The sequence below is a fragment of the Trachemys scripta genome, chromosome 19, assembly GCF_013100865.1.
Source record: "Trachemys scripta elegans isolate TJP31775 chromosome 19, CAS_Tse_1.0, whole genome shotgun sequence".
Classification (NCBI taxonomy): domain Eukaryota; kingdom Metazoa; phylum Chordata; order Testudines; family Emydidae; genus Trachemys; species Trachemys scripta.
The window spans coordinates 11,136,349-11,279,880 of NC_048316.1; the positions used below are offsets into that span (position 1 = coordinate 11,136,349).

Consider the following 143,532-nt stretch of genomic DNA (forward strand, 5'->3'; position numbering starts at 1 on the left):
GAGGCAGAAGGTTAACCCTTTCCTTGCCAGCTGCTGGACAGAGCCTATACACCTTATGACTGGTGGCAGCTATTTAAAGAGATTTACCAATATTAACTAAAATGCAAACTATTAAGTATAAAATTTAAATATGTTGGATACATTCACAAACCAAAAGACCAGTATGCCTTCAGCTCTGTCTTCTAGCTCCAAATTACTGCTAGGACTCCTTGATCCAAATTATACTCAGTCTGTCAAAGGTTCCAACTATTGCTGTGTTGGGTTGGGGTGCGGTGCAGGAAAGAAATTGAATCTTAGAGGCTCGTATGCTCACCCAGAGAACTTCAGGCGGATCCAAACTGCATCCTTCCCCCTTTAGATGCTCTCTGTGGATCCCTAGCATTTTAAAGATTTCATTCCAGCTGGCTGTTAACATCTTCTTCAAAGGACTGTCGTGATGCTACTGCTCACTTCTGTGAAGGGAATGTGGAAGCCTTTGAAAGTGATATAGCTACACTTCACAGCACTAAGATCAAAAACAGCTCAGTTGTTTACATTAATTGTAAGTGATCTCAAACTCGTTTTAAACAAAGCAAGGCTTCTCTGATAGACCCTCCAGCAGCGCTGTATCCATTCCCAAGGTTTCTGGTCCCTTTGAAGAGGGTTGAGTCTGCAGCCATGGTCCTAGGAAGACAAACCACCATTGAGGCTAGGTGGGCAACTCAGGACATGTCACTCCATGAGGATATTCAGCCAGGGCAGCTTCTTTCTGACTAGGTGACCAGAAGGAAGAAAAAACTTCCAGGATGTAGTTTGATCAGATGCATTGATTAAATTTTTGAAACCCATGACTTCAGTGGGATGCTGCAGTGGAGGATTCTTGGCCATGTTCAAGCTTAAACGTTGATCATTCAGGATAGCATAAGGCGCAATGCTTCTGCTTTTAAATTGACTCTCTGCAGCCTCTCCTCCCATCACCAAACCCATGCACAAAATCCACAATCATGAATCATTTGCAGCTAAATCACCCTATTTTGTACTCAAGCCTGCCTGGTCATTATAGGAATAATGGTGAGGAAATTATGGGTTTTTTTTTTTTTTAGCAAACAGAATGCATATGCAGCTTAAATTAACAGCGAATTCATACTTAATAGCAGCGCAATCCAGAAGCTCTAATTAAGGGTTAAATCCAAACAATGTATTGTTGGGAAGTTAATTGCTCTTTGTTTTTTTGTGTGAAAAGGGGGGGCTGTTGAAATATAAAAATAATTGAGCTGGAAGTTTTGCTCCTGCCCAAAGGAAAAAAAGATAACTTGCAAGGCAGGGAAGTAGCTTGTTGCAGAGCTCTATCAGGCAGTATTCCACATGCATCCACCACTCTGCCTGTTTCTTCTGCTGACTTCTGTCTCCTGGATGATGGGGGCTGCTGCACGTCCAGTACAGGAAAGACACATATTGAAAGACAGCAAGGTAAGCTGAGAATGGATACAAAACCATTATGTCTATAATGCTTGTTATTCGCTCTTCTTTTTACTGTACCCAGGTGAACAACAGTTCATCATCTGGGGCCACAGGGTACTCAAATTGCCAGGATCTAATAACCGGAGAAGCTAAGGCATTAGTTTGTTGCAGTTCCCCCTTTTTCTGCTCTGTGCCCTCTATTTCCTCCTCTTGTTTATCCCACTCCTTACTTTAGTGGGGATTTGGTACTTCCTCAGAGGCTGACCTGCCTTTAAAAGCATAAACTTTTGGTAGTACAATAACTGCCTTGTTTGTACCATTTTGTTTGTACATCATTTAGATGAGACCTTCAACATTGGGGTCCTGTCTGTGCTCCCCTGACATTAAAGTCCTAGGGAAATTCAATAAGCATAATGGCTTGACCAGTTGTCCCTGACCAAAAATTCCCCCTTTCCCCTCCCTAGCATACACATACAATCATTATGTCAGTTGGCTGCTGTTTCCTCCACCCCAGAAATGGTCGCAACTCAATGGAGCTGCAGTTTGTTGAAGTGCGTTAGCATTTTTCATTATAAATGATCCTATCTTGCCGTAAGAGATTTGTCAGCCCCAGACAGGGAACTCGGCTCTGAACTGAATACTTCAATAACATAATGGCCTAGTCACTTAGCTGCCTATATGTGTCTACACTAAAAAAGTGCCTTAATTTATAAAGATAATTGAATGCTTTTACTGGTTTCTAAAAAATGTCATTAAATTAGCCATTTAAAGAGTTTTCAGCTTTAAGTGTTTGATTTACTGTACTCTTTTGAAAAAGATCCAAGAACCAGTACATAAACTTGACCATTAAAAAAGGATTTTTCATTGAAATTATAGAATGAGCTACAGCATTGTAGTTTGGTAGTTTATTAGCTGATAGCTCTTGACATTTTTTTGGTGGGACTTTTAAAGGATGTTGAAGACAGTAACAGAATTTTAAAAGGACACAGATTAAAAGTAATGCTTCTGTCTTTTATACCTGCTGTGGCAAGTAACATTAAGACTACTATTAATTGAAATCTTAGAGGGGAAAAAGTCAGTTTTTACTGTGTATGCAGTTTCCATTTCTTTTATATAAGCAGCTTGTTTGCCTGGGTCTTGTGCAATAGGGAAAAGAAAATAATTTTAAAACAAAAAGGAAGATGATTTTATGACCAAAGAAATTGTCAGGTGCAGTATCTTTTAGTTCTTAATACCTGACTAGATTTCCAGTTGATGGTGTTCCTTTAAGATGCCTAAGCTATCATTATGGCCCTGGGAACAGCTCTACCCCTCCATATGAAAACTGAATGATTGTGTTAACTTAAAGATAATATTGTGACCAGCAACCGCTCTTTTCAAATGAGGAATTCAATGTTTTATGAACATTAAGTATCCCCCTAATGTTTCACTGCTGGACTCAGAGCATGCAAAAAAAGTACCGGTAATTGGGAAATCATGATTTTACCCGCTGCTAGCTTGCCCCAGTGTTGCTGAAATACATTCATAGAAACAGTGGGCAACTGTTGTTGGGAGTACAGACATAGATGCTATGTGACCTTCTCTGTGACAGGATGTCCCTTTCAGCCACACTTTATGCTGCCCTCGCTCACTTGGAGGAAGGGTTTCTCCCCCTAAGATAAATAATTCTTTCTTTTTTTACAAGTACTGGCAGGAACTGACAGATGTAAAGAGAAGGACCTTGCTCACTTTCCTCTCTGCACTGGCTGACTGGATATCCCAGATGGAGGATGCATCCCTGATGGAGGAGGTGGTAGAGCTGGCCAACCGGCAAGAGAGGTCTGCCTTTCATCAACCTCGAGCATGGGAAAAGTCCCCCTGCAGGAACTTCTTCTGGAAGACTTTCTCCTCCTGCTAACAAAATAGCTTCCTGAAGATCTATTTTAGAGTGGCTTTAGCAACAGCTGCCTCAATCAGGATAAATATTAGCAGTGACTGCTTTTCTGTGAACAAATACTGTCTCTTTGTAATAAGTGTGATTAGACTCTCTCTCCCCATCCTCATACTCTAATAAAAATTGAATAAAACTGTGTAGACAAAAATAATTCTATGATTGAAATGGAGCGCAAACATAAAGACTGAGCTTCTTGAAAAGTACTAAGTTGTTACTATTTGCGCTACAGTTCAGATAAAAGGCTGAATGTCAACTGCCCAACAATGTTTGGTCTGATCCTGCAGTTCTCATTTTCCCAAAATCCTCTAAGAGGAGGAGGGACTGCAGGAGCAGGTTTAATAAATAGTTACAATGGCATTATCTATAGTGGAGCTGCAAGGATCATGCTATTTTTTTATTTTTGTTAGGTTTTCATACCATTATCTGGTACAACCTCCTACTTTATACTACATCACTGCAGAGCTTGCTCTGGGAAAGACTTTTCATTTCTCTTAAAGTTTTTTTTGGAAGACCTAGTTTGTGTTTTTTGTTTTTTTTTTTTCTTCTATCATCTGCACCTGTATCTTTCTTTAATGCTGTTACAACTACCAGTAGTTTGCTTTTTGTGTCAACATTAACCTATACATGAGAGATGCATTACTGTTTAGTATAAATTAAAAGTAAGTTTAATAGATTCCAAGGCAAGATGGGACTGTTGTGATCACCTAGTTTGACCTCCTGTATAACCCAGGCCATAGAATTTTCCCAAATAATTCCTACAGCGTATCTTTCAGTTAAAAACATCCAATCTTGATTTAAAAATGGTCAATGATGGAGAATCCACCAGTTGGTAAATTGTTCCAATGATCAAGTACTCAATTTTAAAAATTTACACCTTGTTTCTAGTCTGAATTTGTCTAGCTTCAACTTCCACCCATTGGATCATTTTATACATTTCTCTGCTAGAATGCAGAGCTAATATTTGTTCCCCATGTAGATTCTTATAGACTGTAATTACAGGTCTGTCTCATCTTACACGGGGTTTCCGTTCCATGGTTAGCGCATAAAGCGAAAACCACGTATAGCAAAATTCCATTGAGTTCAATGGCAGGCGAAATCGCCCGCACTACAGGTATAGTATTAAAATTGTTATTTTTCTCTTTTGTTTTTGCCGACTGCGTAAAGTTGAAATCGCACATGTTAAATGCGTGTTAAGATGTGACAGACCTGTAAATCACCCCTTAATCTTCTTTAAGCTAAATAATTGAGCTCCTTGAGTCCATCACTATAAGATGTTTTCTAATCCTTTCATCATTCTCATGGCTCTTCTCTGAACCCTCTTCAATATATTAACATCTTTCTTGAATTATGGGCACCAGAATTGGGGCAGTATTCCAGCAGCAGTCACATCAGTGCTAAATACAGCAGTGAAATAACCTCTACTCCTACTTGATTCCCCTGTTTATGTAGCCCAGTTATCACTTTAGCTCTTGTGGTCACAGCATCACATTGGGAGCTCATATTCATCTGATTATCCACTACAATCCCCAAATCTTTTTCTGTCACTGATTCCCAGGATAGAGTCCCGCATCATGTAAGTATGGTGTACATTGTTTGTTCCTAGACATACAGTTAAGCCATATTACAGTGGATATTGTTTGCTTGTACCCAGTTTACCCAGAGATCCAGATCACTCTAAATCAGTGACCTGTCCTCTTTGTTATTTACCACTCACCCAGTTTTTGGGTCATCTACAAACTTTCTCAGTCATGATTTTTTTTTCCAGGTTACTGATAAAAATATTAAATAGCATAGGGCCAAAAATGAAGCCCTGTGGGACCCCACTTCTATGATTCCCTGTTTACAATTACATTTTTGAGACCTATCTACCAATAATGTTTACCATATTAATTTTCTAACATTCTAGGTTTTTTTAAATCAAAATGTTGGGCAATGCCACTTCAAATGCCTTACAGCAGTCTAAATATATTACAGCAATACTAATTACCTTTATCAACCAAACTTGAATTTCAAACTTAAGCAGGGCAAACATCTGGGAGTGTTTTAAATGCTAGATGAATAAGAAAAATAGGTCCAAAACATCTGAAAAATCTGAATAAGCTGCAGTTATTTTGTGTCTGTATCAGGTGAAGTGTTTTGTCCTAGATTAAGTGTGAGTCTAATTGTTACCTTGTTTGTAGGACGCAGCCATAACTGTTTTTTTAGAGTACTCTGGAAGTCATGCTGTGGTGGGTCTATAGTCAATAAATTAAGTTCTGTGAAATCAGATGTGTTTATATGGAACCATAATTTTACATAGAGCTTTATAGATTTAAGGAGCCCTGCCCATAGCACAGCATAAAACTGTATATAAGGTGGAAAGCAATTCAAGACTTCTGTCGTCTTTTTTTTTAAATCTAGAGTGGGGAAAAACTAGATAGAACTCAATACTGCAGCCCTACTAAAAATAGAGCAGTGTGGCCTCCGTTACTTAATAGCTAAAAGGACCTAGTGCAATCTGCAAGTGAGTTAGACAGCGCACTCCTAACAGATAGAGGATAGCACATTTCATACTTAAAATGGCATGCATTAAATTTATAATATGAAAGATAACTATAAAGAGCAACTTTTGTTTCTCTTATATAAATGGGGGCCAACAGGATTTTCAAACTGGGTTGAACTTTTGCTTGCTAAGTTTCAGCTTTGCGTGAATTGTACCCCTCAGAAAATAAGGCTTTAAATGAAAAAGCAGCAAGCCTTCAACTGTTCTTTGCCCAGTAGGAGAATCAGTAAACTGAAAAAGCATGGTGCTGGCGGGTCTAGTTCATTGCTGAATTTGTACTGAAGAGTAAATTATTTTTACACAGTTGAATAAGGCATGGCTTTGCCTGAGTAGTATATCAGATGCATATGTTCTATCCTGAATGAACATTCAGTACAGCTATTATGGCAGCCTACAACAGGAGAAAAACTCCATCTACTGTGGCAGGAAAATTGCTTACAGTGTGAGAAGGTAGATAAGTACTGTGATAAACAATTGTTTTCCCTGTCCAACTCAGGGACACATTGTTCCATTGTAAAAGAAAAGGGCAGTTCAGGCCAAGAGTGAGTTTTATTTCATAGAGATAAGACAGCACTTCAGTAGATACTTGGCAATCGGATCCCATGTTTAAGTCTAGGTAATACCTTTCAATTAGAAAGATGTAAGTGACACCCTTAACTCAGATCTAGTCCTAATTAAGATTCAGCATGGTTTTGTAGGAAATAAAAGTTAAACTTAGTTTTCCTATAAGAGAGCAGATTTTTGCTCAAGTTACATCAGAGGCATTAGAACTGTTTCATTATTATGTTCATTATCACTATAGTAAACATTGTAGTTATAGCACATTCATTAAAAGCTAGATTGCAACATCTGTACACAAGGGGCATATCTGAATATTCAGCTTTGCTATACATTAAGTGACTTATCTACTCCACTGCTTAACCTAATGTTAAATTAATGGGTTTTGCAGTGTTGGAAATACTGTATAATTGTGTATATTAAACATTCACTGCCTCTTTTTTAAATGCTTCAGCATCTTTATCTTTTGCTCTCCTAGGACAGAACTATCAATAGAACAGAGAATGTATGTGCTAATGCATTGTTACCAACGTTAATGTGGGTCAAAGCCAAATGGCACCTTTGGGAAGACTAATTGCCACAAACGCTACAATTTAAAAGAAAAAAAATCTGAGACAACAAGCCCCCTTGGTGCTTGGGTGATATCAGGGTGCTTCCAATAATTAGACTGTCATGTTCTTGGAGATATACAACAAGCCAGGCAGCATGTGTGAGCATCACAAACAGCCTAATAGTATAATAAGCTTTTAATATTAAAATTCTCCATTAAAAAAGTGTTTCAAATGATTTAAAAAAAAATAGGCCAGTAAATAAAAACAGTGTCATGATGTTGTATAAAAGATAGGAATATAGACAGGCCCAAATATGAAGTTTGCTCCCTGAAGCCCCTTAAAAACCAAGCATTTTAATTTTCAGCATGCTTTACAAATATCAGTTCTCACTCTCCTCCCACAGGGGGAGGTAGTAGCATGTGGAAATAATGGCACAAAGGTTAAAATATGATTTGGTCAGTCACATAGCACGAGATTATCAGAACCAGGATTTGAATCTGAAGTCCCTGGATCCCAGACTGGTTCTCAGTCAATGCCACATAAAGTGGTAGCTGGAAAAACTCTGCACACTGGCAGTATGACTACACCAAACTAATAAACCTCAGCAGGAACAGGCACTGAGAACACTTCATCTCTCACTATTGCATTCTGTTTAGAAATTAATCTGAAGAGAATGTGCTTAGTCTGCACTTTCCTGTGCAGCCTCAGAATTTGGTGTGGAAACCTTCATGCTCACACAGCAGTCTTCAAAGTGCCCTCTAACTTGGGCCTTGTCTATACTTGAAAGGGTTTGCCAGTATATGGGTAGAGGAAACCCACAAATACCCAAGTGGAGATGCAGCTTATGCTAGCAAAAGTTCTCTTGCTTAAACCAGTTACCTGAATGGAGTCAGCTATACCTCTAAAAGAATTCTTTTGCTAATAGAAATACACCTACAGTAGGCCCTTTGATTGTACAACTATGTTGGTTAAGGGTGTGATTTCCCCCCCTCCACCCTCCTACCTGACATAGGTATGCTAGTAAAACTTAAGTGTACACCAAGGCTTAGCCTCACAATACCCCTCTGAGTAAATAACTCCCCACATCTGAAAGATAAGGGGTGGGGGTGGGGGGAGACAAGTAAGATGCCTGAGGCCACAGAGAGGGTTAGTCAGGATTAGAACTGAAGAGCACCTGGCTCCCAGTCCTGCATTCAAAATATCTCTCTCTAATGTAGTATTTAGCAGGACACTGGTTGTGTTTACGGAAGTTATTTGACAAGAACCACTACTCTGGAAAAAAAATGAAGCCTTTGGTTACATGAGATCCTAGACTCTCACTAGAGGGATTAAACCTGTCTGTTAACAACACAGAGGCAGAGACAAGCCCAGTTTTTAGTTGTCTAGAGGCAGAGCATAGTATGACCAGCAAACTGGTACTTGGGGAATTTAACACGCCGTTTGGTTGTGTTGGCTCTAATACACAAGAGACCCATGTTTCCTTGACATTTAAAGTCTCTTACTTCTTGCGTTTTGAACTCAACCAGTCTCCCCAGGGCAGCTTTTTCTTGCCCTTTGATATACTCCTCAGGGAGTGTAGAGCCTGCACTTGCTGTAGGCGCCTGGAGAGCTCCTGATCACAGGCCTGCTGGAGAGCTTCAGTCTTCTGCTTATCCCAGCTCAGTGCCAGAGCCAAGGCTTCTGTGTCTTCCTTGAAAACCAGCTGTGAAAGAAAAAGTTGGACACGCTAATCCTCAGTACCCCATACCTTGTCTTTTACAACAGCCAGAATTTCCTCTAGTGGTACACTCCTCCTGAACGGAACCCTCTTCCCCTTCCCAGTAAAAATAGGTGGATCCATGAGAGAACTGCTGAAACACTAGCAAATGATTTGGTATATTTAATTAAGACCAAAAACTCACTGGGGTCTAACACATTTATCCTTGAGCTTCACAATTCTCTCACTTAAAGTTTCTACCTTTCAAGCCTAATTTGTTTTTAATTCTACTTGGCATCTGGAAGTTAGGAGCTGGAAAGGTCCAGCAGGTGCCTGAATGACTTAACTCCAGCCAAACAAAATCAATACATTTTCATTCCCTTAGTCTACAGTAGAAAGAAGCAAACAAGGAAGTCACTGGTCCTTGCAATCAAGATGAAAACTTCAGGATGAGAGGCAATTGTAGAAATCTTCCCCTTTCCAAGATAGGGGTTTATTTACATTGTTTTTCTGTTTTACTGGGACCTTTATGCTAGCCTGGTAATAAATAATAATAAAAAAAAAAAAAGATACTGCTAAATGCAGATTTGCATTCAAAGAGCTAGCTCGTAAAACAGTCTTAGTTTGACCTCTGGATGGCCATTTCCTATGAATAGTCGACAAAGCTCACAACAAGTTCCCATGATGGGTTTCTTTCAGGGGAGAAGGGTATTTGAGTAATTGTACTGCTTGGGAAAAAGACAAGGTGATACCACAGGGAAGCATATGCTGTGGCAAAGTTCCACAATGCTGTGATTTTGAACAAAAGATAACCATGATGTAATGGGGTTTAATAAAGTGGAGAGAAATAAGACTAAATCTCATTATCTTTGTGCCTTAAACTAGAGTAACAGTTGGGTCTCCAGAGGTGAAAGGGCAGTTTTCCCCACATCCCCTCTCTCCACAGGGCAATGCCAGTCAGCCTGTCTAGAACAGGGTGAAGACCAAAGTTACCAACCTCTAGATCCTGACTGTCTAAGCTGAGTTCTGGGGCACGTTTCTCTTTCAGTGCAGCAAGGATCTCGCTACTGAGCGATCTTTTGGTGGAGGCACCTGCATTGCTGCTATCAGTGTCGACTACATTCATCTCCTCCCTGGGTGCAGCGTCAGGTTCTGAAAAGTAGCAGGGAGACAGTGTTTAACATTAGCCAGCAGCATGAACACAAGTGGAGGGCTGGGAATGCGGTTTGCATCAACTACTGCAGCATCACCACAAGCTCCTTCACAGCAGCAATGGCTCATAGAGCTTTCTCATTTCCCCTCCCCTTTCATCCCTTTCAGATGTCTCTGGAAAGTTGCTCATGTGCCTTACCTGATGCCTTGATTAAAATGCTGCCTTCATTCTTCAAGGCCTTCATGTAGAGTTCCAGGAGCTGTTTGGATTGGCGTTCTTCCTCTCGTCTGTCCAGCGCCTGCTGCAGGGTGTCCTGTAACATCTGGGTTTTTGGTTGATTTTGGGAAAGCTCATGGGCCAAGTCTGAACATGGTACATCAATGAGAACCTAAACGAAACAGTGGAGTCCTGCTACATGGAATGATTTAGGTAAGCCTCATTTTGATTGTTCTATCGGACTGACTACAACAGAGCTGTAAAGATGGCATACCTCCCAAGTCACATGTACGGAGAAACAAAATCTCAATCTTGCAAGGATACAGAAAGTTTTATTAAGCATTTCCAAGTCAAGTCAGCCAGGTTATAAGTGGTTTTAACTAGCACTCCCACAAGCCAAAGTTCTTTACCTGCAGTCATAGGGCCCTCAGAAAGGTGTGAAATTATCGCCTACTTTTGGAACAAAACAGAGAAATTCTAACAATTCTACAGTGAAAACCCCACTGATCAGTTTGAGTGAGACATGCCAACACCAACAGGGACTGGCTTTTGGAAAGTAACTTTTGAACCAGACTGCTGAACGCGTACTACAAGTGACAATCATTAAGACCAAATCCTGTTATGTGCAGATGTTAAGGGGCAGGGAGAGTTCTGGCATGCAGCTGATCATTTTCTTGGAACCAATACTCAAGTCTTCTAAACCCCTCCAAAGACCAAAGTGCAAGACAAACAAAAAGGACAGGTGTAGTTGGAGGCCAGGAGCAAACCCTATAGGAAGGAACTAAGAGCTTAGTGAGGAATGAGAAAACATGTGGGATGAGAGATGAATCAGTCTATGTCTGAGAACCAGAAAAAGTAGGGATACAGCATCAATATGGGAGAGAAGATAGAAAAGATGAGAGTCAGCGTGGAGAGGAGGGATGCTGGATCAAGTGAGCGAGGAAATGGAGAACAGACAGTATGTTGTGTGTGTAAAAGAATGATTTACACAGTGTCATTTTTAAAAGCCTATTCATTCCATTGGGAGAATATTTCCCTAAGAGCAGAACTTCATTCCTGCACCAGAGCCAAGTCAACAGTATTTGAATTTGGACCAACTGATGCATTTTCCTTTCCTAAGATTTCACCTTCTCCCCTCTAGTGAGGAAACTGAAAGAAGGAGAGAAGTGTGATATATGGGTTCTCACTATACCTGGAGGTCTTCCTCAGACATCAAAATGATGCTGGACAGGTCATCCTTCAGCTGTCTTGCCAGATGCTTCCACTTCTCTTCACCACTATCCACTTCATCTATGGACTCCCTTGAGAGCCAGGCTGTGCCCCCATCTGACACATGAAAAATGATCACAGTCATAAGAGTGGAAAAACTCATGGTTACAAAGATCACAACAACAAAATCTAAACAGCCCTTACTGAGGGGCTGTACGGGCAAAGCTCCTGAACAGGAGATAGATGTGGTAAATTAAAAAGCTTCTAAGCTTTGAGTTATTGGGGTTTTCTTATCTCAGAGTTGGAATCACAGCTATGAAATCTACACTAGAATTAGAGTGTATTCAAAATGTTGCTTCCAGGAAATAATCATTAGCCTTTTGGACTCAGCTTCTTGCACTCACCTGTCTGTGTGACTGATTAGAGGGAGAATGGGGTGTTTAACATTTAAAGTATTTTTTAAAATTCTCTTTTCATGGTGTCTATGTCAAGAATTCCTGTGAAGAAAGAATGGTCCCTCACACCTCCTCTTAATCTTGGCTGCTATTCTCCCCACCCCTTAATTATCATCATCACCTGCCCTTTCCTCAGTTTTCAGCACAAGTGAGTTTCTGTAAGTGAATAGGAGGGTGAAAGACTAATATCACCATGTCCGTAATACTTGTTCCTCTCAAGCCTGAGGAGAGGGAGTGCAGAGGTGGTAACTTAAACTAGGCCTCCAGCAGAGTCATCAGTCCATCTTCAGTGGAGGTCTTGGTGTCTGGAAAGTTAAGACATAAGTGTGGCATTACGCCCCATATTCTTCATAGTAATATTATGATGATATGAGTATGGCATAATTATGATGTATTTTGTACAAGATATCATGTGAGATATCATTGGAAAGGTTATGATTTACTGAATACTATTAGGCTACGTGTATGCATGTATCATTTTGGGAACTGAAGTTAGGAATATTGTCTATACATCTATTACAAATGTGTTTATACCTGGAGAACACCCATTAGACAGAATGCAATCAGTGTAGCTGGCTCACTGGGAAGGGCAGTTAGGAAAAACAACAGGTCTTTGAAGATGCTAATCTCCCACCTTCCTGGGAAGTCTTCCTGGGGATTCTGAGTTATGGCTGCAGGGACACGTAACCAAGTCATTTGGTACTGGACTCAATGATGATACCAGTGTTTTTCCACTGACCGGGATGGGAACCACACTGGGAGACAAAGGATTCCCGCCATATGCAAAAAATATTTAAGGTAGGGGAGTGACATCATCAGGGTTTGGTCATTCTTCATTGATTCCCCGTCCAAGAAAGAGGAAACACCTGAGAACAAAAAGACTGGACTAGAGGAGAAGAGCTGAGCCCAGGCTAGAGGGTTGTCTGGCCTGTGAAAGGAATATCTGGAATTTTAAGCTGCAAGCAAGTACAGCCTGCTTTCAAGAATCTCTGCAATCTGACTAAAACAACATTTAGGGTGAGAATTTGCTACTTATAACCAGTTTCTTTAATATATTAAGCTTAGATTGCATGTTTGCTTTATTTGCTAGGTGATTTGCTTTGATCTGTTTGCTATCACTTAAAATCTATCTTTTGTAGTTAATAAACTTGCTTTTGTTTTGTTTAAAACCAGTGTGTGAAATCATAACTTGGGGCAGAAAGCTGTGTATATCCCTCTCCACACTGAAGGAGGGGGCAAATTTCATGAGCTTACACTGTACAGTTCTCTGTGCAGCACAAAACGGTACAATTTTGAGTTTACCTTCTGGGGGATGGGGTGCACTTGAGCATTGGGCAATTCCTTAGCTGAGTCATCCCATGCAGAGCTGATCACAGCAGCCTGTAAATTCTGCAGCTGGGTGTGTCCCTACCTGTATGTGTGCTTGTAAAGTGCAGTCTGAAGCCTGAGGGAGGGCTTGGCTGGCTTGCCTCACCAATACAGTGTAAAGGGAGCCCAGGCTGGTGGGTCAGGCAGGCTCAGTGGACCCCAGTCCCAGGTGGCACCCCGAAGGGGGGGTGAGGGGGAGGGCAACCCATCACAATAAGTTCCCCTCCAGCCCTGTACCTCTGCAGCTGCTGGTCCACTTTTCATTCCTGGCCAGTGCCACAAACTTGGTGTTGGGCGGTAAACACAGGAAGTAATCTTCATCATCCACAATGGTGCCATCCTCTGCCAGAACTAAGGTGATGGGCTCCCAGGCCTTGTCAATGGCCAGAATGTCACAGGCTACAGAAGATTAAGTGTTTTCATGAGGCAGAAGGAAGTGTTGCAAGGCAAAAACACTGTCCTTTATGTACATATGATAAACACAAATTTCCCTTGGGGCTACCGCTAGGATAGGTCAGTGACTGGGCTCTGTCCACATGCAGGTCCTGTACATCAACTCTTCTCTGGTTTATGTTTACTAATTTGTCTCCATCAATCCAGATTTTTAAATGCTGTTCCTGGTACAAGCTCAAAAAAATCCTCCTTTATAAGGCCAAATGTGGCTGAGCAGCCTAGAAACTACATTTTCACTTTTACATTTTCCAAATCTCCCTATCTTGACACTAGGACAGGTCCTCAATTTTAATCCTTTATCCTCCTGGTCTATGACATAAAAGGTGGTAAAGTCAGACATACAGACTCAAAGAGAAACAGGTGGGTGTAGAGAGGTTGGGCTGGAGCTCCCCCAGCCAGACCAGATAACACAAATATATAAAAATGCCTTGCCAACTACACTAGGTATCAAGGCTTGTCCAGCAATACACATCTATTGCTTGTCAACAGTTTTAAGTGACTGTAGTGTCTATCAGCACCTTGGCAGTTGAGGGGAACCCACAGGGGCAAGGAGACTTAAGAGATCAGAATATGCTCTTAGTCATTTATACTTGCATATGAAAGACAAACCCACATAGTCATTTTAAAGAAGAGCACAAGACAAGTACACACAGCCTGTATTCTCTGAAGGGAATAGTATAGATTTAGCCCAAACAATTTTCGTCTCTAATGGAGCTTAAAAATCTTTAATGCAATTACAAAGCTTAACCTTTAACATGACATGAGCTGTATCTGAGAAGCATCTACAGTGATGCATGTGGGACCTGATAGCTCAGTGCCTCTGGGCATGTGGGAGATTTAACTCTGCCAGCCTCCTAGAAGCTAAAGAAACCAGCAGTGGGGCTCTACACACACATCACTCATAAACCAGGCAGCTATTAATGCCAAGGATCACATTTCATGGGCAAAGTCTGGATTCAACAGTATTTAAAATTCATAATCTTAAAGCCATGCATTGAACGGATAGCTGCCCAGGAAAAGTTCCCAAGTGCAGCCCCTCACGTATGTAGTATATGATGCCAAGGTGCTGATGCCCAACACCAGTTGTGGAGAGACCCCCAACAGGAAGCAGAATGGGCTAGTGTGGCACAGTGCCAGTTTCAGTACTGAAATAAAACAGTTTCCCAGCAGCCTACCCACGGTGCACAAAGGGAATCTCTACCTCAGTGGTACATCAACACATCTAGATATTTGCTTAGTTTTACAACAGGCTGCATAAAAAGCACGAGTGAAGTCAGCACAAACTAAAACTTCGAATAGACAATGACTTGTTTATACTGATCTATATACTAAACACAGAAATGTAAGTACAATATTTATATTCCAATTTATTTATTTTATAATTAGATGGTCAAAATGAGAATGCGAGCAATTTTTCAGTAATGTTTTGTGGCACTTTTGCATTTTTATGTCTGATTTTGTAAGCAAGTAGTTTTTAAGTGAGACGAAACTTGGGGGTACGCGAGACAAATCACACTCCCGAAAGGGGTCCAGGAATTTGGAAAAGTTGAGAGCCACTGCTCTACCTAACCCCAGCACCCTCCCAGTCACATGGCACCTCCCGCACACCGTTTCCTGTGCCCTATTCCTCCCCACAATGCCAATGTGGGGTTGCCCAGCTGTGAAAAGAAGGGGCCACCACAACAGGAAGGGCTCACTGGAGTAATGTAGGCAGCACAGTATGATGGGGGAGAGGGGCTGAAACAAACATACCAGAGCCCCCAGCACACCCCACTCAGGCCCCAGCCGTCTTCCCAGACTCTCCCCCATTTACTGTTTCCCTGCCTCCCCCCGGCTGCCCCTCCCCCCACCTACAGGAGCCCTCCCCCATCACCTAGATCCCCTCCCCCAGAGGATCCCTGCCCCGCTCCCCCTCACCCTTGTTCCGCAGCTCCCGCAGGCAGGAGGCCGCCACCCCGTGGTGCTCTTGCTGGCTCTTCCGCCGGATCAGGCACTGCTTCAGCGGAGAGACCCCCTCCCCGCTTCCGGGAGCCTCTCCCGCCATCTCCCCCGCCTAGCCTGGGGCTGAGGTGCAACGGTAGCTAAGCCGCTCCCCTAGTACCTTAGCCCAAAGACAAGCCCCAGCCCGGTGCATGCCGGACCTTGTAGTCCGGCTCCCAGAGCGCGGCTCTTCCACAGACCCAACCCCGGTGCACGCCGGGACCCGTAGTCTTTTTACATATCAGCCTCGCAGCTACTGCCTAACGCGGCCGCACGCGCCCTCTCCCCCTGCATGCTGGGAGATGTAGTGCTTTCCCACCCGACCGGCCTACAACTCCCATCAGGCTATAAATAAAGATAAAATATATGTATAGCTCTGAGTATGCTTCTGTGAACACATGAGTGCATCAGTATAGCCCCAAGCCAGTGAAGGTGCTCCCTGCACGTAGGACCAGGTCCTGGCTTTCCTCATGTGAGTTGTCCCATTGAAGTCAAGAAAATATAGTTACTCGCTCACATAAATGTTTGCAGGATCTGACCCATTATTTGTCCTGTTTAGCACCGAGCACACTTTTGGGAGCTATCAAAATAACATCATAATGAAACATAATTGTGTATGTAAACCAAAACAATGAAATAATGGGCAATATGACACCACTGAAATCAATAAGAGTTTTCTCATGAACTTAAGCAGTGCAGAAGTGGACTTTTAAATCCCCTTTATCAAGCCTAATTAAAGGCCTGATCTCGTAGGATCACTCACATTGGCAAGCTTATTGTTTTACTCATGAAAACAGTCCCATTGAAGTCAACTAACTAGACTAAGCAGGATTTGTTGCTGTACAATTTCCACTTATTATTATTATTATTAATATTGATAGCTATGGCAATAAATGGGCTTTAAATCTTGCATGCTGATCCAGGCAGATGAGGCCTCAGTCATTTTATAAGTTATTTTAAATACATTGCGATTATAACATAATATACTAACTATGGAACACACTGTATATATGCATCTGAAGAAGTGAGGTTTTTACTCACGAAAGCTTATGCCCAAATAAATCTGTTAGTCTTTAAGGTGCCACCAGACTCCTTGCTGTTTTTGTAGATACAGACTAACACGGCTACCTCCTGATACTTGACTGTATATATAGCCATGAACTATAAATAAATAATATGGAAGCAATAGTGGGTAAATCAGTTGCTTTTAATTATGCTATGACCAAAAAATAACCTCAGAGCTAATAAGCAAATACATGAAAAATAACCTCACAGCTGAAACTGCTCACGACCGCCCCACAAGCTGTGCCCTGCGATGGAGACCGGACAGACTCATTGCAGGTAGGGGTCAAGGCAGCCCCCAGGGCTGAGGCCTATCAGTTTATCGGAAAGTGACTGCTTCTGCCTGAGCTCGGGGCTGAGGTAGTTCCATCCATAGGGAAGGGGATGGATTAGCCGGGTCTGGAAACATGGCCTCCTCAGAGCAGGCAGAGCAGCCCAGCCAGGTAAACGGGGCCGGAGGCTTCCCCTCGCGCGCTGGTAGCGGGGCTGGGGTTTGTGCCCCACCCGGGGAGAGGTGCGCGCCTCCTGGTCCCCCACATAACTCCCCATGGGGAGCGTTGGGTGCGCCCTGCCCCACTGTCTGACCCCCCCCGTGGGGAGGGGTGTGTGCCTCAGGTCCCCCTCCCCCCATGCAACCTCCTCTGGGGATGGGGGTGTGCGCCCTGCCCCCTGTGTAGCCCCCCATGTAACCTCCTCTGGGGATGGGGGTGTGCGCCCTGCCCCCTGTGTAACTCTCCCAGGGGGAGGGTGTGTGTGCCATGGATCCCCCTCGCCTATATTCCTCCACCCCATGGGAGTTTGCGTGTATGTGTATGGGAGATGCATCAAGGTCCCCCTCTTCCTCCTCCAGCTTGTGCCCTTTTGCTCTCCAGGGAAGGGAGTCTGTGAGCCATGGGTTAGAAAAGTGTTGCTGCTCTCTTTCCAGCTGGGAATGCTGAAGCCCTGTAAGTGACTCCCTTGCCATCATATGAAACCTTGGTCTACCTTGATTGTGACTAGGGAGGGAGTTGCCTTATTTGGCTGCAGTGTTTTTTTTCCCCCAGATTGTCTGGTCTGATAGGCAGGAGGCATACGTGATGCCGTTACTGCTAACCATAGACTTTCCAGAATCGGGCCTCTTAGTCCCACTCTCTAGTCTGTGCTTTAGCAGGAACTGATTTATGAGTCTCAATACACTATAATAATCAAATGCAGTACTAAATGGGAGAGACATTCAGGCCAGGCCCCTTGACAGTACCAGTGTTTTTATTTCTGGATCTTTAGGTAAAATTTGATAAAGCGTTTGAAATAGAAAAAATATAGTTAGAGAGAGAAGGGAGATCTGACTCATTTCAGCTGGGATTTGGAATGAGTTAGACATCAGTGGGATAGTGTGTGATAATAGTTGGCAGGTGTGGCAGAGAAAAAGGATTGTGCACCAACTATGTTAAGGATATCACTGCGGTGAGTACAACATAAATGCCATGATAGACTGAGCCCTGGTCTACATGTCAAATTTAGATTGACATAGCTACATCCCTGAGCACTGTAGTTAAGCCGACCTAACCCGTGGAGTGTGGCTAGGTTGACAGAACAATCGACCTAGCTACTGCCACTTGGAGAGGTGGATTACCTGTTATGACATTCTGGGGTGCAATCCAGATCAGTGAGGGACTGTGTCACCCCTGCCCTGCAAACTTGGATGCCTTGCAATGCTGTGCTACTGTAGCTCCCACCTGAGCTGCTCACAAACAGCCTTCCACCATGCAGATAACACCCTGAATGTCTGTGTGTAGCTGCAGCCTGCCAGTCAGTCAAACTCTGGCTTCTACCAGCCTTGGTTACCACTTGTGTGATGACCCCAATACACTCCCAGTCCCTGCTTTTCCTCCAAAACTTGAGTTCTGCACTGTCCAGCCCTCTCCTGGATAATCCAGATATATCAGGTCAGTTGCTCCTCTATGGGGATCAGTATACAACAGTTTGCTACCATAAATGGAGTTACCCACACAGTTCACAATACTGGATTAGTTTTGATTAAAGAATAAAACAAGTTTTTGAGGAGTTAGGTTTTAAGTTAGTACAAGTATAAAGCATTAGAGTCAGAAATGGCTCTGAGAGAGAAAAAGATAAAATTCTTCCCATTACTAAATTTAACATACTAGACTTGGGTTCAGATAAAATTCTTACCACGTGCTCCCAGCAACAGGGCTGACTAGTTTTCAGGTCAGGATCTCTCCCAATGTCTAATGGCTGCTACTTTTGTGTTCTTAGCTGAAAAAGAGAGAGAAGGATAGGGAGAGATAACTTGGGGTGTTTATATACCTATACCTATCTCATAGAACTGGAAGGGACCTCGAAAGGTCATCGAGTCCAGCTCCCTGCCTTCACTAGCAGGACCAAGTACTGATTTTTGCCCCAGATCCCTAAGTGGCCCCCTCAAGGATTGAACTCACAACCCTGGGTTTAGCAGGCCAATGCTCAAACCACTGAGCTATCCCTCCCCTTCCTTATGGACCTCACTTTTATAGTTCAGTCACTCTTTGAAAAGCATTTCACTGAGGGTTACCCTTAGATAAAGTTAATTCCCTCTGAGAGAGTGGAGTCAAGGAGTCTGGTGGTGAAAGAGGTTCCATGCTGTTGTTTGCTAAGATGCAAATCTGTTTGTTCCAGCCCCCATTGCTTGCCAAAGAATGGCCACTTGATAGGTGATTGCCCATCAGATTTGGTGACACTTGGCTAGTGGCATCAGCTTGTCCTTTGTCTTTGAGAAATAGGTTTGCCCACTCCCCAGACTTATCGGGTAAACCCACTTCAGTCATGATTTCAGCTTATGTTCATAACTTTACATATAATGTTGCTACGTACATTTCATCATGATGTTATTGATCAGTGCGTTATTAGTTTTCAAATGATATCTCGCAAGGCATATATAATAGCATGAAGGATGTGGAAAAACCTCTTCAGTTGATGTAGGAAGCGTCTACACTATGGCAGTACTGTGGCATAGCTTCAGTACTGTGCCTGTGCCGCTGTAGCACCCGTAGCGTAGACATGCCCTGAGTGGGGAGGGAAGTAGGGACACACAAGGCCAGTGAGGTTGGCTGGAGCAAGCACTAGGAGGGTATTAAAGACTACGAGGACAATTTTAAACTGGATCCTGAAGCGAATGTAGGAAGCCTGAGGGGGAGATGGAGGCTGTAGCTGCTCTGTATGTGGGCAGTTCTGCACTTGGTGGTACTTGGGAAGATGATAGGGGAGAGAGCTGAAGTATAATGAAGAGGGGAAAGGAGGTATGAAGGCCTGGGTGAGGTTTCAGCAGCAGAGAGGAATGTGATGAAGTTAATACTGCCTCCAACAGAGTTCATGGTCTCCTAGGCCTTGTCCACATACAAATGTAAACCCCTCTATGGACACTCTTATTTTGGTTTGAGAGTGGCTAATTTGGATTAGTTTAAATTGGTTGGAAACAGGATTAAACTAAACTTTGAAGTTGATAGTCATGAATATAAATCAAAAGCTAGGAATTGTAGAAAATTGATAAGGGAAACAAAGGGACACAAGGAGAAATCTTTGGCCAGCAGAGAAAAGAATCCTAACAATAGTACTGGTCCATTACTAAATGCAAATGCTAGAGCAGTGGTTCCCAAACTTTTACAGCCTGTGAACCCCTTTCACTAAAATGTCAGGTCTCGCGAACCTCCTCCTAAAAATGAATATTTCCAGGGATTTTCTCCTTTACCTGAGTATAAATTATAAAAGCAGTGATCTTGGAAATATAAAATTTGTTTTTATGACATGCTTATTACACACTATTTATTATTATTTATCATTACAGTATTTTTATTACGTTATGAAAACGGCAACACTCTTCCAAGATCTCATTTTTGTAGCTTTTATCACTTTGAATAAGCCTATTATAAGACAAGGCTCATATGTTTCATCAAGGAGTATCAGATGTGAAACAGCAGGAAGATATTTAAGAAGCCAACTCAAAGAGTTCCTCCTACACAAGCATTCAGGTCTTGAGCAGTCCAGGCAAACAACGCACGTTACAACAAAGCTTAAACCTGTTCTTCATAATAATTTTAAAAACAATACTAGCTGCCTATTTAATTTTAAAAACCAAAAAATATCCACCTCCCTTTCCATTTCTTATAAGGAGTCTTGAAGTTTAAATCTCCTCAGTGTGATAGATACGCTTGCTTTGATCTGCTTAGCTCTTGGAAGTCCAGGGGCTCCGGGCTGCTGGCCCCGTGCCGGGGTCCCTAGGGACAGCTCTGTCCGCCATTAGGGAATTTTTTCCCGAGAACCCCCGTAACATTTCGTGAACCCCCAGGGGTTCATGAACCCCAGTTTGGGAACCACTGTGCTAGAGTGATCAATAATAATGAAGAAAATGCAGAAATATTCAATAAATATTTGTGTTCCACATTTGGGAAAGAAACAGACGATGAAGTCATATCATATGATAACACTTTTTCCATTCCACTGGTCTCTTAGGAGGATGTTAAACAGCAGCTACTAAAGTTAGACATTTTTAAACCAGCAGGTCTGGATAACTTGTGTATAAGAGTTTTAAAAGGCTAGCTGAGGAGCACACTGGATTGTTAATGTTGATTTTCAATAAGACTTGGAACGCGAGGAAAGTTCCAGAAGACTGGAAGAAAGCAAGTGTTGTGCCCGTATTTAAAAGGGATAAACAGAATGACCCGGGTAATTATAGATCTGTCAGTCTGACATTGATTCCAGGCAAGATAATGGAGCAGCTGATATAGGATTCGATTAATAAAGAATTAAAGGAGTGTAATATAATTAATGCCAATCAACACGAGTTCATGGAAAATGGATCCTATCAAACTAACTTAATATGTTTTTGGATGAGATTACCAGTTTGTTGATAAAGATAATAATATTGATGTAATATACTTAGACTTCTGTAAGGCAGTCGACTTCGTACTGCATGAAATTTTGATTAAAAAACTAGAACGTTACAAAATTAACCTGGCACACTTTAAGTGGATTAAAAGCTGGCTAACTGATAGGTGTCAACATGTAATTGCAAATGGGGAATCGTCAAACAGGTGTTTCTAGTGCAGTCCTGCAGGGCTTGGTTCTTGGCCCTACACTATTTAACATTTTTATTAATGACAGCAAAGAAAACATTAAATAATCACTGATAAAGTTTGCAGATGGGACAAAAACTGGGGGTGTGGTAAATAATGAAGGCAGGTCAATGATTAAGAGCAATGTGGATGGACTGGTAAGCTAGACTCAAACAATATGTCTTTTATATGGCTAAATGTATACATCTAGGAACAAAGAATGAGGGGCATTACTTACATGATGGGGTACTCTATCTTGAGAGGTAGTGACTCTGAAAAAGAATTGGGGGCATGGCAGATAATCAGCTGAACATGGGCTCCCAGTGCAACACTGTGGTCTAAAGGGCTAATGCAGTCCTTGGATAAATAAACAGGGGAATCTTAAGTAGGAGTAGAGAGGCTATTTTACTTCTGTATTTGCACTGGTGCAATCGCTGCCGGAATACCATATCCAGTTCTGGTGTCCCTAATTCAGGAAGGATGTTGATAGAGTTTGGAGAAGAGCCATGAGAATGAGGAAAGGATTAGAAAACATGCTTATAGTGATAGACTCAAGAAACTCAATCTATTTAGCTTAACAAAGAGAATACAGTATTAAGGAGTGACTTAAATACAGCCTATATCTACCTGGGGAACAAATATTTAATAGCAGGCTCTTCAATCTAGCAGAGAAAGGTATAACACGATCCAGTGGGTGGAAGTTAAAGCTATACAAATTCAGACTGAAAATAAGGTGCAGATTTTCACAAGTGAGGGTAATTAACCATTGGAACAGCTTACCAAGGCTTGTGGTGGATTTTCCATCACTGATAATTTTAAAACCACGATGGGATGTGTTTCTAAAATATCTGCTCTAGGAATTATTTTGCGGAAATTCTGTAGCCTGTGCGCTATAGGAGGTCAGACTAGATGATTGCAATGGTCTCACCTGGCCATACAATCTACGAATCCATGAAAACGTAAGTAAGGCTGTTCATGCAGCGGTCTGCACTTGTTTAGATACATTATTTTAAACTCAAACCTTTGCTTGTACCAGTGCAGATCTCTACATGGACCCAGCCCTAAGGTGATGCTAGCAGTTTAGGGAGAGGTTTGCTGGACTTTCGGCTTTTCACTGGCCAATCATCCTTGGTGGTACTTTTTGGTACAGGTATTATGAGCCATTCTCACTCACCTGGGTGAACATCTCAACAAGATGAAAATTTGGGAAAGATTGGGACTGACATGTGGGTCACCTGGAAAATCTGCCCGGGCTGTTAGCTTTAAGCATTCTAGAAAGGAATCTGATAAACTGTAGTGCCACCTGGAAAGTCTGGTGCCTGAGAAGTAGTCAGGGTTCTTGTGAATTGCCTGGAGGGACAAGGAAGTTATGTACACTGTCATCTTCACCCATCCCGCTGTTAAGACCTTTTATTACAGTTATCCAGAGCTGCAGTGCCTCAAAAGAAGGTTTAACATTTGAAAATGGAAACTCCTCTCTTTCTCATAAGTCTAGTAAATGTGACCTAGTGTTTGGCTCATAAGAACCTCCTGGGTTTTAATCCCAGCTCTGACACTGACTTCTCTGTGACCATGTGCAAGACATGTCACCTCTACCTGTCTTGGTTTCCCAATATGAAAAATGGGGATGGTAATGGTTTATAAGTTCATAGGGTGTCAGCGTTTGTAAAGAGCTAAATGGTGTTATTACTCTGTCCGCTTTCTCTCTGTCAAGAAGAGTTTGAGATAGGACAGAATATTCCTTCCGCTGGCACATGCTGCTGAAGAGTAATTGTTCCACATTAGGGCAATTATTGTCTGTTTAATTGCATTGGGGAGAAGGGAAATAGCTTCTCTGGATGGGCTGGAATAACAATGTCTTGCTGCCTGAAGTCTGTGGAGGTGGAAGGGGCTGTCTAACCCTTTTCTTGGTGGACTCCACTGCAGCCTGTGTGGAAGTGCTGGCATTCCAGGCATTCGTACTCCCTAGGGATGTTATCACTCCAGGAGTGACCCAGCTGCTACATAGGGCAGCTCTGGAGGTGTGTGTTGCCCCAGGTGTGTGAGGCAGCGCTGAAAGTGTGGTTAAAGAGCAGCTGCTGATCTGTGGTAGTCTTTAAAAGGATATTCTACTTTGGAATAATCCTGCTTGCATGTGACATTTTCTCCCCATCCCTGCCTACTACTCTGTGCACCTGAGTGGAAATTAAATAGGATCGTTGTTGTTCTCCACATCCATCAGCTTTGGCTGCTGACTTCCCCACCTGGAGTCCTCACCCTCTGTCTGTGACATTGTTAACATTTCCACTGCAGTGAGTTGAGTCCTCCCGCAGGACTTGATCCTGTGAGATGCCAAGTGCCCTCCCCTTCCATTGACCTCAGTGGGATTTGAATGCACCCAGTAACTTGTAGTGTTGAGTTGAAACACAGAATGAAGCCTCCAAGAGAACAAGGGGTGGCTGGACTCTTAAGGGAGACGTTGTTGAGCTAAAAAAAAGTCATAACAGATGTCTTTACCAGTATGACTAATGCAGAGTCCAATCCAACTCTCATTGAAATCAGTGGGAATTTTGACATCAGTACCTTAAATTGAAGCTGAAAGAACTAAAAAATGCACTTACTTTTCCCCATGGATGCTGTTTGTTTATTGTTTGCACATAGTTCAGCATGAGGTGTGGAGTATTATCACCACCCTGTGTGGCCTATTAATACTTAGTCCTCAGCATGTTTCCTGTTAAAATTCTAAAAAGGCCATAAATGTTTTTATTGGGGTTTGTAAAAGATTTATTTTTTGTTGACTAAATATACTTTTGGTGTCTTTTTAGAGTCATGGACTGTGACAGTGCGTCCTTTAAGAAATCAAATAACAATGAAGATCCTACTTTTCTGTGAATGTCCCTAATAATATAATCAGGGGAAGAGTAGAGAAACAGTGCAAAGAGTTGAGCAGGACTGTTTTTAAAGATCAGTTTTCCTTGGGGCATCAGCTTTTCTGTTAACTCTAAACTCTATGGCAATAGACTTGATGGCTCAAGCTCAGCAAGCCACCAGCCCTGGCCTCTGATTTTTCTAGCAAACTCTGAATCCCGATACCACTGGAAAACCTAGAATTTATTTTAAAACGTTTGGCAGTGATGCTGTTGGGTTAGCTAACAATGGTTTAAATTTCCAAGCCACTTGGTTTGGGATACAAATGACACCTAATTAGCTGTATAATGATACACACAAGCTGAGACTCCTGTCACCCAGAAGTTAGCATGTACTATATCTGTGTGAGTGAGAAAAGGATTGAAACTATGGAACGGCTGCCTGAGTGGGTGTGACATTCCCCCAGGGTACAATCTGGACCATTGAACAGCTGTCTCCTTAATTCTCTGGCATGGGGTGCTTTTTACACGGCTATGCTGTCAGAACTTCCTCACCTGGCCTGCTCAGAGAGCCTTCAGCATGCAAATTCACTCCCCGCTAAATACATCAGCATTGTGACCAGTCACTCATGAATTACATACAGGGTGATACCTGCAAATTCTTAGGGCTAGTCTACGCTGGCAATGCTAAAGCGCTGCCGTGGCATCGCTTTAACATGGCTTGTGTGGTTGTGGCAGAGCACTGGCTCCCAGCGCTCTAAAAAACCCACCTCCACGAGGGGCGTAGCTACTAGCTCTGGGAGCATGGCTCCCAGCACTGGTGCGCTGTCTATACTGGCACTTTACAGCGCTTAAACTTGCTGCGCTTGGGGTGTGTGTGTGTTTTTTCACACCCTGAGTGAGAAAGTTGCAACACTGTAAAGTGCCAGTGTAGACAAGCCCTTAGTCCCAACCTTGTCTCCCCTCCCTTCCTCCCCCAGAAACGTGTGTCTTGTACGGTCCGGCACACTACTGAACAATGCAAGCTCATAGAAAGCCTGTCATTTCATCAAAGGAAAGTGATATATATGCATCAGTCTTGGTTATCCCAAATGGAGCTTCCCACACACTTTAATCCAAACACCCTGGTTAAGGTAAAACAATAAGATAAGTTTATTAACTACAGAAAGATTTTAAGTGATTACAAGTGATAATGCATAAAAGTCAAGATTGTTTACAAAAGAAATAAAAGAGTAAAAGGCAAGCTAACACCTGACTTAACAAGCTAAGTGAAAGTTAAAGCAAAGGTTTTGCCTCAGCGTACGCTGTTGTAAATTTCACAGGCTGGGTCTCCTTCCAGCCTGGGACCACTCCCCCCTTAGTTCAGTTCTTTGAGAGTCGTTGATGTCATGAGTGGAGAGATGGGAGCAGGAGAGGTAAAATCAAGTATCCTCCCGCTTTATAACTCAGGGTACGTCTACACTACCCGCCAGATCAGCGATCGATCTATCAGGGACTGATTTATTGCGTGAAGTGTAGACGCGATAAATCGATCCCCGATTGCTCTCCCGTTGACTGCTGAACTCCAGCTTGGCGAGAGGTGGAAGCAAAGTCGACGGGGGAGCCGTGGCCATCGATCACTTTAACATGGCTTGTGTGGTTGTCGGGGGAGCCGTGGCCATCGATCCCGCGCCACAAGGACGCAAAGTAAGTAATTTTAATTCGATCTAAGATACATCGACTTCAGCTACGCTATTCTCATAGCTGAAGTTGCGTATCTTAGATCGATTCTCCCCCCCCCCCCCCCAGTGTAGACCAGGCCTCAATTTCTTGTGCTAGAAACATCCTTGCTGAGTCATGGTGACAGGTAGTCTATTGTGGACCTTGTGGACTGAGATTTGAAACGTTCCTGTAATGCAATGTACATTTCTTAATCACACCTTTCCATTGCTGGAGAATAGCTGCTTAAGTAAGCGATAACCCTCTTGACATTGTTGATACCTGTCTGGGGGTGCCAGTGTGTCTTTGTCTCTGAAAAACTGGTTTGTGCCTGCTTGTCTTAACCTTGGAGCATGTTATAACGAAGATACTTAGTAAAATCTAATACCTTCTCATACAATGTTGATACACACATTTTACCAAGACAACAATATTCAGCAGATTGAGTCTTCAAGTAATATCTCCCAAGGCATACTTTGTACAAAATTTATCATAGTCTAATAAAAATGGTGACCATAATAGTATAGACCACCATAGTGGAACTTGGTACTAATATGGGTGCTGCATCCACTAGGGTAGGATAATCCATAAGCACAATGCTTGCCGTGTACAAGGTTTTTCTTTTCTGCAGTATAATGCTGCAAAGCAGAGTGATCTAAAGACAGGCTGGACCTATTTTTAATGTGAGGGACAGAAACAGGAGAGATGGTCATGTGGATGGAAGGCACTGGTGGTCTACACCTTTCATACTTACCAATACAATACCAATGATTAAGAGTGGAGATAAAGGGGACCACCAGGACCTAAAGATTAAAATGTTACATGTGTGGCTAAAAACACTTTTAAAGCCACATTGATCTGGCCTGGGCTGGTCCCAGTGCCCAGCTGTTTTTTGTTTTGTTTTGGGGAGGGGATGATCAAAGCAAATTTTAGTGCTTTTACAGCTGCAGAGACTTAATTCCCCTAATTGTTTAAGAGACAATATCAAGGCAAGCTTACCCCAAATCTGCCAGTATCTCTTACCTATTTATCCTCAGGCCTTTCTGCTGAGACTGCAACAAGGGATGGGGTGTTTTGTGATGTAGACACCTGAGCTCTACATCCAGCCTCCTGAACAGCTATCATATCGCATTAATATATTGTCTCAGCTAGTGAACTGGAGGAGAAATGCTCCATGTCATATGAGACTAGCTCCTTAAACTTTGAATCGTCCCTTGAGTTTCCTGTGTTTGGAAGCTTTGCTGCAAGGGAAATGCACCCTCTCCCTCTACATTAAAAACAGTTGTAAACATGGCTGATACAATCGAAATACCATAAATAACTCATAAGTCAGATGCATATGGTCAATCTGTTTAAAGGCAGCTTTCAATCAGAGTGCTTCAGTATTTGTCCTATGAGTATTCAGAATCCAAATTCCTATTGATAAGTGTAATGTATGGTTTCCCAGAGTAACCTGTGCTTTATATAGAGGAGTTAATCATTGCAAATCCAGCATCAGACAACTTCCAGGAATAGCCAAATGTTTCACGTGTGCAGAGTGAGTTTACAGCAAATATTGGTTAGACTCCAGAGGGAAGTGCATATGGGCATATTCAGGGAACTAGTGGAATATCCTACAGTTGTACAATCTGCAGTGTTACATCAGGGAAGTAAGTTCTTTTCTACGTTTTGCTACTGACTTGCTCTGTGAGTTTAGGCAAATCACTTAACCGCTTGTTGCCTCAGTTTCCATATCTGCAAAATAGGAATAATTAAACCTCACATTAGGGGTGTGAGGCTTAATTAGTACTAGAAAAATTGCGTTGATTTCCTTGGTAAGTGCTACAGAAGGGCCAAACATACTTATTCTGAATAACCGGTTTTCGTAAGCAGAAGATCTATGGAATAGTGGCACAGAGAAGTGATGCTCCATAGCCACATGTAGCTTTTAGGGTTTCATCAAGAGTTTTATCAGTGTGCTTTTTTCTCGGCCTGTTCTCAGAAATTCTTTCCATTGACTTCAGTGGGCTTTCAGTCATAGACAGCATAGCGTTAACTACAAGAGAGCTCCCCATATGGTCCCTAAGTACATTAGGTGCTGGAGTGAGAGCATGGGGAAAAGAGGTACCAACCAGTGTGTCAAAGTAAGTCCTGAAGGATCTTGAGACCTTGGTGCTGTGGCATTGTGTCAATATGTTGGGAGATGGCTTCAGGACTCCACGCCCCAGTTATTTTGTGGTTTATAGACTCGCTAAGTAGCTCACCAGCTGTACAAGGCTGTGTTCCGCTGTCATAGGATATGTCTGCCCTAATGTAGGCTTTTGTTAATGTGTAATCCCGCTGGGTTGTAGAAGGGAGACCTATCTCACACACAGACTCCTACTGTCCTTCACCAGGATTTGAAAGATGCACCAGATACCTGCTAGCCAGAGGACAAAAGGAAAGATTGTGGAGAGGGCCACAAGCTACATCCGGAGGCAACAGCTCCATTTTTTTTTTTTTTTTTTGGTGCTTTCCCAAGCATCAACATGGTAAACCTGACCTGATTCTTGTAAATTTCACTCTTAACCCCTGGGTTCTAAAGAACAGCAGTAAAACAGACCAATGCTGTGTCAGTTCACTCAGCTTTCCCAAGCATCAGAAATGAGCAGCTGCAGAGTCACTGGAGCTGATTTACTGCAGACTTGAGCAGACACGATTACATAAGTTACACTTCATGTTTGGTAGGTTTTCTCTGCAAACATAAGGGCCATAAACGTATTAAAAAAAACAAAAAAGCTTAAAATCTGCAGAAATTGGCTGCTTATATCCTCAAACTCACTAGAGAGAACTTCACACTCCCTGGTGATAAATAGATAAGTGGATGTTTCAATGTCTGTCCTCCAGATAATGCACAGTGGGAGCTTGCAAATTGTTTCTAGACTTAGAAGAGTGAAATCTTAGCTGTCCAAACTGTTGGGAATTGCGATTGAGGTTGGATTTGGTACTGTGTGCTTAGCAACCCAGAAACTCTAGTTTGCTACCTGTTAAAGGTGGGGGAGACTGCAGGGTTATCAGTTTCACCTCTCAGAAGGGGTGATGCTGATCGAGGGTGAACCTGGTTTTTTCCCAGCATCATCCTCTGCAGATTGCTCATACGTGCTGTTAACTGAACTCTGCTCAGCTCCCCAGACCAGATAACCACAAGGCCACTCCTAAGGCTCCTAGAGTGAGAAAAATGAGCAGGTAGGACTCAGGATCCCCACACCTGAGCTCCCATCTTAAACATTTGACCAAATTCCCACAGTGTCCTGAAGAAAGTTGGCCCCACCACAGTTTGATATTCTACTCTGTAGGGTCCCTTTCCTGAAAGCCTCCTCCTGATCTTAACCCTCTGGACACCAGCATTTTCCAGAAAACCAGCCAGACTACGGAGTGTTTACTATGAGGTATGCAGATGTCCGCAGTCTCTAAGGGGTTAACTTAGCTCTGATCTCTAAATAAACCACACCAACTGTATTTTTGTTTTAATCTGTAGATTTTTCCCATTTTTTTGGAGAGGAGACCTTAAGCTCACTTGGTGGCTTGCTCTGACCCTGCTATAAAATCTCGAAAGCAGGGGTGCGTAGGCAAGAGGGAGTGAATGTGAGGCCAGTGGAAGAGCTTGTAGTGGGGAGATAGTGTCCCTCTTAGTAGCTTGGAGATGGGGTCATGCACTTTAGCACTTGGACACCCTTCTCTTGGTGCCATGTAATACTGTCTCCTGCACTCAGATAGAAGGGTAATGGGGCCTGCAATATGGGGACCTAGAGGATATATCTGAGTCCTGGTACTGCTGCAAGTATGACTGGGAGCAATGAGGTTGCAGTGCAGTGAATTACTGGCACCCTCTTGTGGTAAATGCTTGTTCCTAACACACAGTGCCTTATTTTTTAACATGGGGAACATTTGAGATACTTAAGAGGTGTGATATGTTGTATAAGAGTGAGTCAGACAGCATGGGGGAGAAAGGTCTCTGAGGTCTGGTCTACATTACACGGTTAGGTCGACGTAAACTGCCTTGTGTCAATCTAGCTGTGAAGTGTCTTCAGTTAAATTTCGCTTTCACTGATGTAAGTATCTCTCTGCACGGATTTAGTAACACCACCTCCCCGAGCAGAGCAGAATGAGTCACTAGTGATGTAATTGAGTCAACACAGTATCAGTGCAGACAACTGTTCCTGGCTTTCAGGAGCCATCCCACAATGCCCCACACTGACAATTCAGTCGATACAAGTGCACCTGATGAGGACGCGCACCGCCAACTCAAGGAGCCAAGTGTGCGCACACAAGCGATTAAATAACTGTGGTGGCTGTATGCTGATGTAGGTTAGGTCGACATAATTTTGTAGTGTAGATATGGCATGAGACTTTGTGGTGTTACTTGATGGTTTAAGATGAGGGCCTTGCATGCACGCAAAACACCAGCTTGTGCTAAGGAAAGGGGCCTCTGCACACTAAACTAGCCTCAGTGTTTTGTGCTGGTGAAACATGGATCTTTGATAAAATTATTTCTGCTTTTGGACTGGTGAGGCAGTCAGCAAGGTTAAAGTATGATCTGAGCCTGAAAGCTAGGATCTCCTGAGTTCTAAGTCCAGCTTGACCATTGCTTCAGGTCAGATAGCAAGTCAACTCTCTTCAACTCTCTGTGTTTCCATTTCCACATCTGTAACACGAGAGTGATAATTCCAAGCTCACTGGGGAGTCGTGAGCTTGAATATATTTCTAAGGTGCCTGTTACCTTGGTATCTTGGTTAAGTGTAAAGCTCTTTGGAAATAGAAACTCCCATGCAAGTGTTAAATATCATTCATAAATTCATAAAGTTGCTGTGAGGCCTAATTAATTAATATGAATTTGGTTTTAAATCCTTGGATGAATGATGGTAAAGAAATGCAAAGCATTATTATATCCCATAGCTGGGACATGCCCAGCTTCAGACTAAATTCAGTCTTTCTACACAGGATAATAAAATACTGGACCAGAGAGATGTACCTTTGAACTCAATTTAATAACAATATTTTGGACTTCTATAGCAACTTTTCCCCTCTGTGGAATTCAAAGCCCTTTGCAAACATTAAGTCCTGGGAGGTGAGTGAATTGTCATCCTTAGTTTACACATGGAAATCTTGAGGCACAGAAAGGGGAAATGGCCTGTCCAGTGGTGCAGCTAGGAATTTAGGCATACTGATTTCCAGTCTCAAGTTCTGTCCACTAGGTCACCTTGCTATTTACTTCTGAAGTGTAATTATCAGGTATGTTTCTTTCAAATGGCATGACTGATCTGTCTGTCAGTGATTTCTTTGACTCATGGTGACTCCTCAGAGGTGCTGAGCACTTACAACTTCCATTGGATTAAATGGAAGTTGCAGGAGCTCAGCATCTCTGATGTCCAGGCTTTTTGGGTCACGTGTGATCTTTGGTCCATGACAGAGCTGCCATTCATGTCAATGGTTGTGTGTGCCTAGATCCTGGTCTGGTACTGTGGGGCCTTAACATATAAGCACTTTTAGTTGTCTCCATCAGGTGGCACTGTAACCTCACTCTTTTTTTCTCTCTGCTCTGCAGACTGGCTCTTCTCCTGGGACTGAGAATGCCGTGTCTCGGGAGCCACTGGTGAGTTTATCGAGATGCAGAATATAATTTCCTTTCAAACTATTAAACTGAGTTTTATAAATTGTTCCCTTAGTTGCACCTTTTTGCATAAGTACTTTCTCTCTTCTTAGGCGCATGTGTTGTGCTGAGAGAAGGTCTAAACCATCCCATGCTGCCCTGCTGGTGACCTCTGAATTATGACCTTTGCCCATCACCTCCTTCTTTTCCAGGAGTTAGTTGTAGGGCAATCAGTCCTCCTTGTTTATCTGAGCCCTGGGCTGTCTTTGAGCAAGAACACTGCTTGTCCTAAATGTGCATAGTGTGTGCTGTTGATCAGTGTGTATTAGTAAGGAGTCTGAACCCATTGAAGAAAGACCTCTGAGACATGATTTGAGCTTGGGTCCTGGAGGTTACTGTCCATTAAAACTAACCTCCCTATTCAGAAACCTCATCCCAAGTTGACTGTATGCTCAAATAAGCCAGGAGTGAACTCAGAGATTGCTGGCAGCAGGTATTGCATGTGATCCAATGTTTTGACTTGTACTGTTTTGGAAAGGCCTCTGGGATTTGTGTGTGTGATGATAACCAGGCGAAACCTTCTCTCCTTCAGTGCTGTGGGTTGGGAATTGAGCCACCGTTTTTCTCTCCTGGGCTGCAATAACTTCATATTACCATTTCTCTTCTCGGCCCTTTAGCCCAACCAAAACACTGCCAAAATAATTGTTCCTCTGCTGACCTAAACAACACATCACTCCTCTCTTTAAGTTTCTTCAGTAGCTTATGCTCGGTGCTGTTTTCAGTGGGAGTTCTGGGTGCATGAGGAATGTGGGACCAGGCTCTCTGTCTGTAATGTTAAGCCCCAACTGCTTTCTGTAAGGGCCCTGCATTGGTAACATTAAAACATCTTGTGTCTTGGATTCTTTGGCTGGAGCATCCAGGAGCTGTTTTTTAAAGGAAGGAAGTATTTCTTTAGAGATGGTGAGTTAGCAAGTGAGGCTAAAGATACATCTTATAGAAGGGATGCTGCTTATGGACTGGTAAATTTGGAAATCTGAGCACACAAGCCTTGTAATGAACATCCCTCTAGCCACATACCACTGTGAGCATGCCCTAATTGGTTGAAGCTCCTTGTGCCAAGATTTGTTCTCACTGTTGTTGCTTGCTGATGTCCTGTTCTGTGAGAGTGTATTTTTCCAGGAAGCCCAGAGTAGGCTGCAAACCCTCACAGCCGGCATTGGTCTAGAAGTCGCTCTCTTTCCAGGCCAACTCTAACATTATCTTCTATTTAATTAATATCTTTCCTCCTCTTTATACACAGCTACATGAGTGTTCAGAGGAAAGAAAACACATAGCAGCTATATATATGTGGGTGTGTATATAGATATAAAATATAAATAACAAAAAAACCCCAAATTAACTCTGATCGCATAATGGTGAACCCTGCATGTGGGGTAGCCAGAGCCCTGTTGAAAGGTGGAGCTTTTCTCCTTATTTTTAAATTAATTTTGTATATTCAACTCTCTGAGCCTCTGTCACATCTGCTTAAGAGTCATTATTGCTTAGCTGAGTAGCTGTAGAAGCCTTATTAAATGAATAGTTCAGTTCTGTGAGCCAGATGACTTGCCCCACACTCTCTTCTGCAGCTCCCGCACCCCCACAAAAATGCACACTCCCCCTATGTATACAGTGAGGCTTGGGCCCAGGCAACAGCCTTGTAGGCAGCTGGTACCTGTCACAGGCTTAGACGTGCTCTGCACTACCTCAGTGGCTACACAGGGCCCATCCTGTAGTTCCCTTCTCCCAGGGACACTTCAACAAAAAAGTGCGACTGGGATCGTGCAACAAAACCCCCTTTTTGGGGCTGGTTTAATGAGAAAGCAACAGTCTCTTTTCCTTACCTCTCAGCAGGACATATTCAGTCTCTCCCAGCCTCGCCATCTGGGCAAACACAGTTCTTTCCCCTGATATCTCCTTAAGTTGTTCAACACTGAACATAAACTTCAGCCTCCTCAGCTGTTTCCCGGTCTTCTTCCTACTAGAGGGGTAGGGGATTCCCATGACCCCTTTCTGGGTCAAAGTCTCACTCAATTCCAGAAAAAAGAACAGGAGTACTTGTGGCACCTTAGAGACTAACAAATTTATTAGAGCATAAGCTTTTGTGGACTACAGCCCACTTCTTCGGATGCAACTCAATTCCAGGCCGCTTTTCAGAGTCCCTTTTCCGGAGCTCATCTTCTGCTCTACCAGCCCTTCACTGATCCTGGGTGGGTCTCTCCAGCCACTGCTGACCCCTAGTCCTTCCCACCATACTGCTGAGCTCCCAGCTCTCTTTGTTTCGCTCCCCACAATTAATTACTACAATTAAACTCATTTGCAGAAGGCCCTCAAACCCTTTTTAAAACTTCTTTTAAACTGAATTAATTGTTCCACACTAGGGGTGTGCTGATAAGGCACAGGTGCACTGGTCCTAGCTCACCTTATGGGCCAATCATCCTGGGACAGCACCAGACTGCAAAATGTTCACATAAACAGCAGAACAAAATTTGGCTCCAATCCATGAGTGGGCTCTATGTTGGGGGGGAGCCCCCCTGCATCCCGGCTTAGCCCCACTCATTTCAGAATTGGTATAAACTAAGCAAAAGAAGAGGGAGGCCTGTTTTTATAGACTCATAGAAGCTACTGCTGGAAAAGAATTGTGACCCAAATCTGCTGAGTACCTCCAACTCCCTTTGATTTCATTGGGGACTGAGGGTGCTCAGCAGCTCACAGGATGGGTCCTTGCTTGAAAGGGAGGGAGGAGAGTGCTTTCATGGATAGCTGTGTGGTAAGAAGGTTGAAGGCAGGCACCTTATGCCAGGTCAGCAACTGCGACGTTAGAGTCAAATCCTGCTTGCATTTTGCGTGTGACTTGAATGGGGCTAGCCAAGCACCCGACCCTGCATGGTGCTAAATGGTGCATGCTACCTGCTGAGCACCCTTCACCCCGCTAGTTTCAGCAAGAGAGCAGGCTCAGGCTTGTTGATTTCAGTGGGAGCCGTTGGTACTCAGTATCTTGCAGGAGGCATTCCGCAGGATCAGGCAAACAGGATATGCATACTCTCTGCTGCATTATGGGCATTTACAGCACAGCTTGTCAGGGTTACTGAGGGTTTGCAAGATGGAACCATACCAAACTGATTTCACACTGGTCTCCGTAAAGTTTCAATTTCAGCCACTTGTAACCTGAGTGTGATTGGAACAACCAAACTGGAGGCCAGAGGCTCCTTGTCCCATTATTTTAATCCCTTGAACTGTCCAGTCCTCTTATGATAAACTGTCCACATGTAAAAAATCCTCCCTAATGAGAGGTCGATGTGATAGAGCATTAATAGTGGGGAATGGGCAGGGGAAGCTGTAATTTTTGCAGTGGAGAGCGGACACTCATTTCCCTGCTGTCGGTCTTGGCCCATTAAAATTTGCCTTGTAGCTCCGTGGTGGGAAGCGTAACCTTGTGTTACAGAGTGTCAGCATCTCGCTCCACTGCTGTTTACAGCTGCATTTGTCATCATTGGTGTGGGATCAGCCTCTCCTTGAGTCCGGCTGATCACTGTCACTGCTGGGTCCCTTTCTGCTGCCCCCGGCTTTTGTTTGTGCAGCCATCTCCCATAATGCTCTGAGAACTTGTGGAATTTGAATAGGTTTGTCTTTTCGCAGCCACTGAAAGCAAAGTCCTGGGATGTGTAAAAGACCTAATTACAGAGGACAAAACCCCTCTCTGGGTTAAAATATCAGACCTCTCCTTTCCTCTTTTTTGTTCCTTTTCTATCCTCTTCTTTTTCTTTAGTCTTCTCTCATTTATTTTTTTGTTATCCTTTCTCCTCTTTCTCTTTTAATCTATCTTCTTTTCTCGGTCTCTCGGCAGTCACATTGTGTAGCCTTTTAAATCTAATTTGCCATCCCAGAAGTGTTTCTCAATAGCTCTCCAGTGTGTTTGATGTCAGGATCTGGTTTCTGCCAAACCTACAGTGGCAGCATAAGTAGGGACTGTAAAGTTCACACACGCACACAGATATCCAGTCTCCTGACCTGAACCTGGGTTGGGGGAGAACCTGAAAAATCAGAGCCATTATTTTTTTGCTGTCTATAAAAGCACTTAAGTGAGGTCCTTCTACAAGTTGCTTGAGTCTTCTTGACACAAAACATGCTTGCTCCCCACCTGCTGTTTTGTGTCTGGGAGAAGCACTGTTTGTAAATGTAAATCACTGAACCGGTTTCTAGTGAGGACTCTTGGCATGGAGAGCAGGATATTTTTCCTCCCCTCCCTTAGCAGTTCCACCTTCTCTTGTGTTTGCAGAATCACTTAGCTTTTCTCTCTCTTGTCAGTGTGGTGTTTCCCCTTTTGTTTCATGTAGCAGGTGGTGGCCTCAGGAATTGGAGCATGGGCATTGCTTAATGGGCCCAGGCAGAGTATATTGTAAAGAGGGTTATTATTGCCTCTCAGGCAGAGAGTGTAGAATTAGCTGGTACCCGTTGGAGTCCTAAGCCTTTCATGCACCCCTTCTGGCTCATCATCCTTTCATCTTCTCCTTCCCCTCTAGTAGTTGCCATGATACTTATACAGCCCCTTCTATCCAAGGATCTCCAAGCACTTCATAGACCTTAGTTTATTAAATTCTCATAACATGCATGTGAGGTGTATGTGGTAGATCCATTTTACAGAAGAGCAAACTGAGACACATTAAATGACGTGCCCAAGGTCACACAGCAAGGTGGTGGCAGAGTTAGGAATAGAATCCAGGAATCCAGAATCCCCGTCCCCTCCTCCAATAACTAGACCACATCCTCATCTTGGTGCTTCACTGTGCACTTACCTCTGTGTTCAGGAAAGCTTTTGGCTGCTTCATCTGCAGTGAAGTTTTTGAGTTAGCGTGGGAGGGGGGTTGAGGTAAAGTGATATTCATTGCACCTTACCTCTACCACAACTACTAAGAGCCATTGCTGTACTCCAGTGGTTCCCAAACTTTAACAACCTGTGAACACCTTTCACTAAAATGTCAAGTCTCGCGAACCCCCTCCTAAAAATGAATATTTCCAGGGATTTTCTCCTTTACCTGAGTATAAATTATAAAAGCAGTGATCTTGGAAATATAAAATTTGTTTTTATGACATGCTTATTACACACTATTATTAATTATTATTTATAATTACATTATTTTTATTACATTATGAAAATGGCAACACTCTTCCAAGATCTCACTTCCGTAGCTTGTATCACTTTGAATAAGCCTGTTATAAGACAAGGCTCCTATGTTTCATCAAGGAGTATCAGATTTGAAACAGCATGAAGGTATTTAAGAAGCCAACTCAAAGAGTTCCTCCTACATATGCATTCAGGTCTTGAGCAGACTAGGCAAACAACACACGTTACAACAAAGCTTAAACTTGTTCTTCATAATAATTTTAAAAACAATACTACCTGCCTATTTAATTTTAAAAACAGAAAAAAATATCCACCTCCCTTTCCATTTCTTATAAGGAGTCTTGAAGTTTAAATCTCCTCAGTACGCTAGATATACTTGCTTTGATCTGCTTAGCTCTTGGAAGTCCAGGGGCTCCAGGCTGTTGGCCCCGTGTTGTCCGGGGTCCCTAGGGACAGCTCTGTCCGCCATTAGGGAATGTTTTCCCGAGAACCCCCTGTAACATTTTGTGAACCCCCAGGGGTTCACGAACCCCAGTTTGGGAACCACTGCTGTACTCCAAGCCTTTCCGAGTGTAGGCTGCAAAACAGTCTACTCTGGAACTATCTGAATTTCCCTGGAGGAAATACATTTTGCTGCCTTTTAGAACATGGGAACAGTTCGGCTTCATTGTTTTTATAGGGTTGCTGCTTTAATTTGTCCTTTTTCTTTTTTTTCACCGTTTTCATGTGAATTAAAATAAATTTGAGAGGGGGGGGGGGAGGAGAATTAAACAGTTGTATCCAAAATATTTTCCAAGCTCTTAATCCTACAAGTTGATCTCACAGCTACAGTCAACAAGTTCAGTGTTTGTATCTGGGTTTGATTTCCTGGACCATCCGCTGAGGTCTTGGTTCACAGTGGTAATGTTGATATTTGGATCCTCACGCTACAGTTGACTTGAGGAAGGATGTTCAGAGGAACTTGTGTGGGCCAAGGCCTGGTTGTGCTTTCAGATCCTGGCACCGTATGTTTGCAGGAGTGTATTGGATGATCCAGGATGTACTGTGGTTACCATAAAGTGTGGTCTGCACATGGGATGATGCTTGCAATGCAGGAATTGGAGAATGGGATGTGAATCCTTTTCCTAGTGGGTTGTTGGTTTAATCTCAGAAGTTATCTGAGAGCTACCCTGGTGTCCTGTGTGGAACGAGTCGGTGGTCTCAGTCCAGTTCCTAGTGGAGAGATACCTGTATCATGGTCATCTTTCATCCCTGCAGGCTCCCTCTGTTATAGTAAATGTTTAGGTTTGCTGGGCGATTATGCTGTCTGTCACCTTGTTGGAAGTCTGAGCAGAGGTGCCAAAGGTTGAAGGGGTCATGGAGACTGACTTGACCTCTCTCCCTGAGAGGGGAGCTCTCCAGGACATGGACGAGGTGTATGTGAGGAAGCATGCCCTGCTGCTACCCATTCTGTAAATGCTTTGTGGGCAAACAGGACTTCGGTCTCCTGGGCTGTCTGGCACCTTTCCATGAGCCTTAAATATTCTTTCTAAAAGCATCTTGGGGTGCAGATGGATCTCGGTCATTTTGTATGAGCACAGAGTATCTGGGAAGGACAGTTCGATTCCTGGGTGCTTCCAGTGCCAAATGTTTTGTCAGAGACATGTGAATGAGCAACAAAACCAGTAAAAAGCATAGTAAATATTTATGCTGGATAAACCCTCTGGGAACAGAGACTGGAGCTAGGATGCTGGACTCTCCCCATGATTTATATCCTCTCTCAGTTGGCTGGATTTGAGCATCTAGCATTCAGTGGCAGACAAAATTGTGTGTTTAGGCCCTTCCCGTTTCATGTCCCCATTCCAAGCTTTGCTCATTACTTTACGCTCCTGCCTTTCTAGATGAGGCTGAGGAAGAGTTTGTTAGAATTGTGTGGGAGGAGCTAAGGGCTTGAACCCAAAGTCTGAGCACGTTCAGCTCAAACTGAAGTCAGTGGAAGTTGTGAAGTTGTGGGTAGTCGGGACCAAACAGGATCAGGCTATTCAGTCCTGGGGCCTTTAATTACATGACCAAGCCCATTGAGTTGAATGGGTAAGAACTGCAGGATTTGGCTTAAAGCCCTGATGCTGCAAGATCTTGACTGCATTCAGTGAAGCCAATTATAGTTCAGAGCATTCAGCATCTCTCAGGATCAGGGCCCAAGCTTGTTGCTGTTTTTCTGAATGAATCATTAAGTGCATCCAAAATCCAAGAAGTGATAATTAAAAGGTGATGCAGAATAAAGGGCCTTCTACAGTGTTTTTCAAATGTGGCCACATGCAGCTACCAGGGGATTTTTCTGCGGCCACGACAGCCTCCTGGGTCGAGATGTGGGGTGGGAGGAGCAAGCAGCACCCAGCTGTTGCTCCTGGCTGCCCTCGTGTTTGCTGGCACCGCCAGCAGGGGATCAGCAGCCTGCACCATGCAGCCCCCTGGGGTCTCCGGGCAGCGGCTCTGCAGACGTGGGGCCAGTGTGTGTGTTCAGTGGGCTTCGGGCTTCAATCCTTGGGCTCTGATTCTGGGCTTCAGCCTGGGACAGCATGGCTTGGGCTTGGAAAAATTGTCAGAGCGGCCACCAGCAGGGGTTAGTGGCCGCACTCTGAGGCCACCAAAAAAATTGCCCTAAGAACTAGGGCTGTCAATTAATTGCAGTTAACTCATGCAATTAACTCAGAAAAATTAATTGCGATTAATCGCAGTTTTAATCGCTCTGTTAAACAATAGAATACCAATTGAAATTTATTCAATATTTTTGGATTTTTTTTACATTTTCAAATATATTGATTTCAATTACAACACAGAATACAAAGTGTACAGTGCTCACATTATATTATTATTTTTGATTACAGATATTTGCCCTGTAAAAATGATAAAAGAAATAGTATTTTTCAATTGACCTCATACAAGTACTGTAGTGCAGTCTCTTTATTGTGAAAGTGCAACTTACAAATGTAGATTTTTTTTCTTACATAACTGCACTCAAAAATAAAACAATGCAGAACTTTAGACCCTACAAGTCCATTCAGTCCTACTTTTTGTTCAGACAGTCACTAAGACAAACAAGTTTGTTTACATTTATTGGAGATAATGCTGCCCACCTCTTATTTAGAGTGTCACCAGAAAGTGAGAACAGGCGTTCTCATGGGACTTTTGTAACTGGCATTGCAAGGTATTTACATGCCAGATATGCTAAACATTAGTATGCCCCTTCATGCTTCGGCCACCATTCCAGAGGACATGGTTCCATGTTGATGATGCTCGTTAAAAAAAAAAAGTGTTAATTAAATTTGTGACTGAACTCCTTGGGGGAGAATTGTATGTCCCCTGCTCTGTTTTACCTGCATTCTGCCTTATATTTCATGTAATAGTAGTCTCGGATGATGACTCAGCACATGTTGTTCATTTTAAGAACACTTTTGCTGCAGATTTGACAAAACGCAAAGAAGGTACCAATGTGAGATTTCTAAAGATAGCTACAGATTTAAGAATCTGAAGTGCCTTCCAAAATCTGAGAGGGACGAGGTGTGGAGCATGCTTTCAGAAGTGTTAAAAGAGCAATACTCCAATGCGGAAACTACAGAACCCAAACCACCAGAAGAGAAAATCAACTTCTGGTGGTTGCATCTGACTCAGATTATGAAAATGAACGTGTCAGTCCGCACTGCTTTGGATTGTTATCGAGCAGACTGCGTCATCAGCATGGACGCATGTCCTCTGGAATGGTGGATGAAGCATGAAGGGACATATGAATCTTTAGCGCATCTGACACATAAATATCTTGCGACGTCAGCTACAACAGTGCCATGTGAATGCCTGTTCTCACTTTCAGGTGATATTGTGAACAAGAAGCAGGCAGCATTATCTCCTGCAAATGTAAACAAACTTGTTTGTCTGAGCGATTGGCTGAACAAGAAATAGGACTGAGTGGACGTGTCTAAAGATTCATATTGTTCTATTTTTCAATGCAGTTATTTTTTGTACATAATTCTGCATTTTTAAGTTCAACTTTAATGATAAAGAGATAAATGGCATTCTATTGCTTAACAGTGCGATTAAAATTTTTAATCGCTTGACAGTCCTATTAAGAACCCATGATAGGAGTTTCTGAAAGTCTCTCCTCTGCCTGAAACTGGCCTTCAGAGTGAATGCAAGGAAGGGATTTCCATTGCAAAGCTTCTTGGTTTGACTGACTTAAACTCAGTCTCACTTAGGACACAAGCACAGTTAGGGCCCTCGGACTTTTTCCGCATCCAGAACCGTAGTCTGTGTTTTGGGATTAGCAATAGTGTGCATGCAGCCTTCTTGGAAGTAATTCTCAGCTTTTGAAAGCTGCTAGGAGATACAGAAGTGTTCTGGAGGGGACCTTGTGCCCCCATTCTCTCTCCCCCTCACACCTTTTATAGTTTACAGCTAAAACCAAGATTTATGCTTCTTTGCTACACAAATTTTCTTTCTGCCACAACGGGTTTGTTTGAACAGTCCAGAGTGGCGGCCTGCATTGAGTGATTCTCTACAAGTAAATCTATCCAGAGGGGATTCCCAGACAGCCGGAGTCAGCAGGCAACTAACTTATAGCCCCCAGCGAAACATTAGTCAAGATAATTTACCACTGTCAGCCAGAGAAAGACACTATCAGCTTTGTGACCTCATGTACAGGCAGTAACCCTAATGGTGCAATAATGCTTCAGTTTGTTTGGGGAGTTCCTGGGTATGTTGCTGTGGATTTCCAATGGTGGAGGATGATTCCATCAGGTCTTAGAGGGCAATAGCTGAACAGATTTCAGGCCAGGAAGGGGGAGTTCGATGTGTCTTGCTACATTATGCAATATCCTTTGGTTTGTTGCAGAGAGAATGCTTTAATTTATCAATCAATTTTCTGTTGTGTTTGACCTTTGAATGAAGGGTTTTGGTTTTTTTTTTTTTTTATTTGGCCTGGTTTTGTCTCTTATTGTGGAGTGTTCATTGACTTATTTATTTATTTAGTGGTTCATGTGAAATGTACTCTCTTAATTTGTCGATTCCTTTTACTGTGTTTTTAGACAAATATACATACACAACATGAAGACACAAATGTACTTACAGAGCATCGCTAAAGAACTCTGTCAGGGTCAATTTAGGCCCCAGATCTGCAATCAATAGGAAGGTTTTCTTGAAATTATTTTAAAACCCAGTTACAGTAGAACCTTAGAGCTATGAACAACAGAGTTACGAACTGACTGGTCAACCACACACCTCATTTGGAACCGGAAGTACACAAACAGGCAGCAGAGACCAAAAAAAAAGAAAAATGGTAAATACAGTGCGGCACTGTGTTAAGCGTAAACTGCTAAAAAAATCCATAAAGAGAAAATCAAACAAAAAAGATTCAACAAGGAAACTGTTTCTGTGCTTGTCCCATTTAAATTAAGATGGTTAAAAGCAGCATTTTTCTTCTGCATAGTAAAGTTTTCAAAGCTGTATTAAGTCAATGTTCAGTTATAAACTTTTGAAAGAACAACCATAATGTTTCGTTCAGAGTTAGTTACGAACAACCTCTGTTCCCAAGGTATTCATAACTTTGAGGTTTGACTGTAAGTATTTTTATGTGGCTGTCACTCATCTTCCTCCTCTTGCTGTGTTTATAACCCAAACATCGCAGCATTCTGCTAGTGCATGAGAGATGGAAATTTGCTGCTGTTTTAACATTTCCAGTAGTATTGAAGGGCCTACACAAGGTTGGGGCCCCATCATGGTAGGTGTTGTACAGACATATGACAATCCCTGCCCCAGAGAGTTTACAATCCAAAAGACCGTCCAAAACAGGGGGATAAGACAAACAAGCAGGCTGTGAGGGTGGGGGAGACAGGGTAACAAGTTATAGGATGTGCAAAATGCTTAGCCATTCAGTAGTAGTGGTCATAACTCATCACCTGCCTAGTTGTCATCAGCCTGCACTTTTCTATATGCGTTTTGGCAGAGATGAGTTTTGAGGAGGGAAAGTGACTAAGCTTTTTCTTCTTCTTCAGGCAAACAGCATTAATGGTCAAAAGTTGATTAGACTTTTAAAAATGTTTTAAAATAATTTTTATACTCAAAGGTGTTCTAACACAGGTGAGGAAATTAATTTAAAATTGTCAGGCCAGAAATGTCAAAACTAAGGTGTTGAACATAAGGCATCTAAATAAGTGGTTTGACGTTCAGAGGTGCTGAGCCCCTATAGCTCCTACTGAAGTCAGTGGGTTCTCGTGTTGCTCAGCTGCTCTGATAATCAGCCCACAAAGTTTTTGACAATCATTTTCAATCTGAGAGTGTCCCTTTAATCATGATGAATTTCACTATGCTTGTACGATGCTTTTGAGGTGTAAAGCTCTCTATACCTGCTAAGCATTCTTACCGTTGGAGTGTTGAGCTGCCAGCTGGTGAGTCTGTGTTGCTTGGCAGCCCCACTCCCTGCCTGCCCAGCGAGATTGGGAGCCTTTTGTAACCTGCATCCTGGCTGTTGGAAAGGGCACCTATTAATTCTGCACAGGCGACGGTGCGCGGCAAGGTGGCGCCTGCACTGCATACACTTGGGTAATGACGGGTTGTGGGATCAAGGTGAGATAATGGTATCTTTCCAAGCATGAGTGTGGAGAATGTGCTGTGTGCTGAATGGCTTACAGAGGGCAGCAGCCACTCACGATTCCTCTTGCATAGAGAGAGAGACACCAGCCTCAAAACTTCACGGCATCTGCTGCTTTTCCAGCCTCTTGAAAGAACTCTATGCAGAAGCCTTGCTCTTCAGGGAGTCATTTGCCTCCAGATTATTTAATTCCCACTCTGAAACCTTTCCCTTGAGAATCTTAACTCTCCCCATGCCTCTAGTGCTCCTGGGCAGTTTGGACTCTGCTGCTGTGCTCAGACACATGTTGCCTTTATCAATTTTTAACTTAATCAGAGAGGGCTAATATGATGATGGTGGGTAAAGAAGCTATGAGAAAAATTCAACTCCCAAACTCTATCTGCCTGCAAATATTTCACACTTTCCTTGATTTTGTCTCCCTCTCGCTTTTACTCAGGGGAACATGAGTCCTTCCGTGTCCCTGAAAGAGCTTAGTTCAGTGCCCAATGGACAAGTGTAACTATCATCATGGTTGACTCCCTTGTTGACCATCAAGGATTGAATGAGTCGCAGAGACGTGAGCTCCTCTCCAGTAATAACAAATTGCCATTTCCACCTGAAGATTTCAAAGTGCTTTACAAAACCACTGAACTCACCACAGGTCCCCTGGCTGGTGGGTTAGTAGCACTATCCCTCTGTTGAAGGTGTGGTCACTGAGGCACAGAGAGATGGAATGACTTGCCCAAGGATCCCAAAGCACTTTACAAGATAAATATACAGGAATCATGTCACCAATGTAATGCAGCCATCTCTGAGACGTAGGGCAGCAGCCAGGTTAATAGAATTAAAAAGATTAGAGTTGGGAAAAACCTGAGATCAGAGCGTCCTTAATGTTTCATAGCGTGGGCCATCTCCCCTCTCCCACTCTCAAAACATTTCTGTGGCAGCTGCAGCGATTGCTTACCTGGGGCATTCTCAAACATCTTCGTGGAGGGGTGCTTCTCTCCTCCCATTCACAATTGCATAGACCATCTCCCTCCCATTCACAATCCTATAACATCCACAGCAGTGGCAGCTATAGAATCATAGGACTGGACGGGACCTCAAGAGGTCTTCTAGTCCAGTCCCTTGCACTAAAGGCAGGACTAAGCATTGTCTCTAGACCATCCCTGACAGTCCGCATGGCAATTGCTCAAAGGAAAAAGTAATGAATGGTAGGAGATACTGATATTTTTAGCTTTTATTAAAAATGATTACAAAATGGGAACAAGGAAAAGAAGCACCATTGTATGATCTGCTGGGACCATCACTAGGCCACAGTGAGAAGTGCTGTATTAGATTAGCTGTTCTATCTCTCGTTGGCCAGTGCATTTACTAGTGCTTTGTAGAGTCTTGTTTTAAGTGGCTCCCACTTAAATGCCACAGTAATAATTCCACAGCCTAGTACATTTTGCTGTCAGGAAGTTTCCCTGTTATTTAGCCTAAATTTCCTTAGTTCCATTCCATCACTCCTGTTTATTCCCCCATGCAACCATAAATGAGCCCTTTCCCTCTTTAGCATCTGTACCCTTCAGATGTTTGCAGACGGTTATCATGTTGTTTCTGCCTCTTCCCCCCCGCCCTCCCCCATCCAGGTCTCTTAGCCAAGTTCTACATATTTAGCTCATTTAATCTTTCCTCATAAGTCAAGGCTGTAATTGACAGCCCTGACACGGAGAGTTGCATTGGTTACACGCGCTGCCAACAGGATATAAATACTTTCTATGCAGTGATTGAGAATTATAGTCAAGATTGTGATGAGCCCTCCCCAGGCCCTATTTTTGGTAACGCCTTTCTCAACGCCAGGTTGCCTCGACCCCATACAGCAATGGCTCAATCTCTCACGTTGCTGGTAAGGGTCACCAAGCACTAGGTCCATCTCCATCACTGGTCAGTTGTGACACCCAAGGTTTAAACCAGCTGGGGGTCCAAATCAAGCCTGGGTTTTCATGAAAGTGTTTACCTTTATGCAGTCTGTGCGCAAGCCCTGGGTCACTGTGGGTCATTCCTTCTGGGAATGCAGCGTTGAACTCCAGGCACGGTGTGGTTACTGCTGCCCCAGTCAGGAACAGGAGCAGGGGTTGCCATACAGATACAAAGATAGAGATTCCAGCATTCTAACCTTGTGCGTCCAGTGTTCAGCTGGTATGTTTGTCTACTGCGAGTACGCTGCTGTGCAGAAGCTCTCAGCACTGGCAGGGCACTGCCATGCAGAGACTTACAGAATTGACAAACCCACCCGGCATAGCCAAGAGAAAGCGCACGATGCTGGCATTCCTGGCTGCCACTGCTGTGAAGAGGTGTAAGGGTCCTGCTGATACAAGCGGGAGCTGGGAGAAGGGCTGTTATCCATAGCCTGTGAGGTGTTGGAATGGATAAAGGGGTAACCCTGTGTTGGTACGCACAGCTCTGTTTTCAGCTGAGCAGATTTTGTTGTAGGTTGCCGTAAGTGACTTGTCTTCTCATGTTTCCTGTACTTTCTGTGAGGAGATGGGTGTAGCAGGCACTAGTGTTGGAGAGCTGGGAAGTGGACGGTCTGGTTTTTGATGCTGTGTTCTGTAAAGCTTCGTACGATGCAGATTCCCCGCTGGGGCTAGTTCACAAACATTACGTGTATTATTGCAAAGCATGCAACATAAAGAGGGCATTTTATGAAAGGGAATATCAGAGGAAACATTATAGCAGGGACCTTTATAGCCCTTCCATTATTATGGTTTAAATCTTGACGTGGCCTTTATTTGCAATGATACTGGGACCAGTAAAGAAGTGCGTTTCTCCCCTCACCAGCCCCCCACCTCTCTTTCCGCATCCTCTTTTCATTCTTTTCTTCCACATCCTGTTCTGAATCTGTGGTGCAGAGATACAAATCATTAAACATGCAAGCAGTCAGAGAGCCAGGTTTCGGTTTGTGCGGAATCGGCCCCCTTTGACTCAGAAGTTAGAAACCAGATGACTCACTGTTATGCATGTTTGTTGTTTTACTAACTGTCATTTTGCAAAATACTGTTAAAGCTTCAAACCACGATTACTGGAGTTTGAGGTGGTGTGTGTGTTCGTGGTTCTTTTGGAAGATTTTAAAAGTAATTATAACTGAGCTTTCTCTAAAGAGCTGAAAATTGCATGTATTGGCAATATAAAAATATGTAGAGATCCATTTTGTTCTACTTCCTGAAAAATATTGTCTGGATCAATTACTTGAAAAGCCCCCAGGTGCTAAACATCTGGTGGGGGTTGTAGGGACCCTCTTTTGTGTTTTTTAATATATGCCCAAAGGGACAGGTTTCTCAAAAGGCAAGCAGACAGATGTTTTTCATTTGTAGAATTTTAAGAAATAAATGCCATTCCTGCTTTTCTTTCTTATTTCTAACAAAATTCTAGTATTTCCTTTCTAGGACCAGCAAACTTGAGGGTAGGTCAGTGGCAGAATTCCATAGCAATAAAATCCTTTAGCAATGTGGAAAACCAGAAAAGATATCTAGAAATTTCTTTATTTCCTAGTGATTCGTTACTATTTGTACAGCAATTTGTATATTGTAAATTCAATATGAATTGTTATTGCTTTTATCTGCAGTACTTTTTAATTGTAAAAAATAGAAATGCATTTTTATTTGTTAAATTCTGCAGGCATGATTCTGAACTTTAATTCAGTGTAAATCTAGAACCACTCTATCAAATCAGTGGAGTCACACCAGTGTAAAACTCAGATTTGTGAGCTCAGAATTGGGCCTTATGTGTGAAAACGGCACATAGCTCCCTTCTGATGGAATCCACTTGTGGTTATGGATTTCCCCCGGCTTAGTTTTCAGGCCCCCACCCTTTATAACCACTTTGTGCCACGGTTCATGTTGTGATCTGTTGCAGCTCCTGTCACAACACAAAGAACTGTGACGTAGCCCGGGGGGGGGGAGGGGGTGGAGAGGGGGGGAGGGAGAGAGAGACTTACCAACCTGTCACAGTGTATTAGAAAGTGACAAATTAGTGGCTAACTTTAAAGAAATAGTTTGTGGTTGAAGTCTCTTTTTAGATTGAGATGGGGCATCTCTCAGTTTAATGGCAAAATAGTCATTAGAAACAGAAAAAGGTGCTGCTGCTAATATCAGAAAGTTTGGATGCATGCCCACTATCAGAGGGTTGCTCTAATCAGATTGTTCTGATCAGAAAAAGAATGTCTCTTTATTTTATTTTATTTTTAAGAAAAAGGAACTCAGTGCTTGTGAAAGTTAACAAATTGATAGCCCCAGAAACCGAAACCTTCTGCTTGTAGGACAGATGCTACAGTGGGGGTGGCATTGCAAGCTTCCCCCCACTTCGGTATGGAAGGGATCCCCTATAGGGACAATAGGGGAGTTCAGTTTCCATAGCCCATTCGATGCTTGGCTTCTCTTCTGAGGCTGCCAAGAAGCATGCCAATTCTTCCATTTAGCTGACTATTGTATATACTTTAAAAGGGAAGGTTTTAATGTAGTTGGCTGCTATATAGACTGTTAAAGGGAAGTTATTTATTTTAGCTGGCTTCTGTATGGATTGTTACAAGGGCGTTCTTTTAGCTGCCGTTGTTATATTGACTGGTAAATGCAATGGACTGTATTGCTAGTAGCTGTCATGTTGCCTGTTACAGAAAAGATCTGTATTTAAGCAGTAGCACTGCACTGGGATCTCCCAGGCAGGATATTAATGCTAATTCATCTGCTCACCCCCTGCTGTGAGTGTTATTTGTTTAAATCTGTAGAATCCCACAGCGCGTTTATATCCTCACTAGAGTGAGCTCCGCTCCCTGTAATTATTTAACATTATATGCTGATATAAATTGTAACAGTTAAAGAATGGTAATGAGTAGCAAAAAAAAAAACACAAACTTAACCTTAGAAATGGCAGAGTCAGCTCTTAAAACAGCAGCCAGCAACTTTCTCTCTCTCTTTTCCCAAGTCCATAGGTACAATATTGTGCATACATTATGTGTGCGTGTGTGTTCATGCTTGCGCTGGCAACTGTGCCAGGCAAGCTGTAATTATGCAGAATATACTGTGTAGCTTAGTCACACACGCATAATTACATATGGTGCCGAAGTACAGTGAGTCTCTCTCTCAGCAGTTCAGCGTCTTGATTAGCAGTTTGATAGGTGATTTGAGTTGAGGCTACCATATTGGTATAGGAAATGGTGCCCCCTGGATCATCCCTGGGGCTATCCACAGGGAATATGTGTCCAGAGGTTAAGCTAACAAACCATTGGGTGTCAGTATTGTTCCATTTAAATGCATCTGGCAGAGAGTTTGTGTGGCCATAAAAACTGGACTTTCAAAGTAGCAGTTTTGTCTGTAAACAACTAAGGTACAATTTATATATTCATATCTATACCTATTTCATTTGTATGTAGAGGCAGGTGGATATATCTAGCAGAACCATTATATTCTGCTGATCTGAATTCTTTGCCGTTTCGTTTAGATATTGTAGCCTGCTTGCCCTAAACTCTCATGTGTTATGGCCATGCGCTGTTAAACAGCTGCTGCGTTCTGCTCCAGAAGTAGCTGCACTTCAGCAGTGGATAACGTGACCCCTGTGCATAATTTTTATATCAGTTTAAAACTTGAGGTTTTTAGAAATAAAACTTTTTATGATGTGCAGAATTACCCGTGGAAACAACAAACAGTAACATTCAGTTTAGATTTGTGAAAAGCTTTGGCACTGCTTGGTTGGAAGGCGCTATAGAAATGTAAGTAGCTCTTCCATCCATGCACATCCACATGTGTTACTTATACCTAGCCAAAATCAGATCTGTATTACAATAGAGAAATATCTAAACTGGATAAGGAAGCTTTCATCTACTTAAAAAAAAAAAAAAAAACTGTGTAGGAATGAGAGGAAATCCTATAAAAAGCAAAGAAAATTCATTTTAAAAAGATTCCTTCATTCCCTCCCTTCCTCCTCTGATTTCAGGTAGGGAGTAAAAGCTGCCACAAGAGGAGCCGAGCTTGTGCTTGATTTGCAGAGTAGCGTGATGGTCGGTCGAGCTGCGTTGGCAGCATGGACCTGTGCCAGACTTCACCACAATTCATACTGTGTCAGTTTAATAAATGCACTACTTAAATTATGAAATTACAAAAGAAAAAAGAGAATGCACTTATTCAGACTCTTAATACATTAAAAATAAGGCATTAAAACACTGACTTTTTTTTCCCTTCCAGAATCAATAATGAACAGGAAGGGTTGTAGACATTAACAGTCATGGACATTCAAACTCTTATACATAAATTATCTTAGAAAAATGCACATAAGACTTGAATAATGTAAATACATTAATGCATTTAATAATTTAAACATTAAAGCGCATGCAGGAATTCGCAGCAGAGGCTGTTCTGAGATAAGGAACGGTCCTGGAAGTTGTGTGTCCCAAGATCGATGGCTGGTTTCCCCTTGAGAAAACTCTCTGGGGAAGTCGCGCTGTGCAGCTAGATGACCGCCTGTCCTGAGAAATCCCAGGATGTTGGCCATCTCATCTGCTCCTTCCTCTCCCCCACTCAAATCCCAATGACATGAAAAATCCAACCTGTATCCTGAATTCTGCTCTCTCTCTCCATGGCACATAACTTGCAATTTGTCTGAAAATCAGGTGCAACAATTTTGAAGAAAAGAGAGAGTTGTCTAAAAACAAAACACCAACAATGGTTAAAGAAGCTGCTGCAGCCAGGGAGTTGAGAGGAAGTTGCAGAACCCTCCGTTCCCATGGCATAGGAGACAGGGCCTATGCTTGCGATGATGGGGAGAAAAGCTGGGTGGAGGACATCTGGAATCCAATCTCCTGTTCTCCTGGGAGAGAGGCCCAAGTTGAGAGCCAGCCTTAAGTACAAGCAATGAAATGGGGATCCTGCTCTTCTATGGCTCTTCATGGACCCATAATTCACTGGCCAGCCCAACTTCCATTCTTTGGCAGCTGTACCAGGGAAGACCACTCTACCCAGTCATGCCCTACTGCAGATCATAAGGCTGCCCCATCTCCAGCATACTGACTGTGTGCATGCTTCTCTCTGTTCTTGCTTTTGACCTCCCCTTTGGACTGAAACACCCTCATTACTGTAGCAGCATATGACTAGCACACCAAGGTTCTCATGCCAGGCATTTTCCTCAGGACTGAGTTGTGTCATTTCTCTGGGTGTAATTAAGTTTGAAAGGTGTTGCATCAGCCCCTCACTGAATCTCCCTTTGGTTCAGATCCTAGTTCTCCTTGCCTTCTCTACAGGGCAGCATGCAAGCAGTTGCTTTGGAGGCCATTTGCACCCTGCAGTACTCCTCACAGAGTGGTGTAAGGTATCCTGCTTAGCTTAGATACCAAGGTGATGGGTGCTAATAAAATAAAAATTGCTTAGTCTGGTTCTGAAGGGAGACAAGATGTTCGTTAATTAAAGGAGCCTGGCACAGAGCAGTTGTAATTATAGGTGCAAGAAATCTGAAACTGAAGTGGGCTGCGCAGATGGGGAAGTGTAAGGAGGCACCCAGAACTGCGGGCTGTGGGCAAGAATGCAGCAAAACCAGATTCTGGAACTCTTTGGCAGAATTTCTTATTGAATTCCTTTTTATTCATTTTTTTTAACAGAGAGCTGAACCTGTGTGTGTGTGTGTGCGCGCTTGCATGCAGTGCAGGTTGCACCCTGTGACTGGAAGGGTGATATTATTAAAGCCAAGGAGATTGGGAGGAAAATCCTGTTGGAGAGACAGACCCTGCCCAGAAAAAGAGTTTGGAGCTAACGATCCCCCATTACTCCTCTGGTTGTACTGTTGGTGATTCCTCTGGCTGTTTGTCCTATTTATCATCTCCGCACCCTTGTATCTACATCACTGCAGGGAAGGATCTTTGTGGGGGGCCCTGAGGCCCCCAGAACCAGCTGGGAGGTGGCTCCTAAACTCTTGTGTAGCTCTGGGGTTTGGGAAATCCAAACAGATGCTGTGTGTATCATTCCTGTTCTCCTCTTGTTGAAAACTCCAATCTCCATAGAGCATTTTCCCCTCCAGGGACCAGCTCTGCAGCCCTCTCCTGAGGTGGATCTGCTCATCCAGTTGCTTCACTCCAGGCAGATTTCTAGGTGGGTCCCACAGTGGGGATTAGAGGGCTGTCTGTGCAGGGAGTCAGCATTGGTTTAGTGCAGAGGTGGGCAAACTACGGCCTGCGGGCCACATCCGGCCCGTGGGACCCTCCTGCCTGGCCTGGGAGGCTACCCCGGCCCCTCCCCTGCAGCCTCAGTGCGCCGTGCCTCCGGCACAATGCTCTGGGTGGCTGGGCAGTGCAGCTGCAGAGCCCGGCCTGACCCGGTGCTCTGTGTTGCGCTGTGGCATGGCTGGCTCCAGCTAGGCAGCACCGCCAGCCACAGGTGCTCCAGGCAGCACAGTAAGCGGGCAGGGAGCGGGGGGGGTTGGATAGAGGGCAGGGGATTTTGGGGTGTGGATAGGGGTCGGGGCAGTCAGAGGGCAGGGAACAGGGGGGTTGTATGGGGGCAGGAGTCCCAGGGGGCAGTCAGGAAGGAGAGGGGGGTTGGATGGGGTGGCGGGGGGCAGTCAGGGGACAGGGAGCAGGGGGTTTGGATACAGAGCAGGGGAGTTTGGGGTGGTGGTCAGGGGGCGGGGGTGTGGATAGGGGTCGGGGTGGTCAGAGGGTGGGGAACGGGGGGGTTGAATAGGTGCAGAGATCCCGGGGGCAGTCAGGAAGGAAGAGGGGTTGGATGGGGCGGTGGGGGTGGGGGTTTCGGGGGCCGTCAGGGAACAGGCATTGGGAGGGTGGATGGGGCAGGAGTCCTGGGGGGGGTGGCATCAGGGGGCAAAAAGCGGGGGGTAGGATGGGGGCAGGGGCCGGGCCACGCCTGGCTGTTTGGGGAGGCACAGCCTCCTCTAACCAGCCCTCCATACAATTTCCGAAACCCAATGTGTCCCTCAAGCCAAAAAGTTTGCCCACTCCTGGTCTAGTGGTTAGAGTGGGAGACTGGGATTCAGGAGGCCTGAGTTCCAGCTATGTCCCTGACTTGCTTGGATGAGTCACTGTCTGGGCTTGTAAAAAGAAGAACAGGAGTACTTGTGGCACCTTAGAGACTAACAAATTTATTAGAGCATAAGCTTTCGTGGACTACAGCCCACTTCTTCGGATGCATCCGAAGAAGTGGGCTGTAGTCCACGAAAGCTTATGCTCTAATAAATTTGTTAGTCTCTAAGGTGCCACAAGTACTCCTGTTCTTCTTTTTACAAGCCCAGACAGTGACTCATCCAAGCAAGTCAGGGACATAGCTGGAACTCAGGCCTCCTGAATCCCAGTCTCCCACTCTAACCACTAGACCAGGAGTGGGCAAACTTTTTGGCTTGAGGGACACATTGGGTTTCGGAAATTGTATGGAGGGCTGGTTAGAGGAGGCTGTGCCTCCCCAAACAGCCAGGCGTGGCCCGGCCCCTGCCCCCATCCTACCCCCCGCTTTTTGCCCCCTGNTTTTCTCTTAATTAATTGGCCTCTCAGAGTTGGTAAGACAACTCCCACCTGTTTATGCTCTCTGTATGTGTGTATATATATCTCCTCAAACAGCCCACTTCTTCGGATGCATCCGAAGAAGTGGGCTGTAGTCCACGAAAGCTTATGCTCTAATAAATTTGTTAGTCTCTAAGGTGCCACAAGTACTCCTGTTCTTCTTTTTGCGGATACAGACTAACACGGCTGTTACTCTGAAACTTGTCTGGGCTTGTGTTTCCCTCTCTGACAAAGGAGGACAATAGTGCTTTTGTGTTAAAGGGATTCTTGGGTGAAAGATGCTCAAAGCAAAGGGTGCTTCAAACTACAGGGGAAAGTGGCCCAAGCAGCAGTGGGGAGAAGTACTCTAATCTGAGTCCCCATGATTCCCCCAGTGTAAAAATGGTAGGGTCACTGTGTGCATAGATTCAAATGATTTGTGTAGCTCCCATACCTGCAGTGGGAGGCAGTTCTGGTGCTAGGGAGGGATGTGTGCTAGATATGGGAACCTCCGGTCGGGGGTATTAAGTACTGTCGGGACTGCTGAGGAAAGCCTGGATGAGGAGCTACCCTGGATGAAGTCTTCAGGGAGGAGGAGGGGTGGGTTGGGGATCTCCCACGGCTTGCACGGTTTACTGGCCACGTTTGGCTGGATTTAAGAGGCAGAAGCATTTATAGCAAATCCTAATGCTGTGTCAAAGCCTGCTTTCTGCTTTGCTGGCTTTGTCTCTGCGGGGGTATTGCATGCTTTATCCCATTTCACAGCCTGGACCCTTTGTCCCCTGCTTAGGGGATTACATGGGGCAGAGATGTAAGAAGGGAGGGAATCCCACCCCTTTATCTGGCTATGTATCTATCTGTGTATCTCTCTCTATCCACTCTCCTGGGAGACAAGCTTTCTGCCTTCCAAAACCTTGCCCTGAAATGCTGATTCAGAAGCGGGCAGCATCTTTCGGGCTCTTGGCAGAATAAATGGCTGTCGCTTGTTCTCCAGGCACTGGGATTTCATCCCTGATTTACGGTGCTCAGGCTTATCAACGTCCCTTGCCTGAGCTGGGCGCAGTGGTGATGGTATGAAAGTTGTTGTGTGTGTGGCTGTCTGCTTCGGGACAAGTGGTGGGAGGGTGGCTGTCTAGAGCAGCATCTCCTGCTGGGAGTGGGAGGAATAGAATCATAGAATCTCAGGGTTGGAAGGGACCTCAGGAGGTCATCTAGTCCAACCCCCTGCTCAAAGCAGAACCAATCCCTAACTAAATCCCTAAATGGCCCCCTCAAGGATTGAGCTCACAACCCTGGGTTTAGCAGGCTGATGCTCAAACCACTGAGCTATCCCTCCCCCCTAGGAGGGGAGGATAGCCCAGCACTCCCTCCTCTCAGCTTCTTGCGATGGGATGAAGATTTTGACAGCCTAATTCAGCATTTAGGGAAGGATAGAGCTGTGCAGAAAGTTTCCCCACTCCTACTCCTTACAGCCCAGCTGTGACAAACTGACAGATAATTAACAAATCAAGGCTTCCTATTAGTCTTGTCCCCGATGCTTTGAAACGGCTCCTTCGTTGCACATGTCCTTTGGCAGAAGCCTGCACATTATGGCTATTGAGTGAGGCATTTAGATCAGTTTAGAGGGGCTGGGGCTTACCAAGATATCAAAATGTCTGAATGTTTCTTGGCACAGTCAATGTTAACTGTCAAAAAGAGGGTACAAGGGTCAATGCTGGGAAGAAGTTGTTACCTTACTGATTAGAGTAGACATTAGAAACCCCTCCAGTAATGCAAGGTGTTGTTAAGGAGTATCTCTTGCTTTCACAGAGGATGGCGTGAGTTGAAACCACAGTTAAGAGGGCAGAGTTTTGTTGGTCTGGGATTGGGTATGGTTATAAAGTCTACATGCCAACAACAAGCTTGGATCAATAAATCCTTATTCATTACATCCAGAATCACATCTGGCTGTGCTCAGACACTGTTCACAATTTGCTGTGTGGCCTTTCCCCTTCCTCTGCCTTAGAACTGCTGAAACACAGGGTATGTCTACACTTGAAGCTAGGGTTGTGTTCCCCAGCTTGAGTAGACAAGTTTTTACTCAGGGTGGCTAGCCCATGATACCATGGGTATACTACTGTTTTTAGTACACTAGTTGAATGAGAACTGGCAGGAGTATGTCTGCTTGAACTAGGCATCACACCCCAGCTCCATGTGTAGACATAGCCTATGGAAGTGGGTCCCCCCAAAAAACGTTCTCTCTCTGTGTAACCTAGAATGGTCACTCTTCTTATTCTCCTCCAGATAAGTTAATATTTCCAAATATACCAAGATGTAGATACACATAGCAGTGGTTCCTGAGCCTGACACATGTTGGAACAGTGAGAAAGACCTAATTGCATCAAACCCACTCTAAGTTCATGTATGTGGAGCCCATCAAGCTGAAAGCATCCAGACAGCATCTGCTGTTATCAAATCACTCGTGAGTCCAGCTAATTAAAATAGAGCTTCATTTTTCTGAACCATTGTTTGGCAGGAATTTGAAACAGGTCTAACCCAATTTCTGCGTGTTTATGAGCCTTTATTATATCAAAGGTACTTTTCTGTAAATGTACAGGGCAGCGTTAAATGAATTGATCCGCACTGTATCACTGTAAATGCACTATGGAGTTGCTAATGATTTCTCTTTCAGCTTTCTGGTTTCCAGACATATTCCAGAAAGCTTGTTTTCTTCTCTCCCCCGTCATCCTTTCTCCCACTTATATTTCTCCCTTCCACACCCCCTCCAGACTAGTGGGTGGTGGTGGTGGTGGTTGTTATTTATTAAAACATTTACACATTTGTGGCAATATGCAAACATAGAATAATAAAAGTTAATTTTATTCTCCAAACTGGCATAGGACGTCTCTGTATCTACTAATGTTCTTACACAGTGCAAGAGAATGTCTGAATGTTGCTGTGTTGAATCTGTTTGGTATGGTGGTGGGTGGCTTTTTTTTTATTTAAACTTTTTAGATTTTCAGAGTACAAACAGGTATCATATTCCTCCTCATAAACTGATACACAAGGGATAAAAATACACAAAAATGTGCTCCCTGAAGGCTGGCTCTGCTTCTAGACATCCAAAAGCTAATTCATTAATACTCTCTGCAGAAAGAGAATAGCACACATAGGGCTGTTCAGTCCAGTATATCTCAGTCTGTGTAACTGCCGAGTAGAACAGTAAGAGGAGGAAATAACTGTTTCCCAGTTCCAGATATTTACAACTAAACATGTTCATATCACATTCTGAAGTCTGGGGGTTTAACTCCGGGTATTGTTGTGAAATTAAGGAAGGAAAATTTAGGGTTAGCATCAAGAAAACTTCCTGACTGTGTAATGCAGTAGTGGGCAACCTGCGGCCCGTCAGGGTAATCTGCTGCCGGGGCGTGAGACAGTTTGTTTACATTTGCATGGCCTCCCGCAGCTCCCATTGGCCGCTGTTCGCTGTTCCTGACCAATGGGAGCTGGAGGAAGCGGCGGCCAGCACGTCCCTGCGGCCTGCGCCACTTCCCACAGCTCCCATTGGCTGGGAATGGTGAATCGCAGCCACGCAAATGTAAACAAACTGTCTCACAGCCTGCCAATGGATTACCCTGACGGGCCGCATGCAGCCTGCAGGTTGCCCACCACTGGTATAATGTATTAGGCTGTGGCATAGTCTCCTTAGGAGGATGGTGGGGGCGTGGTGGTGTTAAAAATAGACTAGACAAAGCATTAAAAATAAACTGTAGGGAGCAGTCCTGCACTATCGGGGGTGGAGTGGATGGCCTGTTAGGGCTTTTCCTTCTCTAGTTTCTGTGATTTTTGTGGGGTTCTGTTGATCGAAGCACTTCAGGAAAGGCTGTTGCGTTTGAGACAGCTTATCTATCCTGGAATGACTTCCATGGATGATCATCACTTACATTTCAGTGCATTGTATTTTGCATTTAATGCAATGTGCCCCAGGTGGATAGTCAAGTCTGTGTAAAGCTCAAGGGCAGCATTCATGAATTGATACTGGAAACAACCATAACATTTTAATACTAGCAAACTTGGGGGAAGGCTCTGCCAAATGTGCGGACATCAAACTTATGAAGTGTTAGCTCATCTGACGTGTTTTTAAAGATGGTGCAGGTTGTTCCATAGAGGTTTAGTGGTCCCTTGATGATCGGAGCATATAACACTCCTCTTACCTCTTTTAATGCTGGTAGAAAGAGGCAGTGACAGCATAAGTAATTGAAGTACCTCAAATCAAGTGCAGCATGGCCTGTTGCACTGTGGGCTTCCCAGCTCACAGCCCTGCTAACAAGACTTGACTAATCTGGAGGGCACCATCTCTAGGGGTCTGTTCTGTCTCAGAGTTTATTCAATCCTCACTCTCTCTCCTGAGACTACCAACAAAAGTTTCAGTTTTACTATGGACACCTGTCCTGCTAAAAACTAGGCTGTGCCTACCAACTCATATCACCTGGGCCAGTTTTCCCAGCCTGCTAATGTTCATGGGATGACGTGAGAGAACTGCATTCTATCCACTGTAGTGTTTTGGCAGAGCAGGAGTGTTATTACAGGAGTGTGAGTAAATCCAGATACTCTTGGATGGCAGAGTCACCCCAAACTTGTTCTGTGCTAACCTAGGATGGGTACAGAATGAATGCAAACAGACCGAAAAGGGCTTGTGTACGCCCCGGTGCTTCCTGTGTTTGCATTCATTGCTCATGTTGCTATTGCAGAGAGAAGCTTTAATCCTGTCATTCTTACAAAGAAATGCTGTTCCCTTTTTTGTTTTAAAACAAAAAAGTGGATTATTTAGTTTGAGGTTCCCAAAGCCCAGGAAATGCATCTCTAGGGTTCCTCGTCAATTTGGGGCCTAATGAAATATAGAAAATACTCCATAAAAGCGCCTTTATTACTTTAGTTGCTTAAATGTGGAGTTTTTAGCCATCAGGTTAATGTTTTTGTATCATTTTTTGATTCGATTGTGAGCACTTTTCCAGGTATCTCTGCCACTTGAGCGCTAATTGGATTTCTGCAGATAAATGGTGCTAGCTGTAGCCCTTACCTCACTGCGTTCTTGCTTCATCATTATTTTATTTGTTTTTACTGTAAAGGTTAATAAATCTTTGTATGTTTAAAGCATGGAAAATGGCAGGCAGGCAAAGGACCACAGCATGGAAGGGGGAAATCTTTGCAGTGCTTTCTCAAAATTGAGTGAGGCATCGTGTCCTTTGCGGTATTTTAAAATGGCCAGCTGGGTGTGTTATGTGGCCAAGTAGCAATCCATAATTCTTCAGATAAAAAGCGTTGATCTCTCCACTAGTTCTCAGACAGAGCTTGAAGGCATTCCAATTGGGTTACCATTGATTTGGGCTGGGGAGGACACTAAGTAGCACTGGTCTGTTTAAGAAGAAATATGTGGAGTTTATTTTTTTTTTTTTTTTTAAAGGAAAATTGGAAGCCTTTTAGGGCAAACACACCTTGGTACCCCTAGATGATCAGGAAACTCTATAAGGAACCTACTAATAATGTACTAAGGCCAGGGAAGTAGAAAAGATCAAACCATATTCCTTGTGTTCTAAAAATGGGAAAACGTCAGATTGCTCTTCTGGACCAGGCATTGAATATTGGGCTGATGCTTTTGCAGTGGCGTGGACCCAGGCATTCAGTATTGTGCCAGTGCCCCGCTGCAGCATGGACCAATCATTGTGTTGGTGCTAATGCTTTGCAGTAGTATGGACTGAACATTCAGGGTGGGTGCTAATGCTCTCTGCAGCATTTTGTAGGTAAAGGCTGGTGGTTTTTTTTCCCCTGAAGCGGGTAATTGTTTATTAATTTTTTAGTAGGTAAAAAGTGTAATTGTAATAATCCTTGACATGTGCTGACTGCTCCAAGGTTTAAGGAATAAGCAATGTTGTTTTATAGCTTCTGTGCCTCACTCACAGTGTATCCTGGTTTAGACGAAGATTTCTGCATTGAAACTGTGCAGGGGCAGGATCTCTCCAGGATAGTTGTCTGTGGTATTAATCCTTTTGGACATTTGAACTTGATCGTGGATTGTGGGAATTTGCTGAGAGGTTTTAGGTAGAGAAGGCAGGAGACAAGGTGTGTGAATTCCTTGTGCATATATGCTGCTGTATTGGTTGAGCCTTATCTTGAATGTATCATGGCACCGATCTGCTTTGTTTCTTTAAATAGTGAATATGAGATCTCTGAACATTGACAAAATGACCCCATTGGAAAGTGAAATCTTCTCTTTGTTCTTAGAATATTTATAACATGGACAGCAGCAGTGTAAGCTTTTCCCAAACTTGCCTTTGCATTGTGAGCATCCGAGGGGCTAAAAATGAAGTTCAGTCTCCATATCCATTCGCTCTCTTCTGAAACTGTTCACATAGGTTTCCACTTTTGAAGGAGAATTTTTGTGATGTGGCGTCTGTCCATTGGAAACTGGACAAAGACGAGTGATGTAGCTGAATTTGAACTAGTAAAACTGTATGCCTCTAACAACCCCTCCCGCCCCGAGACCATCCAATCCTTGCCAGTCAGTTTTTTGGACCCATTGTAAGTTGCTCTCCTAATGCAGCAATTAAAAACAGTTACAAAGTGCATAGGCTGCATCATCATGTTATTATTTTATATTGCAGTAGCAATTACGAGCCTCAGTCTGGACCGGGACCCCATTGTGCCAGGCGCTGTACAAACAAAGAACAAAAAGACAGTCCCTGTCCCAAAGATCTGACAATCTAAAGATGTTTATGTAAAATTATCATTTGCTTAAATGTTCTATATCCTTCCCCTCTCTCTGCCACTTCCCACTTGCTGTGGCTTGCATGATTTATTGTGCACTTGTCTGTATTTCCAGCTTCTCAACCATTTCCAATATCAGACCTTTTGTTTGCCAGTTTCTTCTAGCAGGCCTGGCTCCTTTCTCCCTCCCCAACCAGCTGTGCTTGTATGCACTCATGTTTGAAGCTTTTGAGGTACGGGCCAAGGTACTGGTGCGTGAGTACTAAATTAACCGTCAGGTGTAAGAATCCCAACCACAAACCCCTATTTCAACCCCAGTCATATGGGTTCCTGTCATGACAAGGAAAACACAGTTTGCAGTTCTCACCATGCATTGCCCAAGGAGTGGGAGGTCCATCAAGCAGTTCTCTATACAGGAAGTTCAAGAAACTGTGGCTTGCTGATTCTCCAGTGCACAAGATTCATCTCCCTCGCTTACATCTTTGGTAGCAACCTCCACAAATGGGACACACGTTGGGCCTTCTGCAAGGGAATCTAAATCATGTATGCAGTTTGGTTAGCCAGCCTCTTGCCTGTGGAATCCTAGGAAGCCAAGTTGGTCTGAACAATGACCCTGTTCAGGTGCATCTCTCTTGCGTGATGAGCCTTCCAGAGTCTAACATTCAATGAAAATTTTGATGCTTGGATATTGTTATTAGCCAGGACACAAGCCTCCCATCGCCCCCTCCTTAGTCATCCTACAGTGTAAAGCATGTGAATGGAGATCCACCAATTCTTGTTTGTCCTGTACTTAAAAGGATGAGACAGTTACTTATTATTTTATCCTGGCACACTTGAAGATACTGTAGTTAGGCTAAAAGGAACAATCCTTCAAAAGCTGTCAGAACCGAGCTCTTTCAGAATGTCAGCGGGGTGGGGTCGAGGGGCTGGGGGTGTTGCCATCAGCTAACTCTGATTATTATATTCTGCATATTTTTAGTCCTGAAGTCAACAGGGTGAGCTCATGGTTCTCCTGTAGTGAGCATCTTGGACACTGAGTCATTACATTCCTTTGGAGTGATTCAGCCCAACAGCTTGACACCTTCATTAATTTTACAGCACAGAACTTCAGTGCTCTCTAAGCTTCCTTTACAAAGGATAGATTTAAAGGGAGCTAATACATAACTGGGATGCTACCTTGAAGAGTTATAAAACGGGAGCCTATGGAAGTCAAGAAATCAAATTCCTTACCTTGCCCCTTCATCTAGCACCTATCCCATTGGATCAGTTCCCTTGCCTGTGGCGTGCTGGCATCATCTACATTTTGAGGCCAGACCCTTCACCCACTTCCCTGGGGCACTGACCTGATGATCCATGTATATCCATAATGATCCAGCACTTTCAGCACTGAGGTTACTGCAGTTATTTCTGTAAACAGGACTTCAAATAACTTCCTGACAGTTGGTTTCAAAGCCAAGCAAATGTCAAATGTCATCTCTTCTCCTCCTGTCCCCCCACTTTCTAAAATCTCCTTTGGTGGTAGCATCAACAATTGTAGGAAGGTTTCCAAAGGCAAAAATATAAGAAAAAAAAAGAGGCTTTTAAAAGTTTATTTATTTAGTATGCTTATTTTTCTTCGGGGAATGGGAGGAAATATGATTCTCTACTGTCCTCTCCAAAAAACCCTCTGACTTTGCACTCCAGGAATAAAGGTTGTATGCAGTTTATTGACTATGCTTGAATTTTATAGAAGCATTTGTTAATACAGCTGTAATTACAGGTTTTATTAGTGATTTCTTTATATATTGTTTTTTTCAGGCATTTATTACTTGAGGATAGCAATTTATTTTGAGTTGAACTTGGGACTGCAATGTCTCATCCTCCTTTCTGAGATTAAAAAAAATACACACTGTACCCTGTTTGTGTAATGTGTGCGAGTGTACGTGTGTACATATATGTATGTATCTCTGTAGAGTCTGGCTATTTTAAGGCTTGTGTTTCTTTTAAAGTGTGTGTAGTGTTTTCTGGTGTTCGTTTATTGCAAATGTATAATACTTAATATCAGCTTTGTTCTTTTAAGAGTGAAATTTTGGCAAGCTGTCCATCATGTTTTAACCAGAGCCAAAAAAATTTAAGATGACAGACATATTTCATTTTGAAAGGTGGCTACTGCGCAGACGAAGTCGCTACTTTTCATAAGGGCTTTTACTACATATATCAATGTGTTTTAAGAGAGACTTGGGTCAATAATACCATGCTTTAGAATTCCCTAAATACATATTTACACAATAGACCTTAAAATATATTAGTCTATCATGTCAGCTCCTGTACGCTGCTATCAGGGATGTTTTATGTCCTTAATGTATGATACAATAAAACTTTATTTTTTATAGCATTTTTCATACAAACTGTATCCTGGAATGCTTTGTGGAGTTAAAAAAAAAAAAAAAAAGTTACAAGGTTAACATTTAAAAAGGGGAGAAAAATTAAGAGGTATATGTGACGGAGAAGGTATTTTGAGATGAGATTCAAAACTAGATGGGGAGTCCACAGAGCAGAGAGAGAGGAATATTGCAGAGGAGAAGGCTCTTAGACAGTGGTGAGGTTTTGTGAAGAGAGGGGGCTGGTTATACCTGAGCAGAGGGTGTGGAAAGATCAGGCCCCTATAGTCAGCTGGAACAAATGTGAAATGGCTCCTGAAACAAAGGAGCTGAGAATGGGGATGGGCAGGTGTTTGTGTGGTCTCATTTCTGTGGATATGAGAATAGTGAAAAAATAAGAGGAGGAAAAGTAAGTCAAGGGAGAAAGTGTCCCACAAAACAGGGCTAGATTACGAGATTTTGATTCAAATCAGTGAGAATCGGATAGCAGTGAACGCCTGGGATTTTGCAACTTCTTTCTTTTAACTCATTCCATTGTGCTAAGGGAGTGCCAGGAGTTTCAGCTCAGTGGAGGATGTCTCCTGCCTTTGGTATTAACTAGGCACAGCAAGGTGAGATGAAGGCGCCTTAGCTTGGTTTTTTCTGGCTTTTATTGATTTTTTTTCTGTCACCATCTTAATGTAAATTAAGCAGGGGTTTTTTGTGTGTGATAATTATAGATAAATGTATTTAAAGTAGATCTGGATTTTGTCGTCCTGGAGAAAAGGAGGAAGAGTAATTTTTCCCCCCATCCCTGTCATATGTTCATTTTAATTAGCAATTTTAAAAAATTGAAAATAAAAGAGGAAAATGAATAGGTGTTGAACCAGCCTGTGATATGTAAATGCCAACTAGTAATTACCTAAAACCTCAATTTTCTTTCTGTTTCATCTTGCAAAACATTTCATTTCCACTGAGTGAAAACACTTAATTTGGGCTTCGTTCCTTGGTGAACCCAGCCTCTCAGATCCTGCGCCTCCCCCAGGTCTCAGCTAGGGGGAGTACTGGCTCTGTGCTTACACAGCGTTTGCAGCTCTGTCTGTCCCAAGGTTATGCCTCTCGTGCCATCCTGGTGGTTTTACTCTGAATTGAATGGAAATCCACCCCCACCCTCCCATGCCCAACCTTTAATCTGGTTTCAGAGTGCCTTGCTCTTTCCAGTATTGTTGAATTCTAGGCAGTCTGTGGCATATCATATTTTTTACTTTTCACCTGGGTGTTGTCATCTTGGCATTCTTGAGTTAGATTTCATTCATAGAACTCTCTCTAGCCTGAGTTTCTGGATTCCTGAGACTTCTGATTTTAAATGTATTGACCCTTCTTCCTCTTTCATTACTGTTTTGCTCTCTCAGTTCAGGATCCCTGATGTAGATCTCATGCCGAGCTTGTTTTTTTTCCTACCTTCATTCCTTCGGGTTCTGGATCGTGGGACTCTTGCTTTATATTTCATTCATTTTTCTCTCTCTCTATTTTGAGTGAGAGCTATAAAATTTGACTTCCTAGGACTGTAAAATAAAGTTCATGTAGGTTTCTCTTGCCTGTTAACTTTTGGGAGCTATCTTTTAATATGTGTTTGTGTAGCATGCAGCACAACAGGGCCTTGTCCTTGTTGGGGGCCAGAAAGAAAGATCTGTGCACCAGGGAAATGTAAATTAGGAGCCTTAGAGCCATGTCTCTCTCATTAGCGACCTCCAGATACTCTGCTTAGAAAGAACAAGTACTTTTTGTGATATATAAATTAGGGGTCCTGGGACCCTGAACCCTGAATTAAGAAAAGGTGCGGTTTGAACTGGGAACTGGAAGCTTGGATTAGAGAGAGCTCTATGTGTGGTGTCCCAGGACCCTGACTCTAGAGAGCTCTGCCTGGAATCTCAAGGAACATTGCCTCTTTAGTGAGATATATGGCTTCATAATTAGCCCCTTGCATTTTTTCATGAGTGCTAGCATCAGCGTTCTACAATGTGTTTCCCTGATTAACAGCTGCTTTGCAACTATTTCCTTGTGCCACCGATGACCATATTTGTCAAGTTAGTCCTGACAGAGCACGGATTTCTTACTAAAATGCAGCATTTCTGTTTGAAGGGGTTCTCTTGTTGCTCACGGTGCCAGGCTTTTAAGTCAGCCCTTGTTACAATGTGAGCTGGCTTTAGCCTGACGCTTGTTAACAGGATTCTGGGTATCTCCTTTGGAGTAGGAGTACAGAAACCTTTCACAGACAATTTAATCTTCTGAGCTTTGCAAACGTGCAGCCTTTCACAGGGGGGTGGTGAGAGAGAGGGGGTATTGCAGTAGGCTATGTATTGATCAGTTCCATTTGCCCTGTAGCCGTGGCCTTCTGCTCTGGCTAAAATAAGGTTAGCTTTTGTTAATACTGCCATATTATTTTTAATACACTTTAAAAAAATAATTCCCAATACTTTTACATACGTCATATATATTGCCAGTGTTGATTGCCTTCCGCACATGTAATGTAAACTATCTGGGCATAGTTCATGGCCTGTGCCTCCGCTGCTTAATGAAAAGGAAGGTTGCATTTAAACGGACACAAAGCTGTTCAGAGACAGACCTCCCCTAACGATGTATAGTCTCAGACCCAACCTTTAGTTCTCAGGTCATCCTGAAGTCTTGCTCTGTGAACAAATACTATTCAGAGGATCCCCAATATTAGGGGATCTAATACGTCTCACTCATTGCTCCCCCAGTGGCACTTTAGTCTGATTTCCATCTTCATCTCTTTTTTTCAAGTCCTGCATAGCTGTGATGAGTGTGTGGAATGATTTTTTGGAAGGGGGTGGGAAAGGGGTTGCTTGCCCCTGCATCATCTTCTGAACCATGTGTTTTACTTTTCACATGCCAGCAGCTGATAAAGCAGCTTGGGTTCCTTATGTAAAAACCATGTTGCTGTGAGCATAATAGTAAAGAGGGCTGACTTCACCTTCCTTGCCAACACCAGAGGAGAGGGAGATTGGGGGTGTGGGTGAGGGACCTTGGACCAATGTCAAAGTGCAGTGCCTTAGCCTGGAATTTTCTCAGCTTGCTGCACTCCTGCAACATCTGCAGTAAAGTTCCTGTCTCCATGTTACGTCTGTGACATTGAGGTGGAATATTTGCCTGAATGTATGTAATTTGGCTGGACACAAATATATCCCATGGATAGCCACATTCATCTTCTAATTAGAAAATCAAACGATATCCCAAGCTCTGCCGCAGCGTTCCCCCCACGGTATTTCTGATCAAAAGTGTGTCTGATTCCATTGCAGAAGAAGGGCTGATGGGGTAGCAGGTTTATGGTGTTAATTCACTTTTAACAACTGAATACACTATTTTTCGTTAAGAAAAATAAAGGACAGAGATCTACTGGTTAAATGCGGTCTGCTGGCCACTGTGTGCTGGCAGTCTGAGAATCTGAGTTGGTAATATGATGATTCACACTACTTGGCAATGTCATAATATTAGAAAATTTTGGTCAAGTGTTACAAATGTTACATAAATAGTATGGAACAATATGTTTCCAGCTGAGTCAGAATTCTATTTGCTGTATGGGTTTTCATCTATACATGGGTCTGCAAAGTTTTTTATTTTATTTTATTTTATTTTTAATGGACTGCAATTGTTCTTGTTCATTCAAATAGAATGATCCTTAGAAAGTAGGAAAGCTCTCTTGTCCCTTCTTGTAAAAAATTAGCATGTATCATGGCCAGAATTGTTTCATATGAACATTTTATGCACAAGATGAGGAAAATGAAGGAGATTCAGGTGAGGAAGAATACATCTCTTCTCTAAAGGCAAGCACAAACTTCCAAACTAGAGAAACATAGGCTCAGGAGGCATTTTGGAGATGGGATGTAATATTATTTTTAATAAATGTTTTTGTTGAAATGTTTACATTTTGCAAAACAAAAATATCTCTCAATAAATGGCTGCAATCAATATAACATTAAAAATGGATATACTTAAGAAAATAACAGAAGGGAAAATGTTTCATTTTAGATTACATTTTTTTTAATATAAACTGATAATATTAATGTATGAATCCGAGAGCTTGCAACATTCTGGTTCCGACAAGTCCTTTGTGTCTGTTTTACAAGCTCACTAGAAGCGGGAGAGGAGTGTGGAAGAGTTCCCAAAGAAACAAGTAATTAACATAAGAAGGAAAGTGGTTTTGATATGTTCGCACATCTAGGTGTCTGCTTATTTGGGCATTTTTCTTATTCAGCACATTATCCTAAAGTTATTAGTTTGCGTGCTTTATATTTCTGCATTGGGCGTAGTGATATCAGAGCAATTTAAATGCGTGATTTGCCTGTCGCCAGCATTTCCAAGGGAGAGATCAAGCGGCACATAAACGAGACCAAAATGTACTTTATGTGGGGTGTTCTGCTCTATTATTTTATGACTTGAAATTATTGAATGTAAACTAAAAAAATCCAACTGTTCCCCTCCCCCCTAACTTTGAAGTGTGCCGGGACTTTGTCAAATTCCCGTTAAAATAAAGATGTCAATTTCATCTCCCTTCCAAATTCATTTATCATGCTTTTTTAAAAGGTGTTTTCTGCTTTACCTGATGTTTAAATTGGATTCGCTCGTTTATGCTGTTCTTTGCTGTATCCCCCACGTTTTTCTTAAATGAATTAGTAATGACAGCGTACTCCATCATACCCTCTCTACAGCCACTTTAAGGGAAGCCTGGTGATCTAAACCTTTTAACCTATTAAAGATGATTTTCCCCAATTGAATCAGACCCACCACAGGTGTAATAACTAATCATTTAAACTACACCTGCTATTATGTATTTTTAAGCCATTATGCATGTTGGATAGATGATAATTCATGTTTATTGCATTGTCCAATGGATCCGTTTTGCCTACACTAGCCTGATTAATGTATTTAAAGAAATAAGAGATGCAATTTAAAAAAAAAAAACACATTGATGGAATGCACTGAGGAGTACATTGAAAGTGCCATTAAACCCATCAGAACTTTGCTCTCTGACCAGAAATGCATATTCCAAGGGCTGGATTCAAAACCAAGGTGAAACTTTGTTCATTTCAATAGTGATGCTAGATTTTTTTTTTTTCTGTCATGAAAATTTTTTAAAACAACTTTAGATCTTAACTCTAAAAGCTGCATTGTAGCTTGCACTTCTTGCAAATCCTCTTTCTCCTTCTCTTGCTCTCAGTACAGCTTATAGGGAATGCAGATGCCACCATTTGGGGTGAAAACCACACTCCTCTTCTTCCTTGTATATGGAAGACCAGCTTCATCTAAGTACAGAGAGGGAGCAATCTCTCACCTCAATATGGATATGTCTGTCTTCTAAGTCAACTTCAAGCACATTATCCCCTTCTGTGCCACATCCAGAGCAGATGTCTTTTATAGAGGGAGATCAGATGGTTTTCCACAGTGCAGCAGGATGTACCGTGTATGTGACCGGATGGCTGAGGGGATTAATATTGGAATATGGAGCTTTTCTCTTAGTCCTGTGTGGTATGACCCATAGTAGTCACAATGTGGTGACTGCTCAGCAGACTGTGTGAAATGAGTTGGTGGGCCTCAGCTCTGTGCACTGCATCAAAAGCACTATCACAACTAGTGCAAAATTGACCTCCTTCTAGATAATATCAGCAGAGAGACAAAGGATTGAATGGGCTATGGAGAGTCAACGCCCTTCATATCCTTAATGGTGATTCCTCCAGAACAGAACTGAGGGACATAGGCAGGGGTTTGTGTGGAGATTTGCCCTGTTATATACACTCCGTACATATAGAGGAATCCAGCACCTTTCACTGGCACTTTAAGGGACTGCAATCATTGTGTGGGTGCAAAAAGTGTCATCCCAGTCCTTACACTCTCTGGAAATATGGACCTTTAAGTCCTAAGTCACTTAAAGGTTCATCTTCTAGAGCATCATGAAGTCAAAGTTCTTAAACCAAAGCTGTATATAGTTTCTACCACAGCAGAGCATAAATATAACCATTTATCTGCCCAGTTGGGTCACTTGGAAAATAAAACTTAATCTTTGTCTTTGGTAGGTTAGTGTGATCCAAGGCAAGGAAAATAACCTCTCACCTGCTAATAACAGGGTCAGGTATCCTAATGGAGTTTGTTTCATACTAAGCAGTGTTTCAGCTTGGTAAAAGATGTTCAAGGAGAAACTTCTCTAAGTCAAATTATTAATGCTGTACTATCTGATTAGAGATGAGCCTGAGCCACAAATTTTGATCTGGATCCAAAGATTCCCCAAAGTCATATCTGGGGTCTGGTCCAGTCCGTCAACATCTGATGCTGGATTTGAGGCCTTGATGTTGTAGTTCAGAATTTATTTAGAATCAGAATATTGAATGTTCTTAACTCAGAGCTTTTCACTCTTCTGTTTCTCCAATCTTCTCACCCTAATCAGATCACAACAGCAGTGAAGTTTCTACAGAACTCCCGGGTCCGCCAAAGTCCGCTCGCAACCAGAAGAGCTTTTCTCAAGAAAAAAGGTACAGATTCATCAGTCTCATTCTCTGTTAGTATTTATGAGGGGGCTTGGGAGTGGGATGTAGGCCAGGAGTTATTGCTGTGGAAAATTAGGTATTGAGGGAAAAAAGATCTCTTGTCCCAGGATATTTTTAGTGTGGGGTCAAGTCAGCTCCGTTTTCCTCCCTGCAAGTCAGAGGTAATATTGGCACTAGACAAGGCGTTGTAGAATGAGTTATGGGAATTTTGGGGTTAACTACCAGTAGAGCTCTTCAGAAGAAAGGACAGTTTAGAGTTACAGGCTAGATGGTCAATTCTAACTCCTTAATGACATTGGCTTTAAAATGACCAGCTGTAGTTAAAAGGTCAACTGCTTCAGAAGAGAGCCGGAGAGAGGAATGAAGGAAGAGGGACATGGTAAGAGTAAACAAGGTCAGGTTAAGGTCAAGCTTGGGGTCAGCCTGACTTTCAGCCTGAAATGGCAGATTACTGACCGTGCATGGCCCTTTCTATAGCAGGGGCAGGATGGATCCTGACAAATCCAATATCGTCTCAAGCCAATGGAACCTGCTTTGGCCACAGGCTGATAATAGTTTTCCCTTCTGTTTATAAAGGAACTGACTTTGTTTTTTCCTTTGATGTTCTGAAGTTTTAAGACAACAATTTAGGAATGTACTAGCACATTTCAGGTGAAGTTTATTCCAGTGCAGATTGCCCAACCAAGAACCCTCCACATCACTTAAGTCCTTAGCGTGGGACTTACATGATAAAGAGGCTCATGCCCTGGAGTGAATTTCATGCTTTACAGAGTTAGAAAAGGTAGTTTAAGTGCTGGGGGGGGAGGGGGGGAGGGAAGGGGTGTGTGTAAGTGCAAACTCCAAAATTATGGGGGATGGGGACCCATTTTTAAATTAGTGTTGTGATTTATTACAGTATAATTTGAATTCTTCAGCCAAAGACCTTGAGCTTTGGAAAGTAAGAAATCCCAGGGCTATATTAGCCAGGTTGGAGATATGAATTGTTTAGTGAAATCCATGAGACTTGATGGCATGAGATAATCTACTTACAGGGACCCCTGCTCACCTTGGGGCAGAAAGCACTAAGGATGAAATGGCAGGAGTTGTGATCTAACAGCTTTGCCACAAACTGTACTCTGCAGGTACATAGTTTGGAATAGGGTCCTTTCCCCGCCGGCCCTAGTGTCAGTTACAAAGCAGCCCAGCAAGGTGGTGCAACTCTGCTAGGTGTGTTGTTTGTCCTGCTCTGCCATTAGGATGGCACTGGATTTGCCAGTATTGCAAAATTTGGAGCTTGTTGGCCACTCTCCTCTGTGAGTTTTTCCTTGAAATATGTGGACCTATGGGGAGCAATTAATCATAAAAGCTTGGGGATTTCAACTCTATCATCGAAGCAATGAAGCAGGGGAAAGCTGAGCCTAAAAGCTGTGCTGATTACCCGGGGTAACCTGATACAAAATCTATTGTTGCCGAGAGATTCTTAGCCCCCAGTATATCGTGCAATATTATAACCGCCTGATCTTCTCCTCTGCTGACAATGACCAGTTATTCCTCATTTTCTCTCTCAACGTAGCTGGGTTAGAATTTCATTTGCAGAAGGTATTTAGAGCAATTTAGAGACAAATGTCTCTGGTGTTTGCTCTGCACTTCCCCACCGCAGGCTTCGCTGAGCAGTTTTTAGTATCAGGAGCTCCATCTAATCTGTTTAATTTTAATAAATCCCTGACTGGGAGAAGAGGAGGGGTGGGGAGAAGGAGGCAGAGAGACACTGTGGCCCGACTAATACTTCTTGTGAATTACTTGGCTAATAATTACCGAAGAGGAGAAACTGTTTGGTAGAACTGTTTGTTCCTGTTTGTTAATTCCCTCCCTCCCCTTTGCGCTAATTGCTCATATGGAAACTTAACTGTAGGAGAAAGTCCAGCAATGCCTGCACCCAGGAGTCATTGGGAACTTGATCATATGGGATCTGCCCGCTTGATCATATTATGTTACCTTTGCTCAATGCTCCAGAGCAAAGAGGCGCACATGTACATCATGCCAGTTGTGCCCTAAGGGGCAGGAAAAATTCTTTCCTAACCCTAGATGTGACTAGTTCAACCCTGGGCATATGAAGGAGAATTAACATGGCTGAGTATTCAGTTCCATTTACACCCTGAGACCTACCCATTGGTATTCTAAGTAACTATCCAGTGTTTTTCCTGAATTCTAGTAAAGCGTATTCTACCAGGAATTCCTGGAGTGGAAACTTATCCTCTGAGGAAAAAATCTTGTCCATGTATTCATTAGTAATTACTGTGCAAGTCTGCAGTATGTTTCATCAAGGATCTCGTGACTTTGCGAATCATAGAGATTAAGGCCAGGAAGAACCACCAGATATCTTGTTGGCCTTCCTGTATATCACAGGCCACTGACACCACTCAGCACCAGTCCCAGAGCCTAGGCTTCATCCCACAACCAAACATCTACAGTGCAATTTTATAGCCCTGCACCTGAGCCCCGTGAGCCCTAGTCAGCCGACACACGGGCCAGCCATGGGTGGTTTATTGCAGTGTATACATACCCTGAGAGTGTTAAGCTGCCTGACCCAAGGGCACACAGCAAGGCAGTGACAGAGTTAAGAATAGAACCCAGGAGTCCTGACTAGCAGTCCCCTGTTCAATCCCCTAGACAACACTCCTTCCTTATATCATATATTATATCATATATCATAGCATATCTATCATACCATATCCTAAACATTTCTACCAACCCCTATGTTAAAAATAACTTTGTACATATCTCCGTAGGAAATAATACAGAGGCATCATTTCCTGGGAGGATTTTGCAGTTGGTCTGGTTGTAGTTTCTTCCAGCAGATTTTGCTGCAGAGAGTGGGGCAGGACCACTGGCTTTCTGAGAGCTGTAAGGAAAGAGATTGATACCCTGGCTGTGGGGAAGCTCTCGGCTACCCTAGTTGCAATCTGTTCCAGTACGAGTGGATGTAGGGAATGTAGGGGTACGAGCACTGGCAGCAGGGGTACTCGCAGGTACTGCAGTCTCAGTTTTGCTTAGGAAATTTCACATCTGGGACTTGCAGTGAAACAATGCCTTGAATTATAATCTTGACTTTTTTTAAATAAACATCTCTTTCGTGAAAAGGCAAATCCAATTTTATTTTTTTAAACATTATTTAATATAGAAATTGTGGTCCCAGAGGTGCACGTCAGTTCTGTGGGAAATGAAGGTTACTTTAGAATTATCAGCTGGGTTGGGTTTGTTTTCGTGTGAAACAGCAGCTGGGTGGTAGTGGAGGGAGGCTGCCCCTATTTCTGGCCAGTTAAGAGGTTGGGGGTCGTATATTACAGCCCTGGGATAATAAGCCTGATGAAGATGGAGAGAGTGAGGAAAGTGTCCTGGATTTAAGGTCCTTCAAAAGTTCAATGAGATTTCTGCGTAGTCTTGAACACTTTAAAACTTTCTGAATACAGAGACATTAATGAGAAACATGAAGTTATTAGAATCATTTATCATTTTCTTTGAAGCTTACACTGGCATTTTGTGTAATTTATGACATTTCCTCCTTTTTTTTTTGTGTGAACTTCTTCAGATGAAGGGGAAAAGCAGCTGTTTTCCTTCAGAGTATCTGAAAGAAAAAAAAAAAAGATGCTGTTTGTTTTTTGTCCAAGTAGCTGATTTTGCTGATGATACACCACAGAGAATCAGTGGCGCCTGGGGAGTAATTAGACAGCATGTGGGGTTTGAACCCTGGTGGAAATGTGTCTGTTGTTGAGCTGTTGTGGCTCAGATGTCCTGTAATGCTCAACTACCCATCCAGTAGCTCATGCGGGTTAAAATTGTGTGTTTTGAATCTATAATATGTGACTGCAAAGGGAGGATGGTCCAGTGGTTAGGGTGCTAGGCTATGGCTTGGGAGTCTCTGTCCAAATCCCTGCTCAGTCATAGACTTCCTGTATGACCGTGGGCAAGTTACTTAGCCTCTGTTCCCCATTTGTGAAATGGAGATCATAACACTGCCCGACTTCACAGGAGTAAGGAGAATAAATTCATTCAAGATTGTGAGGTGCTTAGGTACTACAGTGCTGGAGGTCTTATAAGTACCTTAGATAGACTATGGTCGCTGTTGAATCACATTGGGGAAGAGTAAATCCAGAAATTTGCAGGGTCAGAAACTCTCTTTAGAACACTTATTACCTTGATTGGTGCTTTGTATGTTCCTATACACCTGCTTCCCAACCGAGTCAAACTTCTGTTTGATGAGATGCGCAGGAGGTCAGTGGGAAGCTTTGCCCTTAACATGTTGGGTCTATTAATCTGTTTCATTACCTCAGCTTGTAGAAAGCAAGTTAATACAGAAGTTTTTCCACGGCTCTGTTGCCTGTGGGTCCCACACAGCTTTTGCAGTGCAGTTCAAGTAAAGAGTATGACAGAAGTGGGAGGTTGTTGTCAGACTGGAGGATAGAAGGCAGCTGGAGATGAGGGCTCCTAAGCCGCTGATAAAGAGGCAGTGCATGAATTTTGGAGTTTTAAGTGCCCCACCCCACAAAAGGACCAAAGGTATTTACTCCTCAGGAAACAAAAGTACTGAATCCAGGAATCTGCTGTAGAAAATCAGCTCCCTTCTCTTCCTCCTTTTAATCAACTGCATTCCTGGAAGTTGAACCCCCACCAGTAACTAAACAGCCTCTTGGCTGAAGACAAACCGCTGCAGAAAGCCCTGGTGGATCACCTTGAGGATGGGAGAGGAGGGGCTACAGCCTGCAGTTGGAGAGTTTTAAGGAGAGTAAATTCTTCTGCAGATTTCAATTTAACTCTCTTTTATTACTTTCCTTTTTTATAATTTAAGTTCATTTCATGAGGCAGTTTGCATGTCCTTGAATGGAATCTTGTTACCATGAAAGCTTTTTTAGCATTGATTTCATAAGTCTTAATTTAATAGCTCCATCATTACTGAGAAGCCCTGAGAGTGAGGCCCTAGCTTTCCAGGTCACTGACCTTTTAATTACAAACCTTGTTCTGATGGCCAGGTTATCGACTGGACAGCTCCCAGTTTCTGCCCCCAGGATGAAAGTGAAAATAACCGCCTTTCCTCCCCCATCTCCAGAAAAGGGAGGAAAAGAAAAGTAACCTCTTGTGTTTCTAAAATTAATTTTCTCCTTCAGCTTTACTTTGTAATTAATTCTTTAACATGTCTCAGTGAAGCTTGAACAGTTTTTACAAAGCTTTTCCTTGAGCACAAAATGCAGTGCAAGTCAACGGAGTCCAGTGACAGCTCATCCAAAAAGATCCAGTTAGTAATGTGCTGCCAAGACCCACCCATCCCAGGAGGATTGTGGAGGATCTCTCCTCCAGCTTCTGAAGACACACTTAGTTTGACTCAGGGATGTGTAGAGGGCTCGTAGATCCAGACTAGTCTAGTCATTCTCTCTTGACTTAGCAGGATATGGATTTAGGAGAAGAGGAGCAAGAAATGGAGCTAAGGCATTAAGAGACAGATTTTCAGCCAGCCTTTGTTTTTTGTGTGCCTACTTCTGTGCATGCAACTGATTGTGCTAGTGGTTGCTTATCCCTTATCGCACATGCAGATTGTATAACTGGCTGTCCAGCTGTCTAAATGATGTGTGCAAATGACTGTACAGACCCCATGAGTAGCATGGACAACAAAAAAGGGATGGAAAACTAGAGGCCAGAGCTGAAAATGTGGCTGTTAGTAACTTCAGTTTGTTTTGCAATTACATGACAATTCTCACTATATTATGCATGCAATTCAACCGGAGCCAACAGCCTCAGACCAGAGTAAGAGAAAAGAGCTGAATGGAATGGCCCAAACCAGGGAGGATGCTTACTCCAGACAGTGATTCAGAAGTTTGGAACAGCCGCTCAGATATGATAAAAACCTTTGTAGACAGATAAAACGAGAGTGCTGAAGAGAGGTTGGATGGCACTTTCCCATGGAAACAGAGTATTTGCAAAGTAAATATTTGTCTACATTTCTGTAGTGCATTTCATTTGAGGCTCTTGGAGCACATTACACCCATCAGCTGATTCAGACTCTCATCATCCTCTTAAGAGGTATAAAAGGGTTATGATGAGATCACTTCACCTACCATTGAAATGGAGCCACCTTGAAAGTACAATGCAGCAGCTGTTTAACAATATTGCAAGAGTTTTAGGACAGGAAATGAAGAATACTGTATCCAAGTGATCTTGCAGGGGGAGACTTGTAGGGATGGAGAATGTAATTACCTGAGTTAAAAATTTGCTAAGATACTTGAAAGGCACCAGGACATCTTCAATGACCACAAAGAGTCGGGTTCTCTGTTTTATGTCTCATATGAAAGGCACAGCCCAGTATCCTTTTACATTATTCTAGGACACTGGCTCCTTATTAAGTTTGAGGAAAGAATACCCAACACCCCTTTCTGCAGTATTGTTGTGGTTGTGAAGGCTAATTCCCCACTCTGGCACTTCGAGTGCAAAAGGTGGGGGCCCACAAGGATTCTAAAAATTAATACTGGCCACTCCAGGCTTGAATTTAAACTCCCAAAATTACAGCTTCTCTCTGACCTTGGATAGGTAGATGCAGCCACCACCCAAGTGCAGAACCCCTTTGAGAATCCAGGAAGGCGCAATTGGGAATTCCTTCCTGTGGGGTACCCTCAAGCCCTTTCACCTGCCCTCAGGGGAAGAGCTGAGAAAGAAAAAAAAAGAAATCAGCTGTTCTCACCAGCTAATTAAACAACCTGTGCACAAACCTCTTAAAACACAAAAATCCAATTTTGTTCTTAAAAAAGGTAAATTTTATTAATAAAAAAAAAAAAAGAAAGAAAATACATCTGGGAATTTAGGCATTTGCTAGATTTAAAAAAAAAACTACAAGGATTAAGCATCAAGAATAGCTTTCTTGAGGTCCATCTTAAAGGTTACAAGCAAAACAAAAGCACCTGGGGTTAGCACAGAGGAATCCACAAGCCATAAAGGAATAAAAGAGAGAAATCTAATTGCATCTTCTTAGACATTTCCTGATCTACTTACGGATCTGGGGTTTCAAATGAGTAGTTTCTAGGTATGATACTGATGGGTTTTCATACCTGGCCCAAGCTCTTACAGTATAGCTCTGTCCTGTCCGCCTCTCCCCGGAGAACAACCCAGACAGACAAAAGGGGAGTCATTTTTCAATTTTAAAAAGTTCTAGCCTTCCCATTGGCTCTTCTGGCCAGGTGTCCACTCACTTCCTTTTCCCTATTCATAGCAGTGAGACTTTTTAACCCTTTATGGGTAGAGCGGTTAGAGAACAGCGACTAAGAGGTATTTTATAGCTATTGGCTGGCTGGGTGTCCATAAAAGAGAGCTCCCCCCCCCCCATTTATCACAGTGGGCTTTGAAGGCCTCGCTACCATGTATTGAGCCAAGATGACTCTGTTTATCTTGTGAGATCTGTTGGTCTCCCTAGGACCTCAAACAGGAGCCGTAGAATGAAGAGATTGAACACTTTTCAGCACTAGCAAACTTGCAACTGTTCCCATCTGAATCCAAGTTATCTGCAGTCACATCTGCTCTTGGCACTCTGCTAATGTTTGCCCAGTGCTGATAATGTTCAGCCTATACAGATTCCTGCTTCAGGTTGCTCATGACCCAATAGTACAAATGCATTCATGAGTTGGAGATTAGGACCACAGCTCTATGTTGTTAGTTTAATTTTTTTTTCCTGAAAGTGATTGAGAATCTCCATCCATCTGCTAAGAAGACATGTCTCCCTATCCTGCCAGTCTCGCATGTGCATATCCGTCATCTGGTGTTCTGTGCCAGCCTATTCATCATGCTGACTCTTCCCCCATCAATTTTCCCACTGCTTGTGTTATCTGAACTTGTCATGAACTCTACAGATTTTCTCAGCTTTGTGCCAAGAGGAAATGTGCAACAGCAGTGCCAGCAAAGCTTCACCAACCGATCAACTGTTAGGATATCCCGGGGAGTTGATTAGATAGCACTATTCCTTGGGGCTGCTGAGCTTTTGGAAAAAGGTGGAGCTTTTAGGATGAGGGATATAAATTCCTCCTTCCCCCTTCCTCCAAGATTTGGAAGAAAGATAGGGGGCAAACCACTGGACCTCCATACAAATGGGGAGAATGATTCACATCCTGCCTCTGATTATGGCCAGTGCCTGGGATTTAAGAGATGACAAAAAACATGCAACTTCCAGGATAGCTGCTTGTTGGTGGTGGAGACAAAAGAAGGGGAGATCCTTCCTGGTCACTGCAAAAGATCATCTTATGTTCTGATGCATGGGCTTTGCTTAGCATAAATGTTATCAATTGTTGAAAAATCACCCAGCCTTTATTTTTGATAGGAAATAGCAGGGATGGAATCAAGAATGGAACTGGGAAGCACAGTGAATGCCTCTAAACGTTTAGTTCTGGTCAGGAGACTTTAGAAATGATCTCTTTGTGTTTGAAACTCCACTGTGATCAAGGGATGCTTAATAATTTTTTTTTAAGTTGCATTGTATAACAATGTAAAAGCTTGAAATTAGAGATGGTTGAAAAATGAAATTTCTGTCCTATGGGAAATTCTGAGATATTGAATTGGAATACAAAGTTTAAAATTCAGAATTTTTTGCAAAATGAAGTATTCCAAAATATTTTCTTACTATTATAATTTATAATATAAGGGACAGATGTAATAAAACATAATATAAAGGTCAAAATGATGAAATTGAAATAGAATATTTTGATATTATCAAAACAAAATGTTTTGATAACTTCTCATTGAAAACATCAATGAAATTGAGATCTTCCTGTGAAATATTTCCATTTAGTTGAATCAGCATTTTCTAATGGAAAAATGTTTTTTGAAACATTTTGACAGTTCACTTGGAACTGAAATGCTTCTTTACGGAAGTTCTTCCTGCAACCAAATAAGTAGCTAATGGTTTGTTTTTGTAGGCTTGCTCCCAGGAGCAGAGCAGCACACCCTGTTTCCTGCTTGCAGGTTTGCTCATGAGGTGCTAGGCTGTTGGCTTTGAACTGCATGCAGCATTTTCTGCTGGGGGGAACCCTCACTTGGACCTGCAAAAAGACAGAAGAGGAAAAAAGGCAGGGCAAACTTAGGGCCAACCAACCTTGACAGCATGACCCTTTAAGTAACATTTCCAGTGGGGTTTGATAAGTGCTTTGCAGTTTCATGTCAAAAAGATGAAAATTGCTGTGACTTTTTCATCTGGTTTCTGCGCAAGGCTCTGAAAAGTGCATTGCATGAAGCACCTGTTTGATGTTTTAATGATGTTGTAGAAGAATCCATTGAGGGAGAGAGACGCACAGAGTTGACATCCTCTAAATGCTCATTTATTTGTTCCATAACAGAGGGTACAAGTCACATTAGTAGTAATAGCCTCTCTCTTACTTCAGGCTCACCCTGTGACACACTTGAGCCATTTAGATTTGCATTCCACAGAAAAAGAGAGCTGATTTCATTTACAGTACAGTGAGTGAAGAATCAGGCATAATTCCCATTTCTCTCAGCTCACTTGTCCAGGAAATTCAGCAGTATTTCAGTGGAGCAGGGTCCATCAGCACCTCTGTTGTGTGTTCATAGTTTTCAAAGTATTGGTAAATTGGAATACATTTATACAGTGCCCAGAACACACTCAGACAGTCCCTAGAAAGTTGTGTTTGCTCCAGATGTAGTCTTTATTTTAACAAATAAATGGAATGTTACTGTTTATAATAGTGACTTTCATTCTGGCTATCTGACAATAACTATGTAATGTAAAAGTGACTCTGCAAAATTAGCTCCTTTTGCTTCCTGTGTGTGTTTTGAGTCATACTTGCCTTGTTTACTGTCAAAACGTTGTTTCCATTCCTGTTAGTACTGCAGAGCTCATGCCACTATGGCAGAGTGAGGTGGATTCCATTCTGGATCAAATTGTCAGCTAAATTCTGAGTTTTGAATCTTTAGTATTGATGATGCTGGGCAGAGAGAACAAAGCCAGATCTTCAGACTCTAGGTTAAGATTGCAGCAGTGACAGTTAGGAAAGTCATCTTTTGAGGTATGTATTTAAGAAATGTAGCTGTGGATATCCTTGAGTGAGAGAATAAATATAGGGCAGGTAGAGGTAGGCTAGTGTGATGGTTATAGCTCAGAACCAGGTGTCAGGAGATCCAGGTTCTATTTCTGTCTCTGCCAGGGACTTCTTGCATGATCTGGGGCAAGTAACATAAGCTCTCTGGGTCTCAGCATCCTCATCTATAAAATGAGGATAATGATGATTACTTCCACCTCACAGGCATGTTGAGCTTTAACCCATTCACATTTGTAAAGGGATTTGGGATCCTCATATTGAAGTTGCTAGATAAGTGTGTATCCTGCAATGAGTGATTTTTGAACTGCATTTTCAGAGACACAGAGAATTTACCTCAATCGGACGTATAAGGCAGGGGAAGTTTGTCAGAATGCCAAGACTCAAGCAGATTGCATGCAATCCTAATCTAGCCCTGGAGCTCTGACCTTTGAAGCAAGCTTCACCTTCAGACAGCCAAAGAGATCTATATACGCTTGTATAAAAATATGTTTTTGGGTTGAAGGAGGAGTTCAGTCTCCATGGCCATCCAGCCCAGGGAAATTCAGTCTGTAACCCACTCATGAATGAACTCTCTCTTCCAGTTCTGGAGGGACAGCCCTCTTCCCTGGGGCTGGAGTGGGGAATGTAATCTAGGACGTGCCATGTTACTCTTCCGATGAACTCTGTCTCACTCATGTTGGTGCTGCCCTGTCCGGGGTGGGATGGGGGAGATGAATTAAGTCTCCATATTAATTTAGTCTGTGGGCTTTCCTGGGCCACAATTCTGTTGTGTAATAGACCACATCTTTTGTAGTGACAAGGGGACTGAATGCTCATGTTGCTATAATCACATTACTTTTTTCTGCTCCCCACCACTCCCTCCCTAATTTTAACCTGAGGGAGGACCTTCCTTGGATAGGAGGGGAATTAAGTCTTGAGTCTGTTCATTCTGGCTCTTTCTGATGGATCCTAGCCCAGAATGGACCCCCAGCCCTAGGATGAGAGAGGAGAATTCATTCTCCATTAAATCTGAGGCTCTCTTAAGTAAAAACTGTTGACTTTGTCATATTGTGCAAATGTGCATTGCTTTTATCAAGACAATAAAGGGTAAATGGGGTGATCTCTGCTCCCGTGGAGCGGTCGGATGGTTACATTACACAATCTTCTAGAACATCTTGTAGCAAATACATGGGTTATATTAAAAGTTGCAATCATATCATTTTTTAAAGTAAATTGCTGACCTTATGCAGTGGAATCAGCTTTATTGAATTTCGCCAAAAATGCGTTTATAATTCCCCCTCTGCCCCTGCATACACACGATATTCATGTCCTTGCTGTCCATGTGGAAATGTCCCTTTTTATGGTGATAAACAAAATTAAATTTGTCTTTGCCTCTGCTGCCCTGCCTCACCTTTAAGATTCCGTTAGGGGGTGGGTAGGGATGCCAGTAGATGGCCTTACTCCAGAGGGAGGCTGGGCTGTGTCCCTGCACAAAGAGATAGGACATTGGACTGTGGCCGGAGGCCACTGAACAAATCACATATCTAAATCTTGCCTGTTGGCAGAAATCTTTACTGCCATGGAAGCATTTCACATTTAGGGGGCGGATAAGGTATAGGACAGGTATAGCTCAGGTATTTTCTAGGAATGCTGAGGCATTATATAAAACATTAATTTTGACTTTAAATGCCTATATTTTGTTCTTAGGTGCTTTTTAATTACCATACACTACAAAGAATAAAATTCACAAATAATTATTGATGTAGCCTCATAATTTCACAATTATACTCCTCCCCAGTAATAAACGATAATAAGCCCCCTCCCTGAATTCCTGAAAGAAGAGATACTTTGCATATGGCCAGGAAGTTAACAAACTTATATCCTGCACTTCTAGAGCAGTGTACATGTTGAAAGCACTGTACAAACATTAGCTAATCCTCAGAACATACTGTGTGGAAGCAAAGTATTATCATCTCCTTTTCTACACTCCTTTCTGATTGTACTTCCTCATCTGGTTAGCCCTTTTCATTTTAAAAGCATTTTACAAATGTTAATTCTCAGGACACTGCTGGGAGGTAGACAGAAACTATTATTACCCCATTTTACAGAGGAAGAAACTGAGGTACAGAGGTTCAGAAGGAGTCAGTGTACCAGATCTGGAACTAGAATAGAGGAGTTCCTTGCTCCCAGTCCTGATCTTAGAACACCATATTGTGCTAAGGTGCCAATATAAATCAATATGTTGTTGTTGAGACAGCATAATTTCTCAGACTATTTTTATGTATTTCCTTCTACAGGCCCCAGCTTCGTTTGTAACTAGTTGTATTCGCCACAGTCCAAACAGAATCATGTAAGTAGATGAAAGGGCAGGCTGTCTCTACAATGCTTGGCATTTGCCTCTTTCTGCTACATTTCCCCCAATCCCTCTCTTTGGGCATTTAAAAGACCAGTTTCTCATATCTTAAGTGAAGAATATCCCTGCTCCCACTCCTAGAGTAACCAGGAGCATGCAGCTGTTAAACCCAGAAATATAAAATACATGTTTAAAAGATGACTCTGAGTGTGTTTAAAAAGAGCGAGTGAGAAGAGGAGTTCAGGGGAACCAAAAAATAGCAGCTTCCATTACGGTAATTAAATGGCAGCATTTAACCTATCAGGCTGTTGCGTGTATGTGAGAGGCGAGCAGGGAGCTGCATTTGAAATGATCACTGTATTCCTTGGGGAACAGAGTAGTTAAATAATTTGTTTGTGAGGTGTGAGTTCAGTGTCGGTAAAGCGAGCCTGTATGTGTTAGGAGCTGCGAGGAGAAGGTGGTGGCGGCTATGAGTTTACAGAGAATACCCTGGGGGTTGGTATTTACTAGCACCTGTGTGCTGTCAATAAGAACACAAGCTGCTGTTGCCTGTTGGTTAAGTGATCAGAGGATTTGGGGCCTCACCTAGTTCCAGGTATTGCATCATAAAGGCAGAACTTGCTTCACGCCAGGCCGCCTGGGACAGGCGCGAGGAACTGTTAAAGAAAACTAGGGAGAAAATGGGGGAAGAAGTGAATGGAGTCATTCTGATGAACTTCAGACACTGCAGTGACTATAAAGCAGCGGTGGGCAACCTGCAGCCTGCTGGCCGCATGCGGCCCGTCCGGGTAATCCGCTGGCGGGCTGTGAGACAGTTTGTTTACGTTGACCGTCTGCAGGCACGGATGCTAGTGGCGAACCGCGGCCACTGGGAGCTGTGGGCGGCTGTGCCTACGGACGGTCAATGTAGACAAACTGTCTCGCAGCCCGCCAGCAGATTACCCTGACGGGGTGCGTGTGGCCCACGGGCTGCAAGTTGCCCACCAGCAGTGGTAAGTTGTTGTAAAGGATAAATTGTTCTATCCGGTCATTGCACTTGGTACTCAAGAATGTGGGGGTAGGGATCCCGAGGGAACAAGCTACTGCATAGAGATCTGCCACTTAAACATCACATCAAGCAGCAGCTTCCGCTGCAACAGAGAGTGGTCCACTTGTGCCTGGCATCATTCCTGCACTTCGAGGATGTAGCTTTTCAGATGGATACGGAGTGACAGGAATCAGCAAAGCATGCCCTTCCTGCCCCTTTTATCACTGAGCCCAACTCTGTGCAGATAATGGGGAAGCTGTTTGTGCACCCCTATGTGCTGAGAGATGAAGTTTGTTCGTGTTTTGTCCCCTGTTAAGTGAGTTTCCTGTTCAGTGTCATCTAGGGTCTGTCTGCCTCTTCTCATCCCCCCCGCTATATTTGAAAGATGTTTCATTTGTCTAGAGAGTATTTCCAGACACCAGAACTTCAAGACCTGTCCTGGCACAATGTGAAAGGATACTGGAAAATCTCCAGCCCCTCCAGCTGCCCCACCATCTAGTCTAATGGATGCTCAGTAACATACCCACAAATGTTTCTGAATATTCACGCCAGTTTTTAAATTAATTTACTTCAACCATGTTTTTGCCTCTCTTTTGTTTGCTTTCTGTGAAGATTCCAGCCAATGATCTCACTGGCAGAAAACAACCACTGTTCATGGAAAGCAAATCCTGAAATCACAATTGAGTGTTCACCCCAGAAACCTAATTTTAATAGAACCCAAATGCGTAAAGGTTTTTTATTATACAAGTAAGAAAACTCCGGAGGTGTATTGGCATGGTAATCGTAACCCCAGAGAAACATGTTTTGTGTATGTCCAGAGAGAGCAATGATGAAACTCCTTTTATACCTTACCACTCGAATACGCTGTGTGCGTATGTGTAGTCACCATAGTATTTTCCACTGCTTCGTTATTTTTACTATTGTTAGCATGAGTCGTCTTCTGGGCATTTTATCCAGACTTCTTTAGTTTTCTTCAGAACTCGGAAGAGCTGCTGACGACTCATGGAAAAAAACAGTCTTGCGTCTAAATGGAACATTTTCCATTAGATTTGCATGACCCCTGTATTTTCTGTCTTTCTTCCCTTCGCCTTTATTACTAAGTACACATAACCCAAATACAAAATTTTTGTTTCTTAAAAGTTCATCTGCTGCTGTTTCTTACCCCCCCCACCTGCGATCAGTGTTCTGTGTGATGACATAGATGGTTGTTTTCTAAATGCATATGAGGTAACCAACAGAATTGTGAAGGGCAGGTAGATATAATTTAAAAATATATTTAAAAATTACAAAGCAGGATTACCTCTTAAATAGAATGTATTTCAACACTTTTATTGGCACCATCAGCCTTTAATTTTACAGGTGGCTAGCTTTGTACTAACACTCAGCAAACATTGTTTTAATGGCATTTAAAAGATGTATCTAAAACAAAAAAGAATAAAGAAACCAGGTGTGATTTGTAATCTGTAATGAATACTAGCTGCCACGCTTCCTCATCTTAGTATATTGGCATGTCTCTCACTTTCAGGAAGATGCAAATCAGAGGTGCCATAATAATACTACCATTTAGATGGATTTTTCCTTATCAAGTTAATCCCCTCAATACCCTGATGAAGTATATAGTGTGCAACGTTATCCCCGTATTACAGATGGGCAAATTGAGGCAGAAAGGTGAGGTGACTTGCATGATGCATAGAGGGAATCTGTGACAGAGAAGGATTTTAGAACTCCCTGGTTCCTGGCTTCTATCCTGTGTTCATTTCTGTAGAGCATTCTCCTCTGGCTTTGGGAATGGGCAGTAGTAGGTAATTGTGCTCACCCCATCATTGCAACACTTTCTGATGTAAGGAGGGCATAATACACATGGCAGTATTGTATGTGACTTAGCGTGCCTTTGGTGTGTCTCATCGCCTGTTGCACACTTAAAAGGGTCAACAGCTACACATTTTAGATGTTTTTTCCTTGGCATTTGCCTAAGCTGATTTGTTTAGTTGGTTCATTTGTGAAATTTAAAATGTTGATAGTAACAGAGGCAGCAAGAAACATCAAGGCAAATACATTCCAATCAATCTTAGCTGTAGAGAGTACTCCCTGATAGCCATTGTGTAATGTAAAATATGCCAGATTCCCTTCCAAGTGGAGCCATCAGAAATTCTAGAGTAAAATAAAGAACCAAGAATGGCAACTGAAGACAAGATTTTTAATTCTTTTATATAGAAAAAGCATCCTAATAAATCCTGTTAAATGATTCTTTAATATGCCCTGCATTTGCTAGCAAGCTGTCATCAGTACTTCTGTAAGATTTGTTACTCCAAAACCTCAGACTTCAAAAACTCTGGGTCTGGAATTTCATACTAGTCTTCCAGTCCCGCAGGTCGACGTGAATTTTCTGATCCAAATTCATTCCAAGTCTTTCAAGAGATGCAGAGCCATGTGGCATAAGTGGATAAACCTATACAAGAAATTGGAATTTTTATAAAAGTTTCTTTATGAAAGTTGGCGACGATTGGACAGTGAATTCCAGAACCACTTTCCAGCAAGGGAATCCTGACTAAAAGAGTTAACCAAACCTGTCAGTCTATAAAATGATGCCTCTCTTCTCCACCATTCAAAACGTTTCCTCTTCAAGTTAATTTGATCTTACATGGGAACTTTGAAGAAAGGGCCGTATGTGGCCAACAGTTCTCGTACCTTGGACTATTGGAGGCCTTTGCCTTCAGTTTTCAGTGCTGGGAGCAAACCGCCTTGCAAAGAGTGTGTCTTCAGAGTTGGCCATTGAGCATCTAGCACTCAACAAAGGAGCCTCTTCAGCTTTTGCCGCTGCTCCTGCTGGAGCTCCCCTGCAATAACAAAGGAGCTGTTTGAGTTCCCGCTGCCCCCTCCAGAATGCCCCCCACCGTCTTCTGTGCTAGAATTCTGTAGTGATGTTAATCAGTCAGCCTAGGTCTTGAAGGGATCAGTATGGCAGGTTGTGCCTTGAAAGATGCAAGTCAGCTCATGTGACTTGGAAATATAGCTTAATATTTTAATTCTAAAGATAAGACTTTAAAAAAATCCTTCTGAAATTCGGGAGGGGGGGTTTGTCACCTGGTTTTGAAAGAGAACCTCAAGCTTTTCCCTCTGTACCCCCAAAATACTGACATTTTCTCCCCCTCCACCCGGAAAAAATGTTCTCAGATTGTACATCAGCCAAACGTCAGTATCATTCTAATCATTCTCTGCTACTAAATAACTTTTAAAGAGTTAAGGATGGACATTTTTTTCACACTTAGGAACTGTATGAAAGTCCTTTAACCTTTCTGTTTCTTGTTAAGATTGGCAGCCATGCTGCTTTCTATAGCTAACTTTTTTAAACTAAGATTTGGTGAGGGTTTTCTTCCCCACCTCTCCACGCCTAATAATACAGCTGGTTAATTTGTGTGCTGTGTAGACCAAAAACTATTCAAGTGTCAGAGAAGTGAGCCCATAGTAGGAATAAATTGCCTTTTCCTCCTGGATCCTTCGGAACATGAGTTCTTAGCGTGGTCCCACTTTAGCAAAGAATAGGTTTCGTGGACTACCTTCCAATCTCATTTTCAGTCACACAGCATCTCTATGACAATTATAGCAATTGCTTACCAGAAAAATTAGGATTAGGAAAATATTGCTGTAATTTAATTGTGTTTAATGCAATTACCTTTTTGTCCTTAATAAAACCTCAACCAAACAACTGATCACACTGTGTTGTTATCTGTTCTTAATGTCATCTTCCCCTTCCATGCACTGTTGTTATATATTCTTTGTATTGTGATAGCACCAAAGAGCTCCATTGATGGATCGAGGCCCTATTGTGCCCGGTGCTATCCAGACACAGAACAAGAGTGCCTGCACCAAAGAATTTACAATCTTAAGTAAAAGACAAGAAAAAGCAGGTAGATACAATTAATTGACTGAGTCCTCTCTTTCCACGCACATGCCTCTTTGCTGTCTGGTTCCCTTCTCCCCTGCATGTGTGCTATAGCTCTTGGTTACCGACTCCCTGAACATGCTGCCCAGTCTCTAGGTACCCTTCCCTCTTGTTCCAGCTCCCTTCCTGTGCTGCCTAGATACCTACTCCCCTTGATAATCTGTCCACTGGCTCCCCTTCACATGCATCCAGTTCCCTGCTCTTCTCCCCCTAGCATCTCCTGGTGGTGGCTCGAGTAGTCCTACTGTTGTCTAAGAGCCCCATCGGCACCTCCTGTTAGTTCCTCCTCTTTCCCTCTTTCTGTTATTTTAGTCATGGGCCATAATGGAGGCATCTAGGCTGGCCTCTGCTCCTTGTTCCAGCAACATTTACAGGTACCTAGATCCTTTTGATGCCTGTAGTATCAGCTTGGAAAAAAGGAGCACCATGGTTCAGTGGATGGGGCACTGGACTAGGACTCTTCGGAAGAGGGTTCTCTGCCCATCTCTGCCATTGACCTGCCTTGTGACCTTGGCCAAGTCACCTTCCCCCTCTGTGTCTCTGTTTCCTCCCTCATCCTTGCTCTATCTTGTCTATTTAGACTGTGAACTCTTAGGCAGAGAGTTCCCCCCACTATGTGTATGGACAGCACCTAGCACAATGGGGCCCTGATCTCTGCTGGGGGCTTTTGGCACTACTTCTAATACAAATAAAGTAATGAGGAGGAGGAGTCAGCACCATGTGACCTGCCAGCTGTCCATGTGCAAGGACTCAGACTATGCGATTTGAGGTTTTGGAACAGGAATTAGTCGCTAGGTGCATCAAGAGTCCATTTATCTGAATACAGAGCCCCATTTCCAAGGAGGCCTAGTCGTAGTGGTAGCAAGTGTTTATATTATGACAGCATTAGGCTTACTCCTCTATTATCTGGGTTTTTTAGGGGGTGGATTTACATGCTGGCCCTCAAGCAAATGTTCCTGAGACGATTTAGTCTCAATCATCTTCCATTCTTGGTAAATTACTCTACCTCGGAATTGGCTTCCTGCTGTGGACTCCCCTAACCTCCATGTGGAGCTGCATTGAAAATCACTTCTGTTATCTTGAGGCTCTTGGCCCTGCATGTGGCAGTCTCAGGCCATCTCCTCTCTGAGTCAGTTACCCAACAGAGGGTGCTGCCTCACAGCCCTTTGCTGTGACTTTAGCTGCCAGCTTAGCCAGATAGGCTTCACCCAGCATGGAAGGGAAAGCATATCTGGAGTGGGCAGAAACTGTCTTCTCCCCTTGCTTGCCCCATCATTCGGTTATACAATTTCTGATGATAGAAATGAAAGGCTGTAGGCAAGAGACCTAAAAATAAATATGGGAGGGGAGGTTGGAAATTCTCCCTCTCCCTCTCTCTCTCTCTCTCTGGGAATCTCTATATAGGTTACATAGAGGGGTAGTTCACTTCTGTCTTGTTTGCTGGTTTTACCACTACCTAGAAAGACTTGGTATGTCTAATAGACAATTGCTTCCTTGTTGGGAGCTAACTAAGAGACAAATCTCCATCTGTTTTTGCATATAGTAGTGACATAGGAATTTGACCATATTCAGGGACAAAACTTGGAGCGCTCTGTAACTAAGACCATGAGCACTTCTGATCGTCTCTGAGCTTGTGCAAAAATCTGTGACAACCAGAGTGAGCAGTCTGTTGATTCAAAGGTGATGAGTTCAAATCCTGTTGAGGCCATGTTACTGCATCTGGCAGCCTCACAGAATTTTGAAATAGATAAGACCTCCTATATTACATCACATAATCAAACCACTTCTTCCTCCTCCATGATTGTTCCCTATGCTCTATTTCTAGTGATTTATCTAATCTAATTTGGGTCCCTGAAATGTATAATTTAGTACTGGAAGCCTTTGCTTTGGCTATCCCTCCCTTTTTTCCTGGGTGGGACAGAGATAACATACTTCATACAAATGGAGAGCTCTCTTTGCATTAAAAGAGGAAGACCTGACCTCTCTTATGACAGGCAAAACTGTGTCTCCTCTCCTTTAAACCACCAATGAAATACATTTTGCACTAGCGTATAATGCTGTGATTTATGCTGTGATATGCTTTGCAATAACCCAGTGTCCTTTTGCCTTTGTGTTGATTTTTTTCTCTCCTATATTTAATATATTTTGTGGGCATCTTAGTGAATGGGTATTTACCCAAAATGCCCATGGGAGACGATGCTCCAAGCTTTTCCTGCTTCTTAAGGGGAGAGATCTACCATTTTCTTGTGTGCGCCTATTTCTTATTTTGTAAATTTATTTTTCTATTTTTGTTCTTTTGCTGCCACCTTTTGAAATAGCATTAACAAGTGGCATATTTTAAAATAGAAGATAACTGGAGGAAAACATACACAATATGTATGTCTCTCTATATGTCTCACACCAGTAACAACTTTTTCATAGTATATTTTCAACTTCTCACATTTAGAAACAAAGAAGAAAAGTTGCAGTACTTGTGCCTGATTTTTCATTTAAAGATACACTAAACCAGCAGCCAGCGCCTTCTTGTTCAGGGTGGAAATACTTTGATCCAGTTTTCTGAAAACAATACTCATTTCATGAGAATATTTAATCAGTAGAAAATAGGGAGGATTTAGTTTGTTTGTTTAGTATTTAACCAAGTGAATAAGGCAGATTAAGGGGGGGGAGGGGACCAGACCCATAAACAAGGTGATATATAATATTTTTTTTCGTTCTCCTTTTAAATAAATACCGATCAGCTTTATGTTCGGAGACAATAGGAGCCGTTGGCTTAAATTTGCAGTTTACTGTATTTATGGCTGTAATATCAAGGTGCTGCCGTCGTAATTTCATGCCCCAATGAGAAGAGCAAGGTCGAAGCAAATGCTTCCATCGGCATCTGCTAACACACTAACTCATAAACAAGGCCCGGCTGGATCAGGTGGCACGGAATAATACAGGCTAATGAAATACAGCACAGCTTTCCATTACTGTTAGTTTTTACAGTGTCGTCATTACATGTAATTTATGTTTAAAAAATTCAATTTTATACAAGGCTCTGGGAAATAGGGGTCTGCAGGTCACCCAACGACTTTTAACGGCTCTGAGAGTCCTTATTGCACTCCACTGTTCCAACAAAATGTTAATAATAAATAAAAATTTCCCCCCTGTTTTACTTTTTCTTCTTTCCCTGGCTGAGTCTCTCCTTCTGCCTTTTTAATTTTGAGCACTTTAAAGAGAGTTTGGGGGTTTTAGGCATTTGAGGGTGTCTCTCCCACCACTCTGATATTTGGGGAGGCAGCAACTGCCTGCTTATTCTCCCTCTGTCCATATATCAATCACTCAGGGTCCTGTAAATGGAGTAAACACGGCTGAGGAGAGGGAGATACTTAACAACCTCTCTCCCAAACCCTCACCCTCTGACATTGCCCTCCTCTCCTCCATTACACTTCATTTTATTATAGACTCCAAAAGCCCAGGAAGAGAAACTGCTGCCAGGGTTTTTTTAATGTGTGTGTGTGTGTGTGTGGTGTGTGTGTGTGTGGGGGGGGGAAATGCCATTTTTAACCCTTTCCTTCCTGGGTGCTCAGCTGAATATTTAGCCTTGTGCTATCAATCAGGTTTTCTCTTAATTTAGTGTAAGATAACTGAGAGGAAGGCACTGTTGTCAAGTCAGGATGCTGCTTAGAGGGACCTCTGTGGCACATTAAACAGTGTGTGTGTGTGTGTGTGTGTGTGTGTGTATATATATATATGTATATGTGTGTGTGTGTGTGTGTGTATATATATAAATAAATAAAGGTCACAGTTGTGTAATTAACGGTGCCGTAGATTATTAAGGCAGAAATAATTCAAAGCACTCCTAAATTAGTTTGAAAATTGCTTTACCTTTTTCCTTTCTCTGTTTGACAATTAAACTAGACTGGTCATTTTCATGTTGACATTCAGGTTCACATGTGCTTGTACAATACTGGAGTTACAAGTGCATCTGGGAAGTGTTCAGATCCAAATAAACGACTTAATTTAAATGTAGAAAAAAAAGACGCAGAGATGTTTCTATTGACCTTGGGTTTTGGTAAAACCTTACGCTGAAATTGACCTGATGTTGGCCCTTTATCAAGGACATATGGAAGGAGAAGGATCAAGGGACTGTACCTTTGACCCCAGTGAAATGTATGAAACTCTATGAACTTTTTCAAAGGTCTGCGTGTTAGAGGAAAAATAGTACTGGCATCTTGATTAAAAGGACCCAGGTAGCAGTGCGTGGAACTGCCTCTGAACAGGTAGAATCATTAATGTGGATCAGATTCCAGGATGCTTGTATGGTGATTCTGTTAAACTGTGACCATGTTCTTATGAGAACAGGTGACTCAATGGCTTTCAGGAACAGGACTGTAATGTCATTTCAGGATACCTGCTGATAGGTCTTCCTTTCAGTTATGTGATTTGATACAGGCATCATGCAGACAGGTGATTCATTGCAACTAAACAAAGTCAGCCAGTTTTGTTTTGTTTGCTTTTTAACAGAAACAGTGAGGGGAGGGGAAAAAACCCACCTGTTTGTCTCTGTAGAAGTGCAGGTGTGGCAACAGCCCCTGGAGCCAGTCCACTAGACAAAGCGAAAGTAAAGCCGGCTTTTGAAAGCGACAAAAGAATGTGACTCCACATTTTTTTCTGCTGGGGGAGGGATAAAGTTTCTCATCCTCCTAGTGTGAAGTTTTCTCGTCAAAACCAATTCTACCTTCAGAGAACTAGTGAAAATCCTGTTGCTTGAGTCACTAAACTGGGTGAAGCTCTGGCAAATATTATGTAGGGAACAATACCCACACAGGATGGGGAATGAACAAAGTGCCCTAACAGGAGCATATGTTGAAGATTAAAAAGTTTTAATAGCTCACTTAGTCCATCTCCCAGCTCATGCAGGGTTTTTCCCTACTCTATGTTATCCTCATGTTTTATCCAGGAAGTGCTGGCCCTGTGGTTAAGGAACGGGGTTGGGACGCAGCAGATCAGGGATCAGTTCCCAGCTCTCCCACAGACTAAATGTGGGCTTGTCTTCATGTACAGGGCTACAGCAGCACAGCTGCTGTAGCGCTTTAGTGAAGACACTACTATGCTGATGGGAAAGCTTCTCCCGTCAGCGTAGTTAATCCACCTCCCCGAGAGGCGGTAGCTATGTCGGTGGGAGAAGCTTTCTGGTCGATATAGCACTGTCTACACTGCGGGGAGGGGGTGGATTAGGTTGCTATAACTACTTTGTTCAGGGGTGTGGATTCTTCACACCCCAGTGTGACATAGTTATACCAATATAGGTCTGTAGAGTAGACCCAGCTTATGATATCTTGGACAAGTCACTTTAATCTCTCTGTGCATAACTTTCCCAACTGCAAAATCCCAGGCGCAGAGGGGACTTTTAGCTCCCTACTTCATTCTCTAATTTGTTTTGATTCTGTGTTTAACTACAAGTTACAGAGGCTGGGTGGTTTTCCTGAAAATCGGAAATGGCAACAATAGTGAAGTTCCTGAAAGAAAGGCAACAAGGACATCTGAATGCAAAGCACTGTTGGGTGTCAGATAATGCAAATCAACACCGTCAAACCTAAAAAGAAAATTTTATGACTTTATGAAAATTATGACGAATTCTTACAAAAGCAGCAGCTCTAAGGAGGAATGAGATAGATGGACCAGAGATGGGAGGCGGGGGAGGTTTGCATTCTGAAGGGCTGTGAAGGCAGTTTCCTTACATCCTCCTCGGCTCAGTCCTTTCTCAGTACCCTCTGTGGTTAGATTATTCCTTGCAGATAGCAATCAACTGGAAGGAAGTGTGTGTCTAATTTGCATGAGATTATTTAAAACAAAAAAAAAGGCCTGCATTAGTCAGGGTGATGGTAAACAACGCAAAGAGATGCCTTTTATAATATAGCCGTGGCTTAGCTTTCAAAGCCAAATATAATTCACTTACAATTGGCAGTTTCCTTTATTGTTCCTTTTAACCTTTTGGATTCTGCATGGTCTTGATCTTGCTGCAACTCCAGAAGATCTAAAATGTTTGCCTTTCAAACTGGGGGGAGGCGAGGGTTGGGAGGGGGGAATCTTCTATTATACTGATATGATTCTATGACACAGTTGTCCCCGAAGACAATCCTATTAAGCACCAGGCTTTAGATTTTGTAGCACTGTTGTACACCCAAGAGAGATTGTGTTATATTTGGGTTGCTAAATTCATACTGGATAAGAGAAATTAACAAGACTGTGAATGTTTTTTAGATGCCTCTATGATGAAAGACTATAAATTCTTAGTGGAAGTTGTGGTGGGAGGCCAATGGTGGAAGTTGATGGACTCTAGAACTCAAATTGAGGTTTGTTGTCCATGAACCAGCACCAACCCAAGAAGAGCCAAGTAGTAGAAATATTCTTCTGCCATGATACATGGTGAACATAGTGACCTGGTGTCACTTACACTAGCACTTTCTCTTTTCTAAATAGCTGATGGGCTCTACTGAAGTATTGTCTCTGGGTAGTACCAAGACCCTTGACTTCATTTTGGCTTAGGCAAGCCAGAAGGGACATAGGTGGAGTGAGGTCAAGTTACTTGAATTTGTTTAATAAAGAGCAGTCCAGCCATCATGGTAAGTCAAGACAGGACACGGAGGAGGAGGGGTGGCGCAAGGACGGGGAGCTAGATGGACCACTGGTCTGATCTGGTACAGAAATTCCCATGCCCTTATATTAATGATATAATTTTTTGCATTCCTGAGCCTGGAAAACAAAGTTAGATATACCTGAGTTTGGAAAAATTGCTACTGGGGTGTGCGTGTGTGTGAGGCAAATTTCAATCCAAAGTGAACTTTGATGGCTAAATTATATACTCCTGAGAAAAGACTTTTACAAATATATTGTACATTTTTGTTAGCATTTGTGAAAAGTGCCAGATTGACAGTGTTCAGTCTCTGTGCTTGTTACAATCTTGTCCTCTGCTTATTAACAGGGGGACCAATTTGGTAGTGTTTTCTGTGATGCAGACATTTGTTGACGAGTAATGATACTACTTCATGGGGGCCACAGAATAGCCATTGGATGGTAGCAACTTTCACTCCCTCCTGACTTGTGCTGGATTCAAACCAGCAACCTAGATATGAAAGGCTCCATATCTCATTACCATTCACATGAGCTTTTCCTTCCCTGGTAAAACAGGATTTTGTAATGGAAATAGTGACACTGTCATGTCGCTAGTGGGCATGACCAGAATAATGCAAGAAATTTTATCTGTAAAACTTTATTTTTCCCAAACAGGCTGAGAATTGAGGGGGCGGGAAACAATGAGTATTATTTCCTGTTCTTTTCATAGCCCGAAGATCTCAAGGACAAAGTATCCTCCATAACTAACTGTATGTTCCTCAATGTTAAATGTTATCACATCTGCTACCTTTGCATGGAAATAGAACAAAATGCCCCTTTTTAGAGAGAACCACATTTGCAGCCAGCAGCTAATATTGGTTTGTGTGTCTGGCTCCAGCTTTATAAAATTCCACAGTTGCTGGTGATCTACAATGCTGGCATCTGCTTATGCTCTCTCTTCTATTGGATAATTATGAACTGGTTAAAGCCGTTCCTTTCTTATTAGGACTTTGCTTTCTAACATGGTTTAGATACCATAAATATTGCTACTGGGACTTTAAAATAGAAGCCTGAGTTGATGTAGACCATCTCTCTTTGTTTTTCATGTGTCTCTTCTGGTCTCTGCTCTGATGAGGCATGCATCCAACACAGGTGGAGTGTGTGTGTGTGTGTTGTCTGAGCACAAGACTGGGGGCTAGAAACTTCAGATTTATTATCCTATTTCTGACACTGACAACTCTCTGTGACCTTGGACAAGTCACTTAACCTTTCTGTGCATCAGTTTTCCCATTGTAAAATTGGGATAATACTATGTAACATAACTCACAGGAGTGTTATGAAGATCAGCTAATAAATATAAAACCCTCTGAAGATCAGATGCATTGTCAGTGCTATGCATCTAATAAGTAGCAGTCCAGAGACAGCCTCCCATGTGGTGGTGGTGCCTGAGCTAGATTGTAAGCTCCTCAGGGCAGGAACCTGACCTTTTACCTGCTTTTGTGTGCAGTATATGGCATTCCACAGAGAGTGCACACTCTCCCAGGCCCCACATTGCAGTCTCCATCCTAGCAGTGCATTCTTTTGCTAGAGCCCATTTTCTCCTGTTGAAAAAGCCATCCAGCTGTGCTTGCTTCCTTCACAGATGCTGGTCATCATGAATCTTTCAGCTGCTGTTCTCTTTCCCCTCTTAGGCCAAATTCTCTCCATATGTTGTGGCCGCTTACAGATGGGCACCTTCGCATTTTCTAGTGACAGGAAAGACTGCACCACAATGTACCATGTGTGCAGCATGGCTGCAGCGATGTGCAAAATAAAAACCAGGCTGGCCTAGAGCAATATAATCAGGCAGTAGTAGGCTGGGACAGTGCTAATCTGAAAGTTTGAGCTTGGCCTTGTTTTGATCTGTTTTGTTAGTTTTATTTCCTCCTTGCATTCTGTGTCCCATTCATACTAATCACAGTCAGTCCTGATTTTTTCTTTTTATTTCTGCATTTGTCATAAAATAAAGCAAATTATTCCCGTCTTTGGAAACGATCTAGACTAATTAGTCGTCTAACCCAATAATTAGTTTTTTGTTTCCCTGTCTGTTTTCATGCATTATTGTTGGTTTTTTCCCCTCTTTTTTTTTTTTTTTACACCATTACAGATTAAAATGAGCCACATTTGCAGTTGATGGTATCTTTTTTTCGGGGGAAGAGTGGAGAATTGCAATAGAAAACTACTTCTAAAGCAGCAATAAACTCAAGGATAAATTAAGGAAATTGAATGAGCCACATTTGGAAGCAGTGTTGAGGCTAATATTCTGTCGCTTAAGGTTAAATTGCAACAGAGAGAAGAGAGGGAGTGATTTTAGTGAATCCGAAATCGGGGAGGCAGTGCTGCTCGAATCACTACCAAAATCCTTCTGCAGCTTGAAAGGGTTCTGCCAGGCTTGCAGATTTAATTACAGGCGCATCAAGTGAGTAAAGATGCTAAACTGATCTCGTTTCCTCTTCTCCCCCAGGACTGACGGATGAAGAAATTGACCTGGCTTTCCAGCAGTCGGGCACTACCACAGATGAGCCACAGTCCCTGGGTCCTTCCACACAGCTGGTGCCAACGCAGCCCCCTCACCTCGTGCCGTACAGTAAGTAGCCTCTTGAAAGCACCTGGTCCTATCATTTTATGCAATGATTTTGCAATCCTATTCCTTATCTGCTTTCTTACCTCTGTACTCCTTTAATTATACTAGTTTGCAATGCTGAATCCCAGGAAACAGTGGAATCTGCTGTGGTTGTTTCTAGCAAATATCCCACTTGTTGTCAGAGTCACACCCCTGATCTTACTTGAAATACACTTTTTAATTGTTGATGAAAGTGACATAAGTACACAGCAGACACAATCACAAGATGGTGTCACACAAGGCAGCTGAGGTACAAGCTATATTAGTCCACAGACTAATGTGGTAAATTATAGTCTGTCGTTGCTTATGCTGAGGAAGCATGGTGTAGAGATCTAGTTTCTGTTCCCAACTCTGCCGCTGACTCACTGTATAGCTCTGGACAAGTCCCTTAACCTTTGTAGGCCTCATTTCCCCCTCTCCTCCCTAAAATTGGGGGATAGTACTTCCTTACCTGATAGGGGATTTATGAGATTGAATTCATTAATATTTGAATAGTAGAATAAGGTCCTTGGATAGAAGGTGCTATAAAAGAGCAAAGTTATTTAGTTATTTATTTTACAACGGAACCTGTACAAGAGTTCACCTTTATTAGGCAAATTCCTGCTTTTAGGAATCCATCACAAACTATCCAGAAAGGTACTGAGTATAATTCTGCTCCACGTTCATTGGAAGACTTACCTCCATGAGTGACTGATTTTTATCATTGATCGCTTGAGTAGTTGCTCAAGACAGGTGACTAAAGAATTTCAGCAAACTAGATTGTAAGTTCTTCAGGGCATGGACTATGTCTTCCTAGTGTGTATGCAAAATCTAGAACAGGTCGCTACCTGTGATTGGGACTCTGGATCCGATGGCATTACAAATAATTATAAATAATAATGGTGCTTATTTATCTTCAAAAACATTTCTCCTAGTGTTCTCCAACCACCCCCCCGAATCTCAAAGAAGAACTGCAACATTTTGGGATATACTGTGTATATGTGTATATATGGCTGTTATATTAAAATACACACACCATTTTTAAAGTCCCAATGGAATCTCTGTAGACTTAAGATTTATGTATACTTTTTGCTAGGTTTGTTTTAACATGCAAATGTATCTAAGCTCCGTACAATAAAAACCAAAATGCGCACACCATTAAAAATCCATCAAGAGGAACTGTTCAGTTCACATGTGGGGCTGGCAGTTTGAAAAGCAGTTCTTCCTTCACTTACCTGCCAAGTACCAAGGACTAAGCTTGTTATTGTTTCTGCCAGTCAGTAGCTCCTAAAACAGTGTCATTGTGATAATGTTGATGCCTTCTGGTGTTGCAGGTAATGCACCCATCTACCCATGTCCTTTCTGTGGTCCAGCAGATAGGGCTCATAACTGGGAGTCAGGTGACTTGGCTGCTATGCCTAGCTCTGTCACTGGTTTAGCTGTGTGACCTTGGGCAAATCACTTAACTTCTGTGCTTCAGGAACCCTCTCTTGAAACGGGGTTAATGTTACTTACCCTCCTTTGTAAAGTGGTTTCAGATCTTAGGATGAAATGCGCCATGTAAATGCTAAGTGATGGTGTTATTGCCTAGTGAGGCATAAAGTGTTTCTATTGTTTGCACTGAACTTGGCACTTTATTTAGGCCTCATGCTAGGTACAACGTTGTTTAAACACAGTAGCGGAATTCGAGCACAGTTCCACAACCCATGTGCTGAGACTTGCTCTGGGTGGGAGTGGTTAGTTTATGGCGCAATGTGGCTATCACTAGAGATGATCCAAAATGACCTCCCTCATTCCGACATACCCTGAACTTTGGTGTGGTGAGAGGAAGGTTTGGAATGAGGGCTTTGCTGTCTGTAACGGGCTGCACAAGAATCCAGTTTTCAGTGCCTCCAGACATTTGGGAAAGGGGGTTGAAATATGAATTTTGTGTCTCAATCTAATCTCTAGCTATCATGGTCACAGAAAATAACCCCCAAATCAGACCCTCGCTATCTCGGTCAGGGAAACTGAACTTAGCCCCATATTAGTGACAGATGTGTCCAAGTGCAGTTTTTACTAGCTCAATTCAGGACCCAGTGCAGGCAGGGTCTTTGCTCTGTGTATGTCATAGAGTCCCATTAAAACCACCAAAGCAGTGAAGAGGCACAGAGGGTAAACTGGAAAACAATGCCAGTGTTGCCAGCCCTCACAACTTTATCACAAGCTTTGAGCGATATGGTGTTCCTCTAGAGCCCCAGCTCTTGGAGTTCTACGAATCAGTGAGAATCTCGGCTTTTTAAAAAAATGTAAGTTTCTAGCTTTCCTGATTGCATAGATAAGCTTGAAAACATGGCCCCTAAAGGCTCAAAAATGAGAAGGCAAATAAGAAGAACTCAGAAGTTTTTGTTTTGTTTTTAAATCTCATAATTTTAAGCCAGCCTTGTGATTTTTTTTGCGGGGGGACCCGACTTTTGCTTTTTGAATGTTTGGGGTTGGCAACAGTGCGGGGTCTTCTACTTGTGAACCAAACACTACATTCTCTAGCAATCCCAAAGCACACGGGATAGCACAAAGGGGGCCAGCTTAGGCAGTGTCCTACCCCTCTGTCCTTCCCCCATTGCTTCTTTGAAGACCCTTGTATTTACACTGAGCCCCTAAGTGTGGTTATAAAAAGAATAATAGTGAAATGAAAAAGATGCATGCCTCAACTCACCCTTTGGTTGCATTGCTTTTGCCATTCCTCTTGGCCCTCCCTTGCTGGATGTTGTCTAGTTAGATATAGGCCTGTCTCCATATCTGCCTATCCAGCGCTTTGCACGCTGTTGGAAATGCACAAGTAATAATCTATGAATTGCCTTATGGCTGGCGGGTTACACTCTGCTGCAGGACAGAGTGTCCCTGCAGACTTGGCCCCATGATCTTTTAAGGTAGCTCATTTGCTACAGGCAGCTTTATCTGTTGGACGGCGATAGCTTGATGGATATTTCTTCAAAGGCCCACATCTGCCCCTGGTCAGTTGTTTCCGTGATAGTTTACCAAGCCACTTAATCTTTGGTAGATTCATCAGGCGCTGCACTGTATAGGGAAGAACCTGTTTCTGCTCTCTATCTACTCTATGTTCTTGTATGACCCTCACCACCGTAGTGTCTGAGCACCTCTGTAGGTAGTGCTCAAAAGTACCCAAGGGACAAAACAGGCCAGTCAGAGAGCTGAACTTAAACCCTATGAGCCCCACCAGATTCCACTGTGCTTGGGCTCCTGCAGTCTCGGTAACGCCGTCTGTTCTGAAGGAGATGATGCAGGAAACAAATTATACGATTTAAATACCTCTTGCTGCACAGATTGTGCTGGGAGTGGAGGCAGTAGAGTAAATTCTGATCTTTCATTGGCAATAGCTATTAGCCATATAAGTACTTAAAAAACAAACAAAAAAAAAGCCCCGTGAGTCTTTAAAAATAGTATAGACCTTGCCAGAGGTAGAAGCTATCCCTGGTTTGGCTTTAGAGCAGCAACAGTAACTTTTGGGGGGCAAAGGGAAATAAATTCCTCAAGTTCCCAGTCATTGTCTTTGAGCTTGGTGCCTCCTGTACCATTTCACCCTTTCTCCAGGGGGGTAATTCCTTCTCTCCTTTCCTGTACTGTTGCCAAGAGGTGTCAAAACTGCTTAAAAAAAAAAAAAAAGCTTGATTTTGATTAATATAGAGAAACAAGACTTTGCCTGACTGATAATAAAACTGATAAATGACATTTGAATTACTTGTAGCGGTAATTTATTACATAAAATATCTTTTATTTGACATGCGATTAGTTGCTGGAAGCATCACTCAATCTGACTAGTTTAAACATGCTCTGAAATGAACCCCCAGTAAAAAAAACAAAACAAAAAAACGGGCTGTCTGCTCCTGGTGTTATGAAATACACTAATCCGGGAGTGAGGACAAAAATCTGACTTTAACTATTTAAATGATTAATTGGGTTTATATATTTTTTTACCTTTCTATCCCCCTTAATTACAAGCAAAATCAGGGGAGTTTCTGAGATAGGTGTGCAAAGCTATTTGCTTATCACTTAGGGATTGTCTACGTCCCTCTCCATGACTCCATTCATGCAGATTTTATATAGCCTTCCTGTGTGACCTTGGGCAGCTACCTATCAAGCGATCACCGTCCAATAGAGGAAGCTGCCTGTAGCAAATGAGCTACCTTAAAAGATCACTTAAACGTTCTGTGCCTCAGTTTCCCCATCTGTAAAAGGGAGCAACATCCCTTCCATGCCTCACAGGGGCTTGTGAGGATTCATTAACATTTATGAAGGACTGAGACCCTCTGATAGAACACTTAATGGAAGTGGCAAGTGTTATTTTTCTCCCTTCCCCATGACTAGGTCAGAATAGAAGCTAGAGCAGCACAACTGTGTGTCTCAGTGTAGTGCAATATTGGCCTATGGAAACCTTGAGTGGTGAGGGACAGATGGAAGCCTAGTATCTCCAGTGATGAACGAGGGAAGCACGGCTCAGTTTCTGACTGAATAGTAGGGTTTGAAGGACTTAGTGCTTTTCACCTCCTTCACTCATTGACCCTCACAGCATAAGTCTTACTATTCTCATTTTACAGATGGGGAAACTGAGGCACAGAGGTTAAGTCAAGGCAGTTGGCAAGTGCCCAAGAATGTAGAAGGAAGTCCGTGTAGGAGAACTCAGGCGTTCCAAGTCTCAGTCCTGTGCTTAGATAACAATTGGTAGAGAGAGAGCCTGAGAGGGGATCTTAAGCACAATTCTGATTCCGTGTGGCCTTCCCCTCTTTGTAATATCACATGGTCGATGCAGAGTCCTCCCTGTGTCTCTCTCCAGTTTAGTTTCTTTCTCTCTCGCTCACTCTCTCTCTTTTTTTTTTTTTGCCACAAGACAGAATTGTTTCACACATCTCTAAAACGAGTAAAATGGCATTTCAGCTTCTTGTCTTTATAGACTCTCTGAACTTTAGGAAAGATCATTCTGGTCCCTTTTCATTAATAATGAAAACCAGGGGGCAATAAAATGTTCTTAGCACGAGCATTACAGGAACAGAGGGAGAGATGAGAGAGGTGAAAGGGCAAAGCTGACAGGGACCTACAGGTGTCTCTTAATTCCACCAGAGGTCAGAGCAGCTGGGAGGTAGGTGGGAACACCTAGGGGAGGCCTCACAGTCCATGCACAGGGCACATTTGGGACCCATAGCACCTCTGGGATTAATTAACCCGTTATGGTTGGGAGCTCACCATCGATTGAGTTACTGTGTCATGGAAGGATGTTTTTAGTCTGGGGTTCAGTGCAGAGTACTGGAAATCCAAGCAGATCCAGGGTTCAAATCCCAACTGAGCCACTGACCCCCAGGCGTGACACTAGATTTCCTTTTGTCTGATTCCGGCCCTAGTTGTGATGAGATGAGATTTGGGATGAGAAATGGGATTAGAAAAGTTGTGTTATTAAGAACTGGGTATTGTATCTTGAGCAGAGTTCTAGAGACATTAAAATGGATAAATAAGAGATTCTCAAATGCTAAAGCTGCAGGTGCTGTGCTCACAGAAATCGTTGGTTCCCCACTCATTTAGCTCTCCAAACTACTGTTGTTCATCCATTCTACCAGTTCAAGTGGCACAGGCTTTGTTCTGATTCATTCAGATTTCCACTTGGTGGGTATGCTGGGAACCATGTCCTAAGGTAGCAGGTTCCCATGATGCCTCCTTAATGGGCACATTTTCTATCTGTAGAGCCTGGGGGGCTGGGGTTCGGAAGAATCCCTGCAATGAGACACCTGCAAGAAGGGGTAGGCAGCAGGAAATCTCCATGGACAATGAGTAGGGCCCTACCAAATTCACGACCAAGTCATGCACATCACAGACTGTGAAATCTGGTCTCCCCACGCCCCCATGTAATTTGGTCCTTTGTGTGCTTTTACCCTATACTATACAGATTTCATGGGGGAGACCGGCATTTATCAAATTGGGGGTCCTGATCCCAAAGGGAGTTGCAGGGGGGGTCACAAGGTTATTTTAGGGGGTGTGTGCAGTATTGCCACCTTTACTTCTGCGCTGGGTGGCTGGAGAGTGGGGGCTGTTGGCCGGCGCCCAGCTCTGAAGGCAATGCCCCACCTGCAGCAGTGCAGAAATAAGGGTAGCAATACCATACGATGCCACCCTTTACTTCTGAGCTGCTGCTTTCAGAGCTGGGCAGCTGGAGAGTGGTGACTGCTGACTGAGGGCCAAGTTCTGCAGTCAGCAGCGCAGAAGTAAGAGTGGCAATCCCATACCATGCCATCCTTACTTCTGTGCAGCTGCTGGCGACGGCTCTGCCTTCAGCGCTGGGCTCCCGGCCAGCAGCCACCACTCTCCAGCTGCCCAGCTCTGAAGGCAGCGCCACCACCACCAGCAGTACAGAAGTAAGGGTAGCAGTACTGCAACCCCCCCACAATAACTTGTGACCTCTCCCCCAACTCCTTTTGGAGTCAGGACCCCAACAGTTACAACATCGTGAAATTTCAGATTTAAATAGATGAAATCATGAAATTCATGATTTTTAAAATCCTAGGGCCGTGAAATTGACCAAAATGGACCATGAGTTTGGTAGGGCCCTGGCACTGAGCAAGCAAGATAGAAGAGAGGCAGGTTTCCAGTTATCTCCACCAATTAAGTCTCTGTCTCCCAGTTTGGAGGGGAGACTACGTTTCCTAAACACTAGTAGGTTACATGCAGATTTGGATCTGTCTGGTTTGAGGCTGCCTGCCAGCCTTCGCCTCTTTGGTGTCTGCCAGCATCCTGCGACCAAACTTTAGGAAAGATCACTCTGCATCCTCTTTATTATTAATGAAAACCAGGGGCAGTACAAAATTCTTAGCAAGCGTGTTATGGGAGCTGCAAGAGGAAGGTGAAAGGGTGAAGCTGGTGAAAAACTACAGGTGTCTTCTGATTCTACTTGCAGGAGAGGAGCAGACTGAATCTTTGCTTTGCTTTGTTGAATCTTTATGCTCTTGTGCAAAACTGTGTGTTAAGTATCCCATACTCCTCTTCCCACCTTCTCTAGTTGTCTTAGTGCATATTCTGGCTCTGCTACCTCTGGCATGCCTTGGCCCCTGCTCTTAATTCAGCCAAGAAAGCTATGGAATCCCCATTAGTGCCTGTATTCTAAGGAAGCCATCCATAAAGACTGACACAGAACACTTTTAGCTATTCCTTCTTCTTGTAAACTCACTTAGCCCCTCCCCCCCATTCAGGAGTTTCCCCCCACTTCTAGAGAACATTGCTCCTTTCTCTTTCCCTCCTCCACTTCCTGAGATTTCTTCTCCTTCCCCAGTTTCAGAAACAGTGATCTGTGAAAGTAGTCACAGCTTGCTCTTATAGGCTAGATTAAGCTAATACTAAGTGCAAACACTTGCCAGGGTCAATGCAGCAGAGATTTGTGGGCCCTCTCCAAGAAAAGATCAGGTAGCTGATGTGACTCTTAATTGCCGGTGTGATTTTGATCCTCTCCTCACTCTCTCTGGAGTTACCCTGAAGTCCCTGTTAAGCTTTAGGAAACAAGAGTTAGCACCACCCTGCCCGAATTAGGTGTTTGGATGAGATGCATGCAAATCCCCAAAGGCCTCGCAGGTGCAAGTTCTGACCATGCGTCTCTCTTGCTTTTGGCTATTAGGTCCCCCAGGCTCCAGATGGCGAGACTATGGTGCTTTGGCGATCATTATGGCAGGGATTGCCTTTGGCTTCCACCAGCTCTACAAGGTAAGCGGTGCTCTTCCTGTTCCCCTAAGGTGCCTCGGTGCTCTGGAACAACCATGGTAATGCTGCCCATGTCTCAGGCTGGCTCCTGGTTGTGATTAAATCCTTGGTGCCACTGCTCTTATCAGTTCTCCTTTGGGTGTATGTGTGGAGCTGTATGGACAGTCTGATGTGGAAATGCAGCAAGTGGTGAGCAGATCTCTAAGACGAATAATAATCATACCTAGTGCTTATCTACTGCTTTGCATCAGCAGATCTCAAAGTGCTTTACAAATGAGGTCAGTATCATTATCCCCATTTTTTACAAATGGGGAAACTGGCATAGGGAGATGAAGTGACTTGCTCAAGGTCACCCAGCAGGCCAGTGTCAGAACCAGGAATAGAACACAGGTGTCCCGAGTCCAGTCCATTGCTCTAACCACTAGATCACATTGCCTCCATGAACTAGAGACGCATCTCCTTTGGCTGGTCAGGAGGTTGAAGGGAAGGTTTTTAACTCCAGCTCTATCAGCTTCCCAGTGGATGTGCATAGCAAGTGTGTAGACATACACACCCACCCTGCATTTGTCTGGCTGGGTGGGTGTGACATATTCTCATTCTCTGTCACTAAAGACCTGTTCCCCAGTTCTGTATGGAGTAACATGATAGAGGCTGTTGAGAGAGAACCCAACGCATTGGTTATATAGCAAGGCATGGGGCAAAGGCCAAGTGACTCCAGCACTAGTGGAGTGCAGCAGCCACTCACTCTTGTACATTACATTTCACTTGCAAAGCCTGTGTGTGTTTGGGAGGTTGGAATGAGATAGAAAGTAACAATTGGCTTAGTAAAGATTTTTATAAAAAATGGGCAAATTGGTGTGCTTGGCAAAGCCCATGTTTAAAGCTAAATTTTTTTTTAAACCCCCTTGATCCTTTTTATTTTTTCCTTTTATTAATTACCTTGGCCTGGGGAAGGTCAGTATGGGGAGTATGTCCAGGATTGCACAAGGTAGCTCGTTAGATGGCTGTTCAGATTGTCCCCTTGCTCCTGACTCTTTATGTTGAGCAATGATGCTGGCCTTCCTGGTCCATTCAGTACTGTAAAGGCTCGGGGGGGAGGAGATGGGGTTGATAAATGCCCAGAGTGACGCTGAGGAAGGAGCTACTGGTCCTTATTGGATTCATAACAGGCTGGCTGGAGGGCCTTATTGCTATTGTAAAATGACAACTACCACAAATGTCAATTTTTTTATTTAAAATTTCTGACACAGTCTCAGTGATGGTGACAATAGATTGCATCCCACTGCCATCCTCTTTGTGTGCAGATCCCCTCTCCATCCAGACCAGGGTTCGGCAACCTTCGGCATGCAGCCCATCAGGGTAATCCGGTGGCAGGCCATGTGCCGAAGTTTGCCGACCCCGAACCAGACATACAAGACATCTTGGTTATCCAGCAGAGGCCCCTGTTCCCTTATGGGAGCCAAAGATGCCTTGGGTCAGCTCCCCAAGTGCAATTGGTGCATAAATTCCTTTGTCAGATGATTCGATTTTTGTGCTTGTGCTAGTGGTCCTTATCTGAAAAATAAAGACACCCTGCCAAGCCATTGGTATGAGTGTTCCAGGAGGTTCAGAACAGAACCTTCTATTCGTTGCACTTCATGATTTCAGAAGCAGCTTGCTTCTCAGAATGGTGGATGGAAGAAAGTGGAGTGACTGTGTGCGTATGAGAGCTGTCTGCGGAGACAGCTAGATCTCTAGATAACCAACAGCACTGAGTTCAAGAGGAGGATGTTGCTGTCCCACGCCCCTCAGGCTTTTCTCAGAACCGTACCTTTGAATATGTCTCTCTGGAAGCATGTACACCAAAAGCCGGGATACAAGGGAGCCGTTAGACATGCAATTCCCTTGTAATTGAGGCTGTTTCTGCATCCTCGCTAGCCTCCTCTCTCCTTTAGCCCTCTTGCCCCAATCATGCTATGTCTGAATGTACTCTTGTTACGCTCCACACTCAGTTCAAGTGTGCTATGTCCCAAAAGGAGTCGCAGTAATTAGGGATGGCTACAGACATGTTAGATCAAGTCCATCCCTTACAAGGGGAGGCTGAGTTTGGTTTCATTGCTACTGTGTATGCTGTCAGTGAGCTGCCACCACTCCTCTAGTGTCCTGACACCTCTGTATCAGCACCTCCCTTGCCCCTCCCTTCATGGCTTTCTGCCTCCATTCTTGTTACCTCAGATCCCCTCTACCTTTGCTCCATTTCCTCTGCTCTCTTATTCTCGTTTCCCCAGATCTCTGCTCTTTACTGCCACTATCCTGCCTCCCAGTCTCTATACTCTCTGTCATTTTCCCTTCCCTCTACTCTTATGTCCCCCAGCCCCTGCATATCTGTGCTCCCCTCTTCTCCCTGCTCTGCATCTCCTGCCTTGTGGGTATAGCTGGAGTCACATGACAGGTGAGTGCAGTGGGATTGAAATCCTTCTGGATGGAGGTAGGGAAGCGGCTGTAGGCTGAGAATTTTCCTAAATATAGCCACGGACCTTCCCTCAGCGCCTCAGGAAAAAAATCACAAAACTCCTACCATCGTGTTTTCTTGTGACTTATGTGAATGCCTTCTTCCAGGGGACCCCTCTCCTCACCAACTGTGATCATGGTAGTTTCTGGGATGGGGGTAGAGATGTCTGGCAAGCTCTGAGGTGTTTGGGGTGGGTTAGAAGGAACCCCTTGCATATTCCCGTCTCTTAACAACATCTCCTTGCTCTGTGCAGAAATACCTGCTCCCTCTCATCATGGGAGGCAAAGAAGACAGAAAACAACTTCAGAGGATTGAGGCGAACATTTCCGAGATGAGTGGCAGCGTGACACAGACAGGTAAAGATTAATGACTCCATCAATTCGCCCCTCAAAGCCCTTCTCCCTGCATCCTCCATCTACCCAGGCCCCCCCCTCCCCTTCTCCTCCATCTCCACTTTATGTGGTGACTTCATTTATCTGCTCTGAGAATCTGTTCACATTTGCAAATGAAGCTGCCGTCATTTCGGTTTAATTTGAAATTGCTTGTTTACTGTCGGCGCGGCCTCAATTAATTATGTTTTTACGGAAAGGCTCCCAACCTCAGAATATTAATAAGGGGAATAAAATGACAGCCTTTCGGAGGGCTGTAAAGTTCATTTTTAATTTCTGCTTCTCTGAGGTTTTCAGGGGCTTTTTTTTGGTGATTTCTCCCCCCGTTGCCTCCAAGAATCCAAAGCAGGGTCAAGAGAGTCTGTAATTACTGTGCCTCCACTGACCCCAGCCACCTTCTCTGTTATTGACTCCATAGGGCACCTGTTCATTACCCAGTGCCCTAATGATGGCCCAGATTAGCTGTTACCTGTCACGCCAATAAAGTTTTTTTTTTTTTTTTTATCAACTTGTTTACTGGATGGAAACTCCAGATAAAACCACCAAAGCTGTAGGCAGTTCCCCTCCATCCAGACACAAGTTCCTGTTCCAGTAGAAGTTTTTCAGTGGGAAGATTTCTGCTGAAATCTAGGAAAGGGTGCTAAATGTGTGTCCAACTGTTGGGAGAAGAGAGAGCATGGCAGGTGTGTTACCGCCATCATGGGGTGAAAGGGCAGGTGGTCTGATGATGGGAGGATGCTAACTGGACCTGCTGGTGGAGGAAGTGATAAAAGAGGGTTGCCTTCTTTTCTCACTACATCCTGGGATTGATCCAGGCACCTGTCTGTTTCCAGACTAGAGATAACCCCAAGTATCATGTGCCTATGTGAGGCCCGAGGTAGATAAATGGTACAAACGTATAAATTTAGAGAGATGTACAAATCATAAACTGATATAATTAGAAGGGAGAGGTTTTGGACGGATATACTGTGGGCTATAGACATCTATACAATGGAAAGATAAACTAGAAATACTGGAGGTTAGATGCAGTGCAGGTAGATTACCCAGAGTGCAGATAATTTATATGGATTAGAGCGAGCGGGCGTCTGTAGATAAATTAGATATAGCAGGAATAGAGGCATCTTGTAGCTAGACAGCAGGAAGGACACGTGTGTGTGTGTGTGTGTATGTCTCAGTTTAACAGAAACTCTCCTGCTTTTTCATCCCACAGTGACTCAGTTGCAGAAGACTTTAGCCTCCGTCCAGGAACTGCTGATGCAGCAACAGCAGAAAATCCAGGAGCTCACCCAAGAGCTGGCTGCTGCCAAGGTACTCACCTCCATCTCTTTGCTAGGCCACCCTTCAGAAATTCTCGTGCCCTTTTTAGTGTACATGGCTTCCCTAGCCCATAACTTCATCCTATCTGGCCAGTTTCTCTATGCAGCCTTGTCTCTCAAGGGTGTTTGTATAGAGCAATGCGTGCTGACTGGATGCCACAGGCTACACATATATGGCTTCTGAGAAGGCTTTGTTCCATGTTGTCATTTGCATCTTTCATGTCCACAATCTCCTCAATTGATCTCAGCTGTGCAACTAGTGTCCCTTGTAGGAGAGCTCGTTGTATATCCAGTTGGAGCGATAGGGAGCAGGATTGGCCCTCCTGCCCACCCATGGACTGAAGGAGGAAAAGGGTAGCGGTAGATGTTTTGTGTGTATTTTCATCTTGTCTGTCTACATGTCTGTTAACCAATGTATGTATTCTATGCCCATCACCATGGTATTTCAGTGCAAATCAGTCCAATTTAGTCAAACTCAGATCGGTTGAATTATATGACTCAGGGGAATGGGAATACGCTGTGGACTCTTTTGCATTTAAGTCGCTGGTTCCACTCCAGGCCAGGTAATGACTAAAGGTTCCACCACCATCCGATGGCTGTTAGGTGGCCTGCATGAATGGTTTTGATGTTCTCAGTACAATAGGTGGCGCCACTACCACATTTGGCACTAACTGGCAGCCTCGTTGGCACTCTCAGTGGGGAGGGCCAGGACAGAACAATCAAAGCACAGGAGCCGTGCGAGCTCTGAACTAGAGGGGCCATCTCTCAGGCTGAGAATGGAGTGCAGTCTCCCTGGCTCATGCAATCCTTGGTGCCTGTGCTGAGACTGCCAACAAGGAGACCAGTTACTGCCCGTAATAGCTGGCGGTTTTGCCATGTGGATATTTGTGAGTTTGGGAATTGGGCTGAGACCCACCCAAATCAGTTCGCATTGTGGCAGCAACAGCGCTTTTCATTGTCCTTGGCCTCCCAGCAGCCACCAGATGTCAGTCATTCCTGAATTGGGCTGGATTTGAACTGGTGACCTAGAGGTGAAAGCCTTCCTCCTGTTATCAAAGCCTGGGATCAGTCAGTCCCTCCTTTGACTGTCAACAACCTCTGCAGAATGGGAGCTTTAGCCCTCTGTATAGCGAGATCCCTGAAACAGTTAGGTGTTTGTAGAGCAGTCCTCCATCTACAGCAGTAACAGTCCTTCTTCCCCAGGCTCCAGTCTCTTGTAAACCCTTTGATACTGTGTAACTGGTGGGCCACCTCTGGCTGTGCAGTGAATATATCTTTCAGTAGGAATCAACTGTAAACCCAGCCATGAAAGTCAATTTATGGTCACATCTATCCACTCCAGTTTTCCTTGGGAACTGTGGCCCATCAATGGCCTGGAGCCAGTCCGGAAATTGGAAAACTGTTTTCAGGTTGTAAGTGTTAAGATTAAGACCACATGTTGGGCTCTCAGAAGGGAAAAGGGCATAGGAGTGTTGGTGGTTTAGAAAGTCTTTAAAAAGTTTTCCCTCCCTTCCCTCCTCTTCTGCGCTGAAATGGTAGCACATGCTGTTACGGTATCTCAAGTTCATATGTACAAAGAAAGACTTGGGCAGCCCCACAAACCAAAGAGTAAAAGCTGTGTTTTCTCAGCTGTAATGTAAGTTTTTGTATCTGCTTTTCCAACTCCTACCGGCATGCTGTAAAAAATTAAAAAGAGGGGTTTTAAGTAATTAAAAAACCTACATAAAAACTCAAGCCTTAAATTTTCTACAACTGTTTTTTAAAGAGACTAGCTAAAAAGCCCCAGATGTCAGATTTTATTTCTAAATCCTAGGCATCTGGCACCATATGTGTTTTGGAAATTTGAGTCCTGTGCAGGCCGGTGAGTGGAAATCACTCCCTTGTTAATGTGCTGATGTAGCTTTCAAAGTCTTGGAGAGCCAGAACAGTGGCTCCTGGATTCTCGCTGTCGGAGGGCTGGGAGTGTGAATCCCAAGGGAACGCATCTGTGTATATCACTGCTACTACAGACTGAGTCCCTCCCAGCTGGAATCATTGTAGGGAATGTTGGCTGTGAAGGTGCTCATGTCTGTCCAGCCCTAGTTGACGTCTATGTAAGGAATGAGTAGGAGCATTGGCTGTGGGGGAGCTTACAGTCCCAACTTCTCCCAGTAGGAATTAGTGTGGGGGAGTTTGCAGCTACTCCCAGTCCTGGCTTCTCCCTGGGGGGAATGGATAGAAACACTGGCTGTGGGGATGCTCACAATCACTCCATTCCCAATTCCTGCCAGCAGAAATCATTGTAGATAGTGCTGGCTGTGGGGGAATTCACAGCTACTCCATATAAACCTCCTTCTAGCAGGAGTCACTAAACTCTGGCAAGTCAAGTGCAAAACTATAGTTATTCAGGCCAAAAAAGAATTTGAAGAGCAGTTAGCAAAAAGATACAAAAATAATTTTTTTAAGTATTTCAGAAGCAGGAAGCCTGCCAAAAAATCAGTGGGGCAACTGGACGATTGAGGTGCTAAAGGAGCACTCAAGAAAGACAAGGCCATTGTGGAGAAGCTAAATGAATTCTTTGCATCAGTCTTCAGTGCCGAGGATGTGAGGGAGATTCCCACACCTGAGCCATCCTTTTTAGGTGACAATCTGAGGAACTGTCCCAGATCGAGGTGTCAATAGAGGAGGTTTTGGAACAAATTGATAAATTGAACAGTAATAAGTCTCCAGGACCAAATGGTATTCACCCACAAGTTTTGAAGGAACTCAAGTATGAAATTGCAGAACTACTAACTGTGGCATGTAACCCATTGCTTAAATCAGCCTCTGTACCAGATGACTGTCAAATAGCTAATATAACACTGATTTTTAAAAAATGCTCCAGAGGCAATCCTGGGAATTACAGGCCAGTAAGTCTAACTTCAGGACCAGGCAAATTGGTTGAAACTATAGTAAAGAACAGAATTATCAGACACACAAATGAACTCAGTATATTGGGGAAGAGTCAACATGGCATTTATAAAGGGAAATCATGCCTCACCAATCTATTAAAGGGTGCCAACAAACATACGGACAAGGTGATCCAGTGGATAGAGTGTACTTGGACTTTCATGATGCCTTTGACAAGGTCTCTCACCAAAGGCTCGTAAGCAAAGTAAGCAGTCATTGGCTAAGAGGGAATGTCCTCTCATGGATCAGTAATTGGGTTAAAAGTTAGGAAACAAAGAGTAGGAATAAATAGTTTTCACAATGGAGAGAGATAATAGCCAGGTCCCCCAAGGATCTGTACTGGGACAAGTGCTATTCAACATATTCATAAATGATTTGGGAAAAACAGTAAACAGCAGGGTGGAAAAGTTTGCAGAAGATACTAAATTACTCAAGATAGTTAAGTCCAAAGCTGATTGCAAAAAGTTACAAAGGAATCTCAAAAAACTGGGTGACAGCAACAAAATGGCAGATGAAATTCAATGTTGTATAATGCACATTGGAAAACATAGCCCCAACTATACATACAAAATGATGGGGTCTAAATTAGCTGTTACCACTCAAGACCGAGATCTTGGAGTCATTGTGGATAGTTCTCTGATAACATCCGCTCAGTGTGCCAAATCAGTAATAAAGCTAACAGAATGTTAGGAACCATTAGGAAACAGATAATAAGACAAAATATCATGATGCCACTATATAGAATCTCAGGGTTGGAAGGGACCTCGGGAGATCATCTAGTCCAACCCCCTGCTCAAAGCAGGACCAATCCCCAGACAGAGTTTTGACCCAGATCCCTAAATGGCCCCTTCAAGGATTGAATTTACAACCCTGGGTTTAGCAGACCAATGCTCAAACCACTGAGCTATCCCTCCCCCCCCCCCGCCCCATCCATGATATGCCCACACCTTGAATGTTGTGTGCAATTGTGGTCACCCCATCTCCAAAAAGATATATTAGAACTGGAAAATGTGCAACAAAAATGATTAAGGGTATGGAACAGCTTCTGTATGAGGAGAGATTAAAAAGACTGGCACTGATCAGCATAGAAAAGAAATGACTCGGAGTCGGGGGGGGGGGGTATAACAGAAGTCTATAAAATCTTGAATGGTGTAGAGAAAGTGAATAAGGAAGTGTTATTTACCTCTTCACATAACATAAGAATCAGGGTTCATCCAATGAAATTAATAGGCAGCAGGTTTAAAACAAACGTAAGGAAGTATTTCTTCACACATCGCACAGTCAACCTGTAGAACTCTTTGCCAGGGGATGTTGTGAAGGCCAAAAGTATAAACTGGGTTTAAAAAATAATTATGTAAGTTCATGGAGGATATAAATTCATGGCTGTTAGTTAAGATGGTCAGGGACACAATCACATGCTCTGCTTGTCCCTGACTGCCATAAAATGGGAGTGGACAACAGGGGATGGATCGCTTGATAATTGCCCCATTCTGTTTATTGCTCAGAAGCATCTGACATTGGCCCCGTTGGAAAACAGGATACTGGGCTAGATGGACCATTGGTCTGACCCAGTATGGCCATCCTTGTATTCACTGTGGGGATTGGATAAGGGGCACTGTCAATGCAGGAGATTATTTCTTTTTCTGAGCGCTCTTCCCTTAGCCGCTTTTACATGTGAAAGCAAAATCAGTCTGGTCATGGGAAGCAGTGATATTGCTTCTAGTCCCATGAATGTATAAAACAAAAACTGTCATGTTATTTGCAGCAAATCTTCCCAAAGCAGGGCCTTGCCCCAGTTTCCATCCAGTCTGACAGACATTACTCTGCAATATTGATGTGGTGCCAGTAGCAGCTGTACCAGAGTTGCGTGAGTTGCTCATCATCTTTTCCCACCAAACTGGGCTCTTTGCCTCGAAATATCCAGAGGAGAATGTCGAGTACAGCTGCTTCCTGGAGATAGAGTCTGGTAGCTCAGGCACAGCTCTAATTGTTCTGATCTAGAGGAGAGTTCTTCGGGCTTTTAAACATCTATTGCTCAGTACCCCTAGAAACTCCATTCAGTACAGTCTGGTGGCGGTTTTTTCGGTGATCTCGGAGAGATTGAGTTCGTGCTCTCAGTCCAGTTTCTAGCATGCAGGTACTCAGATTATAATCTGCTCCCTTGACTGAGGGCAATGTCAGGAAAGAGAGAAGGAACTGATTCTACATTACAGACACAAGGTAACAATTTCAAATCACCTAAATCCCACCAACTTTCAGTGGGACATAAGATCCTAAATCACTCATGTGCTTTTGAAATTTTTACTCAAAATCCCATGCCCTCTTCTCTAGAAGTGGTCTGTCCAGGTCAGGGCTGAGCATGTTGGCAGGCCCATGTGAGGAAGCGTGCATTGCTTCTCACATGTGCTGCATTGGTTCTGTGGCTGGCTGCCCTCCCTCGGTTTTCTTACAGACACCTTGCTGTCTGGATCTCTGTTCAGCACCCTAGGAAATACTAGCTTTTCCTTTTTAAAATAAAAAGAGAAGAAAGCTCCCTTTGGGGTGCTTTAGCAAAGGCCAGGCTTGGTGCATTGATCCTAGTCTGCGCAAAGTGTGTTGGAAGTGAGTTAACCCTTCCCAAGAATGGAAGAAAAATCTTTGACTCCTCCTAGCATCAGAGCAAAGTTTTCCTAGGGGGCTGCCGATAGGACAGTTGGCCTGTTTTGAGAGCCACTCAGGTACATAGCTCACATTGCAGAAATCCCTCTACCCAGCATCGAGAGGTTTTAAATGCCAGAACCCAGGCAGAACCCAGTGGTCCATTGCCGAAGACTCTGGGGATGGAAAGGGAGGGTAGGAGGGAGAACAGCTCTGAGTTATCTCCAAATCCACTCTCTCACCATTGCCTCTTCCATTTGTGTCCTAGGCCACCACTTCCACCAACTGGATCCTGGAGTCACAGAATATCAATGAATTGAAATCTGAGATCTACTCATTAAAAGGGCTCCTTCTAAACCGGTATGGAGGGGTGCGTTAGCGGGATAGCACTGCGAGGAGGGGCGACACTCCTTGGGATTCCCTCAGGAAAGAGGAGGGCATTATCGGGAGGAGCTAGAACTAACCTTGCCCCTCTGTCAATGCTCTTTAATAATATTACTTTGCACTTTACTGTTGCCTTCCATCCAAGGGTCTCAGAGCACTTTACAAACATGCATTAAACCTCACGGTGCCCCTGGGAGATGGGTAACTTTTATTGTTTCCATTTGGGATAGAGATTGACTGACACATAGTGAGTGAGTGGCAGAGACAGGAATGGGGCTCACATCTCTGAATTAACCACAAGATCACCCTCTTCCCCTAAAGCATCTCTTATAGTCATTGGCTCTTAGTTCTTCCCACCCGGCCGTGTCTATTTGCCCAAATGTAACAAAGTCTGCCCATTATCACAGCTCTATGATATAGGTGGGGTCAAAGACCCATTGAAGTTGAGACCAAACAGCTGCTGGATGTAAGCAGGTGCACTAAATGGATGCAGAGGCCTGGAATTTGGGTTGGGTTTGATTTTCTTTTAAGCTGCACCTCAGGAACCTTGCCCCACTCCAGTGGGAATCACAGTCAAAAGCTTTGGGGAATTGGGGTCATGTCATGTCACGCTCTGGCTGAAGTGACAGATCCTGTCTCCATCCATTTGGGTCACACTAGCCTCGTTTTAGGAGCAAGGGCATTGGCTATTGAAGCCCCTCCATGAGGGTGGGGGTTGGGGGAGAAGTGTGTCACTCAGAGATGTTTGGGCAGAGCTCACAAGCCTGGCCGCCCTTTGGCATGGCTTTCTGTCTCGGGCCAGATGAACAGCACAACTCACAGGGCTGCTTATCCCTTCGCCTTTCCAGTGATGAGGGTTCTGCCCGGGTTCATGTATTTGGCCCGGATGGTCCCTGCTCCCTGATGCTGATGGGCAGCAAGGGGATAGTGCTCCCTGGGGTGGGCGAGGGGACAGCTGTCATTAAGGGAAATTCATTGTTTTTATGCAGCCGGGGGTTAAGTGCTTTTGGAAAATAAAAATTAAAAAAAAAAAAAGGCATATCTCCCTGCACTGAGCAGGCGGCGGCAACACTGGAGCCAAGAAAGTCTCCAAATTGAATTTCTTGATAGCATTTATGATCCTGGTGAATAATGCAGGCATTAGCTTGTTTGCACTCGGACGAGATGGAGGCTAGAACGGCAGAGCTCCTCCAAGGCCACTGGCAGAGGGAGGGAGGTGAGTGCAGTTGTTTTTAGGTCTGCCGGAGAAAATTAAATCTGTTGCTTTGGCCTCATTTGAACGCTCGCTGCAGAAAGGCAGCTGGCCTCCCTGGGTCTCTTCTGGAGCAATCCTTGGCACAAACCAGCTTAACACACACAGCGTGTGAACCCTTCCCCACACTCACTTCCTTTTTAAGGGCCTGATCCCATAACCCTATGCATGCTGAATTTCCGCTCTCGTCAGTGGGAGCTGGGGCTGCATGAGGAATACAGGATTGGGTCCTGGTGAGTCCCTTTCTGGGTGATGGATGTGTTTCCAAAGGCACCAGGTGGAGCATGCCCCCCCACACCGCCTTCTTCCCTCTTCCCCCATGTGGTTACTCGGGCTGCCACAAGGGACAGTTGGGTCAGCTCCTCAGCTGTTGTAAATTGGTATAACTCCATGGAAGTCAGTGGAGCTAAACTGCTTTACAATTGCAGAGGCTTTAGCCCAGATGGGTACAATGCACACTGGGCCCAGGAGGGGCAGCTTGGACTTCAGTGAGCTAGTGCGTGTGTGAGTGCACACGTGCATAGGGGAGATAGTGGGGAACCAGGCTGCCGTTTCACTGCGGCTCAGACACAGGCTGGAGTTGAAGCTCCTAACTCCTCACATGGATGGGAATGATCTTCCCCAAGCTGCGATGGTTGTGGAGGGACAATGAAACCTCCCTGTCTGTCCAGAGGCAGCACTCTCTAGTGGCTACAGCTTGGGTGGGGGACTCAGAGTCAGGACCCCTAAGCTCTAGTCCCAGCTCCCTCTATGAAGTTGGCCAACTCTCAATCTCTCACCGCTTCAGTTTGCCCAGCTCTGAACAGGGATGGTATTTCCTTCTCATGCACGGGCTCAATTCCTAGATGCTTGTAAAGTGCTTTGACGTCCTGGCACAAGAGGGGAAGGAGCCTCATTACTATTCATTTATTACAGAGGAGACTTGAGATCCCGGTCCCACCTTCTGTGACTCCCTGAGCATGTTGTGCGTCCGGGAGGCTGATCCCTTCTCTCTGATGATTCCCCCCGTTGCAGTGCTTGTAATAAAAGCTCCTTTTTCTCCTTTCCCTCCCCCAAAGGAGGCAGTTCCCTCCCTCCCCTTCGGCTCCCAAGATCCCATCCTGGCAAATCCCGGTGAAGCCTTCCTCACCCTCCAACCCTGTTGCTACTAACCACAACAGCAGCAGTGACATCTCGCCCGTCAGCAACGAGTCCACCTCCTCGTCACCTGTGAAGGAGAACCACAGCCCAGAGGGGGCAACGGTCAGCTGCCACCTGCTGGGTACGGAGGAGGAGGGCGAGGTGGTGATGGACGTCAAGGGCCAGGTGCGAATGGAAGTGCAGGGCGAGGAGGAGAAGAGGGAGGACAAAGGGAATGAGGAGGAGGAGGAAGAGGACGATGAGGATGATGATGTCAGCCATGTGGACGAAGAGGAGTGCCTGGACGTCCAGACCGAGGACCGACGAGGAGGGGATGGGCAGATTAATGAGCAGGTGGAAAAGCTACGAAGACCGGAAGGGGCCAGCAATGAGAATGAGATTGACTAGGGTGAATGGGCTTCTTTCCATCCCACCCTGCATCTGTCCAGCCTTCTCCCACCCCCTGGTGCCTCTCTCATTTGGTGGAGAGAACTCGGCCCTGCCCCCCTTCCCCCAGTGATTTGCCCATGATTCACCTCGAGTAGCGTCATGATCCTCCAGTGAGCAAGGCGGGTCCTGTGTCACCCCAGGGCCAAGCAGCACTGCAGTGGCTTCTTTTCCCTCTCCGCCCCAGCACCACCGCAGGAATCTGAGCTGGGGGTTGCTGCCTGGGCTAGAAGAGCACTCACCTGACCATGCACCACAGCTAGAGAAACAAGTTCCCTTGTGTCCAGCGTCCTTCCTGAACCAGCCAGCCCCTTCGCTCCTCGCTGCTTCCTAGAGATCTTCCATCTGATGGCCTGCCCCAGCCCCTTCTCATCCCCAATCCTTTAACTGCATCTCAGTCTGAAACCACTTCTGCCCAACCTCTGACATGTCCCATCAGGTTTTAGTCCTGAAATCAGATGGTGTGCCATCCCCAAACTGGCCACCCCCAGGCTGTTTCTATCTCTAAGATCCCTGTCAGATCTGCCTCCCAGTCCAGCCATCCCCTTCCCCAAACCTCGTGCCAGGCCCAGTTACTGAAACCATCCAGCCTTTGAGAAACCCTGAAGTTCTTGTGGGGTCCAAAGAACAGTACTCCTACCACCCCCGCTCTCCCCTCCACACCCCTGCAGCCTCTTGCTAGAGGCCAGACCCATGCCTCATGATCATAGTAATGCACATGAGAACAGGCAGCCTCATTACTAATTACCCTCAGGTGAAAGGCCTTCTCCTGTTAGTATGAGTCTCACCTGGATCGCCCACTTCAATTCGTTGCTGCTCTCCCATGCAGAGAAGGGGAGCTCATGTCCGTGTCTGACGTCTTCCGTTCTATTTACTGCCCAGCCTGAATGGATCAGGTGTCTTGGCTGCTGGCATAGTTGATTAGTTCTGAATCTCTGCAATAGTTCTTAGCCCATCTTCCTCCCTAAATGAGGAGAAAACGCACCAGAAACTGTCAGTCGAGACTTGTGTCGGAGCAAAGTACATGTACCCACCTCAGCAAGGTGTGGAGAGCACTTCCAGAGCAGAGATGCACCCCTCCTCTTCCCCACCTACCCCACCTCAGCCTTCTTTGCCCTACGGGGGCTAAAAACAAAAACAAACCAACAAGTTCTGAAACCTCTTGTTTGCAGCATTGTGTTCTCAACTGGTAAAATGGTGGTGTCTGATTCTCATTCACTGCATAAGAGCCTCTTAGTAGAGCAATTCCTGTAACATCTGAGTCTCACTGTCGTCCTCACCAAGCAAACGTTCTCGTCCGTGTGATCATGTATAGATTTCAAATATAAAATACGATTGTATATACTTGTAATAAATATGAGTTACCACTATTTAACACCAGGCTGCCAGGATTGCTGCTGCTCTTGTTTTCTGAGGGCTGGGGAGGGAAGTGAAAGGGAGGGCAGGCTCCAGAAATGGAGCCCCAATAAAAACATTTTTGAAAGATAATTGGAACAAACATTTAAGGTTGGTTTTGTGTTCAGCTGCTGCAGTACACAGCTCTCCCAGCAAGGGGTAGCACAAGGTATGATGGAGGTGATCTGTGATTGGGGCTACTGACAGCTACTCCAGTGCCCTTCTCTCCTGGCAGGAGCTACTGCAGGGAACAGTATAAGTAGCTCTGGCTGTGCCATAACTTGAAACTACCTTAGTCTAAACTTCTTAGCAGGAGGCACTGCCGGGGATGTGCATCGCCTCTGAGGTAACACACAGCTACTCCAGTCCCCCTGTCATCCAGTAGGAGGTGCTGCAGGGAATGATGTGTGGTACCTCTTGGCTATCTAGCCCCACCCTCTCCCAACAGGAGGCGCTGCAAGGCATGGCGTATAGCAACTCATAGCTGCTATAGTACCGTCTTCACTCAACTGAAGTATTTGGCTTCCTTCTTAAAAACGAGGGATTTACTTGATTCCTGGGTATTTGTGTGTCTGGTACATGGTGACATTTTTCTGCTCTGGGGGAGAGAAAGGGACCTTCAGATTACTGTATTTAGACCTGCTGTTGAATGTGATGATTTCTCATTCCTTAAATGGACGAGTATCTTCCCTCAGGAGTCTCTCTCTCTCCCCCCTCTCTCCCTCTCTCTTTCCTTTAACGTTCACAAAGAACGTTGCATTTAGCTAAAACAGGGCAAATTAGAGAGTGTTTAAAAGCAGAGGCTTTCTTTGGGTGATGGCACTCTTTTTTTTCCCCCCAGCCAAGAATCTTTGTGAAATGGAAACACAGGGCGAACGTGGGGATGTAATGAAAAAGTATTGCCCTGCCCATGTACATTTTATATACATAGAAGGGTTTGAAAATAGAAAGTGCCTGGACAAGAGCAGTCAGTGAAATGTGGAAAATATGTTGCTGAGGTATGCGCCTTGCGGAGTGACTTACGAGGTTTACAGCACAGGCAGCCCGAAGCTTTTTTTCCCTTCCCTCCATGCTCCCAGTTGATGGTTGGTTCATTAACAAGATGCGTTTGCTACAGGTTTTTCAAACCTTGCTTTGCTTTCTGGTGCAGCGGCACAAAGTGACTCTCCTCCCCCTCCCAAATTTTCCAGGCCTTGAGAAATCTTGCTCTCTCACTAAGTCATAGCCTGCCTGTTCTCTACCCAATGTACGTCCCCTGCCAGCAGGATCCGAGCTCCTGTTGGTCACAAAACTTAACTCTGGGCATCTTGCTGCTGATACTGTGTTTATTGGCTCATAAGTGCTGCCTAAGGAGACCCAGCACATCCACAGGAGATTCTTGGAGAGCCAGGCCTACTTACCAACAGGTATTCCCGAGAGTGCAGGGTGCTATTAGTTCCTATGTCAATCACATCTTGTCTTTGCTTTCCAGCTATCCACGTAATGAAAGTATTGACAAGCTAACCAAGGGTGATGGAACAGCTCTTGTCAGGGGCCTTTCATGATTGCCTTGGCTTGATGCTGGGATGCTTGGGCCAGTATTTTAGTCCTGACAAACAGTGGAGCTTGACCTGCAGTTAATAATACCTCCTCCTCTCTACCCCAGGCCCCTACTGGGACCTGGCTTCTTAAGTCACTTGCTCTGGGAATTGATTACTTGTACAGGGGCTGGTATGCATTGGGAACACCTTAACGTTAGCTGACAGATCCCTGAGAATGGACCCCTTTCTCTGCAGGACTAGAGATGACAGCAGCCTCTGTCTGTCAGGTGAAGATTACCCCACCAGTAGCCTCCTATGTGTGTTTACAGGCGTTCTTGCCACTATACAGAAAGAGGAGAACTGTGCCAAATGATTAACAAGTCCCTTGCACCAAGGGGACACACCGTGGAGCAGCGTGAGGGAGGAGTGGAGTGGTGGGTGGGGAGGGTAACTGGAATGCTTCATTGAAGAGGCAGGTTCCATGGTGTCGGTGGGAGGGGGGTTTTGCATAAGTGCATCTGGAGGCTGTTCCAGGCATAAAGGACAAAGTGGAAGAAGGTATGAAGTCAGGAGTGGGCAAACGAGACAAAGGAGGGAGGCTGGTGCAGAATGAAGAGAGGGGAGCAGGTAGAAGGAGATGAGGCTGGCAGAGAAGAAGGATCACTGATCCAGGCCTTCCCCCCTCAATGAACAGCTGAGAAGCACTTCAAGGAGACACCATCCACCAACCTGCCTCCCCGAGTGGATGCACACAGCCTGTGCTGTGTCAGACGATATGGGGGCACAAGAGCACAAGCTCCAGTGTCCAGCAGCAGCACAGATACCAGGACATCTCTGGAAGCGTGCCAAAGTGGGAAGGGATTAGGAGAGGGACGTCTCCAAGTCGTCTTTGTCTGACTCCACCTCAGATGACAAGCGAGCCAGGATCAGTTCTCAAGACAACATAAAGTCATGCTGGGCTCAGCAAGATTGTCCAGGTGAGTTTAGAGTTCAGGAAAGTGAGAGACTGGCTGGAGCCAGGCATTGTGCACATTCCCCCATTGCACAGTGCTGGCCAGGCACCTTAATCCTGGGTTTCCCCTACGCTGTCTGCTGGCACACTTCAGTTCTGTCCTGCAGCCCCCACATGTGTGAAAGTATGAGAGAGAGAGAGAGAGAGAGTGAGTGATTGTAGCTCTAGATCAGGGGTGGCCAAACTTACTGACCCGCCAAGCCGCATACAATAATCTTCAACAGTTCAAGAGCTGGGGCACTCCTGTTGGGAGTCGGGGTTTCAACACCTCGGGAGGAGCCTGCTGGAGCTCGAGTTTCAGCCTTGCTCCTGCTGAAGCCCCAAGGCTCCCCCCGGTAGGTGGAGAATGGGGGGTAGCACATGGGGAGCTCCAAGAGCTGCACTTTAACTGTAAAAGACGTGCTTCCATCTGCTCAAAAGCGCATCGCCTACTCCTGCCTTCCTTACCATCACCACCACTTGTAAGCATCTCCCTTTCCTCACTTGTCCTGTCTCACATGACCTGGAGAGGCAATCCCCTGTTGTTGGGTGTTCCTTGCTCAGCTCAAACCAATGCCTATTCTCTCCCTTAGCCTAAAACTAAGGGCAGGCAGGTTTGTCCGGCATGGGGAGGTCTCACTCCAGAGTCAGAATCCTGCTGTGTACACTGCAGTCTGAGTGCCACCTCGCCACCCTCATGGGCTGCTGGAGACAGGAGAGTTCTTGAGATGATGTGGGGAACAGCCAGCCCTTTGCTCTGCATGCTCACAGAGTGTCAGCCAGGCGGTTTGGGATAGGGAGTAAGGAGACTGGGAGTTGAGCTAGTTCAGTGGTGAGAGGGGATGGTAGATGGAATGCATACTAGAAGAGGCAGGTTCCATGGTGTCTTTGGGAGAGAGCTTTGCATACGAGATTTAGAGGCTGTTCCAGGCATAAGGGAAAGTGTGCTGGGTTCTAATCTTGACTCACTGTGTGGCCTTGGCTGAATCACTTTACGTGCCTCAGTTTCCCCATCTTAAAGAACAACTGCAAAGCAAAACTACTGATGGTACTTATATGACCCCCAAAGAAGCATTACCTCCTCCCCAGGCTCCCTCCGGAGTGAGTCTGAGAAAGTGGTGGTTTGCCCCGTGCAGAAGGCCCTGGCTCCTCCCAAGTGTGGAGTATCTCAGGAACTTTTTCCGCAGCATGCCTTTCTGGAACTGTCCCTTTAGATGTGGCCGAGCCAGGCAGCGGCAGCCATGTTGGACCTGGCTGCGTCTCACCCTCTCCCAGCTATGAGGTTTCCCTTAACTCCGGCTGTGTTTTCCTTCCCTTATTGCTGGGGATGGCACCTTCTCTCGGGGGCCATCTCAGCCCTGCCTGGAGATCTGCTGCGACCCAAGGAGGTCACGAGCCGCGGTGCAGCCCACCTGGGTGTGTGATGGCCAAGAGAAGCCGTGGATTGTGGGAATGCTGGCGTCAGCACCACGAGGGCTTCCTGAGGCAGGAAAGGTGAGTAGCCCCTTGTCTGTCCTGTGTAGTCTGGTTTAGGAGGACTGGGGTGGGAGGGGCTGCCAGGGTCCAGCACAGAAATCTGACTCCCCATTTTTCCTTTGTGACATCAGTAAAGGGCTGTGGGTTCTTGGGAGCAAAGGCCCCATAGCAGCCTTAGTGCCACCTCTTGCTGTAACCCTGCCGTACACTTTGGGTCTATATGGTTGAATAGGGCTCTGAACCCAGCTCCCTCTGGTGCTGGCAGCCCATGGGATCCCTTGATGCCCACCCTGTTGACTAAGCCGTGTTTCAGCTCTATTTCCTGAAACAGGCCTTGAAAACGGAGAGAGGAGGTAGGTCCCCACTGTGTTACTCTGCCTTGCCCCTACAAAGCCTGGAGCTGGTCCTGACCCGCATGCTCTCACGTGCGTCGTACTGGTATCAGGGTAATGCCTAGAGCTGCCAGCCGAGATGGTGCTGGCCAAACACCTGGCAAGGGACAGACCTTGCCTCACAGAGCTGACAACCTAAATAGACCAGCCAGAGCAAGCAGGGCAGGGGGACAGAAACACAGAGGGGGAAGTGACTTGCCCCAGATCGCACAGGAGAGCTGGGAGTAGACCCTGGGTCTCCTGAGTCTGTGCGGCACTCTGCCCACTGGACCACACTGCAGCTTCCCAAGGATGCATCCGGTGTAGACCTTTGTATGTGCATCGAAGGCCTCCTCCACCTGCTCCGCCATGGAGCCCCAGCCCTGGCGGTTACCTGTGCTGCTATAAGACAGCAAACACAGCTGAGATGCATCGGGGGAAGAGAGAGCAGGGGACGGGAAAGCCAGTCCGATTGCCTGTGCAGCGGGAGTGCTGAGCTTGTGCGTTTGTGGATTGAGGGGCTGGCATGGACTCGGCTCAGGGAAAAAAACAATCCCATCCCCAAAAGGGAGCGAGCACTAACCTAATAAAGGCACCAGCTGGACGGAGGAGAAAACCAGCCCTTTGGAGGAAAAAAAAATCCTTTAATTAGAAAAATAATATATTTCATCCAAATAAGGTAAAAATATTTGAAATGGGGCAGAAGTGAGCACTAGGCAACATCTGTCAGACCCTTTCTGGAAAGGGGAAGATTATTAAACTCAATTACAATTTATTTTTGTAGAGTGTCTTTCAGACTAGAAATCTCCCCCAGGGCCCTCACCCTGTCTTTTCTGTGTCTGCTTTAGGGTTTAACCCATAATGGTCTTCCATCCCCCTGGATTCCAGAGAATGGGTGACACGGCCGTGGCGTGAATGCATCTGGGGGGATTAGAGAGAAAGAAGAGATGGGATTTATATTTTCTTGACTGGTTTAGAGAAAACCCCAACTTTTCAGTAGGATTGTGATTGACAGGCGAGGTGATTGGCTCACTGAGTGCCTCTAGAAGTACAACTGGCATACTTGCTGCATGTTTCTCTTTGTGTATACCTGTCTGTCTGTCACTTTGCCAGCCTGTCTGTCTCTTGTCACTGTGCCTGTCTTGTACAGCATCTCTCTGTTGGTCAGTCAGTCCATCTGTCTCTTTCTCTGCTCTGACTCTGTCTCTTTGTCCAACATTCAGAAATGTAACACTATCCTGCAGTGCCGTAAGCTAGTATCCAAGGCCTTGTTTACAGGAGAAAATAACACTAATTAACTTTTAATGTTTTTTTAAACCGATTTAGTCAAATTGGTGCAAATCCCTGTGTGGACACTCTCACTTCGGTTTAAACCAGATTTATTTTGGTTTTGCTTAAAGTGGTTTAAGCTGAAGTAAGTTTGACCACACAGAGGATAAGGTGAGGTAACCTGGTGTAACTTTCGCCTATAGACAAGCCCTGATTTAGGGCCTGCTGTCAGCTCTGCCCTCCCACCCCCGTTACACCATCACCAGCAGGTGTCCCCCACCCCCACTGCCTGTTCACCAGCTTGCTCCTGTGTTCCGCTTTCCCTTCCCCAGTGAACAGTGAGCTCTGGTAACCAGAGGAGCTTGGGGTTCCCTAACAACTTTTATCCCCTTCTGTTTCTGGGGTGGGGGGGTACAGACTAGATTAGGAGTGTGTGGGCCTCAAGTTGTGTAGACCACCCCATTTGCCTCAGTTTCTTCAGCTGCAAACTGGGGCGGTTTGGGATAAAGCTGCCTGCTTCGTGGGGGTTGATAGGCTGAGTTCAATCGCGTGTGTAAAACACATGGATTAATGGCATTTGCTGCCCTCACAGCAAATCTGCAGCATGGGGGACGCCAGGAAGTGGCAGTAGTCTTGCATTGTCAGGAATGCAGCTCAGGTACTGTCCTCTTGGGGAAGTGGGTTCACTCCCCTCCCCCATCCCAGCCGTACCACTGCGCTGCCCCAGGGAGAGACAATCCCGAGGAAACCTCACAAGCCCAGGTGCTGCATATGGGACAGTCAAAAATTCTGCTCCCTGCAATGCCCCAGGTCTGAGTTGGGCACTCAGCCTGGTCAGTGTGGTCTCTGGGGGTTTTGACTATAACCTGCTCACGGTTGGAGTGGGTGCTACACGTGAAGTGCCTGGGCAGACCTGCGTTAGGGGCCTGGCACCGGGAGAGCGGGGGTAAATGTGAGTGAGGTACTTGTGTGGATCTGAGTTAGGGGCTTGGCACTGGGCAAACAGGGTGGATGTGGGTGAGGTACTTGAACGGAGCCGAGTTGGGGGCTGTCACTGGGAAAGCAGGGGTGGATGTGGGTGAGGTACTTATGTGGAGCTGAGTTAGGGGTCTGGCACCGGAAGAACACAGGTAGATGTGGGTGAGGTACTTGAACAGAGTTGAGTTGGGGGCTATCACCGGGAGAACACAGGTAGATGTGGGTGAGGTACTTGTGTAGAGCTGAGTTGGGGGCCTGGCACCAGGAGAGCAGGGCTGGACGTGGGTGAGGTACTCAAGTGGTGCTGTATTAAGGGCCTGGTAGCAAAAGAGCAGGGGTGGATGTGGGTGAGGTGCTCGAGTGGCGCTGAGGTAGGGGCCTGGAACCGAGAGAGCAGGGGTGGATATGGCTGAGGTACTTGTGTGGAGCTGAGTTAGGGGCCTGGCACCGGAAGAACAGGGGTGGATGTGGGTGAGGTACTTGAACGGAGCTGAGTTGGGGGCCTGGCACTGGGAGAGCAGGGCTGGACGTGGGTGAGATATTCAAGCGGAGCTGAGTTAGGGGCCTGGCACCGGGAGAGCAAGGGGGAATGTGGGTGAGGTACTCGAGTGGAGCTATATCAGTTTCTCTCATTCCTACTGCCCCCTACATCTGTCTCTCTCCAGTGGTGCAAGTGGAGCTGGTGTCCCGCTGTGTGAGGCTTTCTGCATTATTTAGAGTCCTCCTTTTACCTTTAATACCCCCAGCATGTGATTGTTTAAGGTTATTACAAAGTGGGTGTGAGGCCACTCAAAGCCCCCAGGTCATGGTAATGAGCCCCTTGCTGTGGGGTCCTGCCCAGGCGGTGCTGGTGTGAGCTCCTGGGTGGTGGGTCCCACTCCCTGCCTGTGGCAGCTGGGACTTAGAGTAAATGCTGTTGGGGTCTGGTTTCCCAGACAGAGTGAAAAGCATCTCCCCAGACTGCCCCAGTAAAGTAGTGGCTATTGGGAAGGGGAGGGGCCAGGGGAAGGCTGCTTAGCCAGCCTGTCAGATAAATCTTTGGCTGTTTACTTAAATCTTCAGTGTTTCTTCATTTGTTTGTTTAAAATTTTCCCTGCCAAAAAAGAGCAAAAGGAAGGAGAGAAGCTGCCCCATTGGCCAAACTACCTCTGCCGGGGAGATGCTCAGCCCAGGGATAGAGATCACCCGGCCACCACCAGGGTAAGGTGAAAAAACTCAGCCCCAGGAGAGAAAAAATCTCTTCACAGCCAATGGACTGCAGAGTTGGGAGCCCTAAAGGAAAAGAGATTATATCTCAGCCTATTCTTGCTCCAGAGCCTGCGTGGCCATCCTAGCCACCCCCCCAAACAAGCGTTTTTCAGACAACCCCTCCCCTCCGCAGCAATTCTCCCCCCTACAGAGTTAGTTATTGTCAGCTTCCGGGTTCCACTACAGCTAGGTCAGGTCAGGAGACAGGGAGAGGCAAAGCTGGGGTTTCCTGCCAGACTGTTGTGTTTTGACACAGTTGTGTCCACAATACACAGACTCAAAATTACCCTCACTCCCCTTTCTATTGTGTTCACATGCACATGTCTCTCTCACACACACCCTTCCTTACAGAAGTCTGATCTGTGTCACATTCACACTTGCATGCCCATTTGCTCTGCAGGCACCCTCACAGGCCATTTCCAAAGTTGGCATACAAATACACACACAACCCTGTATACTGCATGTACATGTGTGTGCAGATGGATTCACGTGCATACAAACTTAGACACAGACTTGCATACACACAGAGACCCCCTTCCATACTATATGTGCACACACACACATTCACTCTCTTTTATATGTGCACACAAATGCCCAGTCTTATGTATCAGGAGGTAGCCGTGCTAGTCTGTATCCACAAAACCAACAAGGAGTCCGGTGACACCTTAAAGACTAACAGATTTATTTGGGCATAAGCTTTTGTGGGTAAAAGTGAGTTTTTTTTTTACCCATGAAAGCTTATGCCCAAATAAATCTGTTAGTCTTTAAGGTGCCACCGGACTCCAGACTTATATACACACTCAGTAGAGTGTATACATACATGCAAACACTCTCACTCTTTATAGGCTTCACCCACAAGTTTCACCCTTATCTTTACAAAAAAAAGACAGTTTTTCTTATATGAAACTCTCATAACATCCCTGCAGCCTGAGTGTCTTTCATTTGGAGTGGGTACAGGCTCCTCAAGGACTTTCAGCTATGGCTTTAAAGTTTATGTTCTCGTAGGAGAAGAAATGAGATTTTATTGTAATTTGGTAAAGCTCCTGCCTGAAGTTCCCTCTGCTCCATGGCGAGGCAAGCACTGGTTTGCTACCCAAGAGCTTCCTTTTCAAAGGGGCTTCCCCTGGGCTTTCAAAATGGCACCTGCAGGTGGTTGACATGAGCTTTCGTGTGTGAAAGCGCTGGGTTTGGGAGTGCAAATCAGGGGCATAGATGGTATGTGCAGAGCAACTGGTGCACTTTGTTTCACATGTAAAATTTTACCTCTGGGAAATGCTTATGCAAAAATGTGCAGGGGATTTGAGAGGCTGATTGTGAAACTCTGAGCCTATCGTTTCTGTTTGATCTTAACCCCCCTGCCCCTTTTTCACTCTCATCTGACACTCACATAATCTCTCTCTCTGGGGTGTTTTGCATTATTACCCCAAACTCCACACCCTTATCCTCCCTGAGGTTCCCCAATAATTGTGCCCAATGAAAATCTTCTTTCCCAGAGCCTTGGAGATAAATCCCATGGTGTAGCATGGTTGGGAGGGGTCAGGAGGCAGCAGCTGGCCTCCAGCCCAAGGCTGAATGGGAAGGGCAGTGCCAGAGCATGGAGGGAGCTGGCTTCATTCATTTCTCTTTTCTATGTCTGCCCTTCTCTGGTGTCCAGCTTGCCCTGGCAAGCAGGAAGCCATCCTAGAGTCGCTCTTCATTGTCCTTCAAGGAGGCAAGCAGGGCCCATCCCTGCCCTCCTGTGGGAGATATTGTTCTTTGTCCTGAATAGTAGGAGTCTGGAGGTTTGTGGTGGAAGCTTGCTCAGTGCTTCACGCCTCACCTACTGCTGCCCCAGCTATTTCACTCCTGGGCTCCCCACCCAGCTTTACCGATGCTCCACATTTCTGCCCTGCTGTTCCAGGCCTGGGCCCTGCGAAGCTGTGACTGGACCAGTTCAGATTTGGTTCTCAAGACAGCTGAAGGCCTGGCTTATGTAACTGAAGATGATTCGTCTATAGCAAGTGCACCATGCCTTGGAACTCCCATGGTGCTTCTGCATGATTGTCCAAGGCTGGGGCAGAGACTGTGCTCAGTTGGAAGCCCAGATGGCTGCTTCTCCCTCTTCCCAAGAAGTTAAAAAGTCCTGAATTTGCCTCAGTTTGGGTGTAGGAGGCATTGTGCTGCCAGAGCTAATTACCTCCCAGAATAAAACATGTTTTACTGCATTTTCTACTCAGCTGAACAAGCTGTGAGGAGCGTCTCTCCGGGCACTAGCCATGGTTCCGCACACCTTAGGGTGTGGCTAATCGCACTCTGCCTGCTGCAACACACAGTGACTGCTTGCTTGGCTCACTCCCTGGGTTTCTGGCTCTCTGTGGCCCTTGCTGGGTCGAGTGTTGGCTCTGGCTTTTGGTGATTGAGCTGGACAGGTACCTGATGAGAAAAAACAGAGATTCCTGTAGCTCAGACTTATGTAGTTCTGGGGCATCAGAAGAGGCACAACTAAAAGCACCATTTTCCTAATGTACTTTTTACTTCCCCTGTTCAGACAGAGGCTGGGATTGGCCTGTAGCTAGAGGAAAGGTCGGTGCCTTGTACTGCCACTGTCCAGTACCCCGTTTCAGGCTAACATTGATACGTGACCGTTTGATTTCTCTCATGCTGGCCCTTATGGTGAAGGGGCACCCACTTGCCCCCAGGAGTGTGTCCTAAGTTACGCTGCATGCTCCTTATTTACCTTCAGGCAGGCCTGTACCGTAGCCACCTCCAGCAGGTGAAGGGCAGCGAACTTGTTTGGAAAGGGAAAGGCAGTGCATCCCCAAGTTTGTGTTGTGCATTTGGGCCAGTGTGCGTATGCGCACAGTGCAGTGCATGCGTGTGCTGAAATGCACCGAAGGCTGTAGGTGGCAGGCCCCAGCTCTAGTGCGGAGGGCCTGAAGCGAGTGCGGCAGCAATGGCTTTAATTTGTTGAGCTTGCTTTGTGTCCCATAAATTACTCACTCTTTTATTTAAGTGCAATGAGAGCCTCACAAAGAGCAGGCAAGTCCCGACGCGAGCCTCCGAGCTGCGTGTGTGTGTGCTCGCCTGCCTGCCTGTTGGAAACACAGAGATGGAAACGTCCCACGTGCTGCGGGCAGAGCTCCAGCATGAACAAACCTCTGTGCTCCAAGGGCAGCTTAGGAGCGTGTTCGGATAATGACATCTGAAAACAGGATGGCTGGGAGCAGCAGCAGAGCAACCAGGGGGCTTTGAAAGAGAGAGGAGTCTTAATCCCCTCCGCTAACAAGGAGGCGGCAGCTGCCAAGGCAGCAACGTTTGGCAGGGTCTGCACTGCCGCTTCTGGGCTGGCGTTGATGGGTGGCAGAGAGGGCAACGCGGCACAAGTAGACACCTTGCCAGGGGCGGCTGAGGGGAGGGGCGAGCAGGGGAGAAGGGCGTCTTTCTTTTTGCTTTCTTTGAGCTGCTCGAACCGTGGTGGGATTGGAGGGACGGGGAAATGGTTAGCCCGGCCACAAGGTTCTGGGCTGGGCCTGCCTTGTAGGAGCATCTCACCTGGCACTGCCGGGGCTGAGGAACAAGGCTGCAAGGTGATGAATGCTGTGAGAGTCAAGCGCCTGCCTTCAGTGTCTGGGGGCCGTCTGTGCTTTGAGGGCAATCAGTCCCAGCCCTGCTCGGCAGGCAGCTGGATTGTGTTGGGCCTGAGGGTGGCCATTTAAGGCAGGTTTCACTGCATGGATGAGACATTTAGGCAGCATGTCAGTTCAGCGGAAGCTCCTTGGCCTAGGTACAGCGGATCTATAGACACAGACTGAACAGAGGACAGCTTTATTACATAGTGTGGAGGTGGGGATGTGAGCTGAGGTGACAGGATGGCACATCCCTCTCTCCAAGTGGGCAGGCCTGGAATAATTCTTGTTTGGGAATACAGCAGTGGTGCATGAGCAAGCTGTACTGCACATTGGTACTCCACTGGGGCTCTAGCTAATCTAGTATCTGTTTCTCCAGCCAGCACTCAGCACTGCAGGATCTGCTGCTCTGGAGCGGTGCCGCATCACACTTGGGCAGCGCTGGAATGCCCTGCTCAAAGCCAATAGCCTGTGCGTCTCATCCCAGGGGGTAGTCACGCCAGCCTCCAGATATGCAGCATGATGTGGCCAGATCCCTGCTAAAAGCCAGGTAAACAGCAATTTATGCCAGAATGGACTTGGGCTCTCGCCTGCCTATTTGTTGGTTGCCCTGCCTGTCAGGGGGTTCTTTACTAGCTCGACCATGGCATAGGGCTTTAACACTGCGGTTTATAGAAGCTAGCTTGTGTAGCCTTCCAGCAAAGGTGCCTGCCTTTTCCCAACACCATCTCAATCTCATGACTCCAGGAGGTCCCTGTTCTCGCTTGGGTAGGCTAGTCTGTACACAGTTTATGGTGCGTAGATATACCTCAGTCCTGCAAACGCTGAAGGCACGTGGATACACTTTACACATGTGAGTAGCCCCAGTGAATACGCTGAGTAAAATTACTCATGTACTTAAATGTTTGCAGGAGTGAGGGGGCATCATCAGTAGGGCTCAGCCCCTCAACTCTTTTGAGTCCAGATGAAAACATCACTGAGGTGCCAATCATGGCTGGTTAATAGAGAGGCTCTGCCCTGGCACTGGCATCAGCACCAGGATGGGGGCCTTAAGAAACCACAACCAATCAGAAACCTTTGAGATCCTTAAACAAAAACAAGCCGGAGACAAATAAACCCAATGAATAAGGTAACTTCATCGTTTGGTTGGTTGGTTGTTTTTTTTTCCAGTTTTTATTGAGTGAAAATGTCAAACCTTGCATCAGTCATGCAAAAAAAAAAAAAAAAATCAAATAAATAAAACACATATATTAAATTTCTAATAGCACTAAATTCAAGTGGAAAAATATTCAGTTCTTAATAATGCAGATGCCGAAGAGACCAGATTCAAGTAAATCAGAGCACACCGTCCTGTTTAGGGTGGTTTATTTTCTTTTCACTTTCTGCATTTTTTTTGTCTCAAAACCTATATATATCTATCTATATATCTATATATATATGTATATACATATAGATATATATATACACACACACATATATATGTGCATACATATTATTTTTATATTTATATATATACACATACATATTTATAAAACATTAAAAAGAGCATTGGTGGTTCAAGCATTAATTCCCCTCCCCCCCCATGGAAATAAAAATAAAACAACAACAAAACAAAACAAAATTACACATTTAAAATTCAAAATGAGCTAGCAATGGCTTATAGTCCTAGTGTGCAATATGGATATTACAAAAGGCTAAAATTCTCCCTCCCTTTGTTTTTTTTTTTTAATCTTGGGGGGTTTTTTTTGTTTTGTTTTTTTGCTACATTGAAAAAAAGTTTATTTTTAAACTTTTTTTTTTTAACAAAATTCTTTCTACACAGACATTAATCCAGTTGAGTATGTGTCTATAATGGCCTAGTTGATTTTTTTTTCTCTCTTCAGCAGTGAATGGTGGCAGAATCGGGAGGGTTTGTCTCAAGGGCTTTTGGGTTTGTTTGTTTTGAACAGACTAATTCGGTCTCGTCTCTCCCGCTCCTAAGTCAGTCAGTTGAATTCCCTGGTCCTCAGGTCAGCAAGCTACTTTAAACACACGCCTAAATTTCATCATATGAACAGCCCCACTGACTCCAGTGCTTAAAGTCATACACAGCTTGCTGAACTGGAGTCCTGTACATGGCCTGAGTTCAGTAACGCACTTAAATCCATCCCTGTTCAGCAACTCCCCTAAGGATATGTTTACCTCTCATTTAAAAAACCACGCAATTTAAGCCTATGCTTAAAGGCTTTGCTGAATCAGGGTCTTTATGTGGCAAAAAAGACTTGTTGGTTTTAACCCATCTTGATTTTTCAGTTGTAAAGAAAGAAATAAAAGGAAATGCAATCAGGGACAGGCAGTGCGGGTCAACCTGAGGCCCCATCATGAGGTGGTGGGCACTCGCTGGGGGGGCGGGGAGGGGAGGGTTCAGCGCGTTGTCAGATCAGGCCCTTGTTCGGCAGGCTGAGTCTGGTACGAGCCTGTCCTTTCCCAGTGCCAGCTCCTGAAAATAAGAACTATCTAAGGTGGGTGGAGGCTTGGTGGGAAGAGGGTTTGATGTATGGGTCAGAGATGGATTGGGGGGGGGAGTGAGAGACAGCAATGAGTCATAAATGCAGCTTCTGCTTGAGGCACTGTGGGGTTGATGGTGGGGGAGGGAGTGGTGGTTGTCTTCTCACACCTCTGCCCTACACAGCCGCTTACGCCCGCCCACTTCCTGAACCCCACTAGGTATAGGATTCAGTCAGTGGAGGCTAGTGAGATTGAAGAGGCAGGCTCCTAGCTGATTTACAGCAGCAAGCAGAGGTCCCCGTGGAGCGGATTTCAAACAGGGCTTGGCCATGTTCGTCCTGCATAGCAACCACTAGCTACAGGGCGCTCTCCATCTCCATGATCTTACCCCTTACCGTGGCCCCCAGTCCTGAACACCCTTCTGACTGTAGGGAGGTCTAAGCTTGGGAGTAGTTCCATTGAAGTAAATGGCAAAACTCTGTTGACTTCAATGGTGCAAATTAAGCACTGCTGTGCGTATCTGCAGGTTTGGAGCCATGTTAGGACTAGAGGGTTTTCTATAGCACCCATCACGCTAGTAGGTAAGTGCTTGAACAAGGGCAACACAGTATAAAACCTGCCACTAAATGCTCTAAGTACAGCCAATCTAACCTATCCTGCCTCTGGGACAACATGCCCCAAGTCCCTCTCTGTACCCACTGAGGAAGCTAGCTTCCTTATATTGGTAACGGCAGGGGAGGGCTGTACTAGAAAACAAGAAGGGGGGGGCACGAAGGAGAGTAACAAAAATAAAACCATATGAAAAATAAAAGCCACACAAATAACTGCTAGCAAACCCCCACCCCCCACCATATTAAATTAAACTACAAACTTCTTTTCACAACAGCCATTTGTTTGTTTCATGTCTACAAAATTCAAGTTAAAATTCGGAATCGTGCAGCTCCAGTCAGTGCTAGGAGTATGAAGACAGCCTCAAACCATGGGGTTAAGGCCCCTCCCCCCTCTGCTGCCCCCTACCAATAAATGCTTAAAAAACCCCAAACCCTGAAAGAGAGAAAAAAATTGCACACAAGTAACCAAATCTAGACTCTAAGGGCTATCCAGAAGGCAGGCCCAGGTCCCTCTGGCAGGCGTTGTTTCTCTTTGTTCTATATAGAATAACCTTTAAAGGAAAAATACTGTACAATTTTTTTTGTTACTTTTTTTCCCTTTTTCTCTCCTCCCCCCCCTTTCCTTTTTAAGAATTATCCAAACATCTCCCTGCATTTAAACAGCTGAGGAGCTTGTCTATCGTTCGGACCCAGCTCCATGCTGGCTCCTTAGGGAAATAATAAGAAAACAACCCAAACTGCTTGAGGCCTCTTTCTGTGTAGGGTAGAAATGAATGACAGGGATTCCTTGGGCTTAGGGGGTTTGTTATTAGAAAAAATAATTAAAACAGAACAAAATAAACAAGGGCCAAGTCTTAGACACAAGGGAGCGAAATGCCCAGCTGGTCTACACACTGGCACCAAAATCACTGCATCAAGCTTAATACACACCTTTAGTCCTTTTGGGGCCAGTGCACATGTATAGACAAGCTCTCTGTCTCAGTACTTGGGGGTCAAACAGCAACTGTCATCTATGAGAATGCTGGATAGTCTCCTGTAGTGTGTGTGTAAACCCTTTATTGGCGGGGTTGGGGAAAGAGAACAGCGGGAGAGCTTGTAACCATTTGAGTGCTGTAGGCCCGTCCAGCTACCATGGTGCTGCCTGCAGGCACTGCGTCCTGCACTATGCTGCCCCATGCCTGCTGTGCTGCTGGCCTTGGTGCGATTCGCTCAGGTGGAGGAGGCTCGACACCCTGCTGCACTGCATGTAGGTCTGCTCCCAAGTTCCACTGCTTGCCATGCCGCAGGAGCCAAAGGTAGTCGGGTGCAGGACCTGAGCAATCAATAGCTCTCCATCCAGCATCTGAGGAGAGAGCCACGTCGTTCCACTGCCAGCCCAGCGTCTGCCTTAATCCCCCCACCCTTTCTGTGTGGGTGATGGTTTCGCGCTCTCTTCCCTTCGGGAAATTCATTAGCCTTTGCACAGAATCTACTTGCCCACCCTCACCTTGAGGAGGAAAACACTGAGGATACTCTGCTTGCTCATCATTTAAAAAAATCAATCGCCCTGCGTCTGAGGGCAAGTAGCATTTAGCAAGGCATTGCTGGGGTGGCATTGCTCTTTCCCTTCAGCTGCACCAAGGCAAAGGATGCTAATCTCTCTTTCTGCACCTGCCTCCATTCACAGCCTGCCTGAGAAAGGGGTGCTGTCTCTGAAGCACCAAAAAGAAAGAGCCTAAACCTAGAGAAAGAGGGGTAGCACCTGGGGATGGGAGCAGGGGTTAAACCCCAGTCCTCCAGTGTGAGTGACAGACCCTTTAACCACCATATGGCGACCTTCCCTCCTATGACTGCAGCTAGATCACTACCAGGAGATCAGCAGGAGCTGGGGGAGGTGACCTACAGCTGTTCCGACAGTTCTAGACAAAGGGAAGCTTAACAATATAAATAGCATTTAAAAAATTATTATTATTAATAATAATAAAGAGGATCTGGAAGAACAGAGAAGTGTTCCATTCCCAGCCCCGCTGATTCATTAATGCTTCCTCGTTTGTAAGACAATAAATACCCCCTCCCACCCTTGCTGTCTGGTGCATCAGTCTCTCCCATTTATTTAATGCTGGAAAAAAGAAAAAGACACTCCCCCCCTCCCCCCCGGTAAAGGCTTAGCTAGTTGCCTTTGTGCCACCAGTTCCTTACACGCACTTTAAAAAAACCCACATAATTCTAAAATTCATCACCTGTCATCCCCGCACCCCCCTTCCGAGGAGTGGAGATTATTATTAGTATCATACAACTAAAAACATGGAAAAATAAAATCCAGAAATAAAAGAAGGGGGAAAAGCCCACCCCAAAAGAAGGGGTCCCGAGACTGGGCACACGCCCCACAATGAGGGGAGGAAAGGAGAGCAGATGTCACCCTCAGAGCTAGTGTTCATCTAGAAGGGTTTTATGTCTCTGCGTCCTGCCCTATCTTCTGTCATCGCAGAATGAAGTGATGGTGCGCTGGCCCCATGCGACCATGTCTGGCCTGTGGGGCCTCGTGCGTGCGGTGTTGAGTTCGTTTTGTCGCTTACCGTCACGGTGCTTTGTTCTCTCCTCATAAGGGGTCCTCTTAGTAATTTCATTTAAGAGCAAAACCAAACCTGCTGCTGTCTCTAAGGTTAAGGAGAAGCTGCCGGTGCGAGGGTGTGGGTTGGGGTCAGGGCAAGGGTGGGGTCCAGAGCAGGGGTGGGGGCTGACGTGAGGTCTGGGTTTGGCTCGCCCAGAGGCCTGGAAGCATCGCCGTGGTCTATGGAAGTAGAGGCCTCCCCTGTTTCCCCATCCTCTTTAGTGGCCAAGCCTTCAGGGTCGGGGAGTGACTCTTCAGAGTCTGTATTCAGGTCTTCCTCCTCGTCTTCGTCGTCATCGTCATCATCGTCATCCTCATCGTCGTCATCCTCTTCCTCGTTTATCTCCTCCTCCTCCTCGTCCTCATCTTGGGATGAGTCGTCTTCATCCTCCGCATCGCCGGAGTTGGATACCATCACCCCACTCTCATGAGGGCTTGTCCCTGCTCTGCTGGGTGATGGGCCAGCAGCAGCCTCCGGTAGCTTCTTGCTGAGGTCCAAGGAGTCATTGAGGCCCACGCCAGCTGCGTTCTGCAGGAAGAAGAGGGAGCTGTTGGCATCAGTGCTGAGGTTGAGGGAGCTGTCCAGGTTGACGGAAGAGTTCTGGACGTCGTACTCCAGGGTGGAGTGATGGAGGCCCTCGGGGCCAGGAGAGATGGCTGGCAGCTCCCCCCGCTCCTGTTTCTCATGCTTACGCTTGTGTGAGTCCATCTGTGACATGCCCACCACAGTGTGTTTGCAGCCGGGGTAGGTGCAGTGGAAGTGGGAGCACTTGAGTTTGTACTTGCAGTCGGGCACCTCGCAGTCCACACTGGAGCTGAACTGGCAGAAGCCGGCAGCACTGATGACGTCCTGCTTGCCGTGGTGCTTGCGGTGGGCGGTCACCTTGGTGCTGTCGGTGCAGCGGAAGCCACAGCGCAGGCAGTGGAAGTGCGTGCTGTTGCCAGAGAACTGGCAGTCGGGGAAGTTGCAGCTCAATGAGGACTTGAAGCGCTTGAAGTCATCCAGCACCAGGTTGTCGACGCGGTCGTGGTGCTGGGCGTGCTTGTACATGTGGGTGCGGCCGCAGAACTTGTAGCCACAGTTCTCCCGGGTGCAGTGGTAGTGGGTGACCTTGAGGGAGAACTGGCAGTTGGTGTCCTTGCAGTCCTCATAGAGATCGTAGCGCCGGAAACCCTCCAGCATCATCCCCTCATCCAGCATCTTGCGCGAGGAGGCTGTCTTGCGGCGCTTGCCAAATGGAGACATATCCTCGATGATCCAGAAGCGCTTTTTGGCCCCCGAGGCAGTTGGCATGGTGATGGTGTTCCCTGGGGACAGGAAGAGGAGAGTGGCATTACTCATAGAGGGGCAGCAGGAACTCCTATCACCTCCTGTAACCAGCATGGTACTTGCCAGGTTGGATCATACCCCATATTCTACCTACGACCCATGGCAAATGCATGATGCTGCAGGGAAAGCAGCCCCCCACCCAGTAAGTCTCCTGACCAGCCTTGTATCCTGCACAGGGGCTGGGGAAGGTGTGCCGATTAGTGCTCCTTCAATATTATGGCAGTAGTGAACTTGATTTCCTGACACACTCTACCCCCACGCTATTTGTGTTGCTGGGCACCAGGAAATCCTTAGAGTTGCCACTCTTGTAGACATGATAATGTCCAAGCATCAGCTGCTGCTGCTTGTCAGGGTCAAAAATCTCCCAGCCTATCCTGTCACTTTGTCCTCCTTCCCCAGGAGTAAACTCATCCCAGCCCACAGAATGCGGCACTTTCATTGCTCCTTTCACCCCAAACAATCCCTGAGTGCTTTATAAACTATACACAGTGTCCTTCTCCCTGATTGCGGTCTAATAGGGCACAGCAACACTTTACAGCTATTTAGGACAGGAAGTGGAGAAGACTAGCCACATCTAATTAAAACTGCAAGGGGGGATTTTTACAAGCAGGATGCACTTTGGCCAGAATAGTGTAACATACCTCATTGGAATGAGCCTAAATATTACACTGATGAGCGCACACAAACAGATGTTCAGGAGGGGTAATTCTCAAGTGACTATCTATGGGGCTCCAAGAGAAAAATCCCACTTTTAAAGCCTTAACAATCAGCCCACTTGCCACTAAGGGACCAATGTCAGTTTCCCATCCTTGGAGATAGGTGCCGGAGTCCCAGAGGACTGAACCTGATACTAAGAATTTGACCACTTTACATCCACATTTCCTTCCTCTTCTGCCCACTGGTTATTCCTCAGGTCAGAGACTTCACAGTCATGATCTATTCTGACCTCCTGCACATCGCGGGCCACAGAACTTCACCCACCCCCTCCTGTAATAGACCCCTAGCCTTTGGCTGAGTTACTGATGTCCTCCAATCATGGTTTAAAGACTTCAAGTTACAGAGAATCCACCATTTGCACCTGGCAGTGACCCGTGCCCCATGCTGCAGAGGAAGATGAAAAACCCAGCTCCAATGTACTCAAAGCAGGGCTTGGGGAGGCAAGAAGACTCTCTCACCAGGTGCAAAATGATGAATTTCACTGGAAATTTGTTTCCAACTAAAATGGGCCTTCCTGAGCTGCATGTGGGGCTGCCATCCTGTTGAAAAGAGGCATGGTTTGTGTCAAGAGTGTCTGGGTCCCAGCACCAAAGCAGTCTGCATCCTGCTCTAGGAGTCTGAAGACGCACTCAATCATTTGTTTGAATGCTGTAAAGTTCTCTTTCTGACTGTAAGCATGTACACACGGTGGTGGATGCTGGTTTACCATGTCAACCATGGGTGGGCCTCAAATGATGCCCCTTGAAATTAAGATGGTGCTTAACAAATAGTCTCTCCAAAATGGTGAGCAACACTGAATGCTGAGGAACAGCACCAGACTGAAAACCTTGGAGATAGAAGAGTTCAAACTCTCCACAAAGCAGGGACGGCATGGACAGCAGTAGGCCAAACTCCCCCCAGAGTGCAATGCCAACATCCCTGGAGTGAGCCCACGCCTAGGAGAGCGAGGCAGAGGACAGAAGTCTCACATGCCCATTCAGTTTGCATGGTGTCTCTGGTGACACTGGCAACAAAGGAGACAATTCACGGTGATGGCTGTCTTAGTGATGGTCACTAGGAACTGGGCTAAGCCCCCTTACACTGATTTAATCTGCACCTCTAAACAGCCGCCAGAGATAGAACTCTCCATCACTATTAAGCTCAACCAGATTCAAACCAGTGACTTCAAGGTTACAGAATCCCTATCCCAGTAGGGTCCAGGTCCCCCGAAGCACACACTATTTTCAGACACAAATCTGTGCTTATAGGTGGCAAGGTGCAGGAGCGCTCTGCAGGCTGCACTCAGGTCCTGGTACAGGACACTGATCTCCAGGCCAGTTCCTTGCTGCACTCCTATTTTGGAGAGGAAGAAAAAGGCTGCAAGAGTCTAGTTACTGGGCCTGATTCTAGAGCTTATTTACACTGCGATAAACCAGGAGTAATTCCATAGTTTGGGGTTCAGGCACTGGATGGCAATTTGGAAGACCTGGTTCAATTCCTGGCTCTGTCAGATTCACTGTGTGATCATGGGCAAACCATGTAATCTCTCTCTGCCTCAGTTCCCAGCTCTTCTGCTGGTGTCCCTTTCTCTCGCCCTCTTTCTCTATTTCGAGTGCAAACCCTTTGGGCAGGAACCATCTCTTGCTGGGTGTTTACAGCCCCTAGCATAATGGGAACTCGATCTCCTTTGAGGGCTCTAGCTGCTGCTGTAAAACAAACAATAAATAACAACAGCAACATAGAAGTCATGGAGTTACATTGGGGTAAAGCCAGTGTAAGTGAGCAGAGAATGCGGCCCCATGTGTCTATATTACAAAGAAGTATTAAAACACTAATGGTTTTAAAGAGGTGGGTCCATTACTGAACAACACTATATTTTCATAGCACTGTATACAGAGTAACTAATTGAGCCTCCCACTGTCTCTAAGAGGTAGGTAAGTATCATTATACCCATAATACTGATGAGCTAGGTGAGGCACAGAGAGGTTAAATGACTTGCCCAAGGACACTGATGCCTTGTCCTCACTGAAATGCGTGTTTAGTTAAACCAGTGCAGTATCCCCCTGCCAGTATGGACACATGTGAGAGTGGCTTGTTTTGGTTTATCTTATGACAATTTTGAATCAGTTTGGTTAAGCCAGGTTTATTTCAGCTCATCTTAAACTCAGTCTCCACTCAGCCTTTTGCACCAGTTTAACTAAGGCTATTTAAAATCACTTATTTAATTAGCCTAGTTCAACTTCCTTGGGTAGGGTGTGTGAAGGTGGAGAAGAACCCAGCGGTCCTGATTCCATGTCTCCTGCTCTGACCACTAGACTGTGCTCATTCCCTAATAACTAATTAGAGGCCAACATGCCTCAACAAATTTAGGCCGAAGCAGGTCTCAACTGTAAGTAGCTTATAGTCAGCCTGTCCTGTCAGCAGGGGATGATGATTTTATACAGTACTTTTCACCTATCAGTGTCAGAATACTTTAAAAAGTATCATTATCCTCATTTTACAGATGATGAAACTGAGACAGAAAGGAGATGTAATTTGCCTGTCAAAAGAGTTCAGTTTTGTGATTGTCTGTCTATTGGACCACACTCCCGCTGTTGGGGTGAAATTCACCCCTCTGTGGAGGGCCACCACACGTGAAGGCATAATTTAAATCCCACTTAAGCAGTCAAAATCCCCATGAAGCTCTGGGCAGGGCAATGACCACTGTTTGGGAGTTTCACACGTCTGCATGCTTACATTGTGCCTGGCTGGCAGAGGATAGCTCAAGTTTCTGAGCTGTTGGGTCTTTTTAAAAACATACTGTGCTAGCACAAATATGCTTCCAATTAACTCAGAAGGAGGCAGGCTGGGAAAAGAGGGCAAAATTGGGCAAGCCCCGAAAAGCCATTCCCAGCTGGTATAAAACTCCCCCATCTGTGATGTCCCTGAGCTCTGTCATGTAGGAAACACTGAGGGCCGGAGGTGTTTGAAAACCAGCCTTACTTTCTGCAGCTGTAATTGGTGGATGTAAATAACTGTGGGTGCAACAGAGATCACTGAGATGCATCATGTCAGAGGCATCACGTATGCCCATGAGACCCCAAAACATGGGATGGAGAAAGCCAGTCCCAAGCTCATGGTGCACATGGGAATGGCCTGTAGTGATGTGTAGCAAGGGCTGGGAGCTATGAGACTGGTTGGCCAAAGAGCTCTAAACCAGTCTCCAAGTCCTGTTATGCGATATGGTCAACATGTTGTGTTTTGGCCACCTCATAGATTCATAGACTTTAAGGTCAGAAGGGACCATTATGATCATCTAGTCTGACCTCCTGCACAACCCAGGCCACAGAATCTCACCCACCCACTCCTGTAACAAACCCCTGATGTATGTCTGAGTTATTGAAGTCCTCAAAACGTGGTTTAAAGACCTCAAGGTGCAGAGAATCCTACAGCAAGTGACCCGTGCCCCACGCTGCAGAGGAAGGTGCAAAACCTCCAGGGCTTCTGCCAATCTGCCCTGGAGGAAAATCCCTTCCCGACCCCAAATATGGCGATCAGTTAAACACTGAGCATGTGGGCAAGACTCACCAGCCAGCACCCAGGAAAGAATTCTCTAACAGGAGGAGGAAGAGGGGGCGACTCAAAAATGGCAGGTTTAATTACAAATGTTGCTGTTGGATTTGGGTTGGGAATGATGAGGAATTGCTTCTGGTCATGTGAATTTTTCACAGCGATTTACTGTGCTTTCAGATACCTTCCTTGGGCATGTTTACAGCATGACGTTATTATCCCAGCAGTGGAAGGGAGGGTGTATTGTGTATTGGGGAGCCCTTGGACAGAGTTAGAGAGACAGTGATGTCTTTTCCATTTATAACTTAACAGAGCTCAAGGGGTGGGAAGAGACTATGGGCATGGGGAGCTGTGACTCAGAGATAAAGCATATAACAATTACCTGCTGCATCCTGAACTAGGGGAACGTCACTTTTTACTGGAGTTGGAGTGGCAATGATGGGCGAGAAAGCAGGTGTGCTGGTGGCAGGCATGACAATGCCCCTGCTGGATCCAAGAGTGGCACTGAGCAGAGAGTATGAGAGACAAGATGGAGAGAAGAGGTAGGGGAGGGAGGGGAGAGGAGACCTGAGCAAGGCTTGTGAGAAAGATGGAGGCAGAGGAGGCGGTTGAGGTTGTGGTGCATTGTGGGTAGCGTCATCGGCAGCGGCAGCAGTAGGAGGAGGAGGAGGAACCAGGCAGCCTGGAGAATGTGGAGAGAAAAAAATAGCAGAAAAAAACAAAACAAAAAGGAAAAACAAAAGAACCGAAATGAGAACCCAAGAGTGGAAGCAATATGATGAAAATGGAAAATACATTCACACACGTACGAAACAGAACTGTAACAGAGAGGAGATGGAAGATGCGTGATTGACAGCAGCAGCAGGAGGAATGGTGGTCACTGCAGAAAACAAGGAGTGGCCTCAATTGCAGGGGGTGGAGCCACCTGGCTTCCAAAAAGAAATTCCTGCCCTGCTTAGTCTGTCCGTTCATCCACATGGCGCCAGCGTGCACCAGCCTGCTGCTGAGAGGACTCTGTTGCAGGGTATTATCCCAGAGGCTTTCGGATTCACTCATAACATGGTTATTAGTCAGTGGGTTGTTCTCCGGGAGGTGTGACTGATGGCTCCGATGGTGCGGTTAGTTAACAGAGAATCCTGGGAGCTGCTGTCCCTCCAAACTCTCTGGAGGAGGTTTAGCACTATGTGCAGCTGTCGTTATCATGGAATGTTTATGTCAGGGTAGCGTGCAGAGGTTGTGTTAGTGCCCCGTGTGATGTGAGAGGTCAGGACATCTTCGTTAGTCTTGTCCCCACCCAGTGTCAGTGGGAATCATTCATTACTCTTATTTCCTACTGCTGTTTAAAAGTAACAGAGATGAACATCCACCCCAGCCCAGAGGTCTGAGCTGAACCCCCTCAGCAGGGAAATGCTGGGCTCAAGTTGTCACCTGACCTTTCATTTAATCAGTGTTGGAAGGGAAAGTAGGGAAAAAAAATAAGTCTGAAACTTAGGTCCCAAGAGACAATAAATGTTATAAAGAGACTCAGAAACAAGTCGCCCTGGGGAGACTTCACAGAAGGCTTTCCTGGAATACTAACAGGCAGCCAGAGGTAAGGACAATTAAGGGAGCCTTACCCACTGCTACGGGGTATTAGAGATGAGTTCTGTATCTGCCTGCTGAAGAGAGAATCCCATAATTTATGGAAGTTAAGCATGGTCAGATCTCAATCCTCAAGACAGGAAGGGATGTTAGAGTTTGCTTTATGCATCCCTTCCTAAAAGAGGACATGACACCAGGGGGTCTCCTCTGTGCATTGCTCTGATAAGGAGGTAGTGACATTAGCGGTTTTCTTTTCTGCATCACAACTCGTAAGGGGAGAGGAGCTCAGTGGACTGCTTTTATAGGTCACTTCCTGAGAAAGTGATGGCAGAGGTTCTCATTTACTTACACATCACTTCCTGAAAGAGTGAAGCCAGAGGGTCTCTGTTGTCCAGTTTATTGAGCATTAGGAGTGCAGGGAAACCTCTGGCTTCTAGCTGTGGCACAGAGAAACCCAAAAGATACTGGGGGAAGGCAAGGAGCAGAACAGCAAGGGAAATTAACTTTACAGCCCTAATGACTCAATGGCTCTGGTACAGATATTGAGCAGTTCAATTATTCAAAAAGGTCCAGCTCCGAAAGATAGGACAAAAACCTCTTCAGAGGGAGAAAAAGAAGGGATTGTCAGGAGTTAAGGGACAGCCCAGAACGATGTGGAGATGGCGCCCTCCCTGTGAATGATGTGGGGGGGCGAGGCTAGCGTAAGGTGATATTCTGCTGAGCCAGGGGCTGACACAGTGTGTCAAAAGGCGCAGTTTCTCCTTGGCCTCTGGTTGTGAATTATGGGCTCTTGGCAGCAGAGACCTGCAAAACTATTTCTCCCCTGCTGCCCCTTACCTGCTGATGTGCTTTCGTTGCCCACTGGAGTGCTGGAGCAGCTGCGGTCCATATTGGAGGATTCAGAGGAGATGCCTCCAGGGCTACAGCCAGTGTAATCCATGTACTCATCTGTTTCAGTGTCCATCATGCTTTGGGGTCCCTGAAAGGAAGCTGGGGTTCCTGATGAAGCTGGGCTGGGTGCCATGCTGCCAACATGGGGGAGATTTTCATTTCTTGAAGTGTGGCCAATAACCTGCAGCAAGAAATTAAGACAGGGACTTTTCACACCAAAAGTGAGATGTCAAGACCAAAGCCATCTGTTTACACGTTTAGTTTTCTCTGACATTGTTCTTCAGGGATAGTTGGAATATGTTGGCAAGTGGATCCTATGGCACTGAGGCCATGAGAGTGAATCCTACCTCAGTCAGAGGCTGGGAGTGGTACTCTTGGCACCAGTACCCTGGGGTGTGGATTCTCATGCATTCAGATGGGAGTGTGTACATTGGCACCGGTGCCCTAACGTGTGTATCCTACTATCCTTAGAGGTTGGGGTGTGACGTTTAGCACTCCTGCCCTGGTTAGGTGGAGCATTCAGAGATTAGGCGTGAGTCTTGGCTCTAGCGCCGCTGGGAGGGTACCCAGCAGCACTCAGCCCAGTGCCGTTCTGCAGTGAGCAATCAAAGGTGCATCACTACATATGTATCTGCTGCTTAAATAACCAGTGGATTCACCTGCGTGGGAACTCGGTCAAAGTTTTTCCCCAGCATCCTCCTCATGTGCTTCCTGGCATGGGATGTCATTTGGTGCTTGAGCAGGAAGGAAAACTGGCAGCCCTCTCGAATGCAGTGGAAATGGCTGTTCACCTGGTTATACTTGCAACCTGCAGCCACAAAACCAATACAAATCTGGTAGGTTAAAATAGCAAGAGACAGGGTTGTATCAGCACACACTGG

The 143,532-nt window shown here is 44.7% G+C and overlaps 3 protein-coding genes across 10 annotated transcripts in view; 1 reads left to right on the top strand and 2 right to left on the bottom strand.

The window, feature by feature from the left end:
• Positions 1-6,440: 6,440 nt before the first annotated feature.
• On the bottom strand, positions 6,441-15,737 carry DFFA (DNA fragmentation factor subunit alpha). The gene is made up of 6 exons (XM_034753480.1): positions 15,492-15,737; positions 13,359-13,520; positions 11,282-11,415; positions 10,072-10,261; positions 9,718-9,872; positions 6,441-8,726 (listed from the first exon to the last, which is right to left on the bottom strand). Exons 1-6 carry the CDS (start codon positions 15,616-15,618, stop codon positions 8,523-8,525), a joined length of 972 nt encoding a protein of 323 aa, XP_034609371.1. The 5' UTR covers positions 15,619-15,737; the 3' UTR covers positions 6,441-8,522.
• Positions 15,738-16,988: 1,251 nt separating this feature from the next.
• Positions 16,989-117,443, top strand: PEX14 (peroxisomal biogenesis factor 14). Of its 2 annotated transcripts, XM_034753465.1 has the most exons (9): positions 16,989-17,059; positions 31,808-31,855; positions 68,669-68,753; positions 95,232-95,354; positions 103,018-103,103; positions 105,845-105,947; positions 107,191-107,288; positions 113,130-113,221; positions 115,556-117,443. In XM_034753465.1, exons 1-9 carry the CDS (start codon positions 17,024-17,026, stop codon positions 116,022-116,024), a joined length of 1,140 nt encoding a protein of 379 aa, XP_034609356.1. In that variant the 5' UTR covers positions 16,989-17,023; the 3' UTR covers positions 116,025-117,443. The 2 variants fall into 2 exon arrangements, with proteins under 2 accessions (XP_034609356.1, XP_034609357.1); XM_034753466.1 differs by lacking the exon at positions 31,808-31,855 and having other exon boundaries at positions 17,002-17,059.
• Positions 117,444-134,126: 16,683 nt separating this feature from the next.
• The window catches only part of CASZ1 (castor zinc finger 1), a 263,137-nt gene continuing 253,731 nt past the window's right edge, over positions 134,127-143,532 (bottom strand). For 6 of the 7 annotated variants that reach the window (XM_034753250.1, XM_034753247.1, XM_034753248.1 and 3 more), the window contains 4 exons: positions 143,311-143,459; positions 142,598-142,832; positions 140,562-140,861; positions 134,127-135,912 (listed from right to left, as the gene is read on the bottom strand). In XM_034753250.1, the coding sequence (XP_034609141.1) occupies positions 134,657-135,912; positions 140,562-140,861; positions 142,598-142,832; positions 143,311-143,459 (1,940 nt within the window). In that variant the 3' untranslated portion in view covers positions 134,127-134,656. The remainder of the gene's footprint in view (positions 135,913-140,561; positions 140,862-142,597; positions 142,833-143,310; positions 143,460-143,532) is intronic. The other variant, XM_034753252.1, reaches the window with a different exon arrangement.

Excerpts from the sequence above, each read along its gene's own strand:
- PEX14 (XM_034753465.1), top strand. The coding sequence starts at position 17,024 with ATGGCCTCCTCAGAGCAGGCAGAGCAGCCCAGCCAG. Across the intron at positions 68,754-95,231 it reads AGCTTTTCTCAAGAAAAAAG|GACTGACGGATGAAGAAATT; the intron begins GTACAGATTCAT and ends CTTCTCCCCCAG. Across the intron at positions 113,222-115,555 it reads AAAGGGCTCCTTCTAAACCG|GAGGCAGTTCCCTCCCTCCC; the intron begins GTATGGAGGGGT and ends CCTCCCCCAAAG.
- DFFA (XM_034753480.1), bottom strand. The coding sequence starts at position 15,618 with ATGGCGGGAGAGGCTCCCGGAAGCGGGGAGGGGGTCTCTCCGCTGAAG. Across the intron at positions 11,416-13,358 it reads GTGGACCAGCAGCTGCAGAG|ATGGGGGCACAGCCTGGCTC; the intron begins GTACAGGGCTGG and ends TTCATGTGTCAG. Across the intron at positions 8,727-9,717 it reads TAGACAGTCAGGATCTAGAG|CTGGTTTTCAAGGAAGACAC; the intron begins GTTGGTAACTTT and ends TTTCTTTCACAG.